The 120,507-nt window shown below is 39.5% G+C and overlaps 1 protein-coding gene across 32 annotated transcripts; it reads left to right on the forward strand.

Moving 5' to 3' along the window:
- Positions 1-29,110: 29,110 nt before the first annotated feature.
- On the forward strand, positions 29,111-107,602 carry Pum2 (pumilio RNA-binding family member 2). Of its 32 annotated transcripts, none has more exons than XM_006515282.4 (23): positions 29,417-29,499; positions 53,110-53,178; positions 54,083-54,207; positions 55,168-55,241; positions 60,952-61,060; positions 64,341-64,528; positions 65,178-65,344; positions 68,379-68,649; positions 68,863-68,956; positions 74,007-74,132; positions 76,684-76,826; positions 79,066-79,198; positions 83,653-83,796; positions 83,875-84,168; positions 88,292-88,528; positions 98,780-99,047; positions 99,356-99,485; positions 99,634-99,768; positions 102,176-102,313; positions 103,130-103,255; positions 103,417-103,538; positions 103,780-103,972; positions 104,608-107,580. In XM_006515282.4, the coding sequence occupies exons 6-23, from the start codon at positions 64,349-64,351 to the stop codon at positions 104,737-104,739; spliced, it is 3,033 nt and encodes a 1,010-aa protein (XP_006515345.1). In that variant the 5' UTR covers positions 29,417-29,499; positions 53,110-53,178; positions 54,083-54,207; positions 55,168-55,241; positions 60,952-61,060; positions 64,341-64,348; the 3' UTR covers positions 104,740-107,580. The 32 variants fall into 32 exon arrangements, 31 of the variants coding, with proteins under 31 accessions (XP_006515342.1, NP_001153693.1, NP_001153694.1 ...); XM_030246995.1 differs by having other exon boundaries at positions 99,634-99,762; NR_027670.1 differs by lacking the exon at positions 88,292-88,528 and having other exon boundaries at positions 29,278-29,499; positions 99,634-99,762; positions 104,608-107,602.
- The last annotated feature ends 12,905 nt before the right edge of the window (positions 107,603-120,507 follow it).

Here is a 120,507-nt window from a genome sequence, read left to right on the forward strand (position 1 = left end):
ACCTCTAGTCACATACACACAGGTTCAGACACCAGTACACAAACAGGCATATGCCACACATTCACACACAAAAAAGAAAAGCATAAATTGGGTGATAATAATAGAATATACTATTCTATTATTGGATGATAATAATAGAGTGATGAATAAATAATTCATACTTTTTTCAGCAATCGAAACTTTTTTTGTTCTAAAAACAATACTTTTGGGAGCAGAGGAGAGAGCCTTTTCATTCAGAAACAGAGGATGGGGGTCTGTTTTCAGCACAAATTACCCTGAGTTGTGATATAAACATTCATATGACCTTTCTTTCTTCATCTAATTCAAGAGTGTTGGTGGAAGTGACTGTAATTTTCAGGAAGCTCCAAAGACTTAAACATAGCTTGTTGCCACCTGCACTCCTGGCTTATAAAGCCACTGAAGGGAGGAGACAGACTCTCAGGAATCAAGAAACAATGTGAAAGCAAGGTCACTTGACAGTCTCAAAAGCAGAGCTGTTCTGTAATTCACCTACTTGTCCCCGTGGTGCTGAGAACCCATGAATGTAACCTCAGAGAGAAGGCCACTTCATGGACATGGAATGATACGAGTCATAGATCCCTTTGCAAGACAATATGAAAAGGACTTATAAGACTCTTTAGACTCCTTCAGGCTTGGTAGCAACTAGTGCACATTACTATAGAAAGTGAATGGATGCTTTGAGGATATATATGAGTGTTCAAAGTGGGAAAAAAAACCTCTCCAATATTTCCACATTTACTTATTAAAACGTGCTATCAAAACTGAAGAGGAGTTGAAGTCTTCCACTGTCTGACTCCCAGCTTTTCTATAAGGTTATAGTAATGAACTCAATGTGGAATGTACGTAGACACAAACACAGAAGACTGAGAAGTAGACCCATCGTCAAGGGAGAAAATGTCATTACACATGGTATTGGTGGATGACAGAGATGGGTCATGGTTAAAGTACTTGCCAGGCAAGCATGACAACCTGAGTTCAACTCCCTGGGCCAATGGGGGAAGGAAACTTTAAAAATATGTCCTCTGACCTCCATATGCATACTGTGGTACATTTACATGTATGTGCACATGTGTACACACACACACACCACCACCACCACCACCACCATTATCATAAAGTGAATAAATTTAGTGACGTGGAAAGTGAGATTCTATATGCAAAAAGAAACAGTCTTTTGAGCAGCCAATATACAATTACCGAATCTTAATTGAGAAATCCTCTTTCTTTATAGAAAGAGTTGCCTGTAGGAGTAGAAAGACTTCAATCTATATCTGCCAATATTTTAACATTACAGATGAGAAGCCTGGGTTCAATAGAAGTAATTGGGCTCCTGATACTCACTGCATCAGTTAGACATCCGACTTATAGTTTGCACAGATCTTTTTCCAGGGCACCTGCTTCCAAAGGAAATATCTCTAGCAACTGAGCACAAGGGAGGACCTAGACATCACAGACTCTTGCTTCTGGCTCTGTGGCCATTTTAGCACCTTTCAAGCTACTAATTGCCAATAGCTCTAAGGAGTTGGGGATGGGACTTTGTGCCCATCTCCACTCTCCATGATGGAATTTTGCCTGGCTTGAGCTTCCTCAAGTCTTATATATGCTATCACAAGTGCTATGATTTCATATGTTCAACTGCCCTGCTATATAAAGGTTGTCAGAGGTAGTAATCTATGAATATAATCCTAAGTCATTAAGAAACGGTTTGCTAGATGTCCATTTAGCTGAGTAATAGTAGATTCTCCTCTAGGGCCTATAACCTGTTTAGCCACAAGTTCTTGGTCCCCCAAACGGTGCAAGGAATGACTTTCAGCTTGTAGAGTGGGTCTTGAATCCAATCAGAAAAGAATTGGTTGCTCCAATGATATTCTTACCCATCACTGCACCAGTGGGCACGGCTCTCCAGGCTGATCATTGTTCACAGCTGGGTAAGACTAGTGATTCTTTTTAGCCTCTGGTGGCATGCATAGCACCTTCCAGCACTATAGAATCTAGTCAGTCTGAAAGAAGCCTCCAGCTTGATTTCTGTTTTATGCCTCAAGTGTAGCATCTTCAGCAACAGGGTTTTACCATAACGTCCTTGAGGATAACCAAGAGCAATGGTAATAGCCTGTAATGTTGGGGGGTCAGTGGGACCTTATTGAGCGATTATATTTTAATTTTACAATAACAACACATCACACTTTTAGTTTCATGAAATATTTGGAACATACAACAGCAAATTTTTTGTGAACCCAATAAGTGCACAAAATATGTAGAGTTCTCATCTATGACAGTCAACCTCCGGCAAGTAATCAATGGACAAAATGATCACCACTGCCCTACATCAACTTAACGTCTTGTCCATTTGTCTACTGGCATCATTGCTCCTCACCTAGAATCTGAGTAGCTATGATTAAAGCCTCTGATGGTGTCAATAGCATGGTAATGATCAGGAGAAATTTAATCACTCTAAACAGCTGCAGAAAACCACACTTTCTAGAAAGACAATGCACAGTCCCATGTCAGAGGGACAGAAGTTCAAATCCCTCTCCTAACAGCTATGTGGCTGGATTCCCTTCCTTTGCATTCTTATTTTTCCTCCATAAAATAAGGATATATTAAGTTTTGAAGAGGTTAAATGCAATAAGGAAGAAAACTCTGATCACTTCCTAGAATGTAGTTTTACAGATCATAAATGGTCTTCGATGGATAAGCTATAATTCCCAATTCACATTGCTTAAGCACATGACAAAGGCAGACTGATGAGAGTCTTGAATGCCAAAATGAGGGGACCATTGCTATCTACAATTTAAAGCTACATCAGGCGACCTCCTCCCACATTCTCACTGACTTCATTAGAAACTGTATGCATGTCATTCCCTATGTTCACGCATGTATGCCAAGTGGCCTCCTTTCTAGAAACTTCTTCAGACCAACCTTGACAAAGTGGACAATGAACAGTGAAGCTCTCTCCACGATCCAGATTTGTGGAATATGAGAAATGGAAAAGCACCAGAAGTGACCAGATCGAAATCCAGGAGCCAGCACATACCCTGATCTGAAACCACTGAACCTTCCAAGAATCTATACAATGGACATAAAAGCAGGCAGACATGTGGATTCAACTGGTCAACCATGGTTCCTGCTTGGAGGAACTACTCAATATCTCTTTCTTCTTTAGAACTTTCCTGAAGTTCTATGACACACAGGCCCTTACAGGGTGCTCTCTCACACCCCTAGTATTCAGAAGCTTACAACATAAAACAAGATGAAACACTAGTCGTTCAGAAGAACGCTGTTTAGAAAACGTTTTGCTTTTGTTTCTAACCAGCACACATTAGACAGTTGACACATGGGACTCAGTCCTTCCTCCACCGTACCCGTAACTGTGCAGGCTGCAAGGGTCACCGGTCCCCAGCTCACACCTTTGCAACTTGCAGATGTGTGTTATCTGCTCCTGCTGTTTGGTGAGGTTCACATGGTTCTAATCTTTTTTACAACCAGTTCTGCCTGTTATCTGGGTTCCTTGTCGTCCTTGTCTATTGTACACGAGGAACAATTTCCATCTTCTTCCCTGGTTACTAGAAAAGCAATATTCAACAGTAGCCTATAATCTTCTGACAGAGAAGGTTTTTAATTGGACCTTTTATTTTGTGGGAGAGAGAGAGAGAGAGAGAGAGAGAGAGAGAGAGAGAGAGAGAGAGAGAGAGAGAGAGAACTACTTGAAGAAGCTGGGTTTTTTTCTTTCATGTTGCTAGGCTTGGAAACAATTCCCCAATTCCCTGAGGCATCTTATCATCCCCTAAAGCTTTTCCTTAAATAAAGATAGGGTCCTACAAATGCTGGTCAAATGCTCAAACACTAAACTACATCTCTATCCTCTATTCTTTACTGCTTGTTTATAGATGAGGTCCTGCAAGTTTCTCAGGCTGACCTTAAACTCATTCTGTGGTCCAGGCAGGCCTTGAATTTACAACCCTCCTGCCTTAGTTCCCGAGTAACTGGGATGACAGGCTGTGACACCAGATCCAAATTAAAGCTGTATTCTTATCCCATGACCTGAGCTGAATGCCAATAAGGGCCCAGACCACCCTTCTGGCACTAACAGAATGCCTGAAGAGGATGATACTAATGCCTTCAGAATTACTGTTTTAATTGTTAAATCCTAGGCTTTTTTTGTTTTGTGCTTTGTTTTGTAACCTTTACTCTTATAATCTTTCCACCCTTACTATTCTGGTCCTGCTCTGTGTAGCATTAGAGTACCTGATGTCACCAAACCCATATCTAGTCACAGGAGACCATAGGGAACTGGACAAAAGCAATGGACTTTGAGTTACCTGAAGTAAGTGTACATCCAGTATTTGCTGTTAACTGGCTGTAACCTTGACACGTCAATTAACTGCTCTAGACTTGAGTTCTCTGAGAGCATCTAGAAACCATGCAGGCCCCGTGACTTTATGCACTTAACAACTCCACTTCAGTAACATCCACTCTCATAGCGATGGCATCCTGAATGTTTCTGCCTAAGGGTGAACAGCCTTTGCTTTATTACAATTTTTTTGACAGTTGACTACTCAAATCCTTTCTTACTGGCTCTGGGTAACTTAGCTTAAAAACAGCAGAAAGGATTTCTGTCATCTCTGAATTGTAGAAACAGAGTCACTAACCTAACTCTAATTAGAACTATTTTCTATGTACTTAAAATATATATGTAAAATTTCCCTAGGTCATACAAATGTAACAGATGATATAAAATGTAAATAATATAGTTTTTAGATACCTTATGAAATTATCTAGTGGAGCCAGGCATAGCAAAAAATGACATTAATCCCAGCACTCAAGAGGGTCGAGGCAAGAGGATCTCTGTGAGTTTGAGGCCTTTCTAGTCCACACAAGAGTTCCAGAACATCCAGAACTACACAGAAAGACCATGTTTCTATAGAAAGACCATGCACATATACACACAGTATATACACTATATTATCATATATACACTACACACACACACACAATCCTGGTGTATTATGTTCATGGAAACACAAAAATATTTTCCAGATGAGACTTTGAAGAATCCCTCAGTCATCCCGTTTTCCCACTGAGCCTGGGTCTCTTCCTCATTGTCATTTAGAAAGGAACTGGTTCCCTGTAGCAACAGAGCTCAGGGTTTCCAGGAAACTCTCTGAGGGTCCTGGCAGGAGCTGCAAGATAGGAGTTACCTACAACTTGGGTCTTAATCCTTCCATTATCAGATGTCTACAGCCAGGGTGAGAGCCAGCTCACCACTATGACAGCAGAAAGTGGTCATAATTGTTAGTGGCCACGAGCCATGCCCAGATATGGACCAACAGTCTCCTTTCCTACCCCCACCACCATGCCAGTGCGTGTAGAAGGGAGGAGGCTGGGCTGCCTTTGAGTAGGAACTAGTTCCATCTAGGACAGAGGTTCTCAACCTTCCTAATACTTTGACCCTTTAATACCCCAACCATCTCATTGCTACTTCATATTTGCAATTTTGCTACTGTTAGGAATCCCATCCATCCCCAACACCAGCCTGCTGAAGTTCATTTCCTCATCATGGTGAAACCAGTCCTACCCACTCACGATCACCCTCGGGAAACAGGCAGCGTCTTCAGCATTCTCTATCCAATCTTCTCCACGGTCTTCATCACTTCACTCTTCACTCTTCTTCCCACTCTGCTGTTAGAACTCCATCTACACTCAGCCTTTCACTTGGAGCTACACAGAAAGTGCTACTCCAAGCCCAGGCTTCTCAGATCTTCTCATGGCTGTCTACGTGGTTACTTTACATTCACCCTATTTAGTAAATAGACAGATAAAACCTTACAAAAACTTCAAAATACAATTCTTAAAATGTTAATAGAAAAATAGTGTTTGCTCATTTGCAACATTTTTTACTACTAAGAACATCCAACTTTTAAACAATTAAGTAATTTAATCCTTAACTTTTACCTATTTTTTATTTTTATAGTTTCTTAAATGTATATTTGACTTAGATGAGTGATTTATTTATCATACATGGGGTAATGCTTTTCTTTCCATCATATTGCCTCCTTGTTGTGTGTGGTTATTTGTTTTGCAACAGGATCTCTCAGCATAGATCAGACTGGTCTTAAACTCACAGAGATCCACCTGCTTCTGCCTCCTAAGTGCTGGAATTAAAAACATGGGCCAAGCCAGGCGCACTCCTTTGATCCTAGCACTCGGGAGGCAAAGGCAGGCAGATTTCTGAGTTCAAGGCCAGCCTGGTCTACAAAGTGAGTTCCAAGACAGCCAGGGCTACACAGTCTTTAAAAACAAACAAACAAAAAAACAAAAAAACAAAAAAACAAAAAAACCAACAACCATGGGCCACCATCCACAGCTTTTTAAAGATACCATGTCAGTATACAGAGCTTTTATTTACTATAAAGAGCCTGCCACTAGTTAAATTTCATACACACACATAAAACCCATATGGTAGGTAGTATATTGCATTACTAGGTTGTAGTGATAACTAGTAATTATTTGCTAATTTTCCTATCTAGAAGAGCTGAGATGCAGAGTCTGCCCACATGTTCATCAATGAATAAACAGATAAGAAAAATGTGATAGACAGTTGGTCATTATTCAGCCACAAAAACAAAACAAAACAAAACAAAATGGCCTCATTTATAACAAAATAGAGGGCACTGGGGGCATTGTTTAAACCAGGCACAGAGAGTCAAATATCATGGCATTTTCTGATATGTAGAACAACAATAACAACAACAAACGGATTTCATAGTAAAAGAAGCTAGAATAGTCATAAGTAGAGGCTAGGAAGGGAGAAGAGAGGAGACCTAGAGGGAGGTAAATACAGAGTGGCAAACACAGTTGGATGGAAGGAAGGAATCACAAAACTCTACTGTAAAGGCTCATAATAGCTGACTATATACGTATGAAGTTCTTTTTTTAAGATTTATTTATTTATTATATGTAAGTACACTGTAGCTGTCCTCAGATACTCCAGAAGAGGGCATCAGATTTCATTATGGATGGTTGTGAGCCACCATGTGGTTGCTGGGATTTGAACTCGGGACCTTCGGAAGAGCAGTCAGTGCTCTTAACCACTGAGCCATCTCACCAGCCCCCACGTATGAAGTTCTTATGAAGAGTCAGATGGGTGTGATTGAAAGGCTACCAACCCAGAAACAACGGAAATCCGTTACCTTGATTTTATTATATTGCACCAGTGTATACAAGTATGAACACATCATATTATGCCCCATTCTTGCCTACAGTTATTAAGCAGAAAACAACTTAATGACTTTAAAGAAACCATTGCTAATTCCTAATGCATAGATAAATGGTTCAAGAGCACAACTCCAGTTAAGTGGCCATAGGTCTCTCTCAACCAGAAGTAGGTACACAATGAAACACTGCTGAGTTGGATGGAACACGAAACCCAGATTCAAGTGATGACATCACAAACTGTCTTCCTGTGAGCTCCTCCCTCCTTGTAAATACAATCGTTCAAAAACAACAAATGAAAAATGGAAGAAGGGCTGGTGAGATGGCTCAGTGGGTAAGAGCACCCGACTGCTCTTCCGAAGGTCCAGAGTTCAAATCCCAGCAACCACATGGTGGCTCACAACCATCCGTAACGAGATCTGACTCCCTCTTCTGGAGTGTCTGAAGACAGCTACAGTGTACTTACATATAATCAATAAATAAATCTTAAAAAAAAATAAAAATGGAAGAAGAGGGGGGGACACTTCATCAGTGTTATTTCATCACTCTCTGAAGATTTCTATTCTATACTAAAAGAGATTTAAGCAAACTCCGTGTCTCCTCTGTTCAGAAGAACTCAGGAAAAAACTATTCTCTACTTTGTCTGGGCTGGAAAGTCGAATTCTATGGTTACCTATTTGTTTGCAACTTGTGTTTGAGTCAGACCTCCAAAACCCATTGTCTAAGAACACCAGAACTCCTCTCAGTACATGCCTGGTTCACTTAGCTGAATATTTAGGGACATTTCTATCCCAACAACTATCAGGTTATGGCTGGCATTCAGTCCAGAATAGGAAGGGAGTAAGCAACTGGACACCGTCTTCAGTTTCCTGATATACAATTCATTACATAGTTTATTCAACTGAAGTATATAGTCCAATTGGTTTTAGTATATGTATATATATAGTATGTGTATATATATATATATATATATATATATATATATATATATACACATCCCACCATCTACAGGAAACCAGAATTCTTTAAAGTGAGCGTGTGCACAGAGATAGCAAGTATTTGGGCCGGCTCAATGGATGGAGGTGTTTGGCTGATGACCTGGAATTGGCGTGATAGCAGGACAGCTAACGTCTGCAGATTGGTCCAAGAAGAAATGCTTTCCCTGGAAGTATTCATTTCACTGGAATGTTCATACCTGTAATCCCAACACTTGGTAGGCTGAAACAAGATTGATACACGTTCAAGACCAACCTGGGCTACATATTGAGTTCTAGGCTAGTTGGTGCTATCCAGATAGACTCTATCTCAAAACAAACAATAATCAGAAATACCGCTCATTCCAAGCCAGGCTTCATGAGCCCAGGAACCAGATCAGGCAAAGCAGAACTCAGAGAGAATGCTACAGTGAATAAGGATGAGGTCGGTGGAGACAAGACAGGATCAAGTCTAGAGTGTGAAGAAGTTTGACTTAATGTGAGAATGTCCCCCCATCCAATATAGAGTCCATAATGCAAAAATGTCCAGACACACATGACACATGGTTAAAGATCACTTGAAATATGGTTTGTACAACTGAGAAACTGTGCTTTTTTCAAGTGTTCTTTTTTTTCAGTGTATATTAATTATACACGAGAATGGGTTCATTACTACATCTTCCTACAGTTTATAATTATGTGTTTCATTCATATTTGTCTTTGTTACCATCTCTTGTCCCTTCCCCACTCACGCTGAACGACCCCCTCTTCCCAGCTAGACCCCTAGTTTAGTGCCTTTAAAAAAAACATTATTTATTTTATGTGTATGAGTGCACTCTCACTGCCTTCAGACACACCAGAAAGGTGCATCAGATGCCATTGCAGATGGTTGTGAGCCACCATGTGGTTGCTGGGAATTGAACTCAGGACCGCTGGAAGAACAGTAGTGCTCTTAACTGTTGAGCCATCTCTCCAGTCCCCCCACCCTCTTCTTTTAATGACCGAGCGAGCTTCATTAGGACTGCTGACAGAAGCATAGGTGAAGCTTTGTTTACAGGTGCATAAGCACCTTAACCAGAGGCCACACCACTAACGAAAATGTCTCTCGCCACCCCTATCAACCGTTGACTTTGCACAAAAACCCAGGGAGGAGAGTATTTCCATGAGGCCCTCTCCTCTTCATGACAGGATGTTAATGGACTCAATTCTGTGTAGATCCTGTGCTGATAATCGCAGCTGCCATGGTTTTAAGGGTACAACAACCTTGTCGTGTTGGGAATTCAACCTTTCCACGCTGCTTTCCTTCAGCTCTTACATCCTCTCCACCTATCCTTTCTCGGTGTTCCACGAGCCTTGGGGAGATTATGTAGCTGGCTCATGCATAGCTGATGCAGGTGATCCAGTGGTCCTTTATTCTCAGCACTTTGACTAGTTATGGGTCCCTGCAGCTACCGATGCCCATAGAAGAGTGAAGCTTTTCTTAGTGTTTCAGAAGGGCAATCTGATGAACACATCTTATCCATTAGCAAAACAACAGCACTAGCTTCCTTACTGGGGTCTATGGCGTCCCAGCCATGGGCTTTTTGCCAGTTTTGTTTGTTTGTTTGTTTGTTTTTTCAGGTTTTTTTCGAGACAGGGTTTCTCTGTGTAGCCCCGGCTGTCCTGGAACTCAGTCTGTAGACCAGGCTGGCCTCCAACTCAGAAATCCACCTGCCTCTGCCTCCCAAGTTCTGGGATTAAAGGCATGTGCCACCATGCCCGGCTGCTTTTGCCAGTTTTACAGTACCAGATATGAATTCCCTCCTTTGGAGCAGACTTGAAAAAAAAAAAGAAGCAATTGGTTACCCCTGTAACAGACTTGCCACCACCGCAGTAGCAATGAGTGAATCTTTTCTAGTGGACTGGTGCTGTTGCTCCCAGGGTCTGAAGATGAATAAGATTACTGATAACAATTCCTCCTCAGCAGCCTGGGTAGCATCTTCTAGCACTATGAGAGCTAGGGAATAAGGAGGAAACTTCCATTCTAGTTCCAACTTGATTGTTCTGAGTCCTGTTCTATGACCAGTGGCACACGGGATCTTCAGCAATAGGGTTTTACAAACCAGTTCTGGTAGGCAACCAACAATAGTAGCAATTGCTTGTAAAAAAAATCCTTTAAAATTTTACTTAAGTTTAATTGAAATATTTAAATAGGCACACGTATTGAGTATGGCAGTTGTCAACCTGTGGGTTGTGACTTCTCAGTGGGTGTTGAATAACCCTTTCACGGGGATTGCCTAACACCATATGAAAACACAAGTATTTACATCATGGTTCATAGCAGTAGCATTGTTATGAAGTAGCAACAAAAATAACTTTATGGCTGGGCAGTGGTGACACACACCTTTAATCCCAGCACTTGGGAGGCAGAGGCAGGCTGATTTCTGAGTTCAAGGCCAGCCTGACCTACAGAGTGAGGACAGCCAGGGCTATGCAGAGCAACCCTCTGCAAAAAAACAAACAAACAAACAAACAAACAAACGAACAACAACAACAAAAAAAACCTTTATGGTCGGAGGGGTCACCAACCTGAGAACCTGATTGAAGCTGCTCTAGCGGCTACCATTCTGGACAGTGTAGTGCAGTTCAGCTAAATCTGTGGTTACTGTTTGGCTTTTGGTATGCTGTGTAGGGGTTTTGTAATCTCCAATTCTCTCTGTTGATTTTAAAAATATTTTCAAGCAATATAAATGAAATTATTCGTGTAAATCAAAGTTGCATGGCTCTTGAGTCCCATAGAGGCAAGTTAAATGAACTCATCCGCCAAGGATAGTTCATCTAGCGGTGTCTGGAATAGGCAAAGGAGATAAAAGAGTCTGTCTCCAGACAGACTTGATTAGAGCGCAGTGTTGACAGCTGCTATCTGGCCAGGTATTGTTCACGTCACGAAAGGGTGTTGTGACTGAGCTGAGAATCAATCCCAATCTATACACTTCCACAGAGGAATCCCACAAATGCCTCGTGGATGGACACTAGGAAACGTGCTAGTGCCTGGGAGTGCAGCCAGTATGAGAAAAGCAATAGACAGAAAGGAGTGGGGGCAGAGAGAGTGGAACCTGTGGGGAAGGAAAACAGTGATTTCTAGCACTTATTAATGTATAAACAACCTACGCACACGAGAGAGAAAAGACTAGGAAGGCTGCTGTGATCCATAGGCCCACAGGAAGATGGGATGAGGTAGGTGGTTCCCCCTGGACAGCGAAGCCTGGACCACACAAAGGAAGCTAGAGCAAAACTGGGAGTGTGAGAACTCCCAGGAAAACCCTAGGAAAGCAGAGGGGCTGGCTACTCAGTGTTCTTTCTTGGCGTTTTGCATGTGGTCATGAGTGTGTGGAGGGTGTGGACAACTTGCAGGAGCTGGTTCTCTCCTTTCTCTCTGTGGGCTCTAGGAACAAACAGGTCATCAGGGTTGGTGGCAAGCACCTTTGCACACCGAGCCAGCTTGCCAGCTCCTGCTCAGTTTTCTTAGTGTCAGGGACAAGGCAGGCTGAGGCATGCTGGCTGTGGCTGGTCTCTTGCCCTTCTTCCAGTTGGCACACCCAAATGTGGCAGGGTGCGTTTGCACTCACGGGTCAGATTTGATGTTGTTCCTCCTACTTGCTCACTCCAAACTCAGGGACACTGAAAGTTTCTGGTACTGTGCCGAGTTCCCAGGGGTGTCATCTGGATGTGCACACACCAGTTTGTCAGCTGCACAGAGCCAACCACTTTCACCCCCTGCTCCTCTTTGTTTCTGTCCTGGCTCATGAGCCTGCAGTGGGTGTGCTTCGTGTCTTCCTCCTGTGACAGAGCCACTCTGGAAGTGGAAATATCTGTACCAAGAATGTTGTCTCCAGTGTTTCCAAAACCAGGAACACCAGTAGGGCTGGCCTCCCTTTAGAAATGCCCCTGATTTTGTGTATTATTTTACCTTCACCGTGCTGAAGCAATCCGACTTGTAACACCCAAACGTCAGACCTCAGCAGCCTGCGACTGCCAAGTAAAGTCCTAAATATAAAGCAAAAAGAAAGCCTGCCTTTACATAGTAGTGACAGACCGTCACCAATAGCAGTAACAAAGCCCTCACCAGTCCCCTACCCTTCTCTTTCTGCGGTGGAGCCTCAGATCACTAGCTCCTCCTTCAGGAACGTTGAGGCCCAGCATATACTTTTCTTCATTCAATCAGATTCCTTTTGGGGCATCTGAAGCTCGGGCATCTCCATAGAGCCAGACTACAGAGCTTTGACCAGCCTTACAGCTCTGTCCGGTTCCCGTCAAGGTACCTGCAGGAGTATGAACAGAAAGATTCAAGTCTCATACTCAGAGCTTCTGTGTCCTTTCACAAACAAGGTCTCTGCAAGTCTTTAAGATGCTGTCATTCTTTGGGCCTGAGAGCTGCAGGCCTGAAGGCACCATGTTTTAGTTCTGGCTTCTATTGTGATGAACACTGTGACCAATAGCACCTGGGGAGAAAGGGGTTTATTTGGCTTACACTCCCACATTGTAGTTCACCATTGAAGGAAGACAGGACAGGAACTCAAGCAGGGCAGGAACTTGGAGGCAGGAAATCATATACATGTCATGGAGGAATGTTCTTTATTGGCTTGAGCCACAAATCTTGATCAGCCTGTCTTCTTATACAACCCAGGACCACCAGCCCACGGGGGTGGCCTGTAGTTAGCTTGAGCCTCCCACATCAATCACCAATTAAAAAAATGCACTACAGACTCCCCCACAGGCCAATCTGGTGAGGGTGGTTTTTTTCAGTTGAGTTTCTCTCTTCCAAAATGAGTCTAGCTTAAGTCAAGTTGACATATAACTAGCCAACACAGACCACTAGAGGTGACAGGAAGTCGTACTGTCTCAGCTTATTTCCTCTTGTGGAGATGAGACTAGCCCTGCTGGACAATCATAACCAGAGCTCAGTGGGCTGAGTGGACCAGGCAAGGGAGTGGTCAAATTCTGGAAATGAGATGGCATCAGCCTTTGGGTGCTCTTAGCCTTGCCCAGTTGTTTCAATTGTACACTCGAGTGTTTATAGGCGACGTCACCCCTCCAGTCCCAAGGGAGAAGACAGTCATCACACAAGTTCAGCTAATCCCAACCAGCCTCATGTCTAAGGTGAGTGGGTTGAGCTGCCAGGCTTCCGGGAAGGTTCAGTGGATTTTTCCTGTGGCCTCCAGACTCGGCATCAGCGGCGCCACCGTCAGTACCTGTGCTGGCCCTGAGCACCAGTGGCCTCCAGTGTCAATGGCTAAACTCCATTCCAAATGTCAACATAGCTTGTTTATAATTTGACCCTTGTTGGTCTCTGCTGGAGGCCTTGTCAGCCACAATGTTAGCTGGACCCCCCCCCCCCACCATATCCTACAGAAATGTATCTTGTACTATTTTCAGTATTTCTATTTGAGAGGACTTTCTTAGCTGTAGCAAGCCACAAACCTGTGCCAGGGGAAGACTTTCAGGGTACCAGTAGATACAGGTCTGGGTCCAGAGTCCAGGGCAACACACGGTGGAAGTCTGCCAAGGAGTTAGAAGTAGTTGGGGGATAGGTATGAAGGATTTCCATGGTGTTAAGAAGTGATGGGATTCTACAGGGGCTGCATGGGCCTCCCTGGCTCACCAGAAGCCTTGGGGGGCCCAGAGAGGTGATGTCTTTGCAGGTTTTCTGCCAAAGAGGAGAAGTTTGGAAACTTGAGCTGACAGGTCCCCTCCCTGGGGGACTCTAGGGTCTGTATTTCAGGAAGCTTCCACTCTTGAAACAGTCCATCCATGGAGCTGGGCACACGGTATCTACAGTAAACCTCTGTAGAATGGCAGACTCCAAAAGTAAGGTCTGTGCTCCTGCTGGTTTTCCGGCAAAACAGGCAGCAGCTTCCATACTGAGCGTGGAGAGACAGGTTGGTTTTACTGCCTTAACAAGAAGTCTCAGACTTCCCACTGCCTCACTGTAAACTTCTTTAGGAGACAGAGTTTGGGAGTCCCCATGAGTCTCGCATCCAGCAGGAAGCTGGCCTTACTCCTGTCAGACTGATTCTGGCCGTTCATCCTCAGTGCCTGAACAGTTGGTGGCTTCTCTTCCACAGCTCAGCAGCCCTCTTTCCCAGAGTAGCTCTCCCTTGTGGCTAGGCCGTGTAGCAAGCTTGCCAAGGCAAGTTGGTAGCCTCGGAGGTTCAGAGGCTACAGAGGTTATAGGCAATGCCATCAAAGCTATTTGACCAAAGAGACTTAGACAAGATGAGTAGATGCCTTCCCATGATTTATTCATTTATTATTCATTCATTCTCCATCATCCTGCGTTCAGTACTGTCTGGGAGATGGAGAACAACATGGGAAGGAGCATGTCTCTGTTGCCATGGTGCTTTATTTGAGTGACAGAACACAACCGACAAATGATACTTGAGCCAGCAATGATTGCTAAAGAGTAAAACCCATGAGAGGACTGGCTGAGAAGACTCTGAATGTGGATGCGCTGTCAAAGGAGGGACATTTGGAGAAGGTACATGGAATTGAGGAATGAGCCACATGTGGATTTGGTGGGAACATGGTCCGGGCCAAGACAATGCTACCACGGTTAATCTGAAGTAAGAGTTCCTGCTGTGTTTGAAGAGCAGTGCACATGCAGTAGGACTTAAGTCGAGGTGAAAGCGGTGAGGGACTTGAGAGGGAACAGAGAGCCAGATCGGAAAGGCTACGATTGTGGTTCTGGACTTCCTGTTTGTGACACGAAGAGCTATTAAAGTGTTCTAAGAGCAGAAGTGAACTTCTTTTACAAAAGGAGCACACTGAAAGTAAGCCAGACACACAAAGACAGTACGACACGGTCTCACTCATATGTGGAAGCAGAAAGTAACAACAACCACAGCCACAAACTGATCTCACAGATAGAGAGAGCAGAACAGTGGTTGCCAGAAGCTCAGAGAGGAGAGTGTGGGCAGGGGCTGCTCAGGGTCAGAAAACGAAGGGGCTGGAGGGACGGCTCAGACACTGTGCTTGCACAGGTCCCTGCACTTACATGGCAGCTACAGCAATCCACGACTCCAGTTCTAGGGACTCTGAGCCCTTCTTTTGACCTCTGTGGGCACCAGGCATGAATGTGGCACAAATATATACATGCAAGCAAATACCCATATGCACAAAATAGAACAAATAAGTCATTTTTAAAAAGAGAATTATAGTTAGATAGAACAGGTAAGTTCTAGTGTGCTATAGTGCAGTACAGTGACTACACTTACAACAGTCTATTGCATATTTCTAAATACCTACAAGGAATTTGAATACTATCACAAAGACATAACACATCTGAGGTGACAGACATGATTTTAAAAAAACACCCGTAGTTTGATCTTTACATGTTGTGCACTATATCAACATATCACACTATATCTCAAAAGTATCTAAAATTATTATATTAGGTAAAAATAAAATAAAATATATGTTAAAGGAATTTTTCCATAATAAAAAGTCATTAGAAAAAAATCCAAAGAAAAATTGGTATAAAGAGAGAGACCTGTTTGAAAACATGGTAATGGCCATGGAGATGTCTGAGTAAGTCAGAGGCCTGCTGCCAAGCCTGGTAAACCAAGTCTTATCCCTGAAAGCTACAGAGTAGAAGGTGAGAGCCATTTCCTACAGTTGTCCTCTGAGCTCTATGTGTACATCATGGCACTCAAGCGCCCTGGTACACACACACACACACACACACACACACACACACACACACACACACACACACACAAATACATAAATAGATAAATAAACGCAATTTTAAAATTATTTTGAGATAGGGTCTCACAATGTAGTCCTGGCTATCCTGAAACTCACCATATAGACCAGACTGGTCTTGAACTTAAAGAGATGTGCCTGCTTCTGCCTCCCAAGTGTAGGGATTAAAGGTAGGTTCTAACCACAACAGCAGCATTGGAGGAGGCAGAGACATGTGAGCTCTGAGTTTGAGGCCAGCATCTATATGAATTTCAGAACCTCCAGGGCTATGTAGGAGACTTTGTCCCAAGAAACAAAAAGCAAAATTATCCCCCCCCCCATAAGACTGGAAAGAAATAAGCATTTTAAAAAGTTAACTAATCACATAAAAGAGAAAAAGAAGCTTCATGTGGTAGCTCATGGTTTAATAGTCCATACGCCTAGCACTTAGGAAGTGGAGGCAGGAGGGTTAGGAATTCAGTGTCATCTCAATTACATAAGGAGAACTGGTCCCACGTACAGAACCTCCAGAGCTCCCACGAGAGAGGCTCACTGTAAAAAAGCAAGACATGCATCCCCTTGCTGCCTGACTTCCCTTCCGTTGTACCCCGTGATATCCCTTTGCCACATTCTGCCATCATGATGCCACCCACCATGAAGTAACACATCCAAGGTGGTGGTCATCAAGAGACAAGCTGTTTTCATGTTTACCCTTCAAGACTGTGAGCTACATAAAGTTACCCAGCTTGGGTATTTCAGACTGATAACATGCTCTAGGAAGAACTACTTCACACCCAACATACAGGAAACCGTGGACACTGAATCCAAAACTTCTGTTTAACTGGGAAGTTTTTAATATGACGTATGTATCTTTCTAGTAGAAATGCATCTCTAACTTAATGACAAAGTAAGAAAGCATAAATTACTTTGAAAATGTCGACTGCTGATAGCTCAGGATGTAGAAGACAGCAGTAGTTTTTCCTGGAAATCATTAACTACTTAATTCCTAAGCCTATGACTCCCTGACTCACATCCTCACAAGCTGACAATCACACCCGTGGTATGCAATTATACTCTAGAAGTTATAGAAGTGCAGTATGTCTGAGACAGTATAGGGTCTCTTGGTCAACTTTTGTGCTTTCCTTAGTCAGAAATATTAAATAAAGCATAGATTTCCTACATCTAAGATCTATCATTTATAACTTAAGCTGAAGAAAGCAATGCTGAAGAGAAACTATGATATACCCCCAAGAAACAATAACAAGTTAGGAAAACCCTCCTTTTGAGGTCTGAATGAAAAAATATCTCCCAAGGGCTCAGGCATTTGAAAACTTGGTCCCCAGTTGGTTGTTCTGTTGGGGGAGGCTACAGAACCTTTAGGAGGAGCAGTCTTGAAGGCAGTACATCAGTGGGGCATGGGCTTTGAAGGTTTATAGCCTCACCCTGCTTCCTGCTGGCTCTTTGCTTTCTGTTTGTGACAGAGATATGATCTCTCAGCTTCCTGCTCCTGCTACGTGTTGCTCCTCCATTATGGGCTCTTCCTCTGGAAATATGAGCCAAGACAAGCTCTTCCTTCTACAGGTAGCTTTTAGTCATGGTGTTTCACCACAGCAACAGACGAGGAATTGACCCACCCACTGTATCCCTGTACACCCAGGACATTCCTTCTGACTCTCCCTCTAAGCAGGAGGCCTCTTTTCCAAGGGGGTGCTAAAATACACACAATTATACAGTACTGGTCTTGCGCACAAACCCACCATAGGATAACTGTTCCCAGAACCTAAACACGGAGGCTCATCAGACTGTGATCACTAAGGCATTTCTTCACAATTTAGAAATGAAACTTTGGTATAAATCAAGCCTCTGTCAACATACAAATCCTGACAAAACCAGGCTGTCTTGGAAGGGAAGAGAGCTCATGGCAGCTCTGCCTTGGCAGACTGAGAGCCCCTGCTTCACTTTAGAATCAGAGTCGTCAGTTTCAAACATACCAAGATGCTACGAGGAGACAGAGCAGGAAACATACCAAGATGCTACAAGGAGATGGAGCAGGAGGCACTGCAGCTGTCGCTCCAGCTGGACATCTACCAGGCTACTCTTAGTTGGCAGAACGCACCAAAGCCCATGAGAGTGGGAAAGAGCAGACCTGTGACTTAAGGTAGGATGGAGGGGGTTAGGCACTAGCAAATACTGTTCAGAGGATTTCTACCGAGTGACCAGAGTCTAAGCTGTTTGCCAAGAATGCGATTATCATTGACTAAGAGCTCTTATTCCACACAGCCATGGTCCCCTCAAGCTAAAGAGAGGTAGCTCTGTTATGGAGTCCGTGGAATATAAACCTGGGCCCTGGCAGCCTTAACAAGCTGTGTTCAGCCACTCGCCCTCACTATGCCAATTATAGAGACAAGTTATACTAATAAGCAGAGAAAGGAAATTCATTTGACGCCATCATATTTGGAAGAGGAAGAAACAAAGAGGTACTTATTAATAAGTCCATCCTCCAGGAACTGCAGGCCTTTTGGGTTTATAGAGGGTAAATGGTATGTATGCTTACATCAGTGGCTCTGGCCAAGACATTGCCTTGGCTCCTGGTCTAACCTGAAGGTGGTCTGACAAGATGTCAGACTATGAAATCTCTTCCTGGAAGACAAGCTCCTCCTCTGGCTAGTACCAAGTCTTCAGGATTCCCTTTCCCCCAGCATGAGACGAGAGAGAGAGAGAGAGAGAGAGAGAGAGAGAGAGAGAGAGAGCACCACACGAGTCTCTATTTAGAACTTGCTCCTTCCAGCCAAGATGGTTAGAGCTTTACTCAGTACCCAGCATTACAACTGCAGATCTATACAGAAGACATACTGGTTCCAGATGAGTAACATAGCTTTCAAAAATAGTTTACTTAGGGCTGATTAGATGGTTCAGCAGGTAAAGACACTTGTCACTAAGCCACATGACCTAATTTTGATCCCCAGGACCCACGTGATGGAAGGTGAAAACCGACTCTCACAAGTCCTCAGAAATTCACATGCCTACCCCTCAAATGAAGAACTGTAGTTCAAAAATATTTTAGTCTGGCAGTAGTGGTGCACATCTTTAATCCCAGCACTCAGGGATGCAGAGGCAGGCAGATCTCTGTGATTTTGAGACCAGCCTGGTCTATAGAACAAGCTCCAAGATGACCAGGGCTACACAGAAAAACTGTTCAAAAAATGTTTTTTTCCCAATTTCACTAATCCACAGTACAGAGTAGGTATGTTAGATCTGCCCGTGGGGAACTTGACTTATAAGAATACAAACCCCAGAACACAGTGGCCTTTCTATTTGACTAACAGACAGGAAAGGTGGGAGGAACACATTACAGGACAACAAAGATCCTTACTTGAAAGAAATGCAGCCAGGCTGGGGATGTAGCTGATGGCTGAAGTGCTTGACACACAAAGCTCTGGGTTCTACCACAGTACCTTGTTAGGGAGCCGTGGGACATGTGTCTAATTCTAGCAGTGGTGAGGGTGGGAAGACCAGGGGTTCAAGGTCATCCTTAGCTTCAGAGTGAGTTCCAGGCCAGTCTGGGCCACATGAGACCATCTCTCTAAATGAATAAATGCACAATGCACTTGTTTAGAGAAATCAAAGAAAAGCAGCACTCCTCAGAGCAAAGGTGCTCTGCACTGACACGTGTGCACAAGTGTTTACTGCCAATAATAAACAAGGTAGAAAACACCAAAATATCTATTAGGTGATGAGTAACTGAACAAGATGTGAAACATCTGGTGCAGTGGGATATTATTTTCCCAGTGAAAGAAATGAGGTACATCTGACATGGATAAACCTTCAAAAAAAAAAAAAAAAAACTAAGTGAACCAAAACTAACATGAAGTCATAAATAATTCCATTTTAATAAAATACAGAAGTCAATCATTTATTTAGATTAAAAAGTGTTATGAATGGCTGTAATAGTGATGCCAGCACATGAGGAGGCTGAGGCAGAAGGACCCCAAGTTTGAGATGTGTTGAACTACACAATCAAAAAATACTGAATTGAAGCCCTTTAGTGGTTGTTTAGAAGTAATGGGAGAAGCTGGGCATGGTGGCTCACGCCTTTAATCCCAGCACGCGGGAGGCAGAGGCAGGCGGATTTCTGAGTACAAGGCCAGCCTGGTCTACAAAGTGAGTTCTTTCAGGACAGCCAGGGCTATACAGAGAAACCCTGTCTCGAAAAATTAACAATAAATAAATAAATAAATAAATAAATAAATAAATAAATAAAAATAGAAGTAATGGGAGAAATAGGAGAGTGGCAGCACAAAGAGATATACTTTGATTCTGAAGTGATGAAAAATATCCTACAATTGGCTGTAGTAATGGGTACACATACTTATGGACATCGGTGGCTAAGAGCACTGGCTGCTCTTCCAAAGGACCTGGGTTTGATTCCTAGCTGGGTTTGATTCCTAGCATCCACATGCAAGTTCATAATTGTAACTCCAGTCCCAAGGGAGACAATCAGATGACTTCTCTTGTCCTTTGTAGAGACTACATACCTGTGGTGTACATACATGCCTGCAGGTTTACCCACATACATAAAATAAATAACAACAATGTAAACTATGCTGAATAGTAAACATTAAACAAATTATACCTGGGCAGTGGTGGCCCACGCCTTTAATCCCAGCACTTGGGAGGCAGAGGCAGGCAGATCTCTGAGTTTAAGGCCAACCTGGTCTACAGAGTGAGTTCTAGGACAGTCAGGGCTACATAGATAAACCCTGTGTCAAAAAAAAAATCAAACAAAGAAAAATGAACACATTATGAAGTATATAATTGTATTTCCATAATTCTTCAAAAATAAGAACTAACAAGGTTTCTACAAATTTAAATAATAATAAGCTATGCAGAAAAATTGATAATAAAGACATGGGAAAATATATTTTGTTGAAAAAAAACTCAAAATCTCATTTTCTGGGGTTGGAGAGATGGCTAAACAGTTAAAGAATGCTTACTGCTTTTGCAGAGTAACCTAGGGCTTTGGCTTGGTTCTCAACACCCACATAGCCATCTATAATTCTAGTTCCAGTGTATCTGACATACGCTGACCACCATGCATTTTTTATTATATACAGAACATATAAACACAGGCAGGCAAACATACATACCACTAGATGAATAGGTCTTTTGAAAAAGTCACATTTTTTGCACTAAGGAAGAATTTAACACTATGATTTCTTTCTTTTTTATTTGTTCTTTTTTTGGGAAAGATTTGTTTGTTTGTTTGTTTGTTTGTTTGTTTATTTATTTATTTATTTATTTATTTATTTAATGTGTGTACACTGTAGTTGTCTTTAGAACACTCCAGAAGAGGGCATCAGATTTTTGTTACAGATGGTTGTGAGCCACCATGTGGTTGCTGGTATTTGAACTCCGGACCTTTGGAAGAGCAGTCGGTGCTCTTAACCGCTGAGCCATCTCACCAGCCCTTGTTCTTATTTTTATTAGATATTTTCTTTATTTACATTTCAAATGTTATCCCCTTTCCTGGTTTCCCCTCCGAAACTACCCCTCTTCCCTCCCCACTCTCCCTGCTCAACAACCCATTCACTCTGTTTCCTGGCCCTGGCACCCCCTGGGCATATAGCCTTCATACGACCAAGGGACTCTCCTCCCTTTGATGACCGACTAGGCCATCCTCTGCTACATATGCAGCTGGAGCCATGAGTCCCACCATGTGCACTCTTTGGTTAACACTATGATTTCAATATGATAAGTTGCAAAAGATGATCCATGAGTCAGGAAAGCAGAAGCCACATTGATTATTTCACTGTTGTGTTCCATGTGGTGCTGGGGATGGAACCCAGAGCCTCACTCGAGCTGGGTAAACTCTGTCATTGAGCTAAATCTCCAGACCATTTAGGCTTTTTTTTTTTTAAATTATTTGAAACTAGGTCTTTCATATGTAACTCAGGCTAGCCTTGAACCTGTGATCTTCCTGTCTCAGTTTCTTTTTTTTTTTTTTTTTTTTTTTTAAAGATTTATTTATTGGTTATATGTAAGTACACTGTAGCTGTCTTCAGACACTCCAGAAGAGGGAGTCAGATCTCGTTACAGATGGTTGTGAGCCACCATGTGGTTGCTGGGATTTGAACTCCGGACCTTCAGAAGAGCAGTCGGGTGCTCTTACCCACTGAGCCATCTCACCAGCCCCCTGTCTCAGTTTCTAAGGAATCTGGGATTACAGGCATGTATCACAATGCCCAGCTACAGTCTAATTTTTTTTTTGTTGTTTGTTTGTTTTTGAGACAGGGTTTCTCTGTGTAGCCCTGGCTGTCCTGGAACTTACTCTGTAGACCAGGCTGGCCAGAAATCCCCCTGCCTCTGCTTCCCGCGTGCTGGGATTAAAGGCGTGCGCTATCACTGCCCGGCAGACTTAAACACAAGGAATTAGTTACACAGGCATCCAAAAAATGACAAAACAAAATGGGCCAATGAAGTAAATCAGAGTTAATAAATGCAGTAAATATTTACTCTCCTGGGGAAGCAAAGGAATGAAGGTGAAACAAAATGAGATAGATATAATCTGAATTGAGAAACTAAGAGGACAAATCCCATGTAGTGGGCACACGGATTCCCAAGGAAATGGGTGGCCTGGATAGTGCTGTAGCACAGGAGCTCCCAGAAATAACCCTGGGCCTGAGGTACTGCCTAGCCTCTGCTTAGAGACCAAGGAAGTAGTATGAGCTAACTCTAGGAGTGTGCAAAGAGGCTGAAAACAGGAAGCAACTGCCGCAGTTGGGTGGACAGAGTTCCATGCAATCAAGAAGCAGCAAGAGGCTTCTCTTTCCTTCTGGCATCCAGTGTCTCTTCAGCTATCCGCAGAGCTAGTTCAATGGTAAAGACTGCACAACCATAGCTTTAACAGCATAAGCTGAAAAATGAGAGACCAACCATCAGTAGAACTGACTTGATTGCAGCCTCAGAGTGAGATAAGAAGATGGAACTGCAGGGCTGGGGCAGCCTGGAAACCAAAGCATCCTGCAGGTGCAATTACTCACCGCTGGAAGGCTTGGCAATGCATACTTAGTAATTCACAAGCTGAAAGAATGGGAAAGGCTTGATTTAATCAGCAAACTCAGAGGAATGGCCCAGTTAGCAACAGAATGACCTATGCAGAGGACAAAGCTGTTCCCACCAACTGGCTTGTGCCCTGGGTGGTGGTGCTAATCTCTGACCTCAGAATTCCAAAGGTGGAGGCAGGAGGTTAGGAAATGTAAGGCAAGCCTGGTCTACAAGTTGAGTTCAAGGCCAGCCTTAGCTACAAGAGATCCTGCCCACAAGCAAACAAACACTTTCTGTGAAGATAAGACGTGTTGTTGGGATGGGTGTCAAGGCAGGGTTTCTATGTAGCCACGGCTTCCTGGAACTCACTCTGAAGACCAGACTGCTCTCAGACTCAGAGATCTGCTTGCCTCTGCCTCCTGAGTGCTGGGACTAGAGGTGCGTGCCTCCACTGCCTGGCTAATTTTTGGACATCTTTTTTTTTTTTTTTTTTTTTTTTTAGATTTATTTATTTATTTATTATATGTAAAGCACACTGTAGCTGTCTTCAGACGCACCAGAAGAGGGCATCGGATCTCATTACAGATGGTTGTGAGCCACCATGTGGTTGCTGGGATTTGAACTTCCGACCTTCGGAAGAGCAGTCGGGTGCTCTTACCCACTGAGCCATCTCGCCAGCCCCCTTTGGACATCTTTATAAAGGACTTGTACTATTACTATTATTTTAAATTTTAATTTTATGTGATTGGGTGCCTTGTTTGTGGGTATGTCTATGCAGCATGTCTGGTAGGTGTCTTGCTTGCATGCTGGGTGCCTGACCTAGAAATGGAGTTGCATAGGTTATCTATCTATCTATCTATCTATCTATCTATCTATCTATCTATCTATCTATCTTAGACTGGGTTTCTCTGTGTAGCCCTGGCTGTCCGGATCTCACTCTGTAGATTAGGCAGGCCTCAAATTCAGAGATCCACCTGTCTCTGCCTCTCAAGTGCTGAGATTAAAGATGTGTGTAACTCAGCACTCAGGAGGCAGAGGCAGGCAGATTTCTGAGTTCGAGGCCAGCCTGGTCTACAGAGTGAGATCCGGACAGCCGAGGCTACACAGAGAAACCCTGTCTCAAAACAAAACAAACAAACAAACAAACAAAAAGATGTGTGCAACTATTGCCCAGTGAGTTGCAGGTTTTGAGCCATCATGTGGGTGATGGGACTCAAACTGAGGTCCTCTGAAAAAGCAGCAAGTGTTTTTAACTTCTAGGTCATTTCTCCATTTCTGACTTGTATTATTTTTATAAAGATAACAAAGTTACAAAATGAATTTACAAGAAGCTTTACAAACAGTCCTGGGGGAAAGGGCCACTTGCATAGGGAATATTAAGATGAAATTATGCTCTAGGATGCAATCTGCCTAAATTGCTGCTTCTCAATTATAACTGCACATTTTAACCACTGAGGAGCTTTTAAAAAATACCAATGTCTAGGCTCCAGCCCAGACCCATTAAGCCACAATCTCAGGGGTAGGACTTGGGAATTGGTGTGTGCTAAATGCTCCCCGAGTGATTGGGATGTACAACTCTGGTCAAGAACCACTTGAGATAACAGGTCACATGGATACGTCCCAAGATGACTGTCCTGGCTACAGAAAAGAGTCTCATGACCAGAGCTAGTTACTAGGGAAGAAGGAAGAACCACATGAGATGGGCGACAGCAGCCTGACCCCAGCCTGGCTTCTCTTGTCATAAAGTGCCTGACAGCAGGAACCAAGAAGGCGACCAAGAAGACCATGTGTGTTCTTGTTTACAACCTCTGTGTGTGTGTGTGTGTGTGTGTGTGTGTGTGTGTGTGTGTGTGAGAGAGAGAGAGAGAGAGAGAGAGAGATTGGCTTTCTGAGTTGGCATCTCATTGTATGTTGCTGATTCAAAATGGATAAGGCACACCCATTACAGGAGCAATTTCCAGTAAGCATGATGAACTATTGTGATTAGCTTACTAATGCTTCTCAAACATTACTTTGTATAGGCATTGCTTGAGAATCTTTTTAAAATGCAGATCCTGATTCAGTAGGTTTGGCCATGGGCCAATTTTGGCATGTCTAACAAGCTCCCAGGTGATTAGAGTGGCTGGTTGAGGTGTCAATTACAATGTCCATCTTAACTGCCAAGCACACAAGATATTTATATTAGCTGAGGAATACATTCTTTCCTTGTAGGTAACTCTAAAGAGAAGCCAATTATAATCACGAGGGCTTAATGAGCAGAGGAGATCGCAAAGCGTATGTGAAGGCACAAAAGCAAGGAGCTGCTCACTGAGCAGTGAGATGGGTGGGACAAGGCAGTCAGATCACTAAAAGGTGGGCCCTTACTGTTCTTCAGAACACAAAGCCATAAGGGATAGTCTATGAGAAAGAACTCTTCTAGGTCCAATTAGTGTGGGAAACATTACATTCTATGTCTCTCACTAGGGTATTTACAATGGCTACTTTAGTTTTCAAGATGCTAAGAAGTTTTCTTGCAATAATGAAGCCTTTCCTTAAATAGATAATAACTGATAGGTCAGGCAGGGTATGTCAAAATAAAAACCAGGGGTTGCTCTTCCAAAAATCATTCAGACTTTCTAGATGGTGACAAGAACATTAAACCAACTGCAGAGCCTTTCTAGGTGAGACCTTGTACAATGCCCAACACCAGGCCTGCTCTGAGGACGCTGAGAGGAGTAAAGGGGGCACTGGATAGAAGGTGTTTATACATTATAAACACCAGACAGACACATGGGCTTTGGTGAAGATTCTTGGCTGCAGTAGAAACTTGTTGGATCTAACTGCAACAAGACAGTCAAGAAGAAGTAGTAGTTGTGGTCACTGTAATTCATGATAAAGTTTTTTCCAGGCTAGTTTTGTTGTTGTTGTTGTTTTCCCCGAGACAGGGTTTCTCTATGTAGCCCTGGCTGTCCTGGAACTCACTTTATAGACCAGGCTGGTCTCGAACTCAGAAATCTGCCTGCCTCTGCCTCCTGAGTGCTGGGATTAAAGGCGTGCGCCAGCACTGCCAGGCGTCCAGGTAAGTTTTCCATACAGGCAAGTACCTAGGCAGTCAGCAGTCACCTATGCACGTGGAAGAGAAAGCTCCACATGGAAAAGAAACAGTGTTACAACATTCTCAGCTCTACTAAAGAGGTTCTCTACATCCAGAGGCAAGGCCAGCTCATAGAGACTGTCTAGTGGGGGGAGTGCCTCTTTACCCCAATTCCATTCTCTAAAGAAGAGGCTCTGATGGTTCCATTTAGTTTTACCTAGACTAAACAAGTCTATATAATGACTGTAGCTAGAGGCTCAGTGAATTCAATAATCCAGCTTGGAGACCCTGAGTCCTCTGAAATTGGTAATTTGGAATGCACAAGGATGTGCAAGCAAAACATATACATCCCATAACTGCTTAACTTGAGGGACAGTTTTTTTTCTTCCTTTTTGGACAGGGTATCATAGTCTCAGTTAAGGTTTTACTGCTGTGAACAGATACCATTACCAAGACAACTCTTATAAGGACATTTAGTTGGGACTGGCTGATAGGTTCAGAGGTTCAGTCCATTATCAAGGCAGGAACATGGCAGCATCCAGGCAGGCTGAGAGTTCTACATCTTCATTTGAAGGCTGCTGGCAGAATACTGACTTTCACGCAGCTAGGATGAGGGTCTTAAAGCCCACAACCACAGTGACATACCTATTCCAACAGGACCATACCTTAGAATAGTGCCACTCCCTGGGCAGAACATATACAAACCATCACACATATCCAGTCCCAGTTGCCCCAGTGAGACCTCTCTGCTTCTGTTTCCTAAATGCCAAGATTACAGATGTAGCCAACATGCATGGTCTGGGAGACATTTCTTAATGGAATAACTATTAATACCCAAAAGAAAGGAGAGGAGAGGAGAGGAGAGGAGAGGAGAGGAGAGGAGAAGAGAGGAGAGGAGAGAGCAAGCAAGAGTACTTGGGAACTGCTCCTGGAACACACATTGAGCTGGGATGCTTGAAGGACAGGTCTGAGTACCATGAGTTGAGTTGAGCTTGTATGATAGATGGCAGCAAGAAGAACTTACTACACAGACTGAGACCAGTGAAGGGAAGGCTGGTTGAGCCAGCTACCTATTCAAGTGAGGTCTGTATAGTGGAGGGATAGAGAAAGGAGACGCCTGCAGAAGTATTTGGGAAGTTAAAAATCCGCGAGGCTTGTCGATTTATCTATGAGGGGAGTGGGGGAAAGAGGAAAATAGTAAAAATGATTCAGAATAGTCATTTAGGAATGAATCAGTGGTGAAATTGCTAATTGTGGAGACAAAGTAAGGGTTGGGGATAGGGCACAGATATGACGGGTTCTTAGTATGTTTGGTGACAAGAATGATATTCAAATGGAAGCCTGAAACTTGGGCAGGAGGTAGAGACGTGATATGCCTGGGAGATGCAGAAGCATCTATCTCTACATGTTTATGGGTTGGAATTTAAAAACCCAGTACAACAATGTTGCAATGTTGGGAAGTGGTAGCCTAATAACAGGGGGATTGAGGATCTGGGGGGAGATGGCTCATTCGGTAATAATGTTTACTGAGCAAGCACAAAGATGGTTTGAGTTCCAGAACCTGTTTATAAAACAGGGAATTGTGGCAACTATAGGTAATCACAATGCCTGGCAGACAGAGACAAAAGGATTCCTGGGACTCACTGGCCGGCCAGCCCAGTAAAATCTCAGTGAGAGTGTCAACCTCATCCCTCCACGTGCCATGCACACACATGTGCACCTGTACACACACAAACATGCATATTGATATTTAAAAAGAGGTGGGATTAAGTCAAAGGGCTCTCCTGCATAAATTAGTATCACTATCTAGGGAGTATATGTTATTTTGAGTAGATTATTATAAAAGCAAGCTCAAGCCCTCCCCTCCTGGTCTTTTGTCCTTTTGAGTTTTATCATGGGATTGATTACACAGCCCCAAGGATCTTTCCACTACTTTTAGCATTGGACTTCCTAGTCTTCAGACGCTTGGGAAGTAAATTTATTTTCTTTATTAATGACCTGATTTAGTATTCTGTCAAAGCGATACAACAGTAAGATTTTTATTTATTTATTTATTTATTTATTTTGGTTTTGGTTTTTTGAGACAGGGTTTCTCTGTATAGCCCTGGCTGTCCTGGAACTCACTTTGTAGACCAGGCTGGCCTTGAACTCAGAAATCCGACTGCCTCTGACTCCCAAGTGCTGGGATTAAAGGCGTGCGCCACCACGCCCGGCAAGATAAATTTTAAATCAGTCTGTCTTTATAATGATGAAAACCCAAAGAGCTGTGTTTAACAGGCACTAGGATACATCACATGAACAAAGCACATACAGTCCTTAGCCTGGTAGAGCTCACAGATGCCTAGGGAAGACACTGAGTTAATTAAAAGGCCCTGGATTGTCAAAACCAGGAGGTAAGCCATTAATTAGGAAGTTGTCCCATGAGGGCCTAAACTCTCCAAGAGAGGTGTGATAGAAAGTGGTCCCAACGACTGCGACCAAATCTTTGGAGCCATTGTTGTTCCCTGCAGATTTCAAGGAAGGGCAAGACAATTCTGTAACTGGTAATAAGAAAACATTCAGTCTGATACATAGCCAAGGTAGTTTCTTTTGTGCTTACCCAGTACCCCTGGCTCATCAATTGCAGGAAGTCAGTAACACTTGCCTACTGTAGACGATAACAAGGTGCATTTTTTTTTTATCCCTAAACCTCCAACATTTGAGTGGAAAAGGGGAGATAAACGTTGAGCGGTAGGGCTGTATTAAGGTCTACAACTCCTGTAGGTGCCAGCATACCGGAAGTAGGGGGAAAGAGACTTCAATTTTGGGGTGCATGGGCAGCAGTGCTTACACACAGGCAGTTTAGGGAGAACAATGAGATATCCGGGAGGAAGCGGTGGATGAATAAATTCAGTCTCACACAGAAAGTCGGGGGTTTGCAGCACCACACGAGGCGCGTGACCAGCCCCGGGAGCAGAGCGCCAGAGGTCCGGCGTGCAGGCCAGCCCTGATCCCAGAAGGTAAAGGCCGGGAAGTGCACGCCCGATGGCGGCCTCACCCGCGAGGAGAGCGCCGCGCCAGTGCGCACGCGCGGAGCCCCGGCCGGCCCCCTGCGCCCGGCGCGCGGGAGAAGTACGCACTTCACTGCGAGGCGTCGCGGCTGGGTGAGTGCTCCCCCCTTTCTCCCGCAGTGCTTTGCGCGCGGCCGGTGGGCGGGGGAGGGAGGGGAGGGGAGGCGGCGGCGGCAGCCATGTTGTTGTGAGTCTCTGTGCCTCACCCTCGGTACTTCGGTGGTTCGGAGGAGGAGGGGGAGGAGAAGAAGGAGGTGGGGTGGGGGGGAGGGAGGTAGGAGGAGGAGAAAGAAGACGTCGCCGCCACCGGAGGCGGAGGGGGAGGACGGACGGCCGAGAGCGTCGCCGCCGGTGCCCAACGGTCGGTGTCCCCCGGCTGAGGCAGCGCGGCCGCAGCAGCCCTGTAAGTCAGCCCGCGCTCGCTTCGTCGGGTCCGTGGGCGCCGCGGGGGCCGGCTCTGGGCTTTGTGTGGCGGCCTCCGCGGGAGCAGGCCTCGGGCGGGAACGGGTCGGGCCTGGGCGGGGATCGCGGCGGGCCGCGGCCTGGGCCCCGCTCGCACAATGCCGGGGGAGGGGAGCCGGAAGGGGGTGTGCGCCGGCGGGGGAGGGGGCGCACTCGCCGCTTTCCCGCTTCCTTCCCGCGCCCCGCGCCCTTTGCCGGCCTTAGTGACCAGATCCGTGTGGGTGCCAGGCGGCCTCCAGCCCCTCGGTGCCCACAGTCTGGAAGAAGCACGGTGAATCCAGAGAAACGTGCGAGGTGGAAGTGGGTGAAGCGGAAGGAGTGGGTTTATGAGAGCGAGGGTGGGTGGGCGGGGGTCGCTAGGTTGGGGTGCGGGGTGGTCCTCTGGCCTGCGAGTGTCCAGGAAAACCTTGGCAAACGGATGTGAATGTGAAAGAAAATCGGGACTGGGGTTCGACCTGTTCAGGTGCCTTAGAAAGGAACGTGGTGCTTTTTGTTAGGGGAACATCTCTTCGGTACCCGAAGAACGAGGAACTTGAAAGCCGAAGACCAAAACAGCGACTTCAGATATTCGAACCTTAGTTTTGCTTGTGAATACGGTCAAATTTGAGGGGAAATAAACTGTGCGGAGTTTATGGCCGAACACGTGTAAAGTTAGTGCTTCTTCCAAGAATACGGCTTTAGAAACCCTTCTTTTTCCTCGTAGCCTTTTATTCTGTAACAGCTGAACTTTTGGGGAAGGGAATGGAATTCAGACGTTTTATGTACAAAAGAAGACATGCTATGATAGTTTTTTTCAGATTTAAAGAAATCTGGAGGAAGGGGTTTTCTGTGATGATTTCAGGAGAAATGTTTTTAAATGCTTAGCAGGGTGCAGTGCCTGGAAACGATACAGTGTGTCACGAAAGCAGTTTTAAGGAGTTACCTTGGCGTGTTTGAAGCTTGTTCACCGCTTAGATTCGTGACTCCTAACCATGTGACCGGGTGAATGGAGGATGGTTTAGGGAATTCTGGCCAGGAATCCTGTTAAAAATACAAAGATGGATTATTTTTAATTGGTTAATAATAAGCCTCTGTTGCTAGTCCGATATCCTGCTGTTTATAAATGATTTACATCATGTGACCAGTCATAAGTAATTGTCTGCATGTTCTTTAACTGAAGAATGTCTTTAAAATGATTCTGGGAGAGATTAAGTTCTGTAGGGTTGTCTTTGATGTTTTGGAGCACAGCTGTTCGACATGAAAAAGTTACAATAACTTTTTTATTTCAGAAACTTGCTACAGTATTCAGGGCTTTAATTTTATTTTTCTCATTTTATCAGTCTAGCAGATTTACCTTAACTGGATTTGCCAGGAGCACTTTTAAACATTTTCAGACAATCTAAGCTGATTTAATAAAATTTCTTTGTCTTGAGTCTAAAGTTCCTTTAGGTAGTTCATATTTAGTAAGATTTTAAAGTAATTTTTTCTTTAAAATTATATTACATTTTTGTGTAACTTCTTGTCTGTGTTGGTGGCTTGTGTATGGAGGTCAGAGGACAGATTGTGAGAGTTACTTCTCTCCTCCCACCGTGTGGGTCCTGGGGATGGGACTCAGGTTGTCTGGCTGTAGGTCCTCCACCTCTACTTTGTTACCTCTACTTTGTTGCCTGCCCAAAATTTTAAAGTAACTTAGTATGGGTACAAAACCATGGATTTTCTTTCCTCTTCTTTGTAATGTTGAGATAGTTTCTCTTTTAAAAATGTATTTTTCCACATCAGAAGTACTAATCAATTTAGGCCAGGTGTGACATCCAGAACGCTGACCAAGACTGCTTGTGTGTATGTATGTGGGTGTTTGTTCTTGTATTTATCTGAAATACACTATGTAAATACTCATATCTCACAAGGCTTTGATTAACTTGTATTCATTTACAGCTTTAGGCCATTTTACTAGCAGGTTAATAAACAGTGCACTTGTAGGTGGGTAAATTGAAATTGGCTTGTGACTCAGGCGGATTTCTGAGTTCGAGGCCAGTCTTGTGTACAGAGTGAGTTCCAGAGGATGACACAGAGAAACCCTGTCTCAAAACAAAACATTTCAGTTTGAAGGAATATTTTCCTACTGCATTAAAATTCAGAACCTACTGAATTGAGAAGCAAGTTAGACGGGGAACGAACGAACGATTTTTCATGCTGGCAAAGCCACAGAGAAATACTTTAGACTTAACACAATCACTTATAGCACAAGCTGCCAACCACCATCCTCTCCAACAGAAAGAACTATCTATCCTGGTTGGTCTCATGAAGTGAGACACATTTTCTGCTGGGGGCACACTCCCAGGAAAAGAGAGGAAGGGGTCAGCATAGTACTTAATTCTCTTACAACAGGCCTAATAGACAAACAAGGAGAAAAAAAGTGCAAGCCAGACAGTTTTCATGCCTTCTTTTTTGTTGTTGTTTTTTGTTTTTGATCCCAAGTGCTGGGATCAAAGGGGCGTGCAACACTCTTGGTTAACAAGTCAGTTTTTAAATAATTACTGCTTTTGTAGTTGAAACATGGACTTAAAGATATTTTCAAACTTTTCTAGTGCTTGAAACACTGTAGAATTATTATTATTATATAGGAGGTGCATAATGCTTTTTCTTAATATTTCAAGAAATAGTAAATTTAGAGATGAGATGATGCTTTTTCTTTCCATAATTCAAGAGATTGAACTTTAAATGAGAATTTAGGATTTGCTTAGTTAGCAGCCTTCACCTTAAAGAGTAACTTTAAGTTTTCATTGACTTTTTAAATGAGTCTTTCTGACTCTTACCTTTTTTGAATCTAAAATGAAATGGTTTAAGAAATTGAAAGTGATTGACTTTATTCAAATGTGTTGACAGAAGGATGGTTTCTTTACTCCATTCTGAAAGTCTTAATCCATTCTCAAGCAACAGGTCACTTGTTTTCACTTTCTTTTCTTTTGTGGAGGGATAAAAGATTTGAGAGTACTGAGAAACATCCAGATGTGCCCACCTGATGTGCTTGTCACACTAGCTGCCAGCTACAGAAGAGTAATTTCAAATGTGAAAAAGGTGTGTTTTAATTGACTGCAAGCAGGACAGGGGGAAAAACAAACAAACAGGATTATTATCACCTACTTTCTGGCAAAGTATGTGCTTGGGCTCCCCCAAATTTGTTTCCTGGAGAGGATTTAGTGTACTTGGCTATACTTTATACTATAAGACTATATACTCAGTCAGCACTGCCTATCAGGCATGTCCAGTTCTTGGTCCATTAGCTGTATGTGGTCAAGAATAACTATGGATGCAACTCACCATAAAACCCTAAACTCACCTAAAACATTATGAAATACTTCTAAAAATTAAGTTTGTGTGGTTCTTAAGTATTTCATAGAAGACAGTGTTGTAATAATGTCAAAAGTTGGATACCCCTGGGAAGGAATAAAACTTGTAACTGCCAACAAATGTATAATGTGGTAGAACTGGAAAAGTAGGAAAGTATTGTTTTTGTATAGTCCCTTTTTTAAAAAAACAAAAGTCAAATAGGGAGTCTGACCTGGTTTTTAAGGTCAATCTTTGTGATGATTTCTGTTGTAATTGACTTGCCAAGAGTAGCAAGTTCTTTTCTTTGTGTTTGTGTTCTAGTATTCAAACATAGGACTTGAATGTGACAGAGTACATGTGTGGAGATCAGAGGATGATATTGGGTGTGAGTCCTGACCTTCTACCTTGTTGTATATGGGGTGGGGTGGGGGTTCTTGTTTGCTATTGCAAAAAATGAGCTCTTGGAGATTTAAGGGTTTCTCATGTTTTGTCTCTTACCTACCTACCTTAGGACCTGGAGATTTGGCTGTATATAGGTTTTTGGGGATCTAAACTCAGGTTCTCACTCTTTACTCACTGAGACATCACCTTATCCCTTTGGCACCATTTCCAAAAGACTTCTTAGAAATAAGTGAATCTTAACTAAGGTGCAGTTGGTTTTATTCAGACAATACAGGTAAGTGAAATATAGAGGTGGGGGAAATCTATGGATAGCTATGTAACAGTCTGTCAAAACGGGAAGAAAGAAACAATAGACTAAATTACAAAGTTTGTTAACTATCAAAAAAATTAAATATTCCAAGTGGTGGTGGTAGAGCATGCCTTTAATCCCAGCACATGGGAGGTAGAGATAGGCAAATCTGAGTTTGAGACCAATCTACTCAAGTTCCAGGACACACACAGAAACATTGTTTCTAAAAAACAAAATTAAGCACAGGTAGGAGCTATTTGAACTTCTCCATACCATTTTATCTATACTTTTTTTTGTGATAAAATGTCAGATACTTATAGTAAAATCTAAATCTTTATTCACAGCATAAAGTTTTGAAGTTAGAAAGTGGGTCTGGGTTTTTTCTACAGCTGCTTGTTTGTTTATGTATTCAGTTTGGTTTGGTTTTTTGTTTTTGTTTTGGAATAAGGAGGTGGGGTAAGGTTAGGATGTTATGTAGCTTAGGTTGGTGTGGAAACTCCTGAGAGTATGACCTTGAATTTAAAATCCTCCTGCCTCTTAACAAGTGCTGGGATTGCAGGTAAAGCTACTGTGTCTGGCTTGAACATTTTGATTGAAGTATAATTATAATAATTGATTTTTCAAAAAAAATGGAGAGAAAGGGTGCTTTAATTTCTAGATTTTTGTGTCTTCACCATCAGTAAGAGTACTCTAAATGCTTGCTAAAAATAATTGCCCTTTTAAATGAAAATTCTTAAAGTATTCATGGAATGTTAAAGAACATAGTATATTTGTTTTTGAATATGTATTTTTATTAAGGTATACTATCAAAAGCACACTTGTTTGAGGATTGTAGATTGGTCTTGAACTATACTGTCTTTAGATGCTGGTAATCAGTAATTCTTGTTCTTAAGGAATTTATAGTGTAGAGAAAGGGTTAACTTGGGTTTTTATTCAGTATGCTGTCATAAAGGTGATATTATAAAGGTGGCTGTGAACTCTGGGGTAGAAAATACAGTAGTAGTCGGGAAAAGTTTGTATAGGTATAACTGGAATGAACTACAATCCCGAGTTGGAGGGCCTTGTTTTGTCCTAGGCTGACCTTGAACTCTGAAATCTCCTTGCCTTAGTCTCCTGGGATTAAAGGCATATGTTACATTGCCTGGGCTTTTCATAGCCATTATGCCTCAAGATCTCCATGCCAAGATCCAGGTGAGGAGCTTGTGTCTCCCAGCCTCAAGATCTGGATCAAAGTTGAGTTCTCCAATTATGGATTATAGTTCAGATTAATCCATTCCATTATTAATTAGTTGACTAGATATAATCAAGTTGACAACCAGGAATAGCCATTACAATAACTGAGTCTTTTTAAAAGAGTTAGAGAAGTTAGGGTTGGTGAGACGACTCGATGAATAATGATGTTTGCCATGCAAGCCTAGTAACCTAAATATATTCCACCCCAAACCTATGTAAAGGTGGGAGGAGAGAGCTGACTCTGCCAAGTTGTTCTTTCATCTCTGCATGAGTGTTGTACTGGTGTCCTCACACACTCAGTGTCATGTATACATATATAATAATGATGATACAAAATTTAGGGACATTAATGTCAAGAGATACATGAAATGTTATTTGGCCAGAGGGATTCACATAGTGACTGGGAGAGAAGTGTCAAGATCTGAATGGAGCAACTGGAGCTCACCATAATGTGGTCATTTGATTGGGATATTTATTCATTTAGGTTTGAACAACCAAAATTTCAGTTAAGGAAGATTTAAATTATCCCGAAACTATTCTAAAATTGTTACAGAATTGCTTCCCCTGTGTTGTATTTGGATTTAGGTATATAACCTGTCCTTGAGGGACTGGGGGAAAAATATTACTGGAACTTCATTGAAGACACTGCCTGTTCTATCCCTTCTCTAAGAAATATTCTTTTAAATAGTAATGCTAGAATCAAAACAACCCTGAGATTCCACCTCATACCAATCAGCATGGCTAAGATTAAAAACTCAGGTGACAGCAGATGCTGGCGAGGATGTGGAGAAAGAGGAACACTCCTCCACTGCTGGTGGGTACAACCAGTCTGAAAGTCAATTTGGCAGTTCCTCAGAAAATTGGACATAGTATTGCTGAGGACCCAGCAATACCACTCCTAGGCATATACCCAGAAGATGCTCCAACATGTAATAAGATGCTCCACTATGTTCATAGCATCCTTATTTATAAAAGCCAGACGCTGGAAAGAACCCAGATGTTCTTCAACTGGAGGAATGGATACAGAAAATGTGGTACACAGTGGAGTACTACTCAGCTATTAAAAACAATGAATTTATGAAATTCTTAGGTGAATGGATGGAACTAGAAAATATCCTGAGTGAGGTAACCCAGTCACAAAAGAACACACATGATATGCATTCACTGATAAGTGGCTATTAGCCCAGAAGCTTGGAATACCCAAGGTACAATTCACAGACCACATGAAACTCAAGAAGAAGGAAGACCAAAGTGTGGTCTTAGAAGGGGGAACATAATACCCATGGGAGGAGATACAGAGACAAAATGGAGCAGAGACTGAAGGAATGACCATCCATAGACTGCCTCACCTGGGGATCCATCCCATATACAGTCACCAAACCCAGACACTTGTCGATACCAAGAAGTGCATACTGATAGAAGCCTGATATAGCTGTCTCCTGCGAGTGCCTGACAAATAGAGGTGGATGCTCTCAGCCAACCATTGGACTGAGCACAGGGTCCCCAATGGAGGAGCTAGAGAAAGGACCCAAAGAGCTGAAGGGGTTTGCAGCCCCATAGGAGGAATTACAATATGAACCAACAAGTACTCCCAGAGCTCCCATGGACTAAACCACCAACCAAAGAGTATGCATGGCTCCAGCTGCATATGTAGCAGAGTATGGCCTCATCAGTCATCAATGGGAGAGAGGCCCTTGGTCCTGTTTAGGCTCGATGCCCCAGTGTAGGGGAATGGCAGGACCAGGAATTAGGTGTGGGTGGGTTGTTGTTGGTGGGTGGTTGGGGTTTTCGGAGGGGAACCCAGGAAAGGGGATGACATTCAAAATGTAAATAAAGAAAATATCTAATTAAAAGGAAAAAGAAAAAGATTTTCCTAAACTTTAAATGTATATTACATTGTGATCAATTTGAATAAAAGTGCTTGTATGTCTTAAGTTAAAATTCAAAATTCTGGGGTATTGCTGCTATTGCTTAGGATCGAACAACCAGGATTCCACAAAACTTCACATATAAAAGCTCATGGTTGAATGAGGTTACCAGGAGATCAAAAGCAGGGCATGTATTATGTGTTCAGAACCTATAAATCTTAATGACAGAGGTCAGGCTGAAAGCATGAACTGTCCTGCCTTACTGTATTTCATGAGCTTGCTGATACTTAAGTGGGGTTTTTGTTTGTTTAGAATAAAAATGCAATATATAAAATCTAAAAATAATAGTAAAAGAAGTAATGTTTGGAAATAAGGTTGCCTCTGTGGAATAGGTATTATTCCCTTTTTCCCCCTGCAAAATATTATTTCATGTTATTTTCCAAATGTTAGTTTCAAGAAGTCAGTAAACAAATTGTACTGGCTGGTTTTGTGTGTCAACTTGACACAAACTAGAGTCATCACAGAGAAAGCCATTTTTGAGGAAATGCATCCATAATTGGGAAATGAGGGCATTTTCTCTATTAGTGATCAGTTGGGGAGAGCACAGCCTTTTGTGGGTGATGCATCCCTGGACTGGAGTCTCTTAAGACAGGCAGAGCAAGCCATGAGAAGCAAGCCAGTCAGTAAGCAGCACCCTCCATGGTCTCTGCATCAGCTCCTGCCTTTATGTTCCTGCCCTGACTTCCTCCAACAATGGACTATGATCTGGAAGTCAACCCTTTCCTCCCCAACTTGCTTTTTAGTCATGGTGTTTCTTCACAGCAGTACAAACCCTAAGATACAAATCTAGTCTATTACAGTCAAGTCAAAAAAGACTGAACAAAGCCATAGAAGTATATACATTAGGATAAGAAATAAGTAACTCTTTGCCAAATAACAAATTTTAGACAGAAAGCGATTCTTATACTGTATGTGGAAATATTTTCTCTCCTTAGATTGTGTGCCCACATATTTGAGCTCTTCTTCAAGAATGAAGATGGGGGAGGCAAAGAAGAGAAATTCTTACTATGGGGCTAGCTTTTATAGCTAAGGCTCTTCATACAGTTAGATGCAATACATCAAAGCACAAAACAGAATGTCAGATGATTATATGATCTTCCTTGGGCCAATAGAGAAGGTGCTTACTGTTAGCTCAGTTCAAAGCCAGTACCTAATAGCGAATACCTTCACATTCCAAATTTGACTTCTTACCTTGAGTGAGATCTTCAAACTGCTATGTTTGAACCCTTTCTGGCTCTTTAGAAGGTAACTAAAGTCAGTGTAGTAAGTGTATTCTTTATGGTAGGCAGCTGAAATTGAAATTTTACTTTCAGGGTCGTGAGCTGAGCCTTTGTAGGAACCTGTAGGCATTTCAGATGGCAAAGAACAGACCTCCTAACTACAGCCAAAGTAGGATCACGCCATTGTCTTGCCATGAGGAAAGGCATGGCTGCAGTATGAGGCAGCTTCTGTGTCACACTGCGTCTGTATTCAGGAAGCAGGGTTATATTTTGGATAAGAAAAGGTGTTCATATCTAAAAGTTTTTTAAATTTTTAAAAGTATTATGTGCTCTGTGTGTGTGTGTACAAACTTGAGCAAGTTTTCTCTATACTGTGGGTTCTGGGTGAGGAATTCTGGCATGGAATTTACAATTAAAGTAAACTTAGAATTTATTTACTAGTTTTATTATTACTAGTCTTACCATTCAATACCTGCTTTTGTTTTTTTAAATACAAATTTTATTTTGTATGATAGTCCTAGAATTTTCTGTTTAAAGAACATAGAATAAGTTTTAAGTCGTGCTGAAGAATCTTATTCACAACCCCTCTTAAAAATGTTTTTATGTATGTGGGTGTTTTGCCTATGTATATGTCTGTGCACCATGTGTGTGCCTGGTATTCAAAGAAACCAGAAGGTGTTGTTGGATCTCTTAGAACTAGAATTTCAGACAATTGTTATCTGTGATATTGGTGCTGGGAATTGAATCCAGGTCCTCTGGAAAAGCAGTCACTTAGTGCTCTTAACAGCTGAGCTATCTCTCCAGCCCTGCAGCCCTGGAGCTTGTCATCTTTAGGATATTTTGATTGTTGGTGAGAAGAAAATGATCAAGAATTCATGGTTTATTTGAATGTCTGAGGGGAAAAGAATTTCAATTCATCATTATCTAAAAAAGACTCTATTCAATTTAGATTTGTACAAACCATATATTTTACACTATTTCATAGATAACAATAAACATTTTAAAGCTTTTAACTGTTAAAAGGTGTTAATTGTTAAACGCCACAAATCATTATAAAGTTAAGACTATTTTATATAGCCTATATGGAAAAGTACATATGTTCTTTTTTTTTTTTTTTAAGTTGTCTAGGGGAAGTTACTGGGTTTTTTTCCCTTGGTATTTTTTGTGTTAACATTTGCTTAAAATGTTACCATGAGAGATTGCGAGATGTCTTAGTTGGTAGAGTACCTGGCACATAGTCATGAAAATCTTATTTTGGATTCCCAGATGGAACCCACATAAAAAGCCAGGCAAAATAATGCATATCTATAACCCCATTTTGTGTGTGTGTGTGTGTGGTGGTGGTGGGGTATGTAGAAACAGGCTGGTTGTTGAAATTCATTGTCTAACTACCTTGGCTGAATTGATAAACTCTGCTCTTGCCCTGTCTTGGAGCACAAAGATCTATCTCTTGCCTACACATGTACACATATGTATACTAACAAGTAGTTACAGCCCACACATAGACCAAAAATAGCTGTGTTGATACTGGGGTAAAGTCTTAAGGACAATGGGTGAACCACGGTGACCTAAATTAAGCATGTGCTCAGAGCTTAAAAATAGCTACTGGGTTTTAGAGATCAATGTATCTTAAATATATTGAACAAGGAACTTATTTCAAAGAATTGTAAGCCAATCATTTTTTTTATTTAATCGTTCGCTTTAGATCCTGATTGAAGCCTCCCTCTCCTCCCAGCCCCACCCTTACAAGCCCCTCCCCACTGTCCTTTCCCTTTCTCAGAGGGTAGTTACCCTCTGTTACCAACCCACTCTGGCACATCAAGTTATAGCAGGACTAAATGCATCCTCTCCCACATGGTAGCCCAGCTAGAGGAAGGGGATCCAAGCTCAGGCTACAAAGTCAGAGACAACCCTGCTACTTTTTTTTTTTTTTTCTTTTTGGTTTTTCGAGGCAGGGTTTCTCTGTATAGCATTGGCTCTCCTGGAACTCTGTAGACCAGGCTGGCCTCGAATTCAGAAATCCTCCTGCCTCAGCCTCCCCAAGTGCTGGGATCAAAGGCGTGCGCAGCAACCCTGCTCATTTTATTAGGAGACCCACATGAAGACAAACCTTCACATCTTCTATAAATGTCTAGGGGCTCTAGGTCCAGCCTGACACTGCTTTGGGTTGGTGGTTTCGTCTCTGAGTTCCCAAGGTTCCAGGTTAGTTGACTCTGTAGGTCTTTTGGTGTCCTTGACCCCTCCAGCTCACTCAATTTTATCTCTGTGATGGCTTGTATGTTTGGCCCAGGGAGTGCCACTGTTGTTGCCTTATTGGAGTAGGTGTATTAGGAAGTGTAGCCTTGTTTGAGTAAGTGTGTCACTGGGTGGCTTTAATACCCTCATCCCAGCTGTCTGGAAGTGTCTGTCTTCATAGTAGCCTTCAGATAAAGATGTAGAACTCTCAGCTTCGCTGCACCGTGTCTGCCTGAATGCTGCCATGCTCCTGCCTGATGATTATATAAATGTTGGCCTTATAAGAGTTACCTTGGTCATGGTGTCTGTTCACAGCAGTAAAACACAAACTAAGACAATCTCTTACTCTTCCCTGAGATCTGCCTGAAGTTTGGCTGTGGGTCTCTGTATCTCTATCAGCTGCTGAGTGAAGCCTTTCAGAAGACAGTTAATGCTATGTTCCTGTCTGCAAGCATAGAGCAAAGTATCATTAATAGTGTCAAGGGTTGGCTCTCTCCTATATGATGGATGGGTCTCAATTTAGGCTGGTAATTGGTTGATAATTCCTTCAATCTCTGCTCCATCTTTATCTCTGCATATCTTGAAGGCAGGCATTTTCCCGTTGACTAAGGATGTTGAATATTTAAGTGCTTCTCAGCAATTAGAGGTTCCTCTGTTGAGAATTCTGTTTAGTTCTGTACCCCATTTTTAAATTGGATTATTTGGTTTGTTGGTGTTTAATTTCTTGAGTTCTTTAGATATTTTGGATATTAGTCCTCTATCAGATGTAGGGTTGAAGATCTTTACCCATTCTGTAGGTTTCTGTTTTGTCCCATTGATGTGTCCTTTGCCTTACAGAAGCCTGGTTAGAGTTACACTAAGGTTGCTTTACTAAATTCTTTCTCGGCCCATTTAACATTACTGAATTTTTTTAAGTTAATTTTTTATTCAGCCACTTTGCTGAAGGTGTTTATCAGCTGCATGAATTCTCTGGTAGAATTTTGGGGTCACTTACATATACTATCATATCATCTGCAAATAGCAATATTTCTTCCTTTCCAGTTTGTATCCCCTTGATCTCCTTTACTTGTCTTAATCCTCTAGGTAGAACTTCAAGAACTCTATTGAATAGATATGGGGAGAGTGGGCAGCCTTGTCTCTGATTTTAGTGGAATTGCTTTAAGTTTCTATTTAATTTGATATTGGCTATTGGTTTGCTGTATATTGTTTTTATTGAGTTTAAGTATGCATCTGATCTCTTTTTTTTTTTTTTTTTTTTTTGGTTTTTCGAGACAGGGTTTCTCTGTGTGTAGCCCTGGCTGTCCTGGCACTCACTTTGTAGACCAAGCTGGCCTCGAACTCAGAAATCCACCTGCCTCTGCCTCCCGAGTGCTGGGATTAAAGGCGTGCGCCACCACGCCCGGCTTCTCTTTTTTTTTTTTTTTAAAGAATTATATTTTATGTATGAATACACTGTAGCTGTCTTCAGACACACCAGAAGAGGGCATCACATCTCATTACAGCTGGATGTGAGCCACCATGTGGAATTGAACTGGGAATTGAACTCAGGACCTATTAAAGAGCAGTCAGTGCTCTTAACAGCTGAGCTATCTATCCAGCCCTCTCTGAGACTTTTAAATCAAAGGAATGTTGGATTTTGTTAAAGGCTTTTTTTATTAGCATCTAATGGTTCTTTTCTTTCAGTTTGTTTATGTGATCAATTACCTTGATGTGTTTTCTTTTTGAATCTTCCCTGGATCCCTAGGTGAAGTCTACTTGATGATTTTTTTGATGTGTTCTTGGATTTGGTTTGTGAGTATTTTATTGAGTACTTCTGCATCAATGTCCATAAAGGAATTTGGTCTGATATTCTTTGTTGAGTCTTTGTGTGGTTTAGGAATCAGGGTGACTGACTTCCTACAATGATTTGGTTTTTTTTATATATACATACATATACATATATATATATATTATATGTATGAGTATACTATCTTCATGCTCACCAGAGGACGGCATCAGAAAGCCATTACGGATGGTTGTGAACCACCTGTGGTTGCTGGGAATTGAACTCAGGACCTTCGGAAGGACAGTCAGTGCTCTTAATCGCTGAGCCATCTCTCCAGCCCCTCCTACAATGATTTGACAATGTTACTTCTGTTTCTGTTTTGTGGAATAGTTTGAGGGGGGTGGGTATTATTGGTATTAGCTCTTCTTTGAAAGTCTAGTAGAATTCTATGCTAAAACCATCTGGCCTAAGGAGACTTTTAATGATAGCTTCTATTTCCTTAGGGGTTATATCCCTATTTAAATTGTTTACCTGATCTTGATTTAACATTACTAAGAAAATTGTCCATTTTGTTTAGATTTTTCAATTTTGTGGAGTACAGGCGTTCGAAGTAAGATATATGATTCTTTGAATTTCTTCAATGTCTTTTATGTCTCCCTTTTTGTTTAGGATTTTGTTAATTTAGATACTGTCTCTGTGCCTCTTGGTTTTGTTGATTCTTTGCATTCTCTTTGTTTCTATGAGGTTGACTATTTCCTGCTGTCTACTCTCCTTAAGTAAATAATCTTACTGAGCCTGGTGGATACCTGTATGTATACCTGTAAGCATGGCACTTTGAAAATGGAGATAGGAAGATTAGTTCATGGTCATTCTTACCTACATAGTTTGAAACCATCCTGAGTTTCATTAGGTCCCCTTTTCACAACACCACCCCATCCCCCAAGATGCGCATTGAAATGTTTGAAAGAAAAATCCTTTAAAATTGCATTAAAGAACTGTTTGGTATTTTCCTTAATATAATGGATGTTTTATTAGTACATATAGCTTTAATTTTAATAACATTTTTAGTACATGGGCTTTTGTTACTATTAAATCTTTTTTTTTTCTGTTGAACTTGGATTGTTCATAAAGCACTATTGGGTAAAAACTGTTGAATAGTTCTGCTCTGTTAATGATGCTGTTTGTATGAAGCAAATTCACAAAAGAGAAACTTTCACATCTGAGAATTGTATATTGATTTTTTTTTTAAACAAACTCATTAAGATAGGCAGTTAAAAGCCGGGCGTGGTGGCACACGCCTTTAATCCCAGCAGAGGCAGGTGGATCTCTGAGTTCGAGGCCAGCCTGGTCTACAAAGTGAGTTCCAGGACAGCCAGGGCTACACAGAGAAACCCTGTCTTGAAAAACCAAAAAAAAAAAAAAAACCAAAAACAAGATAGGCAGTTAATACTTTAGGAAGCAGCTGGGCAGTGGTGGTGCACGCCTTTAATCCCAGCACTTGGGAGGCAGAGGAAGGCAGATTTCTGAGTTTGGGGCCAGCCTGGTCTACATAGTGAGTTCCAGGACAGCCAGGGCTACACAGAGAAACCCTGTTTTGAAAAAACAAAACAAAACAAAAAATACTTTAAGAAGCACTTTGTACTGGCTGGTTTTGTGTCAATTTGACACAAGCTGGAGTTATCACAGAGAAAGGAGCTTCAGGTGAGGAAATACCTCCATGAGACCAAGCTGTAAGGCATTTTCTCAATTAGTGATCAAGGGGGGAGGGCCCCTTGTGGACTGGTGGTCTTGGGTTCTATAAGAAAGCAAACTGAGCAAGGCAGGGCAAGCAAGCCAGTAAGTAACATCCCTCCATGGCCTCAGCATCAGCTCCTGCTTCCTAAAATGCTTGACTTCCAGTCCTGACTTCTTTGGTGATGAACAGCAATGTGGAAGTGTAAACTGAATAAATCCTTTCTTCCCCAACTTGCTTCTTGGTCATGATGTTTTGTGTATGAATAGAAACCCTAATTAAGACACTTATTTCAGTTTTGTGTATCTATATATTCTAAGTCTTTTGTCTTGGATTTCTGTTATACTATATTGATAAAAAGAACTTTAGTTGAAAACCTAGGCTATATTTGCAAAAACACAAGAAAATCAAGAAGAGGGAAAAACAACGTGTGGATAGATACTTCATTCCTCCTTAGAACAGAGAACAAAATACCCATTAAAGGAGTTACAGAGACTACTCCACCCGGGGATCCATTCCATAATCAGCCAACAAACCCAGACACTATTGCATATGCCAGCAAGATTTTGCTGAAGGGACCCTGATATAGCTGTCTTGTATGAGGCTGTGCCAGTGCCCGGCAAACACAGAAGTAGATGCTCACAGTCAGCTATTGGATGGATCACAGGGCCCCCAATGGAGAAGCTAGTAAGCACCCAAGGAGCTGAAGGGGTCTGCAACCCTATAGGTGGAACAACAATATGAACTAACCAGTACTCCCAGAGCTCGTGTCTCTAGCTGCATATGTAGCAGAAGATGGCCTAGTCGGCCATCACTGGAAAGAGAGACCCATTGGTCATGCAAACTTTATATGCCTCAGTACAGGGGAATGCCAGGGCCAAGAAGTGGGAGTAGGTGAGTAGGGGAGCAGGGCGAGGGGAGGGTATAGGGAACTTTCGAGATAGCATTTGAAATGTAAATAAAGAAGATATCTAATAAAAAAAGAAAAAGAAAACCTGGGCTATTTGATACAGTTTTGAAGGATTTGCACATAAGAGAACTAGTAAGATGCTGTCCAGGTGAGCTAAAGAAAGATAAGGACAAAGATTTCTTTAAAATTAAGAGTTCAATAGTTATCAGCTTTGTTAGCATTCCATAGCAGTGCCAAATAAATGGAACAGTTTAAGGGAGAAAATATTTATTTAGCTTTAGAGGTTTTATTTCATGATGGGTTGGTTTTATGTTACTGAGCCTGTGGGGAAGCAGTAACTTCATAGTAGAGTAAGCCATTGAACTAGGAAGCTGAGCAGAATGAAGAGGGAATGCTTAGACAGGAAGTAAGTCTTTAAAAGGCACCTATGAGTTACCTACTTCTCCATTTAGAGTCCACACTCTTAATGTTCTGTTCTTATTCAGCTCCCAGTAATTGGGTCATGTCATGAATCTTATCAGTGCACTAATCTATTCATGAAGTCAGGCTTCATAATCCACTCAATTTTTTTTTTTTTTTTTTTTTTTTTTTTTTTTTCTTTTTTTTTTTTTTGGTTTTTCGAGACAGGGTTTCTCTGTGTTGCCCTGGCTGTCCTGGAACTCACTCTGTAGACCAGGCTGGCCTCGAACTCAGAAATCCGCCTGCCTCTGCCTCCCCAGTGCTGGGATTCAAGGCGTGGGCCACCACACCCGGCCCTTCTTATTTTTCGAGACAAGTCCGTCACTGAATGTGGAGCTGACTAATTTTGCACGACTAGCTGGCTGGCAGGTGCCAGGAATCCTCTTGGTTTTGCCTTCCCAGCAATTACAAGGTTGCTGGGAATCCCAATTCCTATCCTCATACTTTACTGACTCAGACATCTCCCCAGCTCCCTTGTATTTATTGCTTCATATAGCTGCAGTGTTTTTGTTTTGGGTTTTTGGAGACAGGGTTTCTCTGTGTAACAGCCCTGGCTGGAACTCACTCTGGAGACCAGGCTGGCCTGGAACTGAGATATCCTTCCAAGTTTTGGGATTAAAGGTGTGCCCTACCACCACCTGTTTTCATATAGTTTTTTAAAAAGAGATTCATGCTCTCTTTTGTATGTACACATGCATACCAGAAGGAGGGCATCACATCCCTTTTTATAGATGGTTGTGAGCCACCTTGTTGTTACTAGGAATTGAACTCAGAGCACCTGGAAGCACACCCGGTGCTCTTAACCACTGAACCTTCTCACCAGCCCCTTCAGAGAGCTTTTGGTTGTATGTATTTCATTAACCTTGATTATGGAAAATGTCAAATGTTGTAAAGAAAATAGAGTGAATTCTTGGATATCTATCCTTTGTATTCAGCATTGTATGAAATATCTATTTTACTTTTATTCTTATAATAATGAGAATGTGTAAAGCTATCTTACCAGTATCACGCCTAACAAAATTTGTTTTCACAAAGCATTTTGTATTTGGTTGTGAGAATCAAAATTCAAACACAGCTTACCCACTTTAGAATTTTCACTTTGTAGATGTATTAGTGAAATCAGTTGATGTCTACCTTACCTGCACATTCTGGATTTGTTAGTTTCTTAATGTATCTATTTTTTTTTTATTCTCAAGTTCCTGCTAAAGTTTAGGCTTGGGCTCTTTTGATTTTAGTCATGATTCTTTATAATGGGTGGCACTATTTCAAACTACATTAATTATACAGTGAGGCTTATGTCTTGTTCTGCTTTTTGGGGTGGTGAGATTTTAATTTATTTTAAAACATTTGTTTTGATGTGGGTGCATATCTGCCATGAGAGCATGTAGAGGTTGGGGCAACTTGTAGTGATTGGTTCCCTCTCTCTCATGTGGGTCCTGGAGATCTTGAACTCAGGTCTTCAGGGTTCTATTTCTGAGCCATTATGCCAGATTGATGCGGTTTTAAATTAGAAAACAACAGCAGCTTAGAAATACTGTTATTTTGATGGAAAAATATATCTTGTATCTGACAAGATTTTGATCACCTTTTTGTGGTATCCCAGTAGTTATCTGAAGTAGGCCATCCTCATTACCGTCTCAATGATCTGACTTCACAGACTATTGGCATATTGGAAGCTAGCATTAACCTCCATCGAAGTATGTTGGTTCTGTAGTATTTTTTTCCAAAATGAATGTTTCATGAGCATTATTTTGTTTTTCAAATAAAGCAATGGAAAGAATGAATGCCTTGTAATATGAAAGACTTTGTAATGACAGTTTACTGGTTTTTTTCCCAAGATGGGTTTTAGTGGAAGACATATTTCCATATGTAGAAGAATATCTTACTTTACCTCCTTGAGGTAATCTTCAAGAAGATTTAATCTTAAGGAGCTAAAACGATCTTATATAGAAATATTTGATAGGTTTTTATTCAGTGACAGTGGTGGGCTGGAATAAAATATTTAATTAGATGATTAGGGCTAATAGCATCTTTGAAGGAGATTTGTGATTTCTGATCAGTAAAATATAAGTAATGTCCCAGGTCTTCACATTTACTCCCTGTTTATTTAGCATCTTTAACTCCCATAAGTTCCTTGCAAGTAGATATAGCACACTTGTTTTGTTTCTGTATTTCAGTATATTTATATGCACTAATACTTAGTGCATCTGCACAGGTTCAGATTTTGTAGTCTGGAAGTAGAGGCTGCCATTTAGACTAGGAAACTATCTGATGTTGGAAGTCAAATAGACAAGCACATATTTCAGCAGGGTTGGTCCTGATGACATTTATGTTACCAAGTGATGGAAGGTTATCATACTCTTCCTTTATTTTTATTTTTTATGTTTTCTTTAAAGGAACCTAGAAAAACATAGGTGTGTGCACATATGTCACAACTGTGGAAGTCAGTCACTTTGGGAGACCTCTCTTCTCCTTCCACTATGTAGGTTTGAAGGATTGAACTCAGGCTACCTGGCTTGGCAGCAGAGTGTTTACCTACTGAGCCATTTTCCTGGCCCCTGGTTTTGGTGGTGAGCTAAGTGAGAACAGTAAGTAGTAACCTAGTCTGAATTCCTGATACTTTTACTTAAGTGTTGGGATTGCAGGCATTGACCATGTCTTGTGACCTTTATTTTCCTTCCCACCCCCACCCCCCTTTAGATTAGAAATCCTTTTCAAATTTTAAACTGACCCTTCTATTATCTCTGCTAGTAATTGCATTTATTGACCTTGAAAGATATTTTTTCCATTTTAGTAGTTTCATTTTGGTTATTTTTCTAGTTTCTCTGAACTGTTGAAATTTTATACTTATTATCTTTTTCTGTTGCTTTGATAAAATACTCTGACATGAGAAACTTAAGGGAGAAAAGATGTATATTTAACTCAAAGTTCTAAGTACAGTCCGCCATAGTAGGGAGCAAAGCCTCAGCTTCCCGCAGCTACTCACATGGGACTCTGCAGTCGGGGACAGATGCTAGTGCTTAACTCCTTCTCCAGTTTATGTAGCTGAGATCAGAGTCAATCCCATCTCACTTAATGCAATTCATATAATCCCCATAGGCATTCTCAGGTCCATTGTAGATTTTGTCAAGTTGACAACATTAATCAGATTTGCATACTGGAAGCATGCTTTTCCTTCATCTAGCACAGTTGATAGGTACTTTTAGCCAGGTACATCCTGTGGGTCACAAAGGGTTGATGGTTGCCTAAGACCGCCCTGCATATCAGAGTTTACATTGCAATTAATAACTAGCAAAATTACAGTTATGAAGCAGCAAGGAAAATAATTTTATGGTTAGGGGTCACAAGATGAGGTACTTAAATGTATTAAAGGGTTACAGTATTAGGAAAGTTGAGAACCATTGCTTTTAAGTTCTGTATAGCCTAATTCTGTCATGCGTTATCTTGATGTTGGTTGATTGTTCTGAACATACATCAGAAACATGGACAAGCACATTTGTGTCTTTGTGCATGCTTTTAACCACTGAGCCATCTCTCCAGCCCAGGAGACATTATTTAACAGTAAATTCACAGAGAAGGCTTCAGTGGCTGCAGTTTGCCAGGTATTACTGTTTTCCTTGATAGCTCTAGTTAAAGAGAACACAATCTATCTCATCTCATCTCTCCTTCCTTCCTTCCTTCCTTCCTTCCTTCCTTCCTTCCTTTATTTTTAGTTTTTTTCAAGACAGTGTTTCTCTGTGTAGCCCTGGCTGTCCTGGAACTCACTACCAGGATAGCCTCGTACTCAGAAATTTGCCTGCCTCTGCCTCCCAAGTGCTGGGATTAAAGGTATTCGCCACCACTCCCGGGCCAAAAACACATTCTTACAATCTTATTTATTAGTATTAACTCTCAGATGACACAGTGTAGTGTGTGTGTGTAGGTTACAGAATAGCTGTAAAGGTTAAAGAGGCAAAAATTTTTAAAGAAAGAAGCCTGAGAGGCTAATGCTGGGGACCTGCCTGATATGAATGCCAGTCTGTTAATAAGTTATATAACCTCAAGTTAGAGAAACTGCTGGCTCCTAGTTGCAGAGTCTGGATGCAAGATCAGAACTGAGCTGGAGGAATAAGGTAAAGCAAAAGGCAGGTTTGGGCCTAAATAAATGAACAGGCAGATGAATGGCAGGCCCAGACTGCTGGGCAGATAGGACGCCTTATCAATAGTTGAGAAGCCAAGCTGAAGCCCCTAAGAAAGTGGAGAGTTCTCTTTCTATGTCATCACAGTGCTAGGTCAGTCGATGTTTCTGTCTGTCTGTGTCTCTGTCTGTCTGTCTGTCTCTCTCTCTCTCTCTCTCTCTCTCACACTTAGATTAATTTTTTTTTTTGTCTATGAGTACACTGTCACTCTCTTCAGACACACCAGAAGAGGGCATCAGATCCCATCTCAGATGGTTGTGAGCCACCATGTGGTTGCTGGGAATTGAACTCACGACCTCTGGAAGAGCAGTCAGTGCTTTTAACCACTGAGCCATCTCTCCAGCCCAGGTGTCTGTCTTTATGGGCTCCAGGTGAGACAGTTATTCTCTTGCCTTGGTCTTTTGTATCTGATAAATTCTTGGTTTTGTTTTTTCTGATGTTTTAATAAGACCTTGTGTTCTTACAGTTGGATTTACCCAGATACATGTATAGGATGGTATTCTTTTTACTCCCAGACTAAATCCATTTATTTTTCTGCCATGTGGGTGGTGCTAGGCAGATGGTACCTTTCATGTGTCCACTTAGGCACATAGTACTTCATGATAGAGTCAAAATCTGCTTGTGGTGGAGCTAGGCAGTGGTGGCACACAACTTTAATTCCAGCACTTGGGAGGCAGGCAGATTCTGAGTTTCAGGACAGCCAGAGATACACAATAAAATCCTGTATTGAAAAACTGAAAGCTGCTGTGATAAAACAAGGCAAAATGTGAGAAATAAAAATGACTTTTAAATCAATACAGAGTAGCATAGGGCAGAGCACAAGCCTGATTTCAGCATTTGTCTTTATTCATTGATACTTTTTTTTTCTTTTTATATCATTTTCTAGTTTCTTCATAGGTTTAAATAGTCTGAGTTTCAGATGTTATTGATGATTGAATTCTGTTGTGGAGTATCTTGGGTTTAGTTTTCATGTAACTCAAAATCTGAGTTCCTGTAATTTTTATGGTCAGCAGCTGAAATTTGCTTAATTCTGATTAGATCCTTAATTAGACTTCTTGGAACTGGTTCTAGATCTGTAGTTCCAGGGTCATCTAAATATGTATTTTAATTTAAATGCAGAATTTATGCTCTTTCTTTCGGGGATTCTTCTCATTGTTGTGCAGTAGCTCTGGTTGCCCCATAGTGGTTTTGTTTTGTTTTGTTTTTTTGGTTTTTATTTATTTATTTATTTATTTTGTTTTTTTTTAGGCCTTATAGGAGTGGATTTGCTATAGGAGTTTCAGAGCCTGTCTTGTTTGCCCAAATATTTGTGTCTTGTTTGTCAGGAGGCAGGTGCTAGGAACTGGATTCTGGTCCTCTAACTTGGCAGTTTTGAACTGCTGAGCCATCTCATTAGTCCCTGAAAGTCTTCTACTAGCTGTCTTGAGTAATTACCTAGTAATCACTACTTTATTATTTTTCTGACTTAGTTTTCACAGCCAATCTGTGTGGCAGGTCTTCATATTAGAACATAGAGAAAAGAAATACTACTTTATTTGTCCAGAGATAAAGAATTACCAGATGTCTGAACTCTAATGTTTTACTTATATATTTGTTCTTGAAATCTGACTGAGCCAATGTGGGAATAAAGAAACTACACAGGAAAGCTGGAGTTGGGTGGACTGTGCTTACCATAGGCTGTGCTCACGCTAATGGAGGATACCTACTAGAATCCCAAAAAGTCAGCTTGTTTATTATGAACAGAGCAAGGAGGAAGGGCTAGCTAGTCTCATAGGAGATCTCTGTCAGAAGTAGTCATCCAAGAGGAGAAAACTGTGGCTAGTTTTTGTACACACAGTTTCGTAAACACTCAAACTTAGACCAGAAGAGGCTTTGCCATTCTCATAGATCTGAGGAACTGGGGCCCTTGACATGGATGGGCCCATGCTAACAGTGTACACTGGCTCAGGACTTCATCAGCTCTGTACAGCTATTTAGTGGGAATCAGGCAAGCTGAGGGAGTCCTTCCACCCTGTGGCTCATGGGCATTGAACTCAAGTTGGAGGATACTTTCATCAGCTAGGATCTCTTTGTAAGCCATATAAAGGAGTTTGAGCTTTACGAGAGTCGCATGATCAGAGTAGTTATTATAGAAAGATAACTACAATTTGGAGATTAGATTATAGAAAGGAATGATGAGGAATGTTTCAGTTTTTCAGTTAAAAGGTGGTGTTCTCAACCTGACAGCTAGAAAACAGATTTAAGCAGGTAAGATTGGTTTAACAGGACTTGATATTTGATAAATAATATGAAATGAAAATGTGTGTAAGAAAGGCAGTAAAGGAGAACAAAATGGGAACTTTGTGTGTTACAGTCAGGGAAATAAAAGGAAAGCGATAACTGGAAGTGTTGGAGAATAGAGAAATTTCCTTTGTAGATACAAATTTGGTGGGTTTGGTATCCAGCTCATCTAGACAGCTCTCACAGCATTGAAAACAGAGATTATTCATATTATGGAATGGAGAAAAAGGGTGACTTCTACAGAATAATGAGGAATACTAATAATTAAGGGATGAGATGAAAAATAGGAATCTATGATGTACCAGCTAGAAACCTAGGAAAGCAAAAATAATTATCATAGGATCAGATTAGAACAGAGAGCGGGGAGGAATTAAAGTTAGCCCTCTCAGTTTGTCAAAACCTGAAGGTTTTAGAGAAAGAATGAGTTGGGGTTTTAGGGGAGGAATAATGGATTTTTTTTTCCAGTTGAATTTCAAAGTTGTTAACTTGAGAAAGGCTTAAGCTTGCATGTTTTATTTTGTTTTGTTTTCTTTTGTTTCTTAGTTGGAGGAGGCAGAGGACCAATAACAACACATTGTCACATAAGAGAGTGGTAGGACTGGAGATGGCTCAGTGGTTAAGTGCTTTTTGGAAGGTCCTGAGTTTAGTTCCCAGTACCCACATGGTGGCTCACAACTGTCTGTCTTCTGGTGTGCAGATGTACATGCAGATAAAATACCCATATACATACATAAATAAATATAAACGTAAATAAATAAAATACACTTCAGTGGATAATTAAGATTTTCTTTTTTAAAAAAATATTTATTTACTTAATTATTTAATGTATGAGTACACTGTTGCTGTCTTCAGACACCAGAAGAGGGCATCCATTCCCATTACAGATTGTTGTGAGCCACCATATGGTTGCAGGGAATTGAACTCAGGACCTCTGGAAGAAGTCTTAACCTCTGAGCCATCTCTCCAGCCCAAGATTACTTTTAAAAAGAGAGAGGTTAACTATTATGAATGGAAGGATTGAGAAGTGCTTTCTTGAAGAAACTACAACAAACACGGTCGTTAATTCACTGTATATGAAATGTTTTCACTAAAAATGTGCTTCACCATTTAATTATCTTGCTAACTTTTTTACATTGAGGTTTATAAATAAGTGGTTAGAGTTTTTAAAAAAAATCCTAAGAAAGGCTGCGTGTGGTGGTGCACGCCTTTAATCCTAGCACTTGGGAGGCAGAGGCAGGCGAATTTCTGAGTTCGAGGACAGCCAGGGCTACACAGAGAAATCCTGTCTCGGGGATGGGGGGGCCTGGGTGGGGGATTCTAACAAAACCTTAAGTAATATAAAACAATGTTATAGAAGTGACTTGTCACACTAAAAAGAGAAATGCTTTAATGTTTGGATTCACTTTTACTTCCTTTGCTTCAAGAATGTGTAGTGGACTGTTGGCATACAGAATTATATAAACAAAACTACTTTTACAGTTTTAGGAAAGCCTGTCACAGAAACATCTGTTCTTGTCTATTTTGGAGTGTGATAATATTAGTTAATAGACGTACAACATAGTTACTACTTTAAAAAAATCCTGCTAACTTTCACTTTTTGTTCTTCACTAGGTTTGATCTGTGGATGAAATGAATCATGATTTTCAAGCTCTTGCATTAGAATCTCGGGGAATGGGAGAGGTAAGAGTTCACCAATACCAAAAACTTACGATTCACTTTAATCATTGAAATTTAGTTTTAAACTATAAATCTTGGAAATAGTTACAGCTTTCAGACCTATATTTTTTTTAATTGAAATTATGCACTTGTGTAGTCAATGATTTTTTTTTTTGGTTGCTTATTTTGTAAGTTAAACCCAGTAAGTAATTATTGGTGTGCTTATTTGTGTCTAGGTGATTTTGATTGACTTGGTTATCATATTTTGCTAGTGAATTGTGTAATTAGAATTAGCTCTGCTCAAAAGAGTACATCCTGTTCTGCCATTTTATATATGTATGCTGTTTGCTTTAGCTATGCTTGACTGTTGCTACTCTTTCTCAAAACTCTCTTTACCTGAAGATATTTGCTTAATAAACTCCTAATCTGCAAGACTCCACTGAAAACACAGTATCTAGTATCCCATAGCTGTCTGTAATAGAATTAGCCTCATCTGACTTGTCATTTAGTTCATTATAAATACTTTATGTTACTGATTAGTTTGTTTTGTATTTGTCTCCTATAAATTGCTAGCTTTTAATGCTTAGTATAATAGGTACTCTACAATTTTGAATGGATGTTATCTTTTCTATTAATCTATGGTTTTCTTTGGGTCACCCAGTTAACCATACCATTACATATTTGAAGGCATCTAAAATACTTAGTTTTCCATATTCCTAATGAATTTTAGAAAACTGATTATAAAAACTCCTGTAGACACACCTTTGTTGTGTTCTATATTACACACTCCTGTATAGACTTTGATAGTAGAAAATAACAGTAAACAGACCTAAGATGTGTAATGAATTGCTTGCTCCTGGAGATTATTTTACTTTAGTAGATTAGAGACCTTCAAGAGACTCACTCCATCCAATGCTGTGCTCTTCAGATGCAGAAAGAGAGTCCTGTCACTCCTTTGGGCCACAAGAGGGCACTCTGCAGCTAGCTAACCCTCCCTTTCTTCAGAACAGCGTTTTCCAAAGAGTTTGTCATTTTCAGAGGACTGATTTAAGGGTGAGTTAAGGTGCTTAAGCTAAGTATTGCCAAAATAAACTTGTTAGTTCAGCACATAAAGTAAAGTCTAATCTGGGCCCTAAAAATATTTTGAGCGAGGGATACTTTTTGGTTTTAAAAGAAAACCTATATTTTGTAGCATAGTGTCTTGCTCAGGCATTACTGATACTCCAGTAGACTAAATAGAGCTAAAAGGGCTGCCCCGCCCCCCCCCCCCCCATTTGTATTCTTAGAGTTTTAGAAAGTAGAGTAGCATATCTTAACAGCAGGTCTGGGAGCATTGTAGAACATGCCTGTACTTCCAGCACTTGGTGGGCCAAGGCAGAAAAGTTTTGTGCTCAAGGCCAGTTTAGGTTAAATAGGAAGACCTTATCTTCAGATACTAAAACAGTGAAAACATTTTTGAAGTGTTTCTACCTTCTGTCTGTGACAGACTTGAACTTGATTTTCATAAGAGTGAGAACCCTACATTAATCCTAGGCTTGGTTCTTTACTTCCATATACATTATGGATTTATTTACTAATTGACTTTTGTTTTGTTTTGTTTTGCTATTTGAAAAATACATTTGATAACTTAAATATACCTTTGTGGTTAAAATTGTGGTCAGAAGCAGTGGTTAAATTAGTTGTCTATGGGTTTTAGTAGAGGAGTTGGATTGAATAGTAAGCTAAATGAAATAAGCTAAAACCCATGCTAATTTATTAGTCAACATATCAGACAACCAGAGTGCTATAGGCCTAAACTTCTTGCTGTCTGGTGGATGGCTGCAGGCCAGTTTAACATGTAACCTTCATCCAGTAAAAATATTTTTTTTTTAAAAATAAGCTGGTTTTGCTATTTTTTAAAAAACAGTTTACCAGTTAATATTGTTACCTCTTAAGAGATAGCTAAGAAGCCTACTCAAATTTCTGTCTCTGGGTTCTCTCCCACAAGCCTTTCTATCTTTCCTCATCTCACAGGCAGCAGGGAACCTTCTGGGATTTCCTTCTTTGCCTGTCTCTCTCTCACCAGTCTTCTCCTCCTTTACTGACAGGTGAGGTGTTTTGTTTGTTTTATTCCAGAATTCACCCATTGGAATAAATTAAAGCAGCCTGTACTCTCTGGCTCTTTTCTCGTTTTCTAAGATTGCTTGTTTGGGATGTTTTTGTGATGTAAAACAATCCCTTTTTTTTTTTTTAATGGATTGCCCTGTTCTTTCCTTTTAAAGTTTTGCATATTGAGTCTTAACTGTTATAAATCTCTCTAATGTATGGAGAATCATTGTGTATACTTACAAGAATTGTTTTAAATGTATCGTTTTTTGTGAGCTATCATCAGGAGGTCATTTTATTTTTTAAAGTCTTATTTATTTTATGTATGTGAGTACACTCACTGTCATGTCTTCAGACACCCCAGAAGAGGGCATCAGATCCCATTACAGATGGTTGTGAGCCACCATGTGGTTGCTGGGAATTGAGCTCAGGACCTGTGGAAGAGCAGTCAGTGCTCTTAACCGCTGAGCCATCTCTCCAGCCCAGGAGGTCATTTTCTTAAGTTGTTAGTCCAAAAATAGAAACAAATCTGTATTCATAAACTCATTCTTCTCCTCAATAGCATGTTTTTGTCTGTATTGATTTCCTTTATATTGTGTGGCTTAGAACAAACAAATACAACACATAGGAAGAGGTGCTTGGCTTTATTAGTATGTATAGAGATGTAATATTTTAGTCAAGTATCCAGAGAAGCACATGCCTGTTAACTGTCATCAGTTTATTAGGGTGCATATAGCTGTCTCCTGTTTAATTTTGAAATAATAGAAGAAAAGGACCTTGCCTGAATTTTGTTGAGGAAACCAAAATTTCACTTCAGATCTTTGAGCTAATGAGTTTTATTTGGGGATTGTTCTGTTGTGATAAATAATGTTCTCCTATTTTGACACAGTATTTTAGAAAAAAATATTAAAATGGAAAGAGGACTTAGTAGTTTAAAGAGCACTGGTGCTGTTCCAAATGACTTGTGTTCAAATCCTAGTATCTATCTACATGGCAGTTTGTCTGTCTGTAATTTCTGTTCAAGGGGACCAGATACCCTCACACAGACATACATGCTGGTAAAACACCAAGGCTCATAAAATAAGAATATATAAAGCATTAAAAAAAAATCTCAAGTAGAGTCTAACCTGGTAGTAAATGCCTTTAATTCCTGTATTGTGGAGGCAGAGGCAGGTGGATCTTGGAATTTAAAGCCAGCCTGGTCTACATAGTAAGTTCCATGCTAGCTGAAACTATACAATGAAATCTGTCTTAAACAAAAAGAAACAAAATAGAGTGATGGAGTAGGGACATATTGGAGGAACTAAGGAGACTTCTGTTGTCGCAGCAGTCTCACTAGCTACACTCCAGGACAGCCAGGACTATAGAGAGACTTTGTCTTAAGACAAAACATAAAAGGAAATCAGCTATTTCAGGTAGTGTTCAGAAGATTGCAGTATATTTATAAAATCGCTGTCTATTTTTGGAGTTTAAAGATTGAAGAATTAGATAATCTTAAACTTTTTATTTACCTAGAGATAGTCTTTTTTTTTTTTCCTCAAAGATTTATTTCTTGTATATGAGTTACACTGTCACTGTCTTCAGACACACCAGAAGAGGGCATCAGATCCCATTACAGATGGTTGTGAGCTACCATGTGGTTGCTGGGAATTGAATTTAGGACCTCAGCCAGTGCTCTTAACCACTAAGCCATCTCTCTAGCTCAAGATAGTCTTAATAATGGCAATTCTTAGAAATATTGATGAATTGGAAAGTACTATCTTCTGTAGTAGTTAAATGTAAATCTGATTGTGTTTTCTTATGTAGAAAAACTTATCATATAGCTATTCTTTTTTTTTGTCCTTGGTTTTTTGAGACAAGTTTTCTCTGTGTAGCCTTGGCTGTCCTGGATGAAACTCACTCTGTAGACCAGGCTGGCCTTGAACTCAAAAATCCACCTGCTTCTGCCTCCCAAGTGCTGGGATTAAAGGCTTGTGCTGCCGCCACAACCACCACCCAGCTTCATATAACTATTCTTAAGTATTAGGTTTTCATCTCTCTGGGATACTTAAACTAAAACAAGAAAAAAGAAAGAGAATGGCTATAGCCAAAACCTTAGTAACATACAATTCTTTGAAATAAACAGTCAATAAAATGACTCTTGTACTTTGGCTATGAAAGGTTCCTAGTATTTATGGTGGCTATAAGCTAGAGGATGGATTGGATGACTCTTTTAGTGGTCTTTCATTGCAGTCTCAGTCTTGGAGCAGTAGGTTGTGTTTTCATTACAAAAAAAGAAAAATGAAGAGTAAAAATTATTACTTATCTTTTATTTACAGGATACGCTACAGATTAAGGCTAGAAAGCACCATTTTAGAGATTTAGGAAATTTCATCATGGTTTCTTTTTTGTTGCTGTTCTCTACAACTTCATTTGGGATTTTGTTTTGTTTTGTCTTTTGTGAATTTGTATTATATAAGTAGAATGATTGTATATCTTGATCTGCCCCCCCCCCCCGTAGTTGAGTTATGATGTCATCATAACATCTCTTTTCTTGGAAGTATCTGAGCTTAGATAAGCTGTATGAATTAATTTCAAGCATGTTAATTGGCTACTTTGAGATTTTTGCTTAGTTTATAGTAGAAAAGTATGGTGTTTTAAGTGTACCTCCTGAAATGCTGGGCCAGGAATTTGGTTGATTATAAGGCAGTATATATCGGGTCTTCACTGGTTTCTTCACAACAGAGAGGGCAAGCCATAAATTGTTTCTGGAGGACAAAAAATGTTTGTCAGTCACCCTGACATGGAGGATGGAAGGACAGGTTGACAAGAAACACTTAGTGTCCCAACCATGGTTTTAACTCAAAGTTTTGTGAGTTAGGGCACTAGTAGGAAAATAATAAATTTTTTATTAGATTTAAAAATTTCTGGGCTGGTGAGATGGCTCAGTGGGTAAGAGCACCCGACTGCTCTTCCAAAGGTCCAGAGTTCAAATCCCAGCAACCACATGGTGGCTCACAACCATCCCTAACGAGATCTGACTCCCTCTTCTGGAGTGTCTGAAGACAGCTACAGTGTACTTACATATAATAAATAAATAAATCTTTAAAAAAAAAAAAATTTCTTTGCCTTGTTTTCTATAACGTAAATCTTATTTATTCTATATCATATATAATCAAAGAATTTATGGAGACATCTCTGTTTCTGTCTCAATTCATTTAACCTTATGTTTTCTCACTTTTTATTTTAACTGTGTTTTTTTGACCCATTGCCTTTTCTTCTCTTTAATCCATTTTAAACTATGGGTCATGAGCTAGGAAGAACGTAAATTACTGTTTAAATTGCCACAGAAGGTGTTTTTCTATGGGGATGACTGAGTGGGTAACAGCTTACTTTGTAAGTCAGTCTGAGGACCTGAGTTCGGGTCCCCATCATCAATGTAAAAAGCCATGGCTGCCAGTACCTATCATGCCAGCCTGCCCTATCTTTGTCTCAAAGGTAAAAAGGCAGAGTCATAAAGACACATTTTGCTCTTTGCTCAAAACACACTAATGTGCATGTATTACATATAGTACACACTCACTGAAAACATATTTTTAATAATTAAAAAGCATTTCTAGAGTGTATGGAAGGTAGATCTCTAAGTAGAAGTGTTAATTTTGGCTAAAATATTTTCTGTATATCTAATAATTTATGCATAATTGCAAAAGAAATACAGCTTTGCTTATAGAAGTACTTGGTAAATTAGCATATTGAATATTCGACATGATTTTTTTCTCCCCTACATAAGCAATATACATTTTATTTTACCCTTTTTGTGGTGCTGAGGATGGAACTCAGAGCCTTATATGCTAGACAGGTGTTTTTCCACACTATGCCAATCCCTAGTTGTGCACTTTGTAGTCTAAGGCAGTGCTCTGTGAAAGCACTCGGAATATTATCTTAGAGCAGAGCAGTCTCAGTGGGGTGCTGTTATTTCTACTCTCTCAGAAGATGATGACTCACCTAGTCACTTCTGTGCCCATGATTAGTTAAAACTTTTATCTTACATTAATTAAATATATAAGATAAGATGTTCATATTCAACACTGCTTCTTGGTTTGGTAACAACAGTATCACTTAGTTTTTGTGCATTTTATTTATATTTTCCACCATTTGTAATCAATGTCTTTTGATATTCCAAGAAGTCTCTGAGATTCCCCCCCCCCCCCCCAGCTCTTTTCTGCCAGTGCCCTCTTAGATCTAACTGTCTTGGCTTTGTTGTGACTTTCCTAAACTGATGGTTTCCTTGCTCTTTAGTCTTCCCCATTCTATCAGTTGGTATTACAACTTGACTTGTTTTCCAAAACATACTGTCACTAACCTGTCTTAATTTCTGTCGCTTTAGTAAAACTTTCAGTTTCCTTAATTTGCCTTTAAGGGTTTTCATAACCTCATGGTTAGCTTTACTAGTGTTAAATGAGTTGTCTTGCATCTTCTTTGTGTAGAACATTGCATTTTCTTAAGTTTTGCTTTTGTTCATGGTTTTCTGTTTCATTTATGGTTATTGTATTTCTCACCTTGCATGCAACTCGCCCTGCCCCCTGAAAATAGACACTAAATTATCTCTCAGACTCTACATCAGGTATTATTGAGTTATATTTTACTCCATTCTGTTTAAATTCTCCGAAGATGAGATCAGCATGCCTTTAAAGGGGCAAACACAGGTAACTAGTGTGGTCAATATAGTAGTAGAAGTATGTACAGGCCTGGTTATGAGTGCTAAAATGACTTGTCATTTAATTAATAGGATACAAATGATGTCTTTATGAATGTTCACTTAAAATGCTACATGTATGTCTTGAGAAAAAGAATCTGTTCAAACAAATGTAATTTTGTTTCTGAGTGTCAGGGATAGAGAGTAACGACCGAGTAGTCCTATTGACTGATGTAGTTTTTACAGGTTACCATGTAGAATAGAGCATAATACCTTGAGGTTATTATCTCAAAAAATATTGTTAGGGTTTCTCTTTGTGTGTCTTCTGTTATTCATAGCTTTCTGATTTGGAATCAACAGATTGGTGCTATTCAAAGCTAGTAAGAGTTTTGAAAAAATACTATTTTGGAACTTTGATAAGAGATTGTTCAAAAGCAGCTTTTAGAAGTGAAGGAATTTTTTATAATTTCTTTGGGCATTTTTATTATCCTGAGCAAGAAATTTGTTAAGTCTTTTGAGAATTATATATAAAGAAAGTCATAAGGGGGTAAACTTAGTGGTTAAGAGCACTTGTTGCTCTTTGAGATGGTTCCCAGCGTCTGCATAATAGCTTATAACTCCAGTCTAAGGGGATCTGATACCCTCTTCTGACCTACTTGGGCTCTAAGCATGGATGATGTATGCATACCTATATGCGGGCACAATTCTCAACACAAAGTAAATAAATACCTTATAAAAATTGAAAAAAAGATGGGACATAACAAAACTCTGAAAATTGTATTAGAGGCCTAGAATTATTTGAGCCAGTACTTAAATGAGGAGTTACTTTGCTCAAAATTTTGCTTGGAAAATAGATTACTCAAATAATAATTAAATAATTAAATAATAATAATTAAATAATAAAAAATAGATTACTCAAAGGTATGCGAAAGCTAACATGTACATATAAGTGACGTGTTTACATTTCCTTATGTATTTTTTGTAAATTGTATAACATTATAAAACTTTGTTTTTCTTCTTTTTCCCCTTTCAAATAGCTTTTGCCTACCAAAAAGTTTTGGGAACCTGATGATTCAACAAAAGATGGACAAAAAGGCATATTTCTTGGGGATGATGAATGGAGAGAGACTGCATGGGGAACTTCTCGTAAGTCATTAGTGTTTGGGTGAGAATTATGAATAAATTCAAAATTTTTTTAATTCAGGTTTTCAAATTGAAACTTTTTTGCCTATCCTTAAACAATTTAGGGAAAAACTTTGTGATACCTTTGTTGATTATAGTGTAGATTTCTGTTTTTGTTTTTCTCAGACAGGATTTTTCTATATAGCCATGGCTGTCCCTAGAGCTGGCCTTGTAGACTGGGCTGGCCTGGAACTCAGAAATCTGCCTGCTTCTGCCTCTGCAGTGCTCATTTTAAGGGCATAGGCCACCATTGCCCAGCTTTAGTTCAGATTTTTGTAACAACTGTTAAGTCTTACGTGACAATACACTTTATTGATTAGATAGATTTAGTACAGGATTTTAATAGTTGTTTTCTTTTGTTTTTTAATTAACTCTGGTGATAAAAATTTGACAACTACTAGAGGACTCGTTAACTAGAATTTTCTGTCTTAAATTCTTTTGGGTGACAGTGACTGATTAATCTAACTGCATTTCAGTCTAGCATTGTAAAACATTAGCCACATCTAGAAATGGTATACATTGGTGATACAGATCTCCTAGAAACAGGGCAGTTGAAAATATTTTTGATTCCTATTAAGTTGCAAGGAAAGAGTAGACCCACAAAACTACTGGGGAAAGGGACCTGGCAGGCACATAATGAACTGTAACCTGTAGAAATCACATTACTTATCAATTTTAAAACATTTTGACTTATTTTATTAAAATCTGTGATGAATCAAATTTGAGGGGCATATAAATGTTTTTACAAATATTTTCTTTTTATTGCTGAGTATGATACAGTTTGTGTATGCTATACAAAGTAAACGAAATAAGAAAAATACAAATTCCTAAGCATATATTTTACAAGTAACATTTCTTTGGGGGTTGAATAAGAACAGGGATATATAGGGCACTGCTTGAGGAGGTCAGAGGACATAGTGAGATCCTGTCTCCGATAAAGAAAGAAAATTCTTGGAGCAGTGAGAAGGATAAAGGCTCTTACTGTACAAACCTAGTGACCTGCAACTCATGCAAAAGTGGAAGCAGAGAACAATCACAGTTGTCCTCTGACTGTTGTATATGCTCCATGGCACATATGCATCTACATATACATCATACACAACAATAAAGCTTCAAAGTTATTTCTCTGCTACTATGAGAGGTCTAATCATATATATTATTACTTCCTTGCAGCTAAAATGATGTAGTCTGGTTCCTTTTTTTTAAGGCATGCTTCAAACCGTGGGACTTTGGAGCATGGTAGTTTCTATAACTGAAATACTCTCACTCCTCCTTCATTGTCTCACTTTGTAAGTCTACTCCTCCTTTCTGTCTATGCCACTTAAATATCATTTCTTCTTTTGTATTCACCTTAAGGGTGGGAAGAATCAATTCCCCATGCTTTATATTCCTGTAAAATTCTGGGTTATTTTTGAGGGACTTTATCCTAGTTTTGATTATTCCTTATTAAATGTAACCCTGGGTTGGCCTGGACCTTAGTGTAGTAGAGACTGACTTTGAAATACTGATAGTCCTGCTCCCACCTCTCAAGTGCTGAGATCAGGGATGTGTGCCACTACACCCATCTTATACAATGTTAGGAACCAAACTTAGTCTTTTGCATGCTTGGCAATCACTACCAGTTGATCTACATCAACAGTCTCCATGCTCATTCTTTCTGTATATTGACTTGTTTTATGTTGACTTGACACAAGGTACAGTTATCTGAAAGGAGGGAACTTGAGTTGAGAAATACCTCCATAAGAACCAGCTGTAGGGAATTTCCTTAATTAGTGGTTGATCGGGGAGGGCCCAGCCCACTGTGGAGGATGTGATCCATGTGCTGGTTCTGTAGTGCTATGAGAAAGCAGTCTGAGCAAGCCCTGATAAGCAAGGCAGGAAGCTGCACTCTTCCATGGCTTCTCCGTTAGCTCCCACCTCCAGGTTCCTCACCTGCTTGACTTCTTGCCCTTACTGCTTTTGATGATGAACTGTCACATGGAACAGTGAGTGAAATAAACCCAAGTTGCTTTTGGTCATGATATTTCATCACAGCAATAGTAACTCTTAAGACACGTTGTCTTGTCCTGGGATTCCCCATTGAATCATTATACTATGATGGGTCACTATACACTAGTATTTAAACAGGGAGGGTGAATGATTACGGGAAGGGTAAAATGACAACTCTTTTATGGATACAAGTGGGAAACAGAAGGGTCTTAATAAGAACTAATGAAAGTACCATTTACTTGAAAATTATTATAGCAATGAAATAAGTGACTATACCCATGGTATTAAGGACTAAAACTAATTGAGATTGTTTCTGTTCACAAATGAGCCAGAGTTAACAGCCTTTTTAGTTTCTTTAAACAATTTTCAGCAATAAAAACTTGGAATACTGCCTCTAATTTGTGGATTGTATTAAAATTATGCTAGCTTTCAGATGTTGCATTTATGTTGGGTGCATAATTTTGTTCTAAAATAAAAGAAACTAGAAAGTATTTTAAAAGACTTTGATATTTGGGTTTCTCACTATGCACATAAAATTCTGAGATTTAATTGATTTTTTTTCCCCCCAAACTGATTGGTATTTAGTTAATAACAGTGCGTTCTAGGTTTGTGTGATGTATACCTGAGCTTGAGAACTGCACCTCTTGTTTTTTATTTGTTTAGTTTTTTTGTTTTGAATAGTTTTTATTCCTAAAGGTTTAAGACTTAGAAACAATTCAGCCTTCAGAGTCATTTTTCTGTGGCATTGATATATTTTGGCTTGACTCTTTTTTGCCTTTTTATCACTGAATTAAACTCATGTGAAGGTAGGAGAAGCAACTCCACAAAGTTGCCTTTTGTCTTTCTCTCTGTATTTTCAAGAAACATGCTCTTAGATCAGTGATGTGATTGAGCTGGTAAAAAATACTTGCCATAAAGCTTGACAATGTGAGTTCAATCCCCGGTGCCATGCCAATGTGAGAGGAGGGAGTGTCCACATGTGACCGTCCCCTGACTTACTCAAATGATAACCTGGTGCCATGCCAGTGTGAGAGGAGGGAGTGTCCACATGTAACTGCCCTCTGACTTATACATGATAAGAGATGTCCCAGCTATCCAGAATGAAAAGCAAGAGTATTATATAAGAATATTATATTATTATAGCAAGAATATAATAAAAGGGAATACTAGTTTTCCTGAAATTGATATGTTAATTTGTAAACTATATTTTTCTTGGCTTAAAAGTAAAACTGTATTATGTTTTTCTTCCAAACAGATCATTCAATGTCCCAGCCTATTATGGTGCAGAGAAGATCTGGACAGAGTTTTCATGGAAACAGTGAAGTAAATGCAATTCTTTCTCCACGCTCAGAAAGTGGAGGCCTTGGTGTGAGCATGGTAGAATATGTATTAAGTTCCTCTCCTGCTGATAAATTGGATTCTCGATTTAGGAAGGGAACTTTTGTAAGTATTTTAAATATAAATTTAATGTTTTCATTGTTTTGTGTGTGTGTTTAATGGTATTTTATTCTTTGAGTCCTTCCTTTTAACATAAGATCTTACTATATATTGCCTTGGTTAGCCTGGAAATCACTGTGCAGAGTCCAGGCTAGCTGAGTCAAGCCTGAGTCTCCTGTCGTGGCATTACAGATATGGGCCACTGCTTCTAGTTTAGCCATAGGACTGAAAGAAACTTTAAAGTATTTACAATTTGCTTTCTTTATTTAGTTCATAAAATTATAGAATAATCACAGGTACTTACGTTTTTATGACCGTGTTAACAAAAACCAAGTCATTTTAAAACTTTCTTTGCAAAGGTAATATTGCTTAGTCCTGATAGTACTTAATCTGTACCTAAGTCAAATTATGTAACAATAAACTACTTTAATTTGTGGTGTTACTGCTTTTCCTGTACCGCTATAGTTAAGGTTGACTTAGCCCTTCTGTTATAAATCCCTAGGTTTTTTGGCCTTTGCTAAATTAGTTCACTTAACAAGATTAAATTGTTGTTTTATTATTACATACACTACAGGGTAGTTTTAGACTACCTTTTGGTGCCTTTTTTTTTCTGTTCTATTAAGTATTGAGAATCAAACAGATTCTTTTTCCTCAGGGTACTAGAGATGCTGAAACAGATGGACCTGAGAAAGGAGATCAAAAAGGCAAGGCTTCTCCATTTGAGGAGGACCAAAACAGAGATCTTAAACAAGATGATGAGGACTCTAAAATAAATGGCAGAGGTTTGCCAAATGGAATGGATGCCGATTGCAAAGATTTTAAGTAAGATTTTTAACTTTTTCAAGAAGAAAAATATTTCTTTTAGGAGATATTCCAGTTAGTTGATGTGATTGATTTAGATGGTTTTTCCAATTTAGGGTTACTTGATTTCCTTTGTGCCTTGTGTTAATCTGGATGGATTTTTAAAAAATAGTTAATCATCATGAGTCATTGAAAAGTCTTCACAATCATATCTAAAACAGTGTGTTATGTTAGAAGATTAATGTTAGAAGCTGCTATTTTTGTCTTATGAACTAAATTAGAACTTTTTTTTTGTTGCTAATTAGTGACTTACAGGTTTAACATGATTTTTCCTCTCCCCTTGAGTTGTGCTTGCATATCTTGTAGTGGAATTTTTCTTTGTATTGCTATATTAACTACTTTTTCATCCCCTGCCATTTGGCTTTTTTCATCTTAGATATATGAAGCAAAATTAGTTTAGTAATCAGTGGTTTTCTTATACTATATGAATTGTGCTAAAACATAATTGCTTCTTCAAATATGAAATAGCTTTTTAAGCTTGAATTTCTTGAATACTTATTTTTAGTTGTCTCTAGCGATCAAATGTGTATTTGTTGTTTGGTTTGGTTTTCAGTCATTGGCTTTAGATTAAACACTGCACACTTACCTGTGTGCTAGAAAGCTGAGGCTTCAGGCTGCCGTGCAGTTCCTAGTTAGTTGTCGAGCTTCACCTCGTGATGGATAAAGGAAGGGTTACTTGGTGCTTTGTATGTTTCTGTATTTATTGCCTTCACCTAACAAAGAATAATAGTCTCTGTTAAAGAACCATTTTCATCTGTTCCTAGTGCAAAAAAGCATCCAAATCAGTAAACCTCTTTTGACAAGGAAAACAATATATTGTTCTTTATTTAGAATCCTTTCCTGATTTTTCTTTTCTGCTACTAAGTTTTAGTGAAAGTCAGGCATTTCAAACTTGGTTGATTTTTATATATTTATAATTGAAGTGTTAACACACCATTAACTATAGCAAGAAAATAGCACCACTGAAAACACAGTATGTTCTTTTGTTCTCTGCTTTTGCTGTATTGAGTTGTTTTATGTGAAAGTTTATTGCTCCCTTTTAAACATGACTATGAATATCTAATTTGTGGGTTTTGTTCCACTAGATTTTAAATATGTGTTTGAAATTACTAGTTAAATACAGTATCAGTTAGTACTTGTCATGTAAAAATGCTTAAGAAAAATTGCTGTGACCATATGATCTCTTTCAAGTTTATCATTAAAATTTGTTAGTAACACATGTCAGGAATATATACATTACTGGAATGAAGTGTAGGACTATTCCACCTTTTTTTAAGTTGGCTAAGAAGCTCTGTTTTGGTTTGTTTGTTTTTTCTTAAATGTTTCAAGTGAAAAAAACCACAAAAGGCAGGTATGCTATGGCTAAAGGAAAAACACATTTGAAATCCAATATGCAAAAACAGTGATTGACTTGGAAGTAGCATGAATGTTTTAAGTACTTAGTGGTTTTAATTAAGAATTACTTTGTCGTGGTGGCTCACGCCTTTAATCCCAGCACTCAGGAGGCAGAGGCAGGCAGATTTCTGCATTCCAGGCCAGCCTGGTCTACAAAGTGAGTTCCAGGACAGCCAGGGCTATACAGAGAAACCCTGTCTCGAAAAAACAAAAACAAACAAACAAATAAACAAACAAAAAAAGAATTACTTTGTAAACTGCTGTATGATAGCAAACTTATGCCAGTGTGGAACATCTTAAATTAGAGGCTGTTAAGTTTGATGAACAGCTGGTGTTCGACACAAGTAAAACACTCATTACTACTAAACTTAGGTACTTATATACTTTGAATGTGTTATGAATGCATAGTTTCTCAGAGCAATACACTTAAAGTAAGATTCCTATATAAAACATATATAAGAAAAGATAGACTATGTTAGGATTAAAAACAGTGTAAAAAGAATATTAGAGGGGCTCACTAGTTAAGAGTACTGGCTGCTCTTCCAGAGGTTGAGTTCAATTCCCAGCAACCACATGGTGGCTCACAACCAACCATCTATAATGAGATCTGGACCCCTTTTCTGGCCTGCAGGTATACATGCAGGCAGAATACTGCATCATCATCATCATCATCAGTAGTAGTAGTAGTAGTAGTAGTAGTAGTAGTAGTATGTCAGAAACATGAACAATGTTGATGAGAAGAGAAACCAATGCTGAAATTTTAATTCAGTATTAGTGAATTTCTTGTGAAAATTAGGGTAGTGTGGTGCAGCGGGGTTGGTATTTTGTTTATATAAAATTGTGTGTGTTCTGTATACTTTTTAAGTTTTCAAAATTTACTACATTTACCTTTAAAGAGAAACAACTTGGAACAGTAGAGATGATCTTTGGGTAGCTGTTTATTGTATAGGGCTTTCATAAAGGCTCGCTGTTTGGCTGCTACTCCCTTTCTTGCTTGCTCTTCTGTTCTTTTAGCTAAAACTACCCAGTCTTACATTTATTCTCATTAAGGAAGCAAGTGCAAAAGATAAAAGGGTTTGCACAGAAAAAAACCTTTGAAAGTCACAGTTGTGAGTCAGCTTTTGTTTTAGTTTAGATTTCTTTCACTCACGGAAACTTAACCATCATGTCTGGTTAGTTTTTTGATAAGTGGAATTTTGAGCTTTGCCATATTTGGGGTTTTTTTTTTTTTGCCATATTTGTTATTTAATAGTTGTTTTTTATTCTTAATTTTTGTCTATGGCTTTAGACAAAAGTTTCAAGTAGTATAGTTGTAAATTTTGACAAATTTTCTTACCTGTGTCTTTGTCTTATCTGTATGATTGAGTTATATGATTATGCTATTCAAATTGAGGAGAGTGATAAAATTAAAAATACTGAAACTGTTACCTTAAGTAGTTACGAAATAGGAAAAGATATGAGAAATGGAACATTTGATGACTCAGAAAGCCTTACTTATTCTTCATATTTTGGGACTTTTTTCCCCTTCATACTTAACTATTTTATTTACCCTTGGATTTGCTCCGTTTACTCATAGTGCTCTTCTGTTTTCTTTACTTAGTCGCACTCCTGGAAGTCGCCAAGCCTCTCCAACTGAAGTAGTTGAGCGCCTTGGCCCTAGTACTAATCCCCCAGAAGGATTGGGCCCTCTTCCTAATCCGACAGCGAATAAACCACTTGTTGAAGAATTTTCAAACCCTGAAACTCAGAATCTGGATGCAATGGACCAAGTTGGTCTGGATTCCTTACAGTTTGACTATCCTGGTAATCAGGTACCCATGGATTCTTCAGGAGCTACTGTAGGCCTTTTTGACTACAATTCCCAACAGCAGGTAAAGAGACTTCTGTAACACTATTATTAGTGAAATCTGAAGTGGTATGACTCACTAGGAATGATAAGGGTTTTGACACTTAATGCTTTATTGATTAAAATGTCATTATGGTTAAGAAAGTTCTTCAAATAAGTGTTTAAAATATTCATAGCTTTTTAATGAGAATTGCGATGTTTTGGTATTAATCTTTGTATTAAATATTTTCCTGGATAGCTCTTTCAGAGGACTAGTGCACTAACAGTTCAGCAGTTAACTGCAGCTCAGCAGCAGCAGTATGCATTAGCAGCAGCTCAGCAGCCACATATAGGTAAGTCTTTTCAATTAAGTTACACCTTTTCATTATTAGAAGAAAAAGCTGGTATTAATGTATTTAAACTTTCCTTTTATTTCTTAATGTCTTGTTTACATTTTGTTACTTTCTGAAACACCTCTGAGGTTAGTAGTAACAGATTACACACTAAAGATTATGATTAATGGAGGGAATCATTTTGATTATTTGCATCATTGGTTAAATCTGTCTGTAATTTGGGCCAGCAAGATGCTCCAGTGCGTTTGTCACAAAGCCTGATGACCCAAATTTGATCTTAAAATCCAGGATCTATGGGGAAGGAGAGTGCCAGCTCCACAGGTTATCATCTGACCTCCACATGTGCTCTGTGGCGTGAAAACACACTCACACATACATTTGAAAATTTATACTTGATAAATGTTGTTAGTTTTTAAGATTTTTTTTCTCAGTTGATAATTGGTAATCAAAGATCTAGAAATAAAATGTTATTATTTATATAATCTATTTTCCAGTCAGAACGCTCATTTTTAGATTTAATCTAAAACAAGAATACTAAAAAATTTTCTGTAAAATTAACTTTTTTGATATCTAGTTCTAACTAATGTGAATTAACTCAGCCATATAATTATTACTGATAAAATTCAAGTTTGGTACATGTTTTGTTGTCTATATTTAGTTATTTTTGTCTTTCTTGTTTTTCCTACCACTTGCACATCTTTACTGTTTAATAATATAGATGATAATAATATGCTAATAACTGTTTTGTTTTTCTTCTCAGCCCTCTGATTCTGACTCTTAATAGTAGATGTGGAGTGAAATAAGTTTAAATGTAATATATTTGGGGGCTTTTTAAAAGGTAATAATAGATTATAAAATTAAGTACAGGGAGTTCCTCATACCCTTCTGTCTAGTTTCTTCTAATTCTCCTTATATAATTGTAGTATATGAAAACTAGCAAGATGTTATTAATACAGAGCATATATAGTTTTGTATCATTTATCACTATATATCTAACTACCTGATTTTGGATAAACGTAATTTATTTTTTAGTTGCAAGTGTTTTGTGGTAGGATTTCTTTGTTATCTTTTCCTTTCTTTCTTTTTTTTTTTTTTTTTTTTTTTTTTCTTGGTGCGGGGACTGGGGGGCTGGGAATTGAACTTTGGGGTCTCTGGATCTCTCTCGCTGAACTGTTTCCAGCCCTCAAGTGCTCTTTAAGGACTAATTTGTTTGTTTTCCCTCAAATGTCTATTGTTCTGTATTAGTGCTGTTAAGGCTTCCTAGGAATTTTACTTGGGGCTTTTACAAAGATAAATGAAAATATACATATACCCATTGTCTTAGTCAGGGTTTCTATTCCTGCACAAACAAGTTGGGGAGGAAAGGGTTTATTCAGCTTACAATTCCATACTGCTGTTTATCACCAAGGAAGTCAGGACTGAAACTCAAGCAGATCAGGAAGCAGGAGCTGATGCAGAGGCCATGGAGGGATGTTCTTTACTGTCTTGCCTCCCCTGGCTTGCTCAGCCTGCTTTCTTATAGAACCCAAGACTGCCAGCCCAGAGATGGTTCCACCCACAAGGGGCCTTTCCCCCTTGATCACTAATTGAGAAAATGCCTTACAGTTGGATCTCATGGAGGCATTTCCTCAACTGAAGCTCCTTTCTCTGTGATAACTCCAGCTGTGTCAAGTTGACACAAAACTAGCCAGTACACCCATTATAATTGCAGCATCTACCTGGCCTCCTTCCTTCCTTTCTTCCTGGGCATCCTTTATCCGTGTATTTATTAATTTAACCTTTGTACTGTTAAAATGTATGAATTGCACCTGCTCATGAAATTGCTCATGAAATACACAGGTTTTATTACTTGGACCTTTATGGTATGTTTTAATATTTCACAGCTGTTAGTCTTTGCAATTTTGAAAGTTTTTGGAGTTGTTTTTGTTTTTGTGGTGGGAGGTATGAACTTCAAAATCACCTACTTCTAGAAGATCAGATTTTGGGTTTTAAAAATATACTTTGGAAAAATTAACATGGCATAAATTATCCTTATTAATGAATGCATAGAATAGTTCAAATCTAGTGTTGATAAGTGCTTAAAATTTGTTGTGGGTTGTAGTTCAATTGTTAAAGTGCTTGTATAGTACACAAGAAACCCTGAGTTGATTCCCTCAATTGCTTTCCTTTTAAAGTGTATTTTTATTTATATGTATTCAGTTAGTGTGATGATGTGCTTGTGGGTGTTCTTGGAAACCATAAAAGAGTATCAGATTCCCTGTAGTTGGAGAAGCACACTTAGGAGCTGATGAGGTGCTAGGAAGAGAACTTGGTAAGAGCAGCAAACATACTTCACTGGTGAGCTAATCTATATAGCCTGATCTAGAATTGGGCGGGGTTCCTGCCTCTGTGTGTCTGTGTGTGTGAGAGAGTTCATTTATTAGTTGGTACTTGTATCTTACAGGACTTAAACAATCTTGACAATTTGCAAATTTTAGAAACCTGAATAAATTCAAAATATTTATATTTTATGATAGCATAAAATATAAGCTATCAACTGACTCCATTTTAATCTTAATTTCGCATTTGTAAATATTTATTTTTTTCACCGTTGGTACTTTTTAATCAAGTTTTGCAGTCATCCTTGGCTAGCTTACAGCATACTTAGAACAGCATGATAGAAATAGAGTATATATTATGAACAACTTTAAATTAGTAACCATGCTTAAAACATGAACTAAGTAAAAGTGATCCAAATTATTTGTTTTAACCCATTGTATCATTTCAGAATATTGGTAAGAACCTTACTAATGAGAACTTTTACATCCTTATTCTGAAATGAGATAAGTGTTCATCTGATCTTGTTAAGCTTGTCACATGTTTACTGGAATTTATGTGGCTAGTAACTACCATCTTGTTCAGTATTGGTGTAAAGAGTCTTCCAAAGGGGGTTGGCCAAACATTTTCTGTAGAAGGGTAAACACAGCAAATAATTTAAGCTTTTCTGTCCATGTGATCTTAGCCAGTAACTCCTCTGTAGTAGCATGAACATTGTCGTAAATGATACATAATAAAGATAATTATTTTCTGTAAAAGCTATTTTACAAGTTGATACAAGCATCAACTAATAAATGAACTCTCACACATATACAGACACACACAGAGGCAGGCATGCACCCCCACCCCCATTCTACAATAGTTAGCATTTTTGCTTGGTTTGTTTTCAAGACTGTTTGTTTTTGTAGTCTTAGCTGTCCTAGAGCCAGCTCTGTAGACCAGGCTGGCCTCAAACTTAGAGATCTCTGCCTCTCTTTGCCTCACCATGCATCACAACTGCCCATCTGCGTTAAATTTTGCTTTGCATTTTAATTATTTTTTCAAGACATCTAAAAATAATGGAATAACTTTTTGCTTTTTTATTTGTTTTTACAAAAATAGGTAGCAATATAAACTTGGCTCATATAAAAAGGTTAGTAATAAGTATTAGATGCAACATATTCTTAAAAATAGACATTGTACACCAAGAGTGTGTAAGTCAAGTCAGAACGAAAGGTGGCTTGTTTAGAAAATGTCTGTAGTACAGGAAATCTGAAAATCAGTAGTGTTAAAGGCCTATAAAAAGCTAGGGATAAATGACCAGAGTCTAGAGAATTTCAGGTCAGCAAGGCTGCATAGTGAAACTTTTTTTGTGGAGGTGGGGATAAGTTTAAGATACCAGAGAGTATGTAGAGGACTTGAAAATGCAACATAATGTGAAAATCATTAAAAAGGCAATTCTTCAGACTGCATTACTGTATGGCTATTACCTAAGAGAAAATTGAGAAATCCTCTAGAACATTGAGATAGTCTGTAGTGACCAGGACATAACAGAGGAGAAGTTTGGAGCAGTAAAGGGAATATGAATATACATTGTATTTTTTAAAGAACAACACTTTCTATCTGGCTGCATACCAAATATCCTATACATCAGGTATTTACCGTACGAATCATAACAATAGCAAAATTATAGTTCTGAAGTAGCAATGAAAATAATTTTGTGGTTAGGGGTCACCACAACGTGAGGAGCTGTATTAAAGGGTCACAGCATAGTAAAGGTGAGTTTCAGGCTCTCTACAAGGCCAGTTGTGCTATTCATCACTTGAGCCGTCCTCAGCCCCAACTAGGGAGAAATCTTGACACTGTTGACCTGGAGTGGGGTTTAGAATACAGTCCTGAGCAAATGATGCTAAGTATAAGCGTAGTCTTGAATCCACATCTTAATTAATTTTTTACCCCCAAAAAACTGGTTTTGAAAAATGGCTATGTTGCTTGTGTCTGGGAATGAAATTGTGTGGGTTTCAGCCTATATCTTAGAAATCCTGTCTCAAAAAGGCAAGGAAAAAATAAACTCATCTTTATCATCATCATCTAAAGCTGGGTCTCTAACTCCTTTAATTTTAAATATATTCATTTTCATTATTTCTTTCCCTTTTCAATTTGTCTTGGTTACCTTCCAGAAGACACATTTGCAGCAGTGCATTTTCAGGAATGGTAATTGTCAGTGCCTAAAAATTTCTTCTCTTTTGATAAGAATACTGCAAAGAGCCAGGCTTGTGGCTACCAGCCAGGCTGTAGTGGTGCACGCCTCTAATCCCAGCACTTGAGAGGCAGAGGCAGGGGAGTTTCTGAGTTTGAGGCTAGCCTGCTCTACAGAGTGAGTTCCAGGACAGAGAAACCCTGTCTCAAAAAACAAAACAACAACAACAACAAAAAGAATACTGCAAAGACAGAATTTTCAATAGTTTTTGGCTTTTACCTAATCTGTGTGGGCTTATATTAAGCTCAGAAATCATAGAAGCTTTAAAAGTAACTCTCTTTAAACTCTTTCTTGTTTCTCTGTTGTTTTGAGGACAAAATCCAAACTACTTAGGATGACCAAAAGTTTAATAAAACAGCTGATGTTCTAAATGGGGTTATTCAGTAAAAATTTAAACCTTTATTGTATGGGGTCCCACCCCAGATTCAGAATTACAATGGTTGTGAAGAAATGCTTTACATTTTCGTTTATTATTTCTCACCCTTTTAAATATAGCTGGTGTATTCTCAGCAGGCCTTGCTCCAGCTGCATTTGTGCCAAATCCATATATTATTAGTGCTGCTCCTCCAGGGACTGACCCGTATACTGCAGCAGGATTGGCTGCAGCAGCAACATTAGCAGGTAACTTGTTTATTCTTTGTTGCTTGTTATGAACTTGGTTTTAATCTTGATATAAGGTTTTTTTTGGGGGGAGGGGTAATCTATGAGTAATTTGAAGTTCTTCTGAGAAACTAATATATTTTCCATAATAAACTGAAATTTGAAGAGAGTTCATTTTTCAATTACACTTACAGGGCAGCAACAATAACTCTTGTGTAGTTGGTTTATATTTCTAGTTTGTAGTTTAGAAATCCTACAGTGTGGAACCTACACCTTCATTTTAAATAACTGATCCTAATAATCAAAACAAAGCGACATTATTTTTTCAGAAATAATTTGGAGGTCGATGAAATTCTTGGAGAGAATGTATATCTAAAACATTTCTTAAGTATTACAAGCAAGCTGGGTGCAAACAGTATGGAAGGAATTTTATTGACAGGTGCTCTTCAAGCCAAATGTGTATTAATTGCTTATTTAAGTTAAGGGAAACTTGCGTGCTAGTCAGGTGCAGTCTTACTGACAGACTATTTTGATGGTCTTGTGTAAAGTCATTAGGGGTATTTGATTTAGGTTGAATTGGCTACAGATGCAGAAATAAATTCAGTCCTTAAGCATGGTTTGTATTGCTTGTAGAGGCAAGAATGTGTTACTGTCATTCCTAGGTTCACTTGCATGCCTCTGGTGGCATAACTTTGAAAATGTCACTACTACTTCTGACTTTTAAGAGATAATTGTCACCAGTTAGTATTTATGACTGTTGGATAGTCCATCTCTTTTTGGAGAATGACAGCTTCCAAACGTAAGACATACTTTTAAAGTGAGAGAAGAAAGCTAATTCTTCTTCTTCTTTTTTTTTTTTTTCTGTCTAAACTATTAAACTGAAAGAAACCTGTCAGTAGCTTTTGATGTAGAAGTTGTGCTACATAATTCCATGAGTATGTATAGTTTGCTGGTGCTGTTTAGCTAGATATTAATATGCTGATGTTAGTAGTCGTCTGTTTATGTGTGTGTGTGTTTGTGCATGCTCCTATATATGTGTGTGTATATACATTTATCCACAGGACTGAAAGAAGTATCTTCAAGAGGTTATTTAGTACATACAGTTAGTTAACTTAAGCCTTTTGTTAGCACCGTGACTGTTCAGCAGAAATGCAGTATAAGCCAGAAAATACAGTTTATTAGTTTTTTTAGTTAGCCATAATATAAAGTAATTCAGTAGTATATTTTATTTGACTTGATCCAGTATGTCTAAAGTACTGTAACACCTAATCAATATTTTTAAAATCTATATTTTGCATTGCTCTTCATGCTAAATCTTCAGAATCCTAGTATACTTGTGCAGAACTATTCCGGATTAGGCCTCTTGCTCAGCTTCCACACTAGTTTCTGGCTGTGTTGAATAGACAAAGGCTTTTGGTAGTTTGAGGGTTTTTTTTGTTTTGTTTTGTTTTGTTTTGTTTTTACACACTTTAATTTTCTATTGATTTGTTTGTTTTGCAATTTTTTATGTTCTGACAATCTTTATTATAGGTTGTGTTTAAATCATTATCTTTAGAAATATATTTGCCTTTAAGTTTATAAGTGCTTTTAATTTTAGCAATTTGATATTTATACTGGGCTCTGTTTTTCTCCTAAACTCTGTGACGTTGGGTTTTTAAACAAATTAATTGCCCTAATTTGATTTGACATTTTGTTGTATCTGTCAAAAATCAGGACATTTACTCAACTACTTTTTTGGTGGACTCATTAATCTATATAATCAAATATCTTAAGCAAAATAAAATAGAGCAAAACCAGTTGATTTTATTTCCCCTTAGTTTGCTTTCTTTATCACCCTTTTTGAATCATCTAATTCTCGACTAGACAACTTGTTCATTCCCCTGACCACTGATGTCTCACATCTGTTTTCATATAACTCAGTTGCATGTAAGGATGTTGATGTGCTGTTTCCAATAGGAAAAATGTCTTTAAAGGCTTAAAGTTCATACACTGTGAGCTGGTTCCCTAGTTTTCTTACAAAGTAATAGTTTAAAAAATTTAACATCAAAAAATTATTCTTACTGAATTAATGAGTTATTTTAAGTGTTACAGTTTTATGGTTTCTAATGTATTACCTTGTTATTTGTGTCTATAGTAGACCCACATGGGCAGTCAATACATGTGAGTGTGTAAGTGTCCTGTCAGTTTATTGGTAGCCTTGTGTTTTACTTGAATCTATTCAGTAAGGCCACTGCTGTCATGAGCACTCTTGTTCTGTCTTTGATAGCAGCAGTAAGCTGGGTATTGTAATGGTGCAAGTAATTGGGAATCTGCAGCAAGACATTATGAGTTTGAGACTAGTTGTTTACAAACTGAGACGATGTCTCAAATTTAACAAAAACAAACCCATACCTGACATGTCTTAAAAGAATTAGAAAAAGTGTGGTGTAATAGCAAGTGTGAGGAGAAACATTATAATAGATATGCTCAGCTCTAAGCCTTAGATTTGTCTCCTTTTATAGTTTAATGGTAACTGATCTTGTATATAAAATTTAGTGACTTTTTTTCTTTTGATGGGCCATATGGGGTTTAGGTCCAGCAGTGGTTCCACCTCAGTATTACGGTGTTCCATGGGGAGTGTATCCAGCCAATTTATTTCAGCAACAAGCTGCAGCTGCGGCAAGCAACACAGCCAACCAGCAAGCAGCATCACAAGCTCAGCCTGGACAGCAGCAGGTAGGCCTTTCTTTGTGAAATAATAAAGGAGTCTTTATTATTTAATTATATTATACAGTCCATTCCTCAGTACATAGCATGATAGTACTTAATATATAGTTGATATGCAACTACTTACTGACTTTTAATTTTCTGATCAGCATTTAAAGGTTTGGTGTGGTCTGGCAATAGTGGCACACACCTTTATTTAATCCTAGCATTTATCTGTTTGAGGCCAGCCTGTTCTATAGAGCTAATTCCAGACCCGCCAGGGCTACACAAGCAAACCCTGTCTGGGAAAAAACCAAAACCCTAAAACAATGCTTTGGTGTGTCCTGTTTTCATTATTTTACTTTCTTCAAAAGTCAAGTAATTTTAAGGCTTATTTTTTATTTATGTTCTTTTTTTAATCGTATGAGTATTCTGTCTGCATGTACACCTGTATACCATAAGGGGGCATTAGACCCCTTTATAGATGGCTTCAAGCCATCATGTGAGTGCTGGGAATTGAACTCAGGACTTCTGGAAAAGCAGCCAGCGCTCTTAACCGTTGAACTTTCTCACCATCCCCAAAAGCTTATTTTTATCGATCCTTCTTTTTTTTTTTTTAATTGATTCTTAAAAGTTGCTAATACACCTGATGTGGTGTTAAGTGTAATCCCCATCACTATGGGGAAACTGAGGCGAGCCCATCTTGAGTAATTAGGCCTTGTTTCAAGAAACATCAAAATAAACATTCTTGATGTCTATATCAAAGAGCTTGCTCCTTCATTTGTCTACAGATGTCTAAGTAGTTATACAAGTGTGCTGTTAATCACTAAAAGATGAGACATTTTCATTAAAGGGTGCTTTTAATTTCTCAAATAAAATATTAATTAGGTAGAGGTTTTTTCCACAGAGCTTTACTATAAAGCCACTCCCAGTGATCCTCCAGTCTGTGCCTTCAGAGACAATTTTTGAAAGGGCCTGAATTAAAATTATCTTGATAAATGTAAACACAATGTTGCTAAGTGAGAATTCTGGCTGCTGTGTTCATGGTATTTCTATAAAGCAAATTAAATACCTTGTTGCTTGCTTGTTAGGTAGTTTTTGTTAGGAATTTTCTATAATACTTTTGTTTTTATAAATGTATTATATGTAAGTACACTGTAGCTGTCTTCAGACACTCCAGAAGAGAATATCAGACCTCATTACGGATGGTTGTGAGCCACCATGTGGTTGCTGGGATTTGAACTCAGGACCTTTGGAAGAGCAGTTGGTGCTCTTTACCACTGAGCCAGCTCACCAGCCCCTCTATAATACTTTTAATGCCATATTGATGTTCTGTGGAAGGTATTGTTTAGCTCAGCCTTTGTATATCATATCATAACATCATTTAATAATTTATTTAACCCGTATCTTTTATCTTTTGTGTGTGCCCTACCAGGAAAGAGTTTGCTCTACCAGGAATTGCTTGAATACTTGTAAAATGTATTATTAATTTCATCATTTTTGTTTTTGTTTTGTTTTGTTTTTGTTTTTTGTTTTTTTGGAGTCAGGGTTTCTCTGTGTAGCCCTGGCTGTCCTGGAACTCACTTTGTAGACCAGGCTGGCCTCAAACTCAGAAATCCGCCTGCCTCTGCCTCCCAAGTGCTGGGATTAAAGGCGTGCACCGCCGCCGCCACCACCACCACGCCCTGCGCTTGTGTTTTATTATTTTAAGAGCTTTCTACCTTACTTTGAAGTTTGTTATTTTTCACACATAAGTTTTATGTTTTAACAAGTTCTAAAGCTAAATTTTCCTTGAGTTCCAAAATTTTTTTGTGTGTTTTGGTTTTTGGTGAGTTTTTTGTTTGTTGGTTTGGTTTTTGGCTTCACATCACAGTCTCATAAAGGTGAATTCCCTTAAACGTCTCATGTTTCAGTGTTCAGCCTTAGAAAATAATTTAAATAAATTTTAATAAATAACATTTTTAAATTAAGTAATTTAGCTCTTTAGCCATTTCACCTTTAGTTGGATCTTTTAAAAGGAGAGTATAAATATTAGAAATAAGTTACTCAAAGAGCTACACTCTCAGTGTTACTTTATAGAGTATTGTAGTTGTCAAGAACCAGGAGTGTTGTTTCTTTGTTTTTATGGTGGAAATTATTTATAACTTTTCATGTTAAATTTATATTTTACTTTCCAAAAAATATCCAAATTCTACTGTGATATGTATATAGTTGTCTAAGATGAATTTGTTGCTATATTCCTTTTAACTGAGTTATTTGTCCTTTCTAGGTTCTTCGTCCTGGAGCAGGTCAGCGTCCTATTACTCCAAGTCAGGGCCAACAAGGGCAGCAAGCAGAGTCACTTGCAGCAGCTGCAAACCCAACTTTGGCTTTTGGTCAGAGTCTTGCTGCAGGCATGCCAGGTATATAAGTAGTTTGATATAACTGTAGTTGGGGGTGGGGTGGGGGGTGATTTTGAGGGTGGGAAGGGGAAGCTCAAGAGATTTAAAATGTTAGGTGAAGAGTGACCAACTCAGAATCTTTGAAGCTTTGACTATTTATTAATATATTATTGCAAACTCAGAATCCATCTGGGTAGTGATGGTCCATGTCTTTGATCCCAGCACTTGGGGCGTGAAGGTGGTGAATTTCAGGCCAGCCTGGTCTTACGGGAGTTTAGGACAGTTGGGGCTATGCAAAGAAACCCTGTCTTAAACACAAACCCCTCAGATCCAGATACTAATCTTTGAAATCAATTTTTTTTTTTTTTTGAGAAGTCCAGTTTTGGGAATGACAATATAGCAAAATTCTTAACACAGTTATCAAGGGTTTTTGTTGTTGGTTTTGTTTGTTTGTTTGTTTTTTTTAAACTGTTCCTGGTGTGAACCACAGCATCTTTCCACTTCAATTATTATAGTAAGACAACCTCTCACATTTTAAGATGACATTCTCCCAGCTGATTCTAGATTGTCAAGTTGATAACTAAAATTTATCATCACACACAGTTACCTAATGTCAGGGAAATTTACATATCACAAAAAGCCAGGAGAAGTTGGAAAGATGGGTCAGTGAGTAAGAGAGCAGATTGCTCCTATGGAGTGTTCCCAGTTTGACTCCCAGCACCCATACATACCTCACTATTATGTCATTTTAGTTCTAGGACATCCAACTCCCTTTCCTGCCATTATTAGTACCATGGTGGCAGACATGTGTGTGGCATATAGACTTATATGCAAGCCAAACATCTATACATGTTTTTAGAAAGAAAAGAACCTATAGAATTTCATGTTAATAAATTGGGAAATACGGGCATAGTAAATTTTGTATTTTTATTTTTATCTCTGCTTCATTGTAAACACTACGCCTTTTACAAAAATTTGCATCAGAAAATAGCAATACTTAGTCCCCCCTTTACTTACCCTCATAGCTACATCGATCCTCAACAGATACTTTAAGAATCCAATCTCTCTTTTGTTACTATCATTTGGCCTATCCAGCCTTACATATTAGCCTGGATTAGTTTTGCCTTGTCTTCTTTGATGTCTGGTTCTTTTGTTCTGCAAACGTAGAATCTTTCAACATTAATATACATTTTTGCATTAACATGTATGGAATGTGCAGTGTGTACAATTCAACTAAAGATTATTCTTTGTGTTCAGATTAGGGAAAAGGCATCAAATTTTATAAGTCTGTTTGTACTATATATCCAATTTATAATATAAATTTTTACCCTTGCCATACAGAGGATGGCATGATAAATCTTGAGAACTCTGTAACCAACAAGATTTACAGGCTGGGCATAGCTGTAGTCCTGGCTTGAGATATCCAAATTTTAGCCAGTTTCAAACCTGTTCCCACATAAAGGGATCAGTGTATATACTTTATCTGTTTTATTTTTCTTCTTGGTTTCTTCCTTTGTTTCTGTTGCCAAGATCTTCAGTATGTCTGCTCTGGTTAAATCTAATTTTCACTACTTTTGATGGAATCCACAGCTTTTTTTTTCCCTATTGAAACAGGCAAAACCTCTTCCTCAATGCAACACATTCCTTTCTTTTCATTCTGAGGTTTTCACATACATAGGCTGATCTAACAGTTCTTTCAGTGTATTTCAGCAGCTATGTTATGTCTTAATTGATCTTTAAAAAATAAAGTGGATAAAGTATTTAATCTATCTCTGAGAGATCCCATATCCCCTTTCTGTCCTGTATTTCCTTTAAAGCATAGTTAGATCTTTTTACAGTTGTTTAACCTGTACATTTGTAAGGTATATTTGTAAGATGTATATGTTTTACCCTATAATATTTTAAAAAACTGTTCTATTTTATTGGATACATATGTCAAAGCATCATCAGCTTCAGTCTGTAAAGGTATAGCCACCATCTCTAATAAATGTGCAATCTTAGAATTATTTCTTTTTAAAACTCAAGGCAGAAGCCCCTTGGAATTCTGAATTTGGCATCAACTATATGATGTATTAATACATGTAAATATTTTACATTTTCAAATTCTACAAAATGAAACAAAGTATTGTATGACATTGTTCTAAGGTGACTTCATTAAACAGAATCTGTATTTTTAACTCAGTATATTTTCCTCAAGCCTTTGTGGATTTTTCTCATCTGGAACTCCCCTTATGCTGTTGTTGTAGACAACATAAGAATGCACTGAGGATTCCTGATTCTGATCTAAAGAATCCTTTAATCTCATTATCCATTCCTTAGTCCTTTCCCTTTCTAAGTCTGCTTTATTCTGATATCTTTTTAAAGGGACATCTAAAATTGTTGTTGTTTCTGAAAAAATAATTATTTGTACATTGATATGTGAAACAAAGTCATATGGGACTCAGATGCATTGTGTCATGTTTTTCATTTTTTTTAACACAAAATATTTTTCTTTTTAATCTCTAACTTTCTCCTTAAGGACTTCCCAAATATCTTACCAAGTCTGTTGTTTGTTTGTTTGTTTGTTTTAGCTTTTCCCGTTGTCTGCAGTGTCTGTAGCTGGCATCTGCCATGTCTCTGACATTTAGCTACTCTCTGCCACATTGCACAGGCTGCTGGCTCTGCCCCTCCTGTTGGTCCTTCTCTCCCCTGGAGGGACCAGCAGGATTTTCCTGAGGGCCCACATATGACTTCTACCCACTCTGAAAAGGTGGCCTGTGCCTCTTCTGGCTCCAGGCCATTGCAGGCTTCACACACTGATTTCTCACGGGCCCAGGTTGCTCAGTCCCTCTGTCACCTGGGAAATGTACTAAGGCTCTGGTTGAGTCTCTCTTAAAAAGAATATCTTCTGCCTGGCTGGGAACTGCTCTAAGAGGTGATTGTTCCCTGCCTTTCCACCAGGGGCATACCTGGATCTTTTGTTCTAAGTTGGGATTTTTAGCTAAGTTTGGAATACAACAATGATGGGTGCCATTTGTAACTTTGGGCTTTTCCACCCATATCTCAGTTCCTGAATAATGACTCAGAGGCTTATTATTTATTAAAAAGTGCCTAAATAGCTAGGCTTGTTCCCAGTAGTTTGTAGCTTATTTAATGTTTAGACTATTCGTTATCTGCCATATGGCTAGTTACCTCTCCTTAGTTCCTAAAAGCTGGTGGCCAATAATCTGAGGCTGAATTAGAAGGTGAAACATCTGGCAGGGAGACACACTCTGAGAAATAGTCAGAGGAGATTTTGACCCAGTGTCGTCCCCTCCCCCCCCCTTGAAGGAAGTCAGTTGTCAAGCTCTTGTCACTGTGAAAGGCGAACCTTCTCAACCTGAGCTCCAGGAGAGAGTTAAAACCCTATTGCCCCAAAATAGCTGTTACTCACAGTTAAATTGTCTTCTGTGCCTTTGGAGCAGTACTTTTAATGTATGGCCCTTGGGAAAATGTCAAATGTCATTTGTGTAGTTTTGATTCAGAGGAGAAATTCTCTTGAGAAAGAACTGCTTAGAAGTAAACTGCATTTTCTGGTGTTTTTTATAAATGTAAAAATGTCATCTACCTCATACACAAACCTACAATAAAACTAAGGCCTCTGTGAGAGTCTTTACAGGTTGACTCTTAGTGATCCTAAGTTGTCTTCTCAGATTATATTTTTAAAATTTTTTAAACTTTTGGGGAGGGGTTTGAAACAGGGTTTCACTGTGTAGCTGTAGCTGACCTGGCTCCCACTATGAAGACCAGGCTGGATCTGTCTCACAGACCCTTTTTTAAAAAAATGCCAACACTCGGGAGGCAGAGGCCAAGAAGCAAGTTCCAGGACAGCCAGCATTACACAGAGAAACCTTGTCTTGAAAAACTAAATAAAAGTAAGATATGTTTTATTTTCTGTGTATGGGTATTTTTGCCTGACTCTATATGCTTGACCCCTTGAAATTGGTCATAAGCTGCCATGTATGTAGTGGAAACTGAACTTGTGTCCTTTGCAGGAAAACCAAGTGCTCCTAGCCTCTGAGCCATTTTTCTAACCCTCATATTTTAAGATTTTAAAGTGATGCTTACAAGTGAAATTCTAAGTGAATTTATTGATAATGTACTTGCTCTAAAATTTAGACAAGCCTTTTTTTTAAATTGTGTTCTAATTTACTTCCTCTAGTCTTTCTAGCCTGTCTCTTCATAACTGACCAAATGGTGATATTTTTCTATTACTTAGTTCTTGGAAGCCTATAGCTTCTGTTTTAAGAAAATAATTCTTTTCATAATCTGTAAGTAAAAGACATGACTGATAAACACATTTTTAAAATACCTCAGATGTGGTTTTTCCATCTGTATTCAGAGGTTTAGTAGTAATAATGTGAAATCATTGACTAAACACGAATATAAGGGAAAGTATTCATGTTTTATGTTGTAAAGTGTTTTCATTAATAAATACTCATTTTAATGTTATCTAGGCTATCAAGTACTAGCTCCAACTGCCTATTATGATCAGACTGGTGCCTTAGTGGTTGGCCCCGGAGCAAGAACTGGCCTTGGAGCTCCAGTACGATTAATGGCTCCAACACCTGTCTTAATAAGTTCAACAGCAGCACAAGCTGGTAAGCATGACTGACATTTTTAGAGATTTTAGGTACTTTTCTGAGTAGTTTCAAGAAGTTTCTGAAATTATTTTACAGCAGCAGCAGCAGCAGCAGCTGGAGGAACTGCAAATAGTCTTACAGGCAGCACAAATGGTCTGTTTCGGCCAATTGGCACTCAGCCACCACAGCAGCAGCAGCAGCAGCAGCAACCAAGCACTAACCTGCAGTCTAATTCATTTTATGGGAGCAGCTCTTTGACTAACAGCTCCCAGAGCAGCTCTTTATTCTCTCATGGACCTGGCCAACCTGGAAGTGCGTCTCTTGGCTTTGGAAGTGGTAGCTCTTTAGGAGCTGCTATAGGCTCAGCTCTCAGTGGATTTGGCTCATCAGGTAAGTTTGTTTAAAAACTTTGCTAAGCATACTTGAGGTATTTGAATTTTTAATATAAAGACAAGCAGTAATAACATAGTGTAGGAGGGATAGGAATAAAGTATGAGGCGTTAGTTTAATTTTACAGAATTCCTGTAAATCTTTCAGTCATTTATAAATGTTTAGCTCATTCTAGCAAGCCCATACTCCCCTTCCCCCAGCATTTAAAAATTTGGTACTCTATATTTTGCTAATCACTATTTCTTCCTTATTCCCCATAATGTTGGAGGAGTTTAATACATGGCCATCCTAAAATTTGGATAACTTAAAAAGAACAATAGTCATTATTGGATGGTACAGTCGTACTAGGTTTGGGTAGCTAATTATGGTTTTCTGTATTTGGCCTAATATCTAAATAAATGTTGAATCACTAGAGTCCCATAAGAGTCCCAGTATACTTAAAATAACTTACTTTTTTTTTCATTAAAAATAATGTAATAGATTGTTTCTTACTTGGATTAAGAAATCATAATTTTAAAACAGTCTCACATTAGGTAAGGATAGCATACTCTAGTTCTTTATATGTAATTGATAACTTTCAAGAGAGCACAGATACAAATTTGGACTTCAAGGGATTTTTCTAAAATACTTAATGTTTATATTTAATACTTGTAGAATCCCTAATCATTTTCCATTTGTTTTCTTATCACTTCAAATTTTTTTCTGATGTGGAAAATGATAAAATTGGTCTGGGGGTGTAGCTCAGTTGGTAGAGTGCTTGCCCAGTGTGCACAAAGCCCTAGGTTTGATCTGTAGCACAGCCTAGACTGGATGTGGTGGCATAAGTTTATTATCCATTTCTTAAAAAGGTAGAGTTATAAGAATCAGAGGTTCAGGGTCATTTTTGGCTTTACAATGAGCTTGCAACAAACCTAGCTTCATGAAACACTGTCTCCCCCCAGAACAGAAATAAAGTGGCAAAACTAATGCAGTACTAGTTATCAGGTGCTTGCCATTTTCCTGACGTGTCTTCTGAACTAATATTCATCTTTGTAGAACAGCTATAAACTTGTAGGGAGTAAAAGGCACTTTCAGTTTCAAGAAATACAGTACAGGAATGCTTCACTTGCCTAACAGTGTTGTCTACAGAAGTACTACAGCGTAGGGCACATCTGGTCAATTTGGACTTTGTGTTAACGCTCTTAAATTTTTTATTTTATGTATATGGGTGTTATGCCTGCATGTATGTCTTTGCACTACATGTGTGCAGGGAGGCCAGAAGAGGGATCAGATCCTCTGGGACTGGAGTTGGTTGTAAGCCATCACATGGATGCTGGTTTAAAACCTGTGTCCCCTGGAAGAGCAGCCAGTGTTCTTAGACATTGAGCCAACTCTCCTGTCCAATTCTTTAAAATTTCTACTTATTTCGAGTTGATTATTTTTATGTCCAGATGATGTACTCCCATGAGTCTTATTCTTTGATTCTAACCCAATTAAGACATTATCCCAAAAGAATCCTAAATGTTCTGAGCAAAACTGATAGAACATACACTTTAAAATATAAACATCCTGGACATAAAGTAGTTTCTAAATTACAGCTATTGTCCCCTTATAATCCTTTGGGGAAAAACAGCTTTGATAAACACCATATTCTTTTCTCTAATGTATGCTATTGATGCGCTGGTGCAGGTTTCTAGATCACTGTATTCATTTGTTCTTGAGATTCCCGTCTGTCTCAGAGTTAGGAATTCCCCTTAGAGCACTCATGCCTTACTCACTTTTGAGCATCACATGCTGAATTCTGCTGCCCGGTCTGGGAACTAATTTTATCTTGCTATTAGGAATATTAGGACTAGGCATACAGCTCAGGCTTAGAGTGGTTGTCTGGTGTGCATTCCCAGTATAATATAAAAATTAACTTACAAGTTAAATTAATAAGTAAAAAGAAGGGAGCATTACACTTGGCACTTAAAAATGCCTCTAGATAAATTTCATCTTCTCCATTCTTTTTGACTTTTTGTGAGAGTCCATTCAAGTGCTATACATATGTACTTACACCTGTTACTGCCCTGTCACACAATTGCATACATAAGCAGAAGCTAAAAGACATAGTTGTCTGTTTTTACATAACTCTCCTTACCAATATGATAGTTTTATTTTTGAGTAATATCAAATGCGGCAGGCAGTGGTAGCTACTCTGATATAACAATTAAATCATGGTTTGTTTGTTTTTTTTTAATGACCTGTTAATTCTAAAGTGATATTTTAATTGAAAGTTTGTGATTTAATATCATATGCATAGTTGATGAATGAGTTGTGATTCCAGCATTTGTCTACCTACTTAGTATCTTAGGTACATTTTGTCAATGTTGCATGTAATTTACAGACAGGACAAAATTTAAAGAACCTCTTTATATTTTGAAGTAATTTCTGAAAAATTTTTTTTTTTTTTAAGATTTATCTTGATTTCTGTTTTCGGGGAATACATTACGTGTGTCACAGCCAGTTTCTTTTGGTTTATTTGGCCAAGGAATGATAATGGTGCTGCTCTAAAGAGCCAATAACCTTCCTTATCAGTTAAATTGCTTATTAAAATAAATAGGAGTCTGAGATAAGTATAATAGGTAATATACACTTCAAGCGATCACTTTGACAGTGTCCTTTTAAATTAGCATATTTGATATAGCACATATTGACATTTTGCCAATACCAAACAAAAAATGTTTATTACATTAAGGTTTAATTTAGTTTTACTATTATAGTACATATAGTGTCCTTACTGATTCTAGTTAATCATATGTAAGGTCTTAAAATGTTAACTGTTCCATGAGACATAGTCAGTATTTTAGAAACTGCATTGGATGCTATGAAAGTCACTACTGCAGTATAACCTTTTGCCTGTGCAGTTGTCACTACCCCCAACCCCCTTTTCTATATAGGTATTTGAATTTGACAAAACCTGGATAATCACGGTTTCTATCTGTTAGAAGCTCAGCTTGCTTATTATGTTCTCTATTTGTTTTCTTTAATCCATGTTAGGTGTGACCTACTTATTATATACATGTATGAGTTACTTGTATATGACTTACAATATAAAAACCAAGACTTAGTAGACTTTACAATTCCTTGGAAAGAATTGCCATATTGGTCCGAATATAGAGCTTGTCCTTATTGGGGAAAGTAGACCTTGTTCCTAGGTGAAAAAATGTTTCATGAAAGGTGTTTGGTTAAAAGAGACTGATGTTTCAAAATAAGAATGAAACTTAATTGAAAATATTGGTTATAAGTGATAGAAATTTGGGACGTGGCCTTTGCATACTCAGTAAAGGATTTGATTGTACACGTGCATGCTGCTTTACAGCCAGACTGTTGTTCCTAGCATGCACTCCTAGCTAGCTGAGGGGTAGGGGGAACTTGGGAATAACGAGCTCAGGAGGCCAGTTCTAGAAATCTTAAAAAACGAAGGATCCTGAAGGGTAAGAGACACAGGCATGGTTTTAGTGTGGCCCAGTAAAGAGAGGCATTAATTTTCCGAGAAAAAATTTGGTGGTTGAGATTTTTCTGTTTAACAAATTATACGAACAATACTGAGAAGTTAGTTCCCACTTGTTTTTCACAGCCAGCTAGTAATATTCGGGCCAATATGGGCTTTATTTTGGACACAGCTAAAATCTAAGATATGACTGGTGAGGGAAATTTATGAATACTCTATTTATTAATCTTCTTTTGGCATTGAGCTGAAATCTTAAAAACCAGGTTCCAGATATCAGGATAATACCAAAGTAAACCTTATTGGAGTTTAATCTTTTTTATGACCTAAAACAGACAACTTTGCAATTCAGAGTTTATAAATCATACCAGGGTATTAAAGCACAGTAACTACATGTGTCGGTGGTAAAATATGTGTGAAATAATGAATCATATAACTGCTCTGTTAAGGATTGCTTATTTATTGGGGTGCATTTATACCCTTTTATGATTAATAAGTTGTTATATATGGTTATCACAATAATTATCATCTCCATAATGTTTCTAAAATAATTATTGTGATCACTTCTATTATTGCCCAGCAAGAGTTGGTTGGGAATAGGTTCTATTCAGTTAACACTGTATGTAATTAGGGTTTTTTTTATTTCTTCTTCAGTTGGCAGTTCTGCAAGTAGTAGTGCCACAAGGAGAGAGTCTCTATCTACTAGCTCTGACTTGTACAAAAGATCTAGTAGCAGCCTAGCACCCATAGGGCAACCATTTTACAATAGTCTGGGATTTTCCTCCTCTCCAAGTCCAATAGGCATGCCTCTGCCAAGCCAAACTCCAGGACATTCACTTACGCCACCGCCATCACTTTCATCACATGGATCCTCATCCAGTTTGCATTTAGGTAAAAAAAAACCCAAAACCCTTTTTATTTGTATGTATACATGTATGTGTGTTTGTGTGTGTGTTTATAATATATGTAAAATATTGAATGTTGGATAAAACATGCCAAATTGCTTTTGCTTTTAGATACTAGCCTTTTGAAAAAGTTCTACTTCCTGAAATTCAAAGTGAGGGTCTAATGTACAGTAAGGTAAAGACCCTCTTTTGTACTTTATGTTCTTTTATGGCATACAATGGTGTATGTTTTCTTGTCTGTGCTTTTGATTTATGTGTTCTAGAGCATCTGAAAGTCAAAAATAGACGTAATAGTGAGAGAAATTTTTACTGTCAAAAGTTTTTGCACACCATAAGAAAATTATATTATAGTAATGGGATGTAAATAATTTAGTACAGTATTGGCCATTTTACCACAAGTTATATCAGAGAATATCAGTTACTGTGTGCACATTAGAGAAGTTAATAGGCTTCTCTTTTGAATATGTTAAAAGGGAAAAATGATTTGAGCGTGTTATATTCCTAAAGGTGAAACATTTAGGACTTTTATTTCTATATCTATTTAAAAATTGTTCTCACCTCCAGATTATTAAATTGGTGGTTATCCTTTATTCCTCTTCTAGGAAGTACTTGTCCATGAGGGAAACAGTATATTTTGAAGACTTTTTAGACATTATTAGCTGTATATGAATCCCTGTCTTATCAAAGAATTCTGCCATTAAAAATTAAGCTATCGATTTTTGTGATTATTTTTAAGTACAGCTGAAACTAAATGGTTCTGTTGCTTAGAAATATTTAAGCTATCTTGTGATTTTTAAAATGTAACATTATTATGAACAGACTACATCGAAGATTCTGGTCCTGCATCCCACCCAAATTCTGAAATTTTTGCGCTTTGGAGGATTTGCTCTTTTGAATATGTACCAGTTAGTTTATTCAGATAGGGTCCTGAGGTCTGATTTACATCCCTGTTCATAGACTTACGTAGTTTATAGCCTGAGCCTCTGTTACCAACTGTCTTAGTCACAAGAGCTGTTTGATAAGACATGCTTTTGAAATGTATTAAGTTTGGGACAAAGGACCAAAAAATGTTGGGTGTGGTGGTACATGCCTTTAATTTTAAACAGAGACAGGTGGATATCTGAGTTCCAGGACAGCCAGAGCTACACAGAGAAAACTCTCGAAAACCCAAAAGCAAATTTTTAAAAAAAGAAAGAAAGACAAAGAAAAAAAGACAGGTGTATCCCAATAGTTTTGTGTTTGTAAAAATTATATTTGTTGTGTCCTGTCATCTTTTCATAGGTAAGTTGCAGATCAGGTTCTGTTAACTGTTACTGTGTGTGTTTGTTTACTTAGAACCTGTATAAATAGACTCGTTTTATATAACTTGCTAATAAATTGAATATATATGACTTTTTAGGTGTCTGTAATTGCACTACAGTGTGGATGTGTCTCTCTCTTTTTTAGACAGTAAAGAATTTGGCCTAATTACTTAGAGAAAGAATTTTAGTCAGTTGTGGGAAATCATATCTGAACAAGAGTCCTATGTTATACCTAGTACTGTTACACCCAAAGCTTCAGTTGGAAATTAGATGCTCAAACTCGTTCTGATTGCAATGAGTAATTACCTATAATATCTTCTCTTGTTAGTCCCTACTTTCCCCTAGTTCTAGTCATGTTACTTGAAATGTTTCCCCACCAAATTGAAAATACCTTAGGTTTCATGAATTTACTCTTTATACACTATTTATGAAAATAATCTATTCTCTACTTTCTTATGATTTAACAATGATACAAAGCTTCTATGCTTTGTGACATTAAAAATGTTTATTTTTTTAAAACAGGGTATTGCTATTAAGGCCTGGCTGACGTAGAATTTGCTGCATAGACTAAGCTGACTTCACATTAATAATGATCTTTCTCCGTTTGCTGCCTCAGTTATTTAGAAAGTAATTTTGAACTCTATATCATTGAATTAGATTTCTTTGTGAGTCAGTATCAAGATTGCTGATATGTAAAATACTTTGGGAGTAGAATTTACATATTTGATTTTATATAAATCATTTTATTTACTTGGCCTGCATAAGATTCTTCCCTGTGAAGACATAGTAGCATGCATTTGTAATCCTACTTACTTCAGAGGCTAAGGTCCAAATTAAAGTTAGCCAGGAAACTTAGCAAGGCCCCTATATCAAAAAGAGTAAATCTCCCTGCTTTACTAGAATTGATTAAAACTAATTCTCGGTTAGACCAAGATTTGAAATGATGAATATACAACTATTATAGTTATGAGTGGTTCTTAGGATCAACATTCCCAAAGTTCTTGATGAGACTTAAAAACTCATCTCTCCTTTTGATAATGGTAGTTGTCTGAACCCCACAGAAACTGCCCAAAGCAGCAATCTCCTTGTAAAAAGACTTTCTTTTCAGAGTAAATATTTAATCAGTAGATATCATTAGACTTGCTAGAGTCACTTTTATTGGAGAGCTATTTTAGTTCATAAGTTTTGAATATTTTTAAAATAAAAACTTATATTCAGAATCTATGTTTTTTAGTATATTGAGCTTAGAAGACCGAAAAATAGTTTTAGCTTTTCAATATGTAGTATAAAATCAGGTTTTCTAACACTATACCTATAACATTGTTATCATACTTTAATTTCTTATTGATTGGTCTGCTTGGTTGGCTTAAATATCAGTCATTTGAGTCACAGTCTTTTAAGTTTAATTGTCTTTTTATTTATAGTTGTTTCCCCACTTTTTTTTTCTTGTTTTGTTTCATTCATTTGTTAAAGAAATTGTCCTGTTGAATTTCTCACATTCTTGAGTTTGCTGCTTGCTTTCCTATGGTGGTGGTAAGCATATGCCTACTTGGTATTTCCTGTAAATGGTTTCTTTTGGCAAGGTGCAGTTATGGGCACTTTCTGTTGTGTTATATTGAATCAAGATACATATGGTTGTAGTACTACCAGTCTAGTCTACATGGTGTTTTAACACCTTATGGCCAGTGCCTAAAATATTTCTTCAGGGTTTATGAAAAGTTGTGGCTCTAATACTATCAATCTATAAATTCTCTATGATGAATTTTTCTTTATAACTTAAAAGGTTACCCTAAAAGGTTGTTATTCCTATAGTGGTTAGGATAATGCCTCATTCTTTTATTTTCTAACTCTCAGAATGAATAATTAGTTAGTGTCAGTTTTAAACCATTAGTTGTACTGTGCTTGGCCTCCTTAGACCAATTCTATATCACCACTTTTTAGGTTAGGGAAAACAAACTTAAAATATGTTAGTAATTTCTAATTTGGCTAATGGTTATGGTCTTAGTATTTAGATAAATTTGGGACTTCTTTGGTATAAAGCACCATTTTGCATGGCCTTCCTTGGTTTTGCCAGACTAAATGACTTCTCAAGATATGTGCTTCCACCCCCAAGAAAAGAGAATAAAATGTATACTGTGAACTTTGAACTCAGTGATACTAGTTTATTGGAAGGTGGCTCAGAATTGTGGAGATTCATTTATGTAAAGTAAATAGGAAAACATTAACTCTGGATCACACATTCTAGAATGTATTTTCTTCTCCTAATCAGAACATTTTCTATTTAAAAATGGAGCATTATTTACTGTTATGATTTCCCCCCCCCCCAAAGTTATTTGCTAAGAATTGCTGGCTTTAACAGACTTATTCAGACTCTCCTTTTAGAGGAAATGTATAAGAGTGAACAAGTATGGCCAAGTTAGATGTAAGATTGTCTTCCATTTTTATGTTTAAGTATGATTGTTAATAAGAGCATAAAAACAATAGAAATATATTGAAGTGTTAACTAAATAGCATTAGTCTTTTGTTTTTCGCTAAAACATCTTCATATTTGTCATTTCATCCTTAATGTTGACATAGACTGGCTCAATGACAAATCCATTTAAAACAAACAAATTAAAGAGTAAATAAGCTCCTAAGACTTGTAAGAGTAACTGAAAGAATTGATGCCAACCTACAGTTCTGACCTGTGATATTATTCCTTTTCTATTATGCTCTTACATAAGGAATGGAATATAGTTTTTTAAAGTGTTTGAGTACTGTATTTTAACTAGCCTTTCAGGAAGTAATATTTACATTATCTTGAAGATCTTGTTTCCTAAGGTTTTGTGGGGTTTTTTTGTTTTTTTTGTTTTTTTTTTTTGTTTGTTTTTGTATAGAATATTAGTAGACGTCTAGATTCCTTTCTCAATTTAGTTATTCTTGAGATTTCCCTGAGAGATACTGCCTAAGCACCTTTAAAGTTCAAGTGTGTACCTTCTGCAACTTTAGATGGGCAACTCACAGTCAGGAAGTAGAACATCACAGTCAGCTCTCAGAAGATTATATATCAGTTCTCATGTATGCTAAGGTACTGTTACAACTCTTCAAGATGTCTGTCTTGCTCATGGGAGGGTTAAATGTAAAGAAGTTATAAAATTTTGTTTTGTGGGACAATTTATGATTGGCTTTCTGTATAAAATTTTGTTTTTATAAGAGGGTCTTAACACCGTGTGATTCTAGCTGGCCTGGGGGCTCAGAGTTCTGTCTCTGCCTCCTGAGTACTGGGAGTAAAGTTGTGCACTACCACACATGGCTACACATAAAAATTTATTGAGTTTTGGTTGTTCTGGTTTCAAGACTGAATGATTTTACTTTTGTCCTTATAATTTTGTTTATTATCTTTGTTATTTAGTTATTTATCTCAGAGTTATAATCAGATCATCAACAGAAGCAATAGGGGGAAAGAGTTTATTTTAACTGGTTTGAACATATAATCCTTTATAGCAGAGGAGTCATGGCATCATGGTAGTCGGATAGCTGACTGCAGAGTCAGGATGCAGAGAGACATGACTAGTTATGCTAGTTTTGCATCCCCTTTTGTTAATTCTGAAAACACAGAATATAGAATGGTGATGACCACATTCAGGGATAGTTTTCCTCAGATATAAACCTCCCTGGAAACACCCTCACAGAGAAGCCATGAGGTCTGTCTCCTATTTGAATCCAAATCTGGTAAAACTGATAGTGAAAATTAAGCATCAAACCCTTTAAGCACCTTTGTGACATTGGTTCCAATGTTTGTGAATGTTTTCTTCAATTAATTTAGTTAAGATGATCACAGATTTAAGAGAGAGTACTTGACTGATGTACTTTGGCAGTAGATCACTCAAGGCACTTGTTTAATTAAATTAGTACAAGTTGGGCATCTTACCAAAACCTGAATCTTTCACTGGACTCAAAAGTCTCTGTTATTGGAACATTTCCATTCAAATTATCAGCCTAAGAATACTCAACATTGAATCTATCTACATGAATAATCTAAAGTCTGAGAAATGCAAGCCTTAAGCATTTAGATGAGGAATACAGTTGTGTAGACTTGGGGAGGTGAAGAGTTTGGAAATATGTTTGTAACTGATTGTCTAGTAGTGGAAACTATGCTTTCATAACACAGTCCTCACTGCATTTTCTAGTTCCTATATGAAAAGGGGTATCATGGAAAAAAATTTATGGTTACAGTTTGCCTCAATTTAACTCAATTATCTTTTGGATTTTCTTACAAGCCTTTGACTTTATCAGTCATTGTCTTCCCCCGTGTAGTTTCACCTTTTTTGCTATGTTCCATTGACCTTAACTCTGTATTGTTTTTTGGTTGGTTGGTTGGTTGGTTGGTTGGTTGGTTGGTTTGGTTTTTCAAGACAGGGTTTCTCTGTATTTTCCTGGCTGTCCTGGAATTCACTCTGTAGACCAGGCTGGCCTCGAACTCAGAAATCCGCCAGCTTCTGCCTCCCAAGTGCTGGGATTAAAGGCATGCGCCACCACCACCCAGCTGGCCTTAGTCTGAATCATTACATTTTTAAGTGGAGGAGAGGATTTATGGGACAAGAGATAGAAAAATAAGTCTAATTTTTCTGTTTTAAAATGCATATCCTTAGAATATTTTGTAGATGAGAGAGCATTTGCTTTAAATGGATTTTACGTTTCTAGCTTTGCTGACGTAATTACAATCGTTTACTCCCACTTTATTACTTTCCTCTTTTTCCATTGTCCTTTCCATTTCATTTTATTTTCCTACTTTTTGTGGGTTGGAAGTATTACAAAGGTACCAACTTTCTTCTACTAAATGGGTGCATTTAATCTACTGGGGTTTTTTTTTTTCTTCAGGTTTTTAGGAAGGAACTTACTAGCTGATTTTGAAAATCTAGTTGGAAAAGTATAACCAAGAATACTCAAATAGTCTAGAAATACACTTAAAAAGAACTTCATACTGTCAAGTACCAAAACTTAATCGTAATAACTAGAATTTTGACATTAGCAAAGACAAATAAGAGTACCCAGAAATAGATATGCTCATTTAATTACCTTATTCTGACCATAGTTGCTACTCTAATGTATGACAAAGATGGTCTTATCAGTGAGTTGCCTTGGAGCAGTTGTATGTCTGAATGAATGAGAGCAGTGAGCTTTGGTTCTTATTTCACACCACACCGTTTTTAAATGAACTGGTTAGTTTTCAGTCATAAAATAAGAGACAAAACAGTTTTTTGTTCATGCCTGTATGGTTTACTCATATACTTCTCAAAGGATTCTTTTGTAATATCTGTCTGAATAAGTGAAAAGGATTCTATTCTACAACTTTAGAATCTTAAATATTTACATAATAATAAATATAGCAAATTTTAACTTAATGTATTGTAACTTGATGGGAAAAGTGAATTTGTTAGTGTTGTCTTTAGACTTTTGCTTGTTAGTTGACTATATTTATTTCAGTACATGTCGTAAAATGATTGATTACTCATTTTAAAATTATTAATTGATATAGGTCTTTATGGCTTTACAAATACTCATAATTGAGCAATTTAATTCGTACTGAGATGAATTGCTTATTCAGTTTCTGTCTTTCATGTAGCTTACTAACTGCTGCTTTAGACTTGGTTTGGTGTGGTTTGTGATTTTTGGTAGTGATGAGAATTGGATACAAGAAAAGTTCTAAACATTTAAAATTTATCCAGTATTGAATACTTAATGTGATGTACTCTGGCTGAAAAAGAACCCAGCCTTTATTCACCATCCTTAGGTTTGCACTTCTGTGGCCTTGTTGCCGTACTGTGTTAAATACTTTATTCCTGTAGGAAGGTAGTAATTCTCTCCGGTAGAACCAATAGCTTTCTTTAGAGTTTTTATATTGTTTGTTGCTAGCAGGTTTATACTTAATATTGCTTATATATAGCTTTATTTTTCTCAATAGATTACAAATAAGAAAATTATTTCTATAACTTGAAGAAATATTAGACTCAGCTAAGTAGTCTGGAGTCTGGTATACTCTTGTGATCCTAGCATTTAGGCAGAAAGATTATGAAGTTCAAGGCCAGCCTGGGCAACAGTTTCTTGAAGCAGATAGGGTTTTAAAGTTTGTGGATTTCAGATTTTTTTTTAAATTTTGTATGTATGTAATTATTGTGCTACAAAATCAACGTCTTTGTGGTTTTTTGGGGGGTATTCTTTTGGGTCAGTTGTGGGTTTTTTGCTCTGTTTTGTATGTGTATAGTTGATTGTTATTATTTTTTAAAGATTCTTCTAAGCTTGGTACATCTTTCACAATCCTATCCCAGTTCAATGTTTACCATCACTTAATAACACCAAGGGAGAAAATAAATGTGCTTGTGTGTGCTCAAGATATAATTTATATTCATCTACTTCAAGATACAATTTATATTCATCTTCTATATTCTATCTAGTAGAATCAAAGATACTACTAAATACTTGATAATAATCATGGCTTTAAAAAGAAAAAGCTCAACTCCCATAATATTCTAATCCCAATCAAGAAAGGCACCTGAGTTGCTGGAGAAGGTGGCTCATTGGGTAAGAGCACTTAAGTGCTATTGGAGAGGACTGGATTTCATTTCCCAGTATCTACCTTACTGTCTTGTGTCACTCTTGTTCCAAGGGATTGATGCCCTCTTCTGACCTCTGAGGGCACCAGGCCCACGTGGTGCACATACATAATGCAGAAAAAGTACTCACACCAAGGGAAATAAACCTTTTTTTAAAAAATTTAAGGCCACTAGCCATGAAATCTTATTAGAAATATTTGGGGAAAAAAAATACAGATGCACCTTAATGGTCCTACCCCCCACCCCCATGGCAAGAGGTATTTAGGCAAGAAGTCAGATAAAACCAGAAAAAATGAAATAACCTTTATTCATGTGTTCATAGTACTTACTTAGTAGAAGTTTACCCTGCTGATCCTTTTAATGAGGAATGGGCAAAGAAGTTTTCAGAGTGTTCTTGTGTTGGTTATCATGGAAGGAGGGAGGGAGTTTTCATGAGAGATGCAGTTTTTGAAACCATACAGAACCACTCCTTTTTGATGGAGTAATGGAATTGGCACGGTAAGTTTTTGAGGAAATGATATAATACCAGTCTGAAGAGTGAAGCCTATATGGGTTGTATGTTAAAACCTGGTCTGTAGGAGGGATGTTTTCAATACCATGTGTGGTGGTAATGATATCATGCACCCATTCATTTAATTCAAGCACTAGAGACTATATGATGTCTAAACTACTTTTAGAAAAGAATCAAAAACATTAAAAATAAGCAGTTACTTATGTGGCTGAATTTCCAGTCTACAGTTACCAAGTGTCTATATATATTCTCACACAATTTTCCATTACCATGACAGAATTGCTACATTAGTGCTGTTATAGTAGCCATTATTAAGATAGTAGACAGAGTTATACTTCACTTAAGTATTTAAACATGCAGCCCTTGTCTTTTCTCCAACAAAAATGCTTAATTATGTGGGGCTGTACAATTGAAAGTTTTAAATACAGTAGCTTATATCCTTTTCAGTAATGATAGCCATTTCCCAAATTTACCTTATTAAATGTTTTCCTTGAAATGCAGCAGAGCATTACTGAAAATCTTTAAGTTAATTATTCAGCTTGACTAGTTAGTAGGTATACTTTCTTAATTAAGTTGTTAGCTTCTCAGGCTTATTTTCACACAAAACAAATACATTTATATTGCTGCAGGGTTACTAAAATGATGGCACTATGTTATCTATGACATTGTTATATCATAAAATAATGTTGCCAGTGCAGAGCAACATAGATGTATATTTTAGTATGTGTACATACAGAATTTTTAAATAATGTGAAAACCTTCGAATGCTGCCACACTGTAATAGAGCTCCTTATGTTGTAGTGACCCCAGCCATGAAGTTATTTGCTGCTCCTTCCTAACTGTGATTTTGCTACTGATACGAGTTGTAATGTAAATACCTGATAGACAGGATATCCTGTAGTTTGGTGATACTTACTAAAGGGTTAATCATTCCAATAAATGTCAGAGAAAAATAATTTAGAGTAGATGCTAAAGGTAGAGGAGTCCACACTCTAGCATTAAACTTACTGTCCCCAGTTCTTTTCTCTCTGACTTTGCCTTGCTATTGAGGTCATCTCTAAGCTGTGGCCTGGACTACTATGTAGCACTGTACACAATTCATATAAGTACAGCTGATGACGGATATTGCTTTTGTAAACTACTAAATCTGCATTTTATAATCGTATTTACATTTTTTCCGTTTTTAAAAGGACACTGTCAAGTACGTTAGCAGTTATTTATAATAGAAACAATTTCTCATTTAAGTTTGTTTCTGTTAGCTGCCTTTCATTTTCTTGTATGGAATAAACAAGTTGGAGGCTTGTGGCTATAGGAATAACTTAATTTATTACTATCATTCCTTATCTACATAATAATAGCATTTTATGAGAAATATTTTTAATAAAACATTTTCTAGTTTTCAAAAATCGTATTTTACTGTGGGTTTTAAAAAGTTTCAGACATTAAAAAAATGACTAAAAATGACTTGTCTTTACCTCGAAATACATCTGGCAATATATTTTTAATGTCTCCTCCAAAAGTACAGATTTAGCTCTCAATGTTACTCTATTATACTCTAAATGGACCTTTTTTCTGTGGTATTGGGGTTATAGCCCAGGGCCTTGAGTGTGCTAGGCAAACACTCTACCACCGAGCTACTTCCTGAGGCTGCAAAGGAAATTTAATGCATCCCCATGGCTCTGGCTCTGCATCTTACTAGCTAGTTATAACCTGCCGTTAATACGATGGAGAGGTTTGCTGAAGCTTATTTGACTAAATTTATAGTTCATGTAACCTTTGTCTGTGGAATAACCTGTCAGAAACATTTGCTGACCACAGCTGCTTTGTTGTAGGAGGACTGACAAACGGTAGTGGTCGGTATATCTCTGCAGCACCTGGAGCAGAAGCAAAGTACCGAAGTGCTTCAAGCACTTCCAGTCTATTTAGCTCCAGCAGCCAGCTCTTTCCTCCTTCTCGGCTCCGCTATAATAGATCTGACATCATGCCCTCCGGCCGCAGTAGGTTATTGGAAGATTTCAGGAACAACCGCTTCCCCAACCTTCAGCTCAGAGACTTAATTGGACATATAGTCGAGTTTTCTCAAGACCAGCATGGTTCCAGGTAGGTGGTTATGGTTTGTTACACTTCTGTTTCTTTTGAACACGGCTACCTTTAAATAGAAAGTAATCACCATGTTTCTCCCTGAGCTAGCTACATGGTGAGTGTGTGTGTGTGTGTGTGTGTGTGTGTCTGAAAGGATAAAAGAAAAAGCTTTAATTTTGCTTACTGAAGTGGCACATAGTGAATTTTAGGTCAGCCTGAGCTATATCACAAGATCTTTTACACACACATAAAAGATGGGGAATGCAGGTGATTTTAGAAAGGTTGTTTTTAGTTTGTCTTAGAATTTAAATTTTTTTCCCATATAGATTCATACAGCAAAAGCTAGAGAGAGCTACTCCAGCTGAGCGACAAATAGTATTTAATGAAATTCTACAGGCAGCCTATCAATTAATGACAGATGTTTTTGGAAACTATGTTATACAGAAGTTTTTTGAGGTAAGTACATTTATATTCATATGTTCATTCTGTTGTGCTAGCAAATAGCTCTAAAGTTGGGCAACAGTCAGGAACCAATAGACAATTTGATGAGCTTTCTAACTGCACAGTACTGTCACGTTCATTTCTTATCAATACTATCTTTCAGTTTGGAAGTTTGGATCAGAAATTAGCCCTGGCTACTCGTATTCGTGGTCATGTTCTACCATTAGCCTTGCAGATGTATGGCTGCCGTGTTATTCAAAAGGCGTTAGAATCTATTTCTTCTGATCAGCAGGTAATTGTAAGTTGAGATAAAAATTCTGTAATATTTAATTTAAAATTAAATTTCTTTTTACCTTAAAATCTTGAGGAAAAATGACCTAAACATTTCTAGTAGGTGACTTTAAGATCTTTTCATAAAATGTTTGTAAAGCAGAACTTTGATCCATTCACTGCCTCTCCATGGAGGACCTACGTTTGGCAGCTGATGCGTCTTTGCTATCGCTACCTCTTATCTGCAGTTTCAGCTCTTCACTGGTCTAGTGTTTATTGGGGGGGGGGCTACCTAATATTGCTTTTTTTGTTGGGTTTTGTTTTGTTTTTTTGGTTTTTCGAGACAGGCTTTCTCTGTTAGCCCTGGCTGTCCTCTGGCTGTCCTGGAACTCACTTTGTAGACCAGGCTGGCCTTGAACTCAGAAATCCGCCTGCCTCTGGGATTAAAGGCGTGCGCCACCACGCCCGGCTCAAAATGTTCATTCTTAAGTTTATAGTAATAATTTAGAAAGTCATTTTTGACTGTTATAATAAAAGTAAAATCTATAGTTTAAAAACAGGGACAAGGATGTCATAGTTGATTTTTGTTGCTGTGATATAACACCATGACCCAAAAACAACTGAGGGGGGAAGGGTTTAGTTCTTCAGTCACTCACATGTTGGAAGTGAGGGCAGGAACTGATACAGAGGTGGTGGAAGGGTGATGCTCACCCTATTACTGTCCATGGCTTGTTCAGCCTGCTTTCTTACAGCACCCACCAGGACCACCTAACTAGGAGCAATGCCTCCTGCAGTGATTTGGACCCCTTCACATCAGTCACTAATTAAGAAAATGCACCACAGGCTTTCTCACAGGTCAATTCGATGGGGACGTTTTCTCAATTGAGTTCTCTCTTCCAAAATACTGTAGTTTGTGTCAGCTTGACATAAAACTAGCCAGCGAAGAGGAGGTGGTGGTTGGGAGGGGTGTATATGCACGCGCATATGTACACTCACGGTTTAATCACAAAATTAAAAACCTGTAGGAAAACTCTCATTATTCCTGCAGAAGAAATATTTAGTTTTAGATTCATTGAAATATGTCACAGTGGAGAAAAGCAACAGATTTGATTACTCCAAGCTTTAAGAAGGTCTCTGCCATAAGTAACAAAAGGAGCATAGCCTTCCCATAGCCTTGGGTCTTTGGAAATAAACAGGACTGAGACTATCTTAATGAGAACTAGTTAATAAATAACTCTTAAAATCTTAAATATACTATAAATATATTCATAAGTTATTTCTAAAGTATATTATTTAGATTTTATGTTAATTTTATTTTGTAATTTAGTCTGTCAGCATAAATCCATGTTGTGGTTGACTTAGAAGGAATCCTCCATAATTATGATAGAGTGTAATTGAGTCCTTTAAAATACTTTAAAAGATTTTATATGTGTGCCCATCTATTTCTTCAAAGTAATAATTTTCTGTTCTAATAAGACAGTAAACAAGAAAAAATGCCCTTCGGTAATAAATTTAAATTGATAATAAGTGAAATGCAGATAACCTAGTAGTCCATTGTTCTAATCAATGTGATAAACTTAAACAGGCATTAGTACTGATTCCTTAGGAATAAAGGATTAAGACGCTAAACGTCACAGAAGTAGAACTTTAAAAGCTTATATTAGATAACTATTTAAAGAGATAGTTAACCGGGCATGGTGGCGCACGCCTTTAATTCCAGCACTCGGGAGGCAGAGGCAGGCGGATTTCTGAGTTCGAGGCCAGCCTGGTCTACAGAGTGAGTTCCAGGACTAGCCAAGGCTATACAGAGAAACCCTGTCTCAAAAAACCAAAAAAAGAAAAGATAGTTGTGGGGTTAGGATTTAGCTCAGTGGTAGAAAGGCTCTGGGTTTGGTCCTCAGCTCCAGGAGTTTTTTTTTTAAAAAAAAGACAATACAAAACGATAGTTGCAGAACATGTACATGGTGAAAATTGTTGTTTAAATATGGCAAGTTCAACATCACTGGTTTATGTCAGCATGTGTCATAGACATTACTATCCAGTGATGTGCTTTAACATTTTTATCTTGGGGCTGGTGAGATGGCTCAGCAGGTAAGAGCACCCGACTGCTCTTCCGAAGGTCCAGAGTTCAAATCCCAGCAACCACATGGTGACTCACAACCATCCGTAAACGAGATCTGACTCCCTCTTCTGGAGTGTCTGAAGACAGCTACAGTGTGCTTACATGTAATAATAAATAAATCTTTAAAAAAATAACAAAACAAACAAACATTTTTATCTTGAATGGTTTCTAAATTTTTATATATGAAAACAAAACCAGAAAATGGTTTTGAGTATACTTAGTTCTGTGTTAATATTTTTAACTTTATTCCATATAAATATTTTTAATTTTATTGGATTTTTTGGTGAAATAATTATTTAAATGTCTTTTGCAGAGTGAAATGGTTAAGGAACTAGATGGCCATGTACTTAAATGTGTGAAAGATCAAAATGGAAACCATGTTGTACAGAAATGCATTGAATGTGTTCAGCCACAGTCACTGCAGTTCATCATCGATGCTTTCAAAGGACAAGTAAGATTGGTTTTCTTAGCAGAGCGTTTGATAATTTGAGTATTAGCATTCTTTTAAGTACAAGCTTATACCTGGCACTTTAGTAAATGTAAGTTGTGTGCAGTTGAACACACCTGTAATCTCAGGTGTCCGGGAGATGGAAGCAAGGACGTTGGATCAAAGTTGAGTGTCATTCTCAGCTAGGTCCGGGAACCAGAATATGTGAGAACTGTCTCAGAAAAACTGAATGTCCATTAAAATGTGGCCCTTCTTAGTAGTCATTAGATAAAAGTAGTTACAAACTTGTTTTCCGTAATCCCAAGGAGAAAAAAGTGCATAAAACTATGTTTACAAAGGCAAAATAGCTACCAATCAGTACCAAACCCACAATGGTTAATAGTCCTGGGCACACTGCTGAGCTGCCCTCTCCCAAATCCATTCATTTACGCTGTCATCCACTCTTGGTCCTATGGCTAGGTTCTTTTATTGTGTTGTTTGGGCTGTTGTCCTGAGGATTGAACCCTGGGCCTTGCACAAGCTAGGCAGCTCATTAGATTCCTTTTTGATGAAAAGTATCTTTAGGCCATCTGGGCGGCTCAGTAAGTCAAAGAAGCCTGATGACGTGAGTTTGCTTCTCCCAGATGCCATATGGCGAGAAGAAAACAGACTTCTTCCCTAGGATGGCCTCTGACCTATCACAAACATCCCGATTATGTCAACTATGCATCTACCACTTGGCCAGTTTAAACTGGGTTATTTGGTGTCATTTATCTGTCTCATACGATGATTCAAAAATAACAGAAAATGTATGTTTTCAATCTTTCTATTTATTTCAAGGTATTTGTGCTTTCAACCCATCCTTATGGCTGCAGAGTCATTCAGCGTATCTTAGAGCACTGCACGGCAGAGCAGACCTTACCCATCTTAGAAGAACTTCACCAACACACAGAACAGTTGGTACAGGTATAAGTCCCCTAAGAATTTCAGCTGTCTGTATTGTGAGGTTTTGTTTTTTGTTGTTGTTGTTTTTTTTTTCTTTTTTCAGAAATGTAATTTGTTGTTAAACACTTTTTCTTAGTCATTATTCTTAAGGATGGAAAGTAATTTTTAAATGTCTGTCATAGGATCAGTATGGCAATTATGTTATTCAGCATGTACTGGAACATGGTCGACCTGAAGACAAGAGCAAAATTGTTTCCGAAATCAGAGGAAAGGTCTTAGCCCTGAGTCAACACAAATTTGCCAGGTATTGTAGTAGTTCTTCCAGCTCTTTCTATGTACTTTCTAAGTACAAGAATTAAGCTTATGGGTATCAAGTTGTGTGTCCTACAGTACCAATTTCTGTTTTAAAAGTGGTTATAGAATGAGATTCTGTCTTGTTTTCTGGTAGGTGGAGCAAATTGAAAAGTAAAAATATTTTGCTGTAAATAAAAAAAAACACACACTAACAAAGTTTCTGTTTCTGTATATGTGCCTTTAATTTTTAGCAATGTAGTAGAAAAGTGTGTTACTCATGCCTCCCGTGCTGAGAGAGCTTTACTGATTGATGAGGTCTGCTGTCAGAATGATGGTCCTCACAGTGCCTTATACACCATGATGAAGGATCAGTATGCCAACTATGTGGTTCAGAAGATGATTGATATGGCTGAGCCTGCGCAGAGAAAGATAATCATGCACAAGGTAACGCCGTGATCAGGAACTGCATCTGTGTCACATGGACTTTCATAGGCTTAATTTCTCCACAGTAGAAATCAGTTAAAGCACATGGGTAGTTTAGTCCGCTCAGTAAAATGATATTTCTGTAGGATGATTTCCTAGACATTGCCCATTTATACTCAGGAATCATACAAACTTGTGTATCTGGTAAGAAAAGTGCCTGTTTTGTCCTTGACAGTTACTTATTCACTGTAGGTCTAGCTGGGAAGGAGCAGGATAAATTTGAAGAGCATAGCAGTTCCTTAGTGCACTACTTAGAGTTCCCCTTGTCTGTATATGACACAACAGTGGCTTGTTTATTCATTGGACAAAAAGAGTGTTTAAATGCCCCTTTAAACATTTTCGACAGATTTTCATGGCTAAGGAGCTATTTTTAAATCAGGAACTAGGCAAGGTAGATAAACTTACTTGTCACCAAGCCTGACGGCCTGAGTTCAATCTCCAGGACCCACACAGTGAGAATCAAGTTGTCCTCTGACCTCTGCATACTGTGACTTGCATGGACACAACACACAGACACATACACACACACACACACACAATTAAAAGCCAGAAACTATAATAACTTAGATTTTTTTACAAGATTATTTATTTTTCAGATTCGACCTCATATTACTACTCTTCGCAAATACACATATGGGAAGCATATACTGGCCAAGTTGGAAAAATACTATCTGAAAAACAGCCCAGATCTAGGGCCAATTGGAGGACCACCAAATGGGATGCTGTAAGGACAAACGCGGAGCTGCTTTAACCATGTTCAAAGAGTGGGCTTTCTTTGTGAATTATCAAAACACAATTCAACTATGAATCTTTGATTTTTTTTTAAAGCAAAACTATTTATTGACTTTCTTCATCCATTTGTAAATTTTTAAGGTTCTTGTGTATATTTAGGGGGTGGGGGGGTGAATTATAAATTATATTCAACCCTGAGTGGAGACCTATCAGATTGGATTTCTGGTGAAGCACAGAATGCCTGTATATGATGTAACTGTGTCCCCCCCTCCCGCCCCCCACCAAAAAAAAAAAAGGAAAAAAAGTTGTCACATATTTTGTAAATTTATACCTTGTAAAGTCACAAAAAATAGTTTTTAAAGGGAAAAGTACAATATTTTAATAAACTGGCTTGCAGTCTGGTAGGTCTACAACCCCATAGCACAACAGGTTTATAGAGATGTATATAGAATTATAGTTCTTATTTTTTTCCTTTGTGTGAAGCCTTTTATAACAGATTAACAATCAACTGCATAAATATTATTAATATTTTAAAAAGAAAGTTAAGTTGTATTTTGGTAATTCACAAACTATCATGCAAAGAAAAACTCAGAAAGACAGAAAAGAATAAAATGATTTGAGATAACATTATTTACAGTGGATGTGGTTTTAATAAAATTACTGCCCTATAATGTCCCTGACAATGTACAGAATTGTATATACTTATAATTGTAATGAGTTAGAAACAAAATCATGGTGGCACTTCCATCCAGTTAAAACTGCACTGAATGAAAAGTTAAATCTCACACTAACTTTTCAATTTGGTTTGCAACAAGAATGGATGGAGATTTATATTTTCTTCTAATTATAGAATTACTAGGCTGTTGAGGAAGTGTTGGTTTGTTCTGCGTTTTCATAGTAGATACATAAAGTAGGACCCCGATAGAGGTGAGAGAGGCCACTGAGAAGTGAAGTGATAGCTCAGCATTTACGCATGATTGCATATTCAGAGAGCTTTTTTCCCTTCCTATAAATAAACGCATTGTGTGTGTAGGGGTAGATGTAAGTGTAGAATTTGAAAGCAAATCTTGTTTCAGTGTTTGTTATGGAAGCCTTGCTAATTTCATAGTGACGTTCCTTGGTTGTACAGGTGTACATTTGTAAACCTTCATGCTGTAAATGGAATCTGTTTTCTCTCTTCGGGAAACATTTGCATCTTAGTGTACATTTCCATCCCTGCCCCTTAACCTGGCAATATAGTGTTGTATAATGTAAATTTATTTCTCCAAATCGAGAGTGATTTTTACAAATTTTTTATCTTTATATGGTTTCAGAAGTATGAACCAGCTTTCTTGTTATTATTGTGGGAGACATTTTGTTTTATAACATAGTTGTTGACTCTGTTAATAACGGACGTGCTAGGATCTGGATCACTTTCAATTGAAGTCAGGGTATTGTGCATAATGAACAGAAAGTATTGGACTGAGATTGATTACCACAGAGGCCAATGCTTTTTCCATCTTTAAATGTGATGTGACTTTTTTTCTTTGTACAGAAGAGTACTGTATTTTTGAATAGCCTACTCCCAAGTAAGAGCAAATCTGTATGATAACATTTTTTTCCTCTGGACATAAGTCATTATAACAGTAACATGATGTACATTTACAAGCGGCCTTATGTACATTTCCCAACAATCTTTTTAAGGCAAAATTGTGACCATATGTGTATAATTAAAATCGTTTTTAATCCTTTGCCTATGAAAATATTTTGGAAAAAATTGCTTTGTATATTCAGTTTCTGAAAGATAAAGAAAGTGCTTTGTATTTTGTTGAAGTCAGTATTTTATATAAACTTTATGTTGACCCACTTATGTTCAGTGCTAAAAACTGAAAGGAACATGCTATTTCTGGCAGATGAATAGTAGAAGGGATTTTTTTATTCGAGGTCTGCAGAAGAAAAACAATCAGAGCACAATATTGAGTATAAAGATTCTATCCTTGTGTTACTCATATCATGAACCTTAAAATTTGGCATGAAGTTTGGGGTGCCAGGAGTCTTTAACATTGATGCTGAGTTACTCTAGCTTTCAAACACAACATTCCTTGGTGAGGCCACTAAGTCTGGCCATGTTTCACCATTCTCAGTCACACTGCTTCATCAGCAGGTCCCTGTCACAGTAGCAGTATTCTCGCTCATGTAGAATAATTCTCTTCTCCCCTTTTCTACTTTGTTTTGCCAGTCTCAGAGTATCTTGGCCCTGGGTTGAATTTAACTTCCTCTCATCAGCCCATAGTTTCGGATCAAAGTTGTTGGTGTTAGAGATTAGTAACAGCTCTTCCTGCAGAAATGCAGCCCATTCTGGTTTGTCCTCACCCTTCCCTTTGGATGCCCCGGCAGCTGTCACTCGGCTCAGAAAAGTGGCAAGTCCTAGAGAAAGTTATTTGGAACTGAATCCTCCTCTAGCAGTCCTGATTCATACTTCCCAGTGCTGACAACCCAGTCCTCCTGATACTTTTAGGCATATTCTAGAAAAAACCTGTTCGTGTAGAAAATTTATGATCTGCCAGTTTTGGTGCCCACCCTGATTCCACCTTCTAGTATGTTGGCATGGAACTTTAGAAAAATCTGACAATACAGAATAAAGACATCTGATTGGGCAGAATCCACTTAGGCTTTAATTCTTGAGTAGTCTCTTTTTGATGTAGATTGTTTCTGGACCAGTTTGTCTAAGTCCTGGCTCTTATTGGCTCAAATGAAATGTTATCTTCACTTTGTATATTATGTATAAATTAGAAAATGAAACGTGTGAATAACATTGTATGAAATAAACCTGGTCTTGTGTTTTTCTCTAGATAAAATATCCCTCTATATCTCTGTCAAGAGTGCCTGATTACATCACTTCACACACACACACACACACACACGCACACACGCACGCACGCACGCACGCACGCACACACACACACACGTGTGGCTTGCTTTCTGCATAAACTTGGGACTGTTCTAGGAAAATGTATATTGGGTTCAAACCTGAGTTTAAGACTTACCTTACTATTTCCAGACTTTGGCTGTCAACAGCCTGGGTGCCCTAGTGAACTAAAGATTTACTTAGGTGTTTTATGTATATGAGTGTTCCGTCTGCACGTAGATCTGCATGGCAGAAGAGGGCATCAGATCACATTACAGATTGTTGTGAGCCCCCATGTGGTTGCTGGGAGTTGAATTCAGGGCCTTACTTGCTGAACCATCGCTGCAGCCCCGGAGTTTGATTCTTTTATGATTATTAGTCGGGTTTTGTGTGTGTGTGTTGTTTTTTGTTGTTGTTGTTGTTGTCTGTTTGTTTGTGGAAGGTTTTGATTTTTCAAGACAGAGTTTTCACTGTATAGCTCTTGGCTGTCATGGAACTCTCTGTAAACCAAGTTGGCTTCATAGAGCCCCTCTAGTGCTAGAATTAAAGGCATGTGCCACTCTTAAGTTTTTGTTCCTTCCGTAGGTGGGAAAAGGAAACACCATAATCCAATATTGCTTATCTTTCTCTGACTTCAGTTGTTTAGTTTTATCTTGGTTTGATCATTGCTATGAAAGCAGTTTTTTGGGAAAGGTGAAACTCTTGGAATTATCATGCCCAAGAAAGGGCCTGAGTCATCTCTGTCCTCAGGATGTTGTTTGTTTGTTTGTTTGAGCAGAGAGGGTAAGGAACTCAGAGGAACACTGTTCATTGTCTGCTCTTCCTCCACAACTCGCCCAGGCCTGGGGTAAGGCTTCTGGAATGAGTCTGGTGCTCTAGACCTAGAAGTCAGGAGGATGAGAGGCTGCAGTGTTCAAGGTGTGGTACAGAAGGAAGTAGAGGTCTGTCCTTTGGTCTTTAAGTTAAAGGCCCAACTACTTTCTAAGTCCTAAATGTCTTGTAGATTCTATACATAGGTTTTAAGTTTAAATGGTCAGCATGAGTTAGGGATAACAGTTCAGTGATGTGCAACTCTTGGACCAACATCGATCTGGCCTTTGGTCATCTCCAGCAACACAGGAGCACATCTAAGAGGCAGGCTTCCTAGTTATAGTAGGAACCTGGCAGTTTTGCTGTTAAAGAGCCAGCTGATGAAGAGTGCTTGGTGCTCTGACCGGTCAGTTCAGTTTTCATTATCTACCCTAGGTGGCTTATGACCTCCTGAAACTCCAGTTCCAATGCCCCCTGACTTCCCTGAGCACCCACACCCACATGGTACACATACATATATTTGTTGTGCTAGCTCAGCCAATTGGTAAGTCTGAGCATGTACCATCAAAATTGGGTTTGCCCAAAGGAAGCCACAGTAATTCAGAAGAACTGGTAATTTAGCTTTATAGCAAGGAAAGTGGAAATAAGGAAAATTTGCCCACTGGCATAAACCACTCCTTCCTAGTATCTCTGGACTTGATGGGAACAGAAGTCCAATAGGTGTCTGTCTGTCTGTCTGCCTGTGTCTGTGTGGAGGTATCCTGCCAATCAGCCTTTCTCAGAAAAGAAATGCCAGTAGTCTTACCTCTGCTGTATGAAGCACATGCTGCAGTAATTCCTGAACATGCTGGCAAGTCAATGTAGTTTTCTAGCGTTCTGGAAGTGTGCCTAGGGCTCTCTAAAGATAGCCACTGCTGTGGCTGTGAGAACAGTGATCAGGGCGACAAGGAAGGGTTTCTTTGGGCCGAATGTACCCAGTGGGTTAAGAGTCTGTCACCTTCACAGCTAGGAAGCATGGCAGGAAGCACCAGGCATGGTGGCAGAAACAGTTGGGAGCTCTCATCTCAGAACCCAAAACGGGGAGCAAGCAGAAAAGTCTTTAAGCTCTCAAACAGCCGTCCCCACTGACATACTTCCTACAGCAAGGACATACCTAAGGTTCCCCAAACAGACATGAACTGAGAACCAAGCAAGCATTCAAATGCTAGAAAACGGGTGGGGGTGGCATTTGTCATTGAAACCACATTCTATTCCCTGACTCCTATAGTCCCATGACTATATAAAACAAAAATGCATTTTGTTTGTCTAAGTCTGCATCATGATCAGTGGTGTACCTGTTTGAATATTGGGTCTCACCAGTTTATGGCCACCCGGAACCTGTAAATGCAACCTAACTTGGTAACAGGTCTTTGTAGTGAAGTCACTCTGTGCCCTAAATCCAGTATGGCTAAAGTTCTAAGCAGGAATTTGGCCAGGTGGTACCTACTCTTTGGTCTGTTCTAGCTGAGAGATTCTGATCTTTCCAGCAGACACCAACCTCCAGAACCTAGAGCTGCTCTTAGCATCCTGGCTTGTGATTTTGCCATACATTTCCCTCCAAATCATAACGTCCCCTCCCAGCTCACACCTCAATCAGGTGTTTTCCCAGGGAAGCAGCTGCTTCAGAATGAAAGGCACTTTGGGAGGGCAGTGACATCCCTCCCGTTCCATTCCTTGTATTTCCTCCTCTCCTGGCTGCCTCACACTCAGGGTGTCAGTCTGACAGCATGAAGTTCAGTACCGGAGCAGCACACATGCCTCCGTGTACATGAATTTAAAGAGCCTTACCATAGGACCCCCCAGTCCTACTCCTTGGGATCTACCCCTCCACACACCGAATACATAACACATGACCCCATCAAAAGGTGGCATGAAGTGGTTGTAGCAGCTCTAAGAGACTGCATCGGAACTGTCACCCAAAGGCTCACATGGAGCTGCATCCTCCCAATAGTGAAAGTATTGGCAGGCGAGGGAGCCGCGGGGGAGGGGGCGGTTTACCCTACTGGAAGTGTGCTGTCCTTCCAAGGGGATTGTGGGATCCTAGGTTCTTCCCTTCTTCTGTCTCCTGACTACAGCAAGGAGGCAGTTTTGTCACTCAGTGTCACCAAGACATGTTACATCTCTACTGCTTGAAAGCAACAGGGCCAGTCATGGCTGCAAACTATTCTTACAAAGTATTGTTAGTGATTTGTTGACAGGAATGGAGAGCTGACGTGACCATATCCATAATTGCCACAAATTCAAACCAACCTAAAGGTGAAATACTGTTCAGTAATTATCTTTGTTCTCCATTGCTGAGATAAATTATAACCAAAAGCAACTTGGGAAGGAAGGGTTTATTTGGCTTACACATCCTAAACACAGTCACATCAGAGCGAGAACTCAGAGCAGCAGGAACCTTTGCTTTCACAGTTTGTTCAATTTCCTTTTTAACACACCCAGAATCACCTGCCTAGAGTGTTAGCCCCACCCACAGTGAGCTGTGTCTTCCCACTGCAATCATTACTTTTAAAAAAAATGCCTCAGAAAAACAAACAAAAAAGTTGGGTGGTGGTGGCGCACACCTTTAATCCCAGCACTCGGGAGGCAGAGGCAGGCGGATTTCTGAGTTCGAGGCCAGCCTTGTCTACAAAGTGAGTTCCAGGACAGCCAGGGCTATACAGAGAAACCCTGTCTCGGGGGAAAAAACAAAACAAAACAAACAAAAAACCACCACCAAAAAAAAAATGCCTCACAAACTTAAAGGCGACTTGATTGAAGGCATTGTCTCAATTGAGTTTCCTTTTCCTAAGATGGCTGTAGCCTCTGTCAGAGATTGACAAACACACACACACACACACACACAAACTGACAAGCACAACTAACTACCAAGAACAATCCTAGAGGAAACCAAGGCTTGTGACTAAGAATGTATCCGTGTTATCACAACTAAAGCAGATGTACCACATCAGTCATTGCAGGGTGGAACAGGAGAAAGTGCTTGTTCAGGAGGGGAGGGAAGGGGGCAAAGGGAATGCAAAGGGAGAGATGGGGTGTGGGGGGAGAGGGGAAGAAGAGGAACGGAGGGAGGAAGGGGTCGGACCCCGACAGGCCTTTTCCAGGTGAGTTTCTGGTCCCATCCACAGGCGTCTATCCCCTCCCTAGGATACTCGGCTGGGAGTGTTAAGTAGGGAATATTCTGCCCCAGGTCTTTGAAGCCCATATGAGGAAATATTCACTCTAGCTTGGCGTTTAAGGCCCTTCACCCAGCTGTAGCCAGTGTCCCATCAGCCCTACCTGCTCCTGAATATTTGGGAAACACAATGGACCGGGCTCTGTTAGTAATCTGAGCCCGCCTCCTCCTGGCATCTTTTTCTTCCATTTGCCGGTTGTTCGGTTGTTCGTGAGCAGTAGTCTCCTGGCAACCCTTCCCTGACCTCTCTACCCACCCAGCGCAAGGTCCCATGTGCCTGAATTAGGCTTGGTACATTTTTTTTTTAAAAGGTGGCAAGGATCGTGCAAACAGAGCCTTTATCAAATCATCGGAAAAGTCAGACTCTCTCCCACGCAGCTTGCCTCTGTTGGTCCTGAAGGAGAGTTGCCTTAGTGATATGGCCACCTGAAAATCCCAGCAGCGTTGATTCTAATAGTGAAGTATTTATTTGAAAAACAAAAAAAACACCTAGCAGAGCCCAGAAGGTTAAGTTAAGGCAGACCCACGCCGCGAGTTTCTAGCTGCAAAATGGAATCTGGACTCCTCCTCACCCACCCTACTCTGTGTAGCTCTGGCTGTCCTGGAATTCAACTCTGTAGACCAACCAGGCTATCCTCAAACTGGGAGATCTGCCTGCCTCTGTCACCACCTCCTAGTGAGTTTGGATATAGAGCTAAGGACTAAAAGGAAGTCACAGGAGGTATTTAAAAGCACACATACTCCGTTGTGTGTGTACACACCATTTGTGTATACAAGTTGGCAGGGAAAGACAGGAATAAATTCCAGCTAAACGGGAGAGAGGAGTACAGGGAAGAGGTAGGAGATGGAAATGTTGTCTTTTGTCTTTCTGCCTCTATGAGTTAAGTTCTGGAGGGGTGGGGTTTTAGACAGGGTTTCTCTGTGTAGCCCTGGCTGTCCTGGAACTCACTCTGTAGACCAGGCTGGCCTCACCCTGGGAGATCCACCTGCCTCTGCCTCCCGAGTGCTGGGATTACAGATGTGTGCCGAAACCACCTGGCTTGTTTGAATTCTTTATGAAATGAATGCATCCCTGATCCTGACCCTCCCTCCTTCCACCTTCCCAATGCTAAGATTTATAGGCATACACCTCAACTCCCAGGTTGTAGTTTTAAAAATGACCCGCAAGCCAAGTATGTTGATGAACCTGTAATCCGTTATTTGGGAGAGTGATCACTGAAACTTGCGTTTTCGGCCAGGCTTATAACAAGCAACACGATGGACCTCATCCCGAGAGAAATAAGCAAACCATTAAGTGCAACCACAGAGACCTAAATTCGGATCCCCAGCACCTACAAACAACAAATACAGCCTGTGCCTATAATTCCTGTGCTGGGGATGCAGAGGCAGGGGATTGCTGGGGTTTGCTGAAAAACAAAAAAAACAAAAACAAAAAACAATCTTGCTAAATTGGTGAGGTCCAAGTTCAACGAGAGACCTCATCTCAAAAATAAGATGGATAGCAATAGAGGAAGACAGCCCACATGACTTCTTCCCTAGACTCACCACACGCGCTATGTGTGTGTGTGTGTGTGTGTGTGCATTTTCAGTACCTGAGAAGGCCAGAAGAGGGCACTGGAACACTCCTGGAACTGGAGTTATGGATGCTTGTGAGCCAACATGGATACTGGGAACTGAATTCTAGGCCTCAGAGCAGCAAGTGCTCTTAACTACTGAGCCTCTCTCTAAGTGTCACTCTTTTTTAGTGAGATGAATCTACACCTATGCCAAGCATACATCATTGTTGCACATAAAAGTGTTAACTCAAGAACCGCCCTGGAAAATTTCATACTAAGCAGTTAGCAGAGCTTTGGTATAGCTTCAGTTTGTTATAGCCAACAAATATTAATTTCATGGAACTAATAACAAAACCTAGTTTTTGTTCATTTCCCCTTTGAAACAGAAGTCTCAATATGTAACCCAGGCTGACCTTAAACTGGTGAGCCTTCTATCTCAGTGACCAGAGAGCTAGGACAATAGCAGTGTTTTCTAAGGGAAGTTTGAGTGACTGCTTGTGATGACCAATAGAAAGAGAGCTGTGGGCAGAGCGAGGCTCTTTTCTCTTCCCATCTTGTCTCCCAGACTAAGATTAGGAAAAATGGGGCTGGAGAGATGGCTCAGCAGTTAAGAGCACTGACTGCTCTTCCAGAGGTCCTGAGTTCAATTCCCAGCAACTGCACAGTGGTTCAACCATGGTGGTTACAACCGTCTGTAACCTTCTGGTGAATGCACTCACATAAATAAATCTTTAAAAAATAACCCTTAAAACTGTGGTGCCCTGGGCTGCAGAGATGGCTCAGTGGTTAATAACTCACAACCATTTGTAAATTAAGGATCAGATGCCCTCTTCTGTTGTGTTTGAAGACAGCTACAATGTACTCATACATAAAATAAATAAAACTAAAAAACTCTGGCACCTCCAAAATTAAAAAACAAACAAACAAACAAACCAAACCTGTGTGGTTCCCTTATCCTATGAGTGCAGTCTTTCTGTGACGCCAACTCCCCCCACCTCCCCTTCAAAAGCTGATGTTCCACAGAACAGGCAAGCCACTTGACAGCTTTCCCAACTAGCTCTCACTTGTACTCTGCTTGGCACACCCTTCCTTCAGTCTATAGCTGGGACAACAGACCTGCCTACTCCCATTGGGCTCTGTGTCTTGCAGAATGTCAGTTCAATGAGTTTGTCTCCGGAAGGCCCAAGGGCAAAGATTATCTTCCTATCCAGTACGTCACAGCCCCACCCTGAGAGCTGAGGGAATTCCTAGTTGTATTTTTGCCACGGTTTTTCAAGGCAGGGAACTCTAGACCAGGCTGGCCTTAACTCACAAAGATCCTCCTGCCTCTGCCGCTCCAGCGCTAGGAACAACCATGCCTGGCTCCTTTTTGTCTTAACAAGCACCCTGCCAGACTTCGAAAGGAGAAGATAACGAGAAGATAAATACTACTGAAGAGATCCCATAGACTGTGTGACATAAACTGTGCAGTGTGTGTGTGTCTGTGCATGGGTGCGCACGCGTGCGTGTGCACACGCACACACACACCTAAACATCCACATTACACATGGGGCAGTCAGTATAAAAAGCAAGCTCTGCCAGTCACAAAAGGGTTCTTCAGATCTCCACAGATGTAGGAGTTCTAAAGTCACAGTCCGATGTTACAAACTATAATAAAAGCAGCCACTGAAAATTCTAGAACACTTATTAAGAGCCAGGCACTGTTTTGTGCAGACTCCCTCATTTCATCCTGGCCGTGCTTACAAGATGTTTCCATGCTCTGGTAACCCTGTGCAGAGGGCAGCGTGGGAGGCGGGCCGCTTGGTGGACGGTCATGGGGGCTCTGCATGGGTGGTTGCCCTTGCCTCAGAAGAACTCCCTTAATGAAGAGCAAGTTAGCCTCCCTAACCCCTGGTGGGTTGTTGCTTCTTTTCTCCTCTTGTTTCTGCCAAGAGAGGGTGGACCAAGAAGACCCCAGCCTACAGAACAGTGATCCAAATAAACTTCTTTTTAGTATAAATGTCCTAGCCTGTGACGTTCTGGTAGACTAGCACAAGATGGACCAAGACAACTCTCATCGAGACTCTGAGGAACGAACTGGCATCACATGGGAACAGGAAATGAAGCTTAGAGAGAGGTTCTGTGGCTTGTCCAACATGGCTGTAGTTTAAATCCAGCTTGCCACCAAAGCACACACATTTCACTGCTGTGCTGGGGCCCTGGGCCTCAGATCCCCAGGGGCTCCGGAGCTAGAAGGACACGTGTATCAGCCATGGCTTCAGTTTATTGCTGTATACTCTGTGCTTCTGGCTCTCATGGAAAAGACAGACATTGGGGTTCTTATAATCTCTCCCTCTCCCCTCCCCACACTCTATCCCCAAAGGAGGCACCACTTCTGCAGGTCAAATGTTATCTTCAAAGCGCTCACATCGCAACCTTTGCCCACACCATCTCATTAAAGGAATTGGCAGTGACTTTAAGGTGAAAGAACTCGGTGGCTGACGTGTTATATAAATTTGCATCTGGGTCTCAGAGCTGGAAGGAAGGCACTCCCATACATGCAGTCTGTACATGCAGTCGGATGATGGACCAACAACACATTGTGATTTATGCCCCTGCTGGTGAGCCCAGGAATCCCTGTAGCACTCTCTCTCAGCTCTAGGGCCCTGCTTTGTGTATGGAAAACGCTTAGTGTTTTATAGGTATTTTGTCAGAATACTTTAAGGAACTTGACCAAAGTTACAGGGAGGTTAGACAGATTGTCATGGTATACTCACCTCTGTCTCTGACCCTCCTAACTGGGACCTCTTTAGTCTCCCTTGAGGCAGGGAGTGCCACATGCATGCCTGTGTCCAGGCACATGTCTCCTGGTTTACCTCCCAACGCACCTCAAGTCCCCAAGGTAGGTAGGCACTTGTATTCTGTAATTCAGAGAGGCAAATCAAACTGTTACAATGTTTGCCCAAAGCTCCCCAAGCAAAGTGGCCCTAAGAGTGAGCAAAGAGACACTGCGTGCCTTCACTGCCTGTGTGAATCCCTGCAGATAGTCTCTCATCTTGGTGCCCTTCCCACAGAGGCTGGGGCGGAGCCCCGAGGGAGCCTGGACAGCTCAGACACTGGGTCATTGATGACTGTTGTGTGGGATACCTGCCGGGGGCCAGGAGTGAGCCATGCCACCCCAGGAAGTGGTTCAGGGTGACTCTTCTTGGCACACCTGGGAGGATGTAGCTGGTGCTGGCACACCCACCGTCACGAGAGCTTCCTGTCCAAACCTTCAACAAAGGCGGCTTCTTGAGACAGGCTAGACTGAAGTCACCAGCCTTGGGTGGGGTCCACTATGTAACCTCAGTGCTCAGGAACCCTTTCCCATACTGTCTGGAACTATACTGTATGTAGCTGGGTTTCCAGCCATGTGTGCCTGCACCCAGTCCATCTCATCTTCTATCTCCCCTCCCCTTTCCCGCTTCCCCCCTCCCCACTCTCCATCTCATCTTCCATCCCCACCTCTTCTGGTCCCTGCCCTGCTAAACTCAGGGTAGCTGCATTCCGCTGGCCTTCCCCATGTTCCAGGCTTCAGCCTCCTTCTCTGCACCTGTCCTTTGTGAAGTGACCAGAGGATTTCTGATCCTGTCTCTGTCGCTCTGAAGGGTCAGGAGTTCCTCCTGCCTGGACAAAGCCATCCTGACGCACATAAATAAAACAAACATCAAACTCTATTCAACCCCCTGGAACCCGTGTGTGTTACCTTACAGGGCAAAAGAATGGAGCAGGGGATGGGTTGTGGGGGGGGGGGTGGCATCTGGGTTGTCTACAGTTGTGCATTAAGTTGTAATTAAGATGTGCATTTCTCCAAATAAGGGAAAATTATTCTGGATTATTTGAGTGAAGCTGAAAGGTGATCATCTAGAATTTATTTATGTATTTTGTAGTGGTGAGATTGAACCCAGGGCTTTATACAAGAAAGACAAGTGCCCTACCATACCCCCCTTCTCTCTCTCCCTCTCTCTCTCTCTCTTTCTTTCTTTCTTTCTTTCTTTCTTTCTTTCTTTCTTTCTTTCTTCCTTTCTTTCTTCCTTTCTTTCTTCTCCTCCTCCTCTTGTCGTCTCCTCTTCTTCCTTCTCCTCCTCTTTGTTTCCTCCTCCTCCTCCCCTTCCTCCTCCTCCTCTTCCTCTTCCTCCTCCTCCTTTCCCCAGAGGTAGACTCTTGCTCTGTAGCCCAGGCTGGTGGTCTTGCACTCACAATAGTCCCTCCAGCTGTCCAAATGCTGGAATTACAGACATGTGCTAACATGTCCACTGTGATCATCTTTATTGTTTATTAAAGGGATCTAATTTATTTTATTTTTAATGGTGTGTCTGTGAGGATGTGCGCATGTGCATGCTGGTGTGTTGATGTAACATGCTCTGGAACTGGAGTTTCAGGTACTTATGTCCCTCTCTTCGTATACATGGGTGCAGGGAACCAAACTTAGGTCCTCAGGAAGAGCAGTCACTAACCACTGAGCCATTTCTCCAGCCGTTTGTTTATATTATTATAAAAGAAAGCCCATGGAAGGCTTTTCCACACAGAGGAGAGGGGAGAGCTGAGATGGGGAACTGAAGAGAACTGAAAATCCTGGCTGTAAAGGATGGAGAGAGGTGAGTCAAACTTTTCTCTGGGTGACTTAGAGGGGACCAATTCTCACCCTAGCCTCAGGGGGCAGTGCAGGCCTGCTGACTCTTGGCAGCCCCATGAAGTTGGCTTCCAGCATTGGAGGAGACTATATATGTGTTATTTCAAGTCACAAAATTTGGGCTCTATATGAGCTTCCTGTGGATTTGTGCTGTAACAAATGACTACAAACTCTCTTTCCCCACCCAAGGTCAGGTTCAGATGGCTTTAAAACGCTCCCCCTGCTCCACTCTCATCTGTGGGGGCATTTGGAAAGCCATCCCTGCATTTGGAAGCTGTTGTCCCCTCTAGCTTCTGGTAAACAGGCCAGTATTATACACACGTCTTTGTTTTATAAAGATCGTTTATATCTCTTTCTCCCCAAAGACCGTGTGAACTCTTAGAAAATGAGAACCGTATGTTTTCACTGGTGGATCCCCAGGTCAGGCCTGACTTCTATGGGCTCTCTGCATCTGCAGCAAGGCTGGGTAGTCAGCTCTACTGACAGCATTCATGCAGGATGCAAACACATCTGAATTCCTAGCACACAGGGCTGTGAAGCCATTTTTGTGGAAGAGGTTATAAACCATACTTCCTGCCTTGGGTGATGGAGAAGCTGTGGACAGGCTTAGCAAGTGAATGAACTACAAGCCTCCTTCCCCATAGGAGAAGGCTCTTGGGCCTCTGCACTCTCAGGAACAGCACATGCTGGAGTGCAGTGTTCCCAGGCGCCTGCGCTGGGGAAGTGGATAGTCTGACATGGATGTGCGAGTCTAATGATAGTTATAAGAAGTGTATTCATTTCCTTCTCCCTCTCCACCTTGTTGATATCCTACCAAATATTAGCAACAGCATAGGAGGTGAGGGTGGCCATGTTGGAAATGGACACAAGGCTGGGGACGATGCAGGATTAAGGATGGTGACACACAGGATCTAAGTACAGTTGGTAAAGAGAATCTCTTATGAACATCACCTGTCAATCAAAAGCTGATGGCCAATGAGCTGAGACAGGAAATAAGAGGTGTGACACTGGGGGTGGGGTGGGGATTTAGCTCAGTGGTAGAGTGCTTGCCTAGCAAGCGCAAGGCCCTGGGTTCAGTCCTCAGCTCTGGAAGAAAAAAAAAAAAAAAAAAGAGGTGTGACACTGGCAGGAAAAAAGAGGATTCTAGGAAATAATGAGAGAATAAAAAGAGAGCCTCTGGGATTAATTTGAGCAAGAAATTGAGCTGAGGGAGCCACTGAAGGAAGAAGCAGGTCGGGACTGAAGGAGAGGTGATTAACCCTGTGGAACACAGTCTGAATGGGTTAAATAAGCAATTCACTTGCTGCGCACTGAAACACTTGCTGCTTCTGAGCTGCCTGGTCACAAAAGCAAAAAGCAGACCATCCACAGCTTCCGGTCTCTCTGTGAGCAGACCCAGCTCTCCTCAGCAGAGATCCGTGCTTTTCCACAATCTTTAAGAGTCTGTGACTCACCACGGGCCCTGAGAACAGCCCCACAGCGGTTGGGGCTCAGAGTTTTGTGGTCTGAATGGGAAATGTTCCCCGTAGGCTCATGTGTTTGAATGCTCGGTCCCCAGCTGGTGGCGCCATTTTAGAAGTTTGTAGAACCTGTAGGAGGTGGAGCCTTGAGGGAAGCAGTGGGCCCCTGAAATAAATAAATTTATCTGTGCGTGTACAAGTCAGAGGCCAGGGAAACAGTTCTTTCTCACATGTGGGACCTGGGGATTTAACTCCAATTGTTAAGCATGGGGCAGGGGTGGTAGGTGCAGGGGCCTTTATTCACTGAGCCAACTTGCTGACCCAGGGCCTTAAGGTTTTAGAGTCCGAGGGCCGCACTACACTGTCTGCCCTCTGCCTCCTGACCGCTGACACAGCATGCTAGCCACCTCGTGCTCCTCCCTCCAGGTCTTCCCCACAATGATGGATTACATCACCTCTAACTGTAAGCCAAAACAAACCCTTCCTCTAGTAAGTTGCTTCTTGTCGGTTAATGGGTCCCAAGAACATGAAAAGAAGTGATACCGAAGCTTTCCTGGCTGTGCCCCACCCTGGGAGTCGAGCCATTTTTTTTTTTTTTTTAAAGCAGTGGAGAAATGCCACAGAGTCCTCGAGGACAGAGGGCTACACAGCTTTCAGACAGGTTTCTTCTAAGCCAGTTGTTCTCAACCTTCCTAATCCTGTGACCTTTTACTGCAGATCCTTGTGTTGTGGGGACTCCCTCCCCTCAACCGTATTTTTCTTGCTACTTCAGAACTGTAGTTTTGCTACTGTTTGTTATGAATCATAAATATTGGATATGGTCCCCAAAGGGGTCACGGCGACCCACAGGTTGAGAACCACTATCCTAAGCAAAGCTCACTCATGTCACGTCTGCTCCTCCTTGGGGACAGGAGTTGTTCGATGACTGGAGTCATATGCAAAGTTAGCACGTAGTCCATCCTGGGAACGTGACTAGCTGGCTTCTGAGAGTCTTTCAGCGGCGCCTTCAAAGCTGTACCTCCTTGTCTGTTCCCTGGGCATCTCTCCGCCCCTCTCATATGTCCTCCTCATACTCTTTTAGGATTATCTTCTTAGTCATGCGTAGGCCAATTTAATCAGTGCATTAGGGTTAGATTTGCTGGCAAGTGGTAGAAAATCCTGAATAAACATTTTAAACAACACAAAAACA

This window comes from Mus musculus, chromosome 12 (assembly GCF_000001635.26).
Source record: "Mus musculus strain C57BL/6J chromosome 12, GRCm38.p6 C57BL/6J".
NCBI classification, from domain to species: Eukaryota; Metazoa; Chordata; class Mammalia; order Rodentia; family Muridae; genus Mus; species Mus musculus.

Excerpts from the sequence above, each read along its gene's own strand:
- Pum2 (XM_006515279.3), top strand. The coding sequence starts at position 53,128 with ATGAATCATGATTTTCAAGCTCTTGCATTAGAATCTCGGGGAATGGGA. Across the intron at positions 68,650-68,862 it reads ACTACAATTCCCAACAGCAG|CTCTTTCAGAGGACTAGTGC; the intron begins GTAAAGAGACTT and ends TTTCCTGGATAG. Across the intron at positions 103,256-103,416 it reads ACACAGAACAGTTGGTACAG|GATCAGTATGGCAATTATGT; the intron begins GTATAAGTCCCC and ends TGTCTGTCATAG.